This window comes from Culex pipiens, chromosome 2 (assembly GCF_016801865.2).
Source record: "Culex pipiens pallens isolate TS chromosome 2, TS_CPP_V2, whole genome shotgun sequence".
Lineage (NCBI taxonomy): Eukaryota > Metazoa > Arthropoda > Insecta > Diptera > Culicidae > Culex > Culex pipiens.
In genome coordinates this window covers 211,665,889-211,810,067 of record NC_068938.1, presented here as the reverse complement: position 1 = coordinate 211,810,067, position 144,179 = coordinate 211,665,889, and the positions used below count along the sequence as shown (strand labels likewise).

Here is a 144,179-nt window from a genome sequence, read left to right as displayed (position 1 = left end):
AAAAACTCACTAGTCTTAAAAAAATATAAATCACCAATGCCATCTACAATAAAAAAGTGCATGACAAATACAAGGATTTACACATTTAAAATCAAGTATTTTCAAGCCCTTTACTTTGATCTCCAAATAAAATTTTCTTATACAACAATTTTACCAAAAAAAATAAATTCAATTAAAATCATACAAATCGATCGGAAGACAAGTTATTTTAAAGCCAAAAGTTTAAAAAAACCCAAGAATTCAACTTAACAAATTATTATATCAATTAATTTGTGTTATAAAATTTAAAACATATATATGTTCAAAAACTAGCAAAAATCTGGTTTATTGATTGCAAACAAATTTAAAGGAAGAACTATGGGTTCATATTTTGCCATGACAGTGAATGTTAACATCTGTTAAAACAAAAAAATCTTTGGCAAATTTTCTAAAAATGTAAGAATTGAAAACAAAACTCTTATGATTTCAATCTCAAATCGAATTACCTAAACCCAAAGCAAATTTTATATCAAGTATGTGTCTCTGGCCGGGGTCGAGAAGGGGGGCAAAAAAATAAATAAATATAAATATTGAAATAAGAAGCCATAGATTCAACTTTATGGAAAAAGAGTTTAAAATGCAATTTACACTAGTACAGTTGTTTTGCAATCATTAGTTTTCAAAAAATTTAAGATTTGACGGAAACAAAAAACATTGACAATTTTCAAAAAATCAATAGATTTTTTAATCATCGCAAACATGCTAAAATGATTCAAAACGCAGGGGAATGCATTTTAAATTGGTTTCAGCTGATTGAACTTAAATTTCCCTTGACATTTTTAAGTGTGTTGAAAAAAAATGCCTCCTGATTTTTCGGGCCAATTTTAAAGACGTTAGGGGGGGGGGGGGGGGAAAGAAAAAACTTTAAATAAAGTTTGTACCAGCCTTATTAATTTCAAAAATCAAGAGCCAAAAACATTATGATGGATAAACACTTTAATTTTAATTGGAAATACTGTAAACTATTTAAAATATATTTAAACGCGTTTATATTTGTATTTCGAAACAAATAGGGCACTTTTAGGCTTTTTTTCATTTTTTGGATTTTTGTATTAAAAGGTCGTAAAAAACATTTAAGTATTTTCATAAGTTTATTGATACTTTAAAACTTATTGGTGGATTCATACCTGTAAAAATGTATAAAGTATTTTATGATACTTTTTGTTTAAAATTTTGAAAGTTGGTCTTGAAATTTGAGAGGGACAAAAATGTCAAATAAAATTTGTATCAGCCTGATCAAAAAGAAAACTTATTCAGAAACAGCGATTATGTTAAAAAAAAGTTTCAAAAATATATTTTATTGTTTTCGAGGTCAGGTTTAAGGTTTTTCTCTCATTCTGGATTATGATCTTCAAAGAATTTTGGAGGATCCATGCAACTATTTCTAACAGTGAAGTATCATTACATGCAATTAATTTATGGTTCAAAAATTGTTTTTAACAGCAAAACACATCAAACAAAAACAATTATTTAGAAGTAGTTTAGAGATAAATCGTAGATTTGTTTTTAAATGTTTTTTTTCTCCATTTTTAAACGTTCAAATAGTTCGATTATGTACAAGATTGCTTTATAATTAAATGATAATACTAAGAAACTCTTTTTAATTTGTTTTCTAACAACCGCATTTGTGTTATCCTTAGAAAAATCGAATTTTGGAAATAATTTGATAACTCCCAGAAAATCATTGAAAAATCTAACATGAATTATTTTTTATGAATTCAAAAATTAAAATAAAGCAATAAAAAATGTCCAGTATAGTCCCACTGTGCCCAGATCTATTGTCTATTCCGGACCATTTCTACAAAATCGTGCAATTCTTCATCACCTCACGCCTCAAATCGAACCCCAACTTTATGTGTTCGCCGTGTCGGACGACCATTAATCAACTTCACCTGTTTTTAGCCATATAGCTCATCGTCAGAGTCGCCATCGGAGTACCATTTCTACCGCCGTTCATTGAGATTTCTACGTGCGTCTCGTCGTTACGCGCGCGCATAGCTCTTTCTTTGGGCGTTTTCAACACAAGCCAGTACTGGCTTGCTCGCAGGAGAAATTTCTGCTCGTACAATTCCGCGGAACGCCAACCAACTTTAAGCCAAGTCGCATTGTGACGAAGGTGTTTACTGCCTTTTTGCACTACTAAATCTTGCCAAATCACACGCGCAAATGAAACGGCAACGGCAATGAATATTTATGAGCGTATTTCTTTTGCTGCGTGGGGACACCGTTAGCAGGGCGTTGGACAATGACGCGGGGGTCTATTTTTGCGAATTTTAATTGCGATATTTCATGGAATTACGTTCTAAGACGTAAGAAGTGGTCAAGCAACAGCCGATCCCTCAAATCTGTCATGTTCTTACTAGAGCGCGATCGCTCTAGACCTCCTGATGTGTGATCTTGATCTCTCAGAACTGGTCACGATCTGCGATCGCGTCCTTTTTGCGCTTCAGACCTCTCTGATTTATGTAGATTAACCGCTTCAATGACAACTGGTCTTACCGAGCGTTGCTCCACTTCCTGGATTCCAACGAAGTCGCAACATGACGCCGTAACTTCGCAAAGGACCCTGGATGTTGGCTCCGTATCTTCGTGAAGGCGATCAATCTCGAGCGGGATTGATCCACGGGGTACAAATTGGTCAAAGAACGTTGAATTGTGTCTAGCAGGATCTGTTGGACTCATGGGGACATCGATCTGACGCGTACATGTGGAGATCTACCCCAATGATCTTCAACGGTAGATCATCGCAGCAGGTCACCGTAAATACCGATTGACGCGATATCCCCACAGGTCCTACTAATCACCAGGAACTCAACTCAGCGTAATTTGATTTGGTTTGATCAATCTTTCCCGATGTTGATCGAGTTCATGAAGACGCGATCATCTAGCTCCATTGCATAAGTTGTTGACTCCCCAGGTTGACAAGTTCTTCTCGCGCAAACGCACGCTGATTCAGATGACCCCGTTCCGAGAGGCCTTGGCCGGCACTTAAGAGAAGGTAACACATACTATCGCGATGACGCGATCGTCGCGATCGCGAAGGTGAAAGTGTGACTAGCCAAAGTGGAAAATTACCCCCCGACTCAGAAAGCACCTTCCACGTTAGTCAACGCTCCGTGACGGCATCGATTTGCATTTTCCACCGTGGCGTCACTAGAAGTTGCTCAAGGATGTCGGTAGATCACGCCTCAAATTAATCATCCAAGGCTGGTCAATAACTCCGTGATATGTTGGGTAATCGAATCGGTTTTGCCCACCGCTGGGTGATTGCAAAAGATCTGCGGTGACTCACAGAACGGCGGCGCAGGTTGAACGGATTTTTGAATTCCAACCGCGCGAAGAACTTGGCGTTGAAGGAACTTGGTCGCGCACAAGCGACGAACCCCTCTTTGGCTCGGTTTTCTTCGGTGGTAGCTTGAACCTTACGTAACGACACATCGCCGACGTCAACGGCGTCCACAGTGAAGTCGTGTTTGTGGCGCTGGTGTACGATTCATTCAGCCTTGCAAAATCTGCGCGAGGGGGTTGAGAAGGCAACATGAACTGCAGAAAATGGAGTTCGGGGAAAAACCCAAAAGGTGAAGTAAACAACACCGAGACACGGTCTGGAGGCTGTGGACCGGCTAGTTGTGAATTGATTTGGAGGTTGTTAGTAGTTTCGGAGAAGTTTCAAGTGTACAGAAATGCTGAATCATTCCATGGTGGAGCTTTTTAGCTTTAAATTAATTAATAAACTTCCTTTTAGCATGAATCAAAAACAAAATTCAAGCTGCATTCATATTTCAAATGAAATTCCAAAATATTTTCAAACAATAAAAAAAATGGCCAAGTTGAAGATGTTGCAAATAGGTTTCAATTATGTTCCAATCAAGTTGCAAACCAGAAATTTGACAAGATATGTTTTGAAACAGTTTTTTAATCTTGAAATCGTAAAAACCTTATGAAATTTAGCGATTTAAAGATGTTGAACAGAAGTTGCACAATAGTTGCACAACTGTTGCAGGCACCAAACATTGAAAATAAATATGTTTTGAAGCTCGATAGATACGAAGAACTTGAAAACAAACTAAAACAATTTGAGAATAATATCTTTTCGTGCAAATGTTTACATTTCCCCCCCATCCAGCTGACCAACTCAAGCACGCACCCTGTGTAAAGTGGGTCAAAATTAATCCAAACAAAAGACCCCCTTTCTTGCAAAACGCACATGCTAACTCTATTACCGGCTCTAATTAGCATCGGTCAGAAAATGTAATCACCTGATTAGTGCCTGCAACTCGCACCCAGTTCCAAGTGGATTCAGCTGTTTTTCGCCAGAATCGATATTTTCAGCTTTACACACGCGAGAGCGAGGTGAAGGTGCGTGTTTTGCGCGGCTAATAGGGTTTTCTCCAGGCGCGTCGCGCGTGCAAATTGTCTTTTACTCTTTGCTTTTTTTTTCTTCAAGTTTGGTAAATTTTGGTTGATCGTAAAAAAAACGTGTTTGCGATCGCGCGACTTAACTTTATGCAGGAATCTGGTAACATTATGCAAAATTTTTGTCGAGTTCGAAAGAGGGACATTTTGGGGGATTTTCAACTCTGTCTCGCTTCTTGTGTCATTAATAATGAGATTTTGCTCTGCGGGGACCGGTTTTTTCGGTTATCGTTGAGAGACCCGTTGCGAGAGCCTGCGTGTGTCTATTGATGGTCGGGATTGATTTTTATTGGTTTTGCGCGAGCCATCTTTATTGGCCTATCTAATTGATGTGACCTTTCGGGACTAGTTTGCGCATATTTGAATAGTTGTATTTGACAAAGTTTGAGTTGCTTACTGAGGAAAAGTTTTGAACTTTTGGTAGAATTTTTTTTGCTTGAACCTAACAAGCCAAGCTTCTAATAATTACGGTTTTTAGATCACTTTGTAAAAAACACGATTTAAACAAAGTGTACTAGATTTTGTGTGAGATTAACTACTGCTCTTTTCAAATCATCAAATATCTTTGTTTACATTCGGTTGTTCCTTTACATTGTTTTACTTGAATTTTCTTATTTTCAAACCGTCATCAGCCTCAAATAGCTGACTTCACGAAGAGAGTGTATGTACAAAAGATCGAATAGACAAAATGTCGAAAGTGGACAAAAAATCGGAAGCAAAAAAGATTGAAAGAATGCAAGGTCGATAAATAAACTACTTATGGTCGATTTAAAAAAGGTCAAAAGTGACCAAAAAGTCGATTAAAAAAAGGTTACAAGTGGTCTAAAGGTCGAAAGGTTTAAGATCAAGTGGGCAAAAGGTCATTTAAACAAACAACTTATGTCGAAAGACTAAGGTCGAATAATGAACGATGGAATGGAGTAAGGTCGAATGTACAAAAGGTCGAAAGTGACTAAAAAGTTGAACATATCAAAGGTTCAAAGAGGAGAAAAGGTCGCAAAACAAACTACTTTTGTCGAAAAATACAAAGAAAAATGGATAAACGATTAAATGGTCGATTGTAAGGTCGAATGGACAAAATGTTGAGAGTGAACCAAAATTCGAATTTACTAAGGCTTCATCCATAAAGTACGTCACGCTAAAATCATCCAAAATTTACCGCCCCTCCCCCCCCCCCTTTGTTACGCTTTTCCTATACTTATAACACGTAATGTCACACTTGTTCAGAACCCCCCTCCCTCCCCCCCCCTAGAGCGTGACATACTTTATGGATGACGCCTAAATATCGAAAATGGTCAAAAGGACAATTGGTCTTATGCCAAGTGGGCAAAAGTTTGTTAAAACAAACGACTTTTGTCAAAAGATATAAGACTTTTGTCGAAAGATATAAGACTTTTGTCGAAAGATATAAGATCGAATGAATTAAAAGTCGAATGGAATAATGGTCAAATGGAGCAAAGGTCGAAAGGAATAAAGGTTGAATGTAGTAACCCGAGCAGACGGAAATAACTTGGGAATAACATTTTATGATATTTGAAAATACCAGGTCAATAACATTTTGTGTTATTTATAACAAGATTTGTTATTCGTCGTTATGATTTTTTTGTTATTGGGTTGTTATTGTAATAACAAAATAATAAATTTTTTAGTTATTCTTCGAACAAATCTTTGTTATTATTTTTTGTTATTTTAACAACTAATCCGATCATCCCAATAACAGTTGGCGGTATTCATCCATAACAAGAAATGTTATTCCAAAGTTGTTTTGGATTTCAACCAATATCAGATCAATAACAAATTTTCTTATAATAACATAAATTGTTATTAATCCCTTATGCAAAAATGGATTTTTCAAGAAGATTCCATAATAATTTCTGTTATTTTAACAGTATTTGTTATCGAAATGGCATGAATTTTGTTATTACCGCCTGCCTGGGAAAGTTAAAAATGAACAAAAGGTCGAATGTGGACAAATAGTCTAACATCAAGTGGGTAAAAAGTCAATAAAACAAACGACTTATGTCGAAGAATTAAAGTCGAATGCTGAACGATCGAATAGAGTAAAAGTCGAATGTATCAAATTTTGAAAGTACACAGAAAAAAATCAATTCCCGTAATCGTGAATTAAGTTCACGAATGTGAGATCCACGAAGGAATTTATTCATGAGTATGGTGCATTTGCACCATAAACGTGAATATATTCCTTCGTGGTTCTCATAATCGTGAACTGACTTCACGGTTTCGAGAATTGATTTTTTTCTGTGTACGAAACGTTGCATGGCCTCAGGTCAAGTGTGCCAAAGGTCGAATGGACAAAACCCGTGCAACTTCTCATGTCGAAAGATGCATGGTCCAATTTAATAGTCTGTAAAAAAATATATATTTTATTTTTTTTACGTTAGATCTTTTGTTTTATCAATCTTTTGTCTAGAAATGGTCAAATCGACGAAAAGGTCTAATGTACAAAAGATTGAACGAACAAAAAGTTAAAAGTGTAAAAAAGGTCGAATGGACAGTGATGTTATGTTAAGTGAGCAAAAGGTCGATGAAACAAAAAAATTAAGTCGAATGGATATTTCGAAAATTTGCTTAGTTCGTCTTATGTCCATTTTCTACCTATTATTTTCGTCCTCATTTCTTTAGACCATTTTTCGCTCATCCCCTTTTTCAATACCAATTCCAATATTCCAGCAAATGTCAAGTGGACTAATGTACACAATCTTAATACTCAGGAAAGCTTGCAGCAGCAAACTGTTGGTACGAAAATACATCCATTGGTTTAAATAGCAATCTTTCAACAACTAAACACTATATTTTGATAAGTTTTTGCAAGTTAGTTGCAAATATCACTTGAAGTGACCCAAAAGTTAAACCCTAACCAAACTTTACCAGTTCGTTGAGGTGCTATTAACTTTAGAATGCTATTTTAACAATGATTAGCAAGGAATCCCTTGAGATTGAATGAATTCATTTCTATAGCATAGGTCGAAAATAGGTACTAGGCCCAATAATGATGAGTTGACTATTTTTAATTCCAATTTAAAGAAGATCTTGACAATAATCTCAATGATTACATCATCATTTTGAGCATTTTTCAATGAGGGATCTTCAGAGGCTCTTACTAAACCCTCGAAATATTTTGATTTCTTCAAGCAAGATCACTTGAAGCAGTCTCAATCACGATCGCAAAACCGCCCTGAACATGATCAATGGCCCAGCACCAATCACACCCCGTTCAGTTTGTTATTTAAATGTTTCAAGTGCCCTACCCCGGTTGGCCTTTCCCACTTTTTTTTTCACACCCCAAGCCCTCTGGAGAATTCACTTTCGATTTTTACCCGTCACTACCGCTAATTAATTCGCCCTGTAGTGTGACAATGCCTCTTATTCCGCACGATCACGAAACGAAACCTGCCCGGTGACATTTCGAGAAGGAGAAAATCGACCTTGATCCAACACTGGACCTTAATTGGAGCGACCATTGAAAGAGCCTTGCATGCCCTTAACCAGGAAGAGAACCGTATGGGAAAACAGGTCGCATAGCTTTTCCACCAGCGATCGAAAGGGAAAATGGGATCAGACAATTGGCCATCGCGAGAGTCTGGTCGTACTTGTCCCTCCTGATACGATCTCTGGTGGGTTGACAGACGGTGAAGAATTCGTTCAAAATGTCCGATAAGCAGTGCAATTACTTTTTATTGTGCAAGGTTGTCCGTCCCGAAATTGAGGAGGCTATCAATCTTGATAAAGTCCTTGCGCGGTGATATCATTGTTTCAGTTGGCCCAACCTTATCGGTGAGTTTTCGGAAAAAGTAGGAGGAGTTTATTGTTTTTACGTCTGACAATTTGGTACACCCAAACGAGAATTGGCTGACCAAAATTGTCGCAATAAAGCTTGAAGATTTCCGAGCAACTCTCAACGAGAGCGCACGCACACCAACACGTGTAGCGCGTGAGATCTCCATCAGTGTGCGTAAGATCAACTGTCAAACGCCACACGCTCAACCAACTTAACCCAAATTTAGAAGTTATTTACTCAAAGATTCGCATCCAGATGTCTGTGGAATTTGCAATTGTCCCCACAGACTAAGTGCTTCAGTGCAAAAAAGAAACGATTCCAGCAAAGTAAACGCCAACACTCTCGATGGAAAGTGAAAGCCAAAGTTGTTCACGACAACCACCACCACCAGGCGACAATCAGGTTGACACATTGTAGTGAGTTTGTACTTACTCACTCTCGGACAGAGTGCGCAAATCAATCATCATCATGAAATGGCCCGCGCGATTGGATGTGAAGGTTCATTAGAGTGAGTGAACAATGCTGATTGAAATCAGCTTTTTTATTTGTTGAAATATTTTTGAAAAAAAAATCATCAAATTTAAAACAATTCTCAAACAAATAACCCTAAACAAAGGTGGGAGCAATCACGTGTGGTCACCTTACCCCAAACCCACCACTCATTCGGTGTGTTTGCATATGTGTGTTGGTGGTGAGTACAATAATTACGCGCGCCCGTTCGTACGTCGCCGTAAGCCATTTTGAAAGATGATGTCATCGAGTGCGCGGGCGCTGGATCAGCGCAAAACAAGATTTGTGATGCTGTGCAAAAGATGAAGTTAAAAAGTGGTGACGAAGGTGATGGAGGTGTTGGTGGTGAGGTGGGTACAGCTCACAACTATTTGCAAGATCATTGCGGTTATCAACGGCTGGCCAGCAGTGTGGAGGAGCCTGCGGTTAATTGTGAGGTGAATAATTAAAAAAACTGTATAAGAAAACAATATAATGATAATGGACGACAATGTTTGGTTGCGGGGAAGGAGAGGTGGAAAGGTTGAGCGTGAAATGAAATAGATTGAGGCAGAGAGTCGGAGGTTTTGATTATGTGGGATGGTCTAGACGGGGATTTTATTGAACAAACATTGATTTGTTTTTTTTATTGCCGATGTGATTTAATGGATTGAGTCTTTGTCTCAAAAGAAAATCTTATTTAAAGGTTTTTATCCCATTTAGGATAACAAAAAACGAAATAAAAATGTTGAGGCTTAAAATATAATTATTTTTGAAAACTAAAAAGTTGATTGAAATATTTTTCAACAAATTAAAAAAAAATATGCTCAATTAAATTGCATTTCAAACTGAGATTTAATTTTTAGACTAAAAACTCGAAAATTTTCCGTACTTTTATAAAACAATCATTTTAACATCTAAAAAATTGCATTGAACGTAAAGAATTGCATGATTTTTCACCGTGCACATAATGTTGAGAATTTAGCACATTAGTGTTTATAAAAAGGCGATTTCAATGCATAACTAGCAATAATAAGCTGATGGAAGTACGTGCCCCAAACCCACAAGTTTTCCTCCACCCACAAAATCGCAAAACCCTATAAATATCCAAACGTGCTAAAAGTACATACGCCGCACTAATGACCTCGTCCTACACCATGACCCACCTCCTCGCCAATTATCCAGCAGCCATCACCCCCACCTATAACCCCAGTGTTTTTTTAATTTTTTTATAAATTTATATTTAGCGCCCCAACCGCCCGCCTACCCTCTTTTCTACCCACATCGACATTATTTAAAACTGCAGTCGATCCATATGCTACCTTAATAATGAGGAATGTTCACCAATAACCTGAATAGCGTATTAGATACAATCAACACGTAACGCCATCTTGACCCCAACATATCCCTCTAATTAATTCCACCCACATTTTTATATGGGCCCACCCCCTTAGTCCCCCCACTGTAGTTATTTTCCGCCACATCCCCAACACCACTACAACATCCAAGGGCCCCCCCACCCCGCTATAACCCAAATTGCCACCTCAGTGTAGAAATCCCGCCACCTCAAATCACCCTATGAACACTCACACCACCATCAAACCCTTCTCCGCCAACCCCCCTAGCCAACCAATGGGCCCGCATTCCCAGTATGTCAAAACTAATTTTCGGCTTGCCCCACCACATCCCCCCCCCCTCTCACTAACCCCGCCCCGCAAATCCACTCACCGTATCACCCCCAGTTATTATAAATTTATGCTTTCCTACTCAAGCCCGGTCCTATTTTATTTATACCCCTAGATTTACATTTCTGAAATTCCACCTTTAGCACACAACCCCTTCATTATCAGCCATTCTTTTATTCCTCCGTTACCCGTCCCCTTTTTCCGCAACCAAAATTCCACCGTTTGCCAAAAAGAGTCAACAAGTGTCTTTACTTCAATTAAAACAAGCAAAAGAAACCAAACGGTATATTTCAATGAAAAATTTAATTTTTTACCAGCCATTAGCTCCCTTATTTTAGAAAAGGTGTGACAACAAACGCAATGGCCTAAATGATGTTTAATACTACCCCCTCGGCCTACCACTTTTCAACGACACAATCCCAGCTGCATCCACAATTATCCTTTATACTGTATGCAAGCCCCCACATACTAACCCCTAAAATGAACACACCACCCTACCCTACAGACTCAATTCTCCCCCCCATACTCCCCATCCCCCAAAAAAAAAATAAAAAAATACCCCCCCGTCTCCCCCGCCCATAGCCCCGCCCCAGCTCCTCCGGGACATCGCCAACCAGCCAACCTTCCAACCAATCCCCCGCCCCCCCCCCACCAAAAAAAAAAAATTGTCCCCCCCCCTCCCAACAGCAATAATTTGAACTAGTTCCCCCTCACCCCCCCCCACCCAAAACAATCAAGCCCTCACGTAAAAAAAAACCAATGTACCCCCCCTATACCCCCCATATACCCCATAACGGACCCCCCCCCACACCATCGCCCATACTACCCCTCTTAAACCCCATATCCAAACCCCCGTCACCCACATATGGCCAGCGGCCTTTGCTGAACGGAGAACCAACAACATATAAAACAAGGCCATGGCCTAGATATTAAAAACACAATAAAAAAAAAACTTACTAAAATTTGATTTTATTTATTACCCTCTACGTAGACCTGCTGTTTCGCAAAACTGTCCCATATACTGCACAAACAGCCCGCTGCGAAAAACGGCGTTTGAAGTTTTGTCCCCCACATAAGGGCTACGTGTTAATATTTTCGATATAAATACTGGATTTATCCCACCTGATTTCCTAGCCCAACGTTACTGGAAGTTAATATGCTTTACTGAAAGAGCACCAATGATCGATTTTGAAAACCAAAAAGGACTGCATCAATACCTTCAACAACGCAGAACAGCCACTAGGGCCCAATTTAATGTGCGAACCAAGGGCAAGCCGCCCCTATTCCCCACATCACCCCCCCATACAAAGAAATAATCAAAAAGTGTTAAACTTGAACCCCAAAACCAGATACAAAAAAGGATAAACATGTTTAACCTCCATTCTCCTCCCACAACAAACTCATATAAGAACCAAAAGTGAACCCCCACCTACCACTAACCCCCCCCCGAACACACCAAACCGCTCCCAATCCCAATTGCTTCCAACATATCCAACCCCCCCCCACTCACCGCCCCTCAATCATTACCCCATCCTACCCTCATCTAATCCACACGCCAACCAACAGAACCTGCAAAACCCAAAATAAACCAAACCAAACCTCGAAATACCGGAAAACACAAAAATATCATCACAGAAACCCCCCAAAACGCAAAACTCACCTCCCAGCCCCCCCGCAAAAAAACCCAACCCACCCACCTCCAAACCCCTTCACAACGCCCGAAGGACCGCGACGCCCTCCCTGTCCCTCATACCCCAACCCATCACTCGCTATCTTAGCCACGCTATCGGTACACATGTTTTATAGCCCTGATTATGATTTCTGCCCACAAGGTCCATGTACATGCTACCCTTAACTTTCTACTCCCCCCTGCATTTGCCATTTCCAAGGCGTATCCCCCCCACAGTAGCCCGACGTCATGCCCCTACTTTACCCACACCCACCCCGCCTACTCGCTTTTACTCCTCACTCCACAAATAAAAAAAAAATTTTCCTCGATCTACTTGTAATGTAGTTCCCCCTCTCAGTACGCTTTATTGTCCTTCATAATAATCATAAGATCTACCCAAGCCTCTCTTAAACCAACCCAGACACGCCCCAAAACAACCCCCACCCCACCCACTCAGAAACCCTCCCCATTATCCCCCTCCCCAACCCCCCCCCACACACCCCTCATTCCCTCCCTACCCGGTCATAGCCGCTGTCAATACACATGTCCCCCAGCCAACACAATCCTCACCCCCCAAAACGAAACCTCCTCCTCTAGTACGTGTGTGCGCGCCATTAAGTAGCCTCACACCAACTTACGAGGAGCGCGCAACATCAAATTGCGAATACTAATGAATTTAATTATCATATAATAGCCCCCCGCACAAGCCCCAGGTTTCAACGTTTTAAAAAATCGACGACGACGTCTCTTGTGGTGAGTTAGTGTGTGCGGAAAGGGACGCACGTAATTATTAGAAATCACCATTCGGAGGAAACCTGTTTTTGTTATTTTTTTCTGTTTCTCTCCTGTTCTGTCTGAGCTTTTGAAGTTCGAATACTGATTTTTTTTTTGGGGACGCATTACGTCATTAGCAAAAATCTTGAGGAGCTTTTTTTCGGGAGGTTCAGGCGAGCAGTGTTGCCAAAATGGTTTTTGAGATTTTTAAAGAGAAAATTTGAAGAAATACGACTTACCGTCTCTTTCGGGTAGAACATCATTTCTTGTGCCATTTTGTTTGAATAACTTAGTTACACACTCGACGAAATAAATAGCGATAAATAAATAACTTAGTTTTTGTTTATAATTGCGCACTTTCGCTTGGGCATAAATTTGAATGCACTGCTGGGTTAACACTTTCAAACAGTTTCGTTTATCCTCTCCGGCTTGATTTCTTCATCGGCGCCGAGGTGTGTAATTTGCTCGTGTGCGATGTTTTTTTTTATTTTGCTTCTTTTAATTTCACTGACTTAATCGCTTCAACTTAAAAGTCTGTTTATTTTTCGTGCTTTCAACTCTGAACACACACGCGCCTTCTTTCTCTCTTTCTCTCACTGTGATGATAACACTTATCTGTTGTGAAGTAAACTCATCTCAGTTCTGAGTGGTGCCCGTGATTTGTGTTAGAATAAATAAATAAATAAAGTACTTTTGGCTCGGACTTTTCACAGCTCATTCACTATTTGAAACCAGCTCTTTTTCCACAATTCTTCAACTTATTCTTCCAAGTCCAAACTCTTCATCCAGTCAGCCAGCGTTGATTATCTCTTGACTTTGCAGGTTTTAATTTTATTCCCTCTGTCTTGCTTGAATCCTTAATCAGCCGCTAGTCTGTTGTCTGTTGCGCGAAAGTAGCAATAATCAATCCGCTCGGTTCAGCTTTCGACTCGTGAATAAACGCCGAGCTGATCGCGCAAAAGGCTCAAACCCGAACGCCGTCGACTTAAACGGCTTCGTGTTCGTGCAAGAGCTTCGCTTGCTCTCACACTTGTTTGCGGTTCGTTGCTTGTTTATGGCCGCCGCAGCAGCTATTTCGCCAAATCACCTCCAAACCCCCGCGTCAGCCCACAAATTGTGGAGGAGAGTCAAAACAAAACAAGTTTTTCCTTCCCCGCAAATCCCACGCAAACCAATACAGACACAAAAGTCACCATTTTGCTAGTATTGGTGATTGAGTCAGTGATGGTGGAGTCGCGTGGTCGTGGTTGATGGTCAGAGAGGCAGAAGGCAGAATGAGAGAGAAAGAGAGAGAGAGGGAGAGCAAATCGTAGTCACGTAACATTTTCGCCACTTCTGCTGCTCCACCTCTCCCAGCTCTTCCTTTGTCTCAAGTGGTTTGGCTCTCTTCAGGTGGTTTGGCCGATCGGATGATGGAGCGACCCAACGATGATCGCGCGAGCGGGTTAATCTTGTTGAGCGCCATGCTAATCAATTTTAAGTTTTGGGGTGGAATGATTTTCGGATAACATATTTTCACCTGAAAATCCTTTCCTTAGTTATCAATTTTTACAGTTATGTACACAGAAAAAAAACTCATGATAATATTACATCTGGGAAAGGGTACATCTGAGCAGTTCTCTCAGATTTCGGTCATTCGATTTTTTTGTATTTTTCAATCCGACTAAAACTTTTCTGGTGCCTTCCGTATGCCCAAAGATGCCATTTTGCATCATTAGTTTGTCCATTTATTTTTCCATACAAATTTGGCAGCTGTCCATAAAATAATGCCCATCATTTTCTAATGTCGATATCTCAGCAACTAATGATTTGATTTTCAATGTTAAAATATGAAACATTCGTGAAAAAACTAACATTTTGAATGGGCCAAACATTCAATATTACGTCCTTTTAAATTGCTAGTCTTGGCTTAAAATTTTTGAAAATATTTTTTTCGAAAAGATCGAACAATTTCACGAATTTTTCATATTTTACTATTAATTGCAGAGATATCGACATTAGAAAATGGTGGGTTGTTTGGATGAGACTTAGGAAACATCAATTTTCCTGTTTTTAAACCTTTGCATGGCAACATCTCAGCAACTAAGGGTCGTATCAACAAAGTTCAAAAATGCAAAATATAGAGAATTTTCTCAGTTTTTCAAAAATATTTTTTTCAAAGGTAGGCAAACATGTGCACAAATTAAAAAAAATGAAAAACTGCGACTATTTTCAAAAAAGTTACCTAAAAATGGCTTTAACTTGAAAACGGTGCACTTTATAAACATTTCACTGGAGTAATTTTTTATTACAAATTTGTTTTTTCATCGAAAAATGATGTTGAAAATTTGTTGCGACCAATATTTCGATTTTGTTTAAAACAATCAGTAACGATTCAAAAATACATAAATAACTCGGTCAAAGATTTTTTGCACAACCTGGAAATTTCTGAAAAGTTGGCATTTGATGTCCTCTAAAACATATCAAAAACATAGTGTTTTTTGCAAATCAAGTTCTACACCCAACCGGCGGTCGCATGATTTTGATGCATGGCAGCATGAAAGTATATCAGAATCTGCATGAAAACTGTCCTCATGCATTTTTTGCGATATAGTGGTATGACATTTTTGCCCGTTACCAAGAATTATCGACATTACCGACGGCAGATTGATTGTATTTCAGAAAAAAAACCTTAACAGAACGAGGATTGAACCATCAACTTCTAAGTTGCTGATCCGACACGCTACCACCGCGCCATGGACGCTTGATGAATGGTGAGGGACAGAGCACGAACATAATGTTCTCTCTAGATTGTTGCTCGGGGACGCGCCAGCATTCTATGTGTTGGTGAGAACTGCAGATCGCTGACGTGTTTACACGCGGGCAAAAATGATCTATGGGCTTGCTGCAAAAAATGTAATAAAATATAACATTTTCTGCAGCAAACTCACTGTTGCAGATTTTGAGATATATTTTTCGTTTGGGTGTAGTGACAAAAAGTTTAAATAAAAAATCACCCAATTTTTTATACCGTGTATCCTTTTTTTTTCAAGTACAGTCCGAATCCATACCAATCCTTCAAAAGATTCAGATTTTTGCATTTTTACACATCATTTTTGTATGGACAGCTGCCAAATTTGTATGGAAAATTATATGGACAAACTAATTATGTAAAATGGCTTCTTTGAGCATACCGAAGGCACCAGAAAAGTTTCAGCCGGATTAAAAAAAAACAAAAAATAAAATTGAAGAAAAAAGACCGATTTCGTAGAGAATTGTTCATCTTTTATGTCAAAAAAAAGTGTAATTTTACCTCTGAAAATGTGTAATTTTACCACTATTCTGGTGTAATGACGCTTTTTCAGTCTGAATTGAGATGAAATTACATCAAAAAAGAGGTAATATTCAAACTTCCAAATTTACACAATTTTTCGCTGTGAGAGAATAATATAGATCATCATAATACATTAATTTCAAGCTAACATTTTTAAATGTAGTTTGCTTGATCAATTTGCTGAACAGAAATATTTTACTTTATTATCCAAAATACTTTGAATTAATCGCTTTGGATAGTATCAGATTCCGATAAGGACATTGCAAATATTATTTCATTTTTGCGTCCCTCCCCCAATAACAATATCCATAAGAAATAAGGGGGCAAAACAAAATAACTGAAACTTCAATTTACATTGAAAAAAAGTTGGAACGTTGATTGTAAGCTATTCAGAATACATTATAGTTATTTATTTATTTTTTTATTAAATAAAGATTTTATTTTTTTTTTTAAAATTTTGGATTTTGGGGCCACAGATCGGTTGAAGAGGTACAAATTTTAAAAAAATATATTTCTACGATATTTTGCATAATTTATAGTACAGCCATTAGGGGTGACATCGGGTCTGGGGGATTTGATATGTTGTCCAACTAACTCTTATTTTTTCAAATTCAGATATTATATATGTCAACGTTCAAATATAATGTTTTTTTTTTTGGTAGACAGCTAGCCTTTTTGCTTTGGTATATTATGTTTTGATCAATCTAAATTTGTCTTGTCACATAAATAAAAATAAATAAATTTTAATATATAGTAAAAAAATAATCTTTTTCTCAGAACAGTAGCAACAATTTTATAAAAATGAAGAAAATGTGGCCCATAAAAATTTCACGGGTTGATGGAGTACCGATATTCTTACAATGAAAAATCTGAGAGTCACTTTAAAAAATAATTTTAGGTTTTTTTTGAATGAATTTATTTGATAATTGATGCAAACTGTAGAAAAAAACATAATGGTTTAAAATAAGATCTGGAAACCAGTTACATATTATAAAGTTTTCTCATCATTTATATATTCCTACAAAAAAAATGTTTCTTGAAAACACCGTTAACTGGGGCAAATCGGGAAACATGCGTGAAGTTTGTTTAGGTCTTGTTACTGAAAAATATATTATATATTTTTTTTATTGATTTCGGATAGAACAGATACAGAGCAACAGTTAGTTAGTTAGTTAGTTACTAAATAGTGCATCGTTTTCCAAATTTTAAGATTTTTAATGCTCTAAGAAATACTATCCCTATTAGAATTCAGCCTGTTGCTCCGATTCGCCCCAATTGACGGTACTTATTCATAAAAATATAAAAAATGCCCATTTCCAAGTTAAACTAATCATTAAATAGATTAGATAGTCAAAAGTTTGAATAGCCATCAAGTTAAAAAACAAGCAATAAGAAGATTTTAATCACAATTCTAGAGATTTCGTGCCCCGACCAACGAAGTCATTTGACGTCGGCTTAATTCACGCTGCCTGAACACCTGGATCGAACCCAGCCAGAAAGGTGAAAAAAGGGATTAAATCTGAAACAAACACTCACACTTTTGGCGCTCAACTCGGCCCGATTCGGCTCATTTCGCATTTTTCGCTCCCTCTCTCCCGCAAAGTGTCGAATTTCGAGACTTCGGGCCGAAACCAAAAAAAAATCGCCGACGAGAAATTGAACCATAAAAAAAACCAGTCGGTTTTATTGGCTGACCAGACGAGGACTGGTTTTTAAGTGTGTCTGCGTGTGCGATTATAATTCGGAGACGATTTGCCTTGTAAATTGTACTGTTGTTTTTTTAATAAAAGAAAGACAAAGTCTGCTCACACCAGAAAAAAAAAAGAAAAGAGACCAAGCTGAGGGTGTGCAAAACTTTCCGGCGAGAGAAAGGACGTCGGCTGTGGTTTTGCAAACGACCTTCGGATTGATTTCAATTGCATGATATTCTTTTTTTCTTGGAATGAAGGCAGACACTAGCAAAAGTAAAAGCTTTGACTGTTTTGTATTGCAAAACATTTCGGCATCGAATTTTAAATTTCATCAGTTTTACCAGCATGATTCATTTCACTTGGTGACAAAATTTGTGTCACAAATTGGTTGACTAAACTTTCAACTCTATCTTGATTTGAGCATGAGCATGAGCATGAGAGACCACCCATGGTTGTCCTTCTCCGTTGCTGAACAGAACCGTAATATCTTTTCAGCACTACTGATCATAGGCTTCGACTATCAAGTGGTATTTCCCTTATCAACAGCATGTATAAATGCGCTGAAAAGATAAAACACCATGATTTCCAAAACAAGATCAGTTGCGAATAGGTAACAGTCATTGGCCACCAACGGCGCCCGCCATGTCAGTTTGTAGATCTCGATTTTAAGGGACGGGAATGTTAGTTAGCGCAGGTTGCTACTAGGGCAGCTGATTTACTCTGTGCTTACACCCCACAAGCGCCAGGAACCTGAAAATTGGTTAGTAGGATAGGGTGTTTGGTCAGGATTCATCATAGAAGATGATGATGCGACCCAAAATCAAAGTGTTTGTTGAAAGGTATTATATTTTATTCTCAAGGCAAACAATCGGTTGCTGCGGATGAGACATTTCCCGTTTAACTGTTGTTAAATTTTAAATGAAATGGTTTAATCTTAGACAGCCGGCTGTGGAAAGATAAAACCAAATAATATTTATTTATAAAATGAGGTGTTAAACGCAATGCTGCAATGATAGCGTAGTCTGATTTTTAATTATATAATCATTTAGTTCATGAATTTGTTACGGAATAGACGCGACGAACTCAATCATCAAGTGCCTTCCGATCTTCTTTCTGTTAGCTAGATAAGGTATTGATTTTCGTTGCCTCTCGAGCTACGATGCTATGGAGAGGGCTTAACACACAAACAACCGACGTCGAGCCCTCCGAGCTACAGAGCTATGGGAAGGTCTTTTCAACACAAAAAAGACTTGCGCACCACACGACGTTCTTGATGAATCAAAATAATTTTGTTACGCGATAAACCTAACGAACTCGGATCGTTTTTATCGAAAACTATATCACAATTCACGATAAAAATGCGAAACAAAAGGCACACACAAAAAAAATCACTTTTCACTCCGAATATTTTTTACGACCACGCGCTCCCTTTGCCAATTATGCACTGATGACGCTGCATTTTCGGAGGGTAATCTAAACTTTCAACTCTATCTTGATTTGAGTAAAATCTACCATTATGAAATTGTCGCACAGAGTACATATTCACGCGACATATCACTTTGTAAATAATCAAATTAAAATGAATAGTGAAATACACACAGAAAAAAATCATGGTAATATTACATCTGGGAAGGGATACATCTTTTATGTCAGAAAAAATGTGTAATTTTACCTATGGAAATGTGTAATTTTACCACTTTTTCAGTCTAAATTGAGGTAAAATTACATCATAAAGGAGGTAATATTCAACCTTCCAAAATTACAGCTTCCAAATTAACATTATTTTTTACTGTGTAGTAGTTTATGTAAAAAGTTGCAAAAAGATGATTATTTGAGCACGAGTTGCTTACAACATTTTTTGAAATTCCGAAAAACGCTTTTTGAATAGAATAATTCAATATGCCTAAGTAAATTCAACGACAAAACAAAAAATAAATAAAAATGTAACTTTTCGATACAAGCGCTGAAACGTTTACTGAAAGGTAAAAACAAAATTTAAAAAAAAATCCATTCTGCTATTTTTGGTCAAGAAAAGTAGGCCGTTTCGTCGCTGAAGAATAACAGGAGAAGTAAGTAGTATCACGACGGAATCGCAAAAATTACTATTTTGTACCAGACCAAAAAAATTGGTAGTAGGCTATAATAGTGGCTAGAGTTATGGTCGCTCCCTTGCAAACTTTTAACTTCATTTAACCAAACATACAAAGTTATTTGGTATAAATATATGGATTTTACAAAATATAAATACTGTTTAGTTTAGCTTTGGTCAATTAAAGATTCATGTTGGCAAAATTGCTCTAAAATGTTCAAGACAAGTCACCTGTAATGGAACAATACAAAAACATGATGTTTTACTAGAAAAGTATTGATTTTCGTAGAGTGTCTCATTATTCCCCAGCTGTCTCATTGTTCCTGCCAAGTGCTTCTACAATGAGACAGTTGAGTAACTCTGGATGTAGAGGTCGGATCAATCCCATATTTTGGTCAATGCTAGAAAACACTGAAAGAAATAAAATACAATAAAAAGCTCAGTAAAACATGCTGATGTTAAAATTAGAAAAATCGTTGAAAGTTGAAAACCAAAAGTGTCTCATTGATGACTACCCTACCCTACATAGTCCTACATAGTCCCAAAATGTTCCCCAACTTTTTCCAGATGACAAATATTATGTCATACTGGTGATTGAGACAAATAATTCTAACTCATTTAAATTTGAGAAAAAAAAAACACTTATAAGGTTTACATAAGGTCCAATCTCATTACGTAATTTTCATCATGTTGAGCAGTAAAACAAGAGCATAGGTGGCCATGCTCTTGTTTTACTGCTCAACATGATGAAAATTACGTAATGAGATACGTATTATTTAATTTTCTTGAAAAGAAATGTGTTTTACGATACTGAAAAAATCATATTTTTCGCTTAAGTTTAGAATGGTGCTGGTGCCGGTACTGGAGACATATTTTTAAGAAAAAAAAAACTTTTTAGAAAAATTCCAAAATTTCTGAGTTTTTTTTCAAAAAAATTTTTGGCTCTAAAAATTCTCATAGAAAAGAGCAGCAAATTTCACAAATGTAGAATTTACAAATCAAGATTAGAGAGTAGAGTAGACCGGGGCAAGAGTGCGCATTGGATATTTAAATTTGACAATCAATTATTTCACCTATTTTTGTTTAGGGGGTTGTTTTTCAACCAAAACGAAACATTTCCATGATGATTAAAAAAAGGTTGATCAAATGGGTATTTTTGACAAGTAGTTCAAGGTTTCAAACATTTCCAATTATGAAAACAGTCATAATTAAGGTAATAAGTGAAGAACATTGATGTTTTTTGCATGAATGCAATTTTTTCATCGTTTTAATATGTTTTGTTATGAATCAATTAATTTTGGCAACATTTATTTTTTCTTTATAAAAAATCTTTTAATTTTGGTTAAGGTCGTAGTACAGTTTAAAGAAACGTATCAGTAGATACCTTTGCACAATTTTATTCGTAATTACCTCAGTTATTACGCTGAATAAATTTACTAACAAAAACGCAAAAAAAAAATATTTTGCCAGAAAAAATAGCATCCTTCAAAAATTTCCAAAAAAATCGCTCAAATGGCTCACCCATAGGCACAAATATTGGACATTTTCATTGCCATTAAGGCCAGAAAAGGCTGGTTGGTAATTGTGTAATTAGGAAGCCAAGAAAATCTGTGGAGGCAAATTCAAATTGAATCTATATTCATTGAAGTATTCTCTAAACGACTTGTTTAATAACGTGTTAATTGAATAAAGATGCTGAAAAGCAATCTCTCTATGAATGAACAAATCTCCAAACTCATCCATCACCTGTCACTTCACCGCTCAATTTCTGCGAACGCCAACAATAGAACTACAAAGTACTGCCATTTTAATCAATTAACCGCTAACATAATTGACTCGCTAATCTCACAAACTCCCGCACAGTCATTCCCACAGGATGCTGCTGCACCCCCACAGATTGTCATGCAAATTTCACGAGATCCTGCTCAATTAGAATAACATCCAATTTGCATTTTTTGCAATTCCCTCCATCACCAAGTCAATACATCACTAAATGTAGATCGAAACACCTCTGAACTGTCGATCCGGGGGGAATTCCAGCCTGACTTAAGCTTAAGGCACACACTTGTCGCGGCGCACACCTTGCCTCCCGGCTGTCGTCACTGATTAAATCACGATTATTGGCCACCGCAAGATAAAAATAGAACTTACTGCGGCGTGATGCCTCCACCTACGTAGTACCTCTCACTAGTGCGGAGGGGCAAATGCTAATCACAATCACGAACGTTTGTAAGTTTCACTCGACGACGCGTCAACGACGTTGGAACTTAATTAAAAATTCGCACAACTAAAAGCTCAGCACGATCTGACGGGGTTGGTTTTTTTCCTAGAAGTAACGATTTTTTGCACATCATTGGTCCTATTTATGGCTTCAAATGTTTTTAGTTTGGTGGTGTTGTGCAGCCGATGATGTCAACGGACCTTTGGAATCCAACAATGGTCATTGAAATCTGCACTGGTTCATTCTGGAACGGCGGTTGCTGACGTGACTTCCGCTGGACAGACACACCTGCTGTCTTCGTACGTCTAGGCATGAATTTTTGGGGGCCAATCCTTATCCTGGTGATTTATTGCCTGCCCCCGTGGCCAACAGCTGATAACATCTTAAGGGTTTGATGGTCATTATCGGTTGAACTACCCTAAACTATTTTTTAAATTTAAGATGCAAGTATCCTGAAGTTGTCGGAGAATTTTGAGAATATTTATTTTGAATTATTTTTTAAAATATTTAAAATCAAAATAAGTTGAAACTTTCAACCCATAAGGGACAACAATCGCCTACCCTACCCTAACTGGGCAAAAGCGCAAACATAGTCCACACCTGATAAGGTGACCAAAATAAACTCCGATTTCATTCATATTTGGCACATTCACAAAGTGGCCCTCACCCGCAAGTATGCGTGCCGAAAAGCGCCCCTTCCGTCTAATCACGATTGCACTCTTTGCGGGTTTTATCAATGAATTTATTGGAGGTGTGCTCGGCATTCATTCAGGTGCTGATAAGATTAGTTTTAGTTGTTTCTTTCTCTTTCCAACAGCTTGTTGAATTAACGGGCAAAAAGCGCGCGCTAATTTTACATCAGTGATGTATTCTTCTTGCTTTTTTTTCACTCTTTATTTTGAGCTACCGAGTGCAATTCCGGGAATCGAACCGTGGAAGGGTCACTTGAAGGACGGCTCGGTGCGTTAACCCTCGAGTGCCTTAAAATTTCTTAAAAGTTTTAGTTTTTCTTAATACTATTTTTTTCTTAAAAATATATAACTGTTTGGAAACTTCAAAAAATCATTGAAAAGATATTTTCCTTTAAATTAAAAAAAAATGGGACAACCAAAGGTTAAAGCACATACTTGAACTTTGGTGCTACTCTTGAATGGTTGAAATACTTTTTGACAAATGGAAATTTCCAACCAATTGTACTACAAAATTAGCACCGTTATCAAAACAGGATACCACACGCGGCAAGGAAACCATTTGGTTGCTATCGGAACGGTTTCCTGTGTAAAATTAAACCGACGTCAAAAAATGATACAGATTGACAAATCACACAAATCCGTAAACAAATTGTGTTTCTGCTTCATTCATAAATATTGTGCGCTTGACTCATCACATGAATGAACATCATTTCACCGGCAATCAGTCGAGATAACGTATCCGGGGTTTTTTTGGGTGGAGATTCTCAGATGAGCTATTTGCGTAGAAAGTTTAAAATTTATCTTATCAGGGTACCAAAATTGGGCAATTAATTTACGACGGTCTTGCAAATGAGACATAAGGTTATTTAAAACACCAACCAACGAAATTTCTGCACTCAACTCGAAAAGCAACATGAAATTTTGGGTTCCCAGAAACACGTTCACTTTGAATTTTTCAAAAAATATTTAGACAGAGCTAAACTGCCCATGTTCGCATAAATGTCCCATATGCAAAAATAGCAAGCTGAGAAAAACGCACTTGAAGTTTGTCCCACACCTAAGGCTAGGTGTTAAATTTTCGCGAAAAAACTGGATTTCCTCCTGATTTCTAGAACAAAGTACTGGATGTTATAGGCTTTTTCGAAAGAGCACACGATTTTGAACAAAAGTGCATCAATAACTCAAAAACGATGAAAATGCATATGGGACATTTATGCGAACAGGGGCAGTGAATAGGTTTTCTCCAAAATTTACGCTTCCCCTCAAGTTGAGCCTGCGCTGTATTTTTTGTTAATTTTTGTAGGTCAGTGTAATATTAACAATTTCAAACTACAGTTATTGATACTACGCTTCAACTGGAAATTGCAAAAAGTTACAGATATCTAAATTTTTATTTTTAGCATTATTTTTATCATTGTTTTTTGAAATATACAAGATTACGTTTAACAAAATGTTTTTATCAAGTTCCCATTTCAATTTTGTAAATCTTTATATTGAATGAATCAATGTTGTTTTATCTTGTTTTACAGTATTAAACTTTTTTTCATTTAAAAATTCGGTTTGATTAGATTCTTAAAATATTTGCTATAACCTAATTAAATATGTTGGATTATTTTTTTTGCAATTTCAATAATTTATCCACATTTTTAAAACGTAAAAAAGTTTTTTTTACTTTTTTCATGCAGAACTAACAACGATTGGATTTTATTCCATATTACAGGTTTCCAATAACTATACATCAAGTTTTACAACCTCACAAAAATGTTTTAGGGAAACAATTGGATAGAAAAATATTTAAAATGATTTATTGAATATAGTTATCGGACACATCCCCCACCTTGCTGCGTAACACCAAAACGTACGAAATAACTTAATGAATTAACAATTAAAAATATTTACCACTAAAAAACCACTGTCAAAATCACGTTGATTTTTTTTTTAATATTCAATCAATGTGACAGAATGAAACATAATCATAACTTAACGCTGGCCATAATTGTTAAAATTATGGTTCTATTTTTAAAAAAGTTTTCCATTTACTTTGTTGTTATTTTAAAATAGATCTTTTGGTTCAAAAAAATATTCTGAAAATATTTGTCAAATGCATTCAATATTTATTAGGATTTTTAATGTATTAAATAACCTTTCATTCTTAAATAGATTGAAATAGTGAAAGGAATCTTAAATTTAAAGTAAGTTACTAAAGAAGAATTTTAAATTACTATTTGAAAACAACCAATGCGCTTGGGTTTCCCATGTACATTAGGGTGCCCAGAATATGGGACTTTTTCTCAAAACCTCGCTCCACAAGCTGAATATTGTTCCTTGACCTATTCTAGGACTCTGGACCAAATATGAGCAAAATCGGTCATCATTTACCCATTGATACTCGGAGGTGAAGTTTGTATGGGAAAAATCGAAAAAATGTATGGAAAATCCAAGTTTCTTACGGTTTGGTCTGCAAGCTGCGCTACTTCCATCCGAATATTCCCAAAAGTGAGATTCTTAATGAAAATTTAATGCTCTACAACTTTGTAGAACATACCAAAGCTGTAAAACTCGATCCTGAAAAGTTATAAGCGATTTAAAAAAGTCATTTTTGTATGAAAAACATTTTTTTCACCAACTTTAGGCTCGGGTATCAATGGGTTAATCTCATCCAATGTCGCTCAAAATTTACACAGATGCTTAAAATTACCCAAAAAACCGTTTTCCGCTTGTGGAGCAGGGGGTCATTTTTTTCTGGGCACCCTAATGTACATAGAACCGATTTGAAAAATTAAGCGAGAATTGAGTAAATTTAACTTGAAAATTGTTCAAAATATTGCAAAATTATTCAAGAGTAAGAATTAATTTTCATACAAGTATGCATGGGATTCCCAACTTTAAAAAAAAATCTCAAATTCCGTTCTTTTGTTTTGCGAATTTTGGCCCAACTTTCCCGATTTACCGACATGACTTAAATTAATACATTTTCATTAAAATATAAAATTAGTTGATTATGACTTTGATTCTTCGTCTCAAAATAATGTTGAAATAGTAGTTTATGCAACAAGTTGCAAAAAGAGGATTTTTTCAGCACGAGTCGTACATTTATCCAACGAGGTTCACCGAGTTGGATAAATACGAAGAGTAGAACTTTTCAGCATTTGTTTTGAAATGTGTTTTTATTCGATTCTGTTATTTTTAGTAGATAAAAGTAGGCTGTTTCGTCACGTGACAGGAAAAGTAGGAAGTTTCAAGACGGAATTGCAAAAACAGCTTTACTTTATTTTGGAGGTTTTCGTAAAATATCGAATGGTTAAAAAAATTAAGAAATGTAAAATGAATTTCCACCTCTACTTGTGACATTTTCGACATATAAAAACAATCGAAATATGATTATTTTGCGCATGTTTGTTTTCAAGTAATAATTGAGAAAACGACTTTTTTCAAAACATGTGTTTTTTAGAATTTCTGCATTTTTTCATTATTTTGTCCATATTGATTTTTATGGACGAACTAATGATGCCAGATGACTTTTTGAACAAAAGGGATTATACTCAAATAGTATTTGCACGCATGAGCAATTCTCTCAGATTTAGGTCATTCGATTTTTTTTGTATTTTTTAATCCGGCTGAAACTTTAGTTTGTCCATATAATTTTCCATACAAATTTGGCAGTTGTCCATACAAAAATGATATATGAAAATTCAAAAATCTTTTGAAGGAATTTTTTGATCGATTTGGTGTCTTCGGCAAAGTTGTAGGTATGATGATATTTAATTTCACTTTTTGTCACAAAAACTTAATTTGCAAAATGACACTTTTTATACATGTTTTAGGGGACATAAAATGCCAACTATTCAGAAATTTTCAGGTTGTGCAAGAAACCTTTGACCAAATTATGAATCTTTGAATCTATAGGGGAGAGTGGGGAGACTTGATCCCCGGGGAGACTTGATCCCAAGCCTGTATCTCGTCAGCATGTGGGTAAAACAATTAGCTGTGTTCTAGAAAGTTGTGCGAAATTGACTAAAACTCATTGTAGAAAACAAAGAAAAAAATTAAAAAATGTTTAGATTGAGTTACACACATTTTTCTAAGAAGTGCTGCAAAAAACTTCCAAGAGATCTTTTTTCTTTGTTTTGATAACTATAGAAAACACTCAAAAATTATTCAAAAAAATATTTTTTATACATGAATTGTTTGATAAACATATCAACTCCAAAACCCTTACGCATTTGTCGTTAAATTTATCGTCATACTATTTTTACAATCAATTTTTCAAAAAAGTGCGTTTAGGGAGACTTGATCCTTGCATTTTTACAGTCACTGGAATCAGCCTCAAGATTAAATAATTGGGCTGGGGTTTTGTACATAGTTTCCTTTAGTATAATTGTACATAACTGACTGCAGATTGAACCATTTTTCAAAAGTTTTGTAAACAAAAATTACCAGCTTTTGTAAACATGCTCAATTTTGGTCTAAAAAATAAAATTTTATGTTTTGAAATATTTTGCATGCTAAACTTGTTATATTTTGAACACAAACGTACAGGTTTAATGTGAAATTGCTGTAACTTATAGAAAATTAAAAATTTGGATGAATAAGAAACATTTTGCTTAAGATTTCTTCAAAATGTTGAAAGGGGATCAAATTACCCCCAACATTTTGAAAATGCCGGTTTAAAATATTTTTTAAAAATGCTTGGCATGATTCGAAGAGTTTATCTGATGAAATACCCTTATCAGCCAAACATAGTTGAATGTTTAATCTTTCAATTCATGCAAAAAGATCATAGTTTTGTGAGAAATTGACAGAGTTATGTGCGATACAAAAAAAGGGGATCAAGTCTCCCCACTCTCCCCTACTGACTTTTTCGAAAATCGAAATAATGGTCGCAAACATTTTTCAACTTCATTTCGATGTAAAATCAAAATTTGCAATCAAAAAGTACCTAAGTGAAATTTTCATAAAGTGCACCGTTTTCAAGTTATTACAATTTTTAAGTAACTGTTTTGAAAATAGTCGCAATTTTCCTTTTTTTATAACTAGTGCACATGTTTAACCAGTTTTGAGAAAAAAATAAAAGCTGAGAATTTTTTTTTATATTTTGCTGTTTCGAACTTTGTTGAAACGAGCCTTAGTTGCTGAGATATTGCCATGCAAAGGCTTAAAAAGCAGGAAAATTGGTGTTTTCCAAGTCTCATCCAAACAACCCACCATTTTCTAACGTCGATATCTCAGAAACTAATGGTCCGATTTACAATGTTAAAATAATCGGCCAATGTTGAAAAAAATCCTATAAAATCGATGATTGAACATAATGATTTGTTTTACCTTCGTGTGAAAGCTTTTCTTGATATGTTTCAGTTGATGTATAGACCGACTGTATTTTTTAAAGTTTTACATCAAGTTTCTAAAGAAAGACATTGACCCTTGAAATTCACAAATTCGGAACACTTCACACTTTTTACGGTTCACACACTCAAGATGAGCTATGTTTGGTAAATGATTTATTGTCAAAATTGTTGTGTGAAAATATCAGTTAAATTCAGGTTTTACCCAATTGTGGTAGGCACACTAACATCCCACAATTGTGGAACATGAAATTTAGAGGCAGTGTTTTGCTGTTTTGAATAAAATAGTCTTGAAATGCAGTTTTTTTGAAAACAAAAAAAAAGTCCAACCAAAGACCCAAAACCAAGAGGGACGGCAGAAACGATGCATTTGTTATGATATTGCCAAATCATCTCAAAGTGATCCGTGTTGGTGGATGTTGCGAATATGTGGGATTGATTTTGAATTCCATTTTAAACCCTTTGTGCTCGCACAAAGCGTAATTGTGCTGGAAAAATCAGCTTTATCATTGTTAACAATAATATCAGAAATCTTAGCATAATTTTAGGACTCATTTCTCAGTTTATTTCGAACTCATTTGCAAATAGAAAATCATCAAAATGATAGTATTGAGATAATTGTGATTAGCATCAACTTTTTCCACTAAAACTGCTTAAAAGTTTAAAATTTCAAAGCTGCCCTAAACTTTTTAGGATACCAAATTTTCAATAATGAAAGGCTTCTTTCGTTTTTTTTTTTTTTAATAAAAGTGTTTATGAAAATTTACGAAAATGACTTTTTTTTGGACCATCCTAGCAGGGCATAGTTAACCTCAATGGCCAAAGTTTAAAAAAAAAACATGCGAGTTTATAATTTTTACCAAGGATCCCCAAGAATAACTGTTTTTTGGTTCGTGCTCTTTCAGATTGAATTGCTGATATGAGAAACTAAAATATGTTCAACAAGGTTTAGATACTTTGAATAATATTTGCAACAGCTTAATCATTTTTGTAAATCAATCTTACAATCCCAATGCATCGGTTTCATTAGTATTAGTAATTTATGAAGATCTTATCTTATCCCTTCAATGACCAATTAATCTATAGAATTTATTGCATTCCCTGATATCATTTCATTTTGCCCAACGGAAGGGCTGTGCTCAAAAACAACAAACAACAACTCTGATAAGCACGATCATAAAATTGGCATTTTTCTACACAGAAAAAAATCAATTCTCGAAACCGTGAAGTCAGTTCACGATTATGAGAACCACGAAGGAATATATTCACGTTTATGGTGCAAATGCACCATACTCATGAATAAATTCCTTCGTGGATCTCACATTCGTGAACTTAATTCACGATTACGGGAATTGATTTTTTTCTGTGTAGTGGGGTGATACAGACCACAGAATGAGCAAATTGATATCAAACTTTAGGTAGGTAAATTTGTTGAAATATTGACAAACACTTGTTCTTAATATCAAACTTTTGCTTTTGATAAAAAAAACCCGTTCTAAATGGCCAAAATATTCCACTACATGTTAAGCCCTCTTCTCGGTAAACGATTGCAATCTTATTTCAAGGAATACAGTTCAAAATTATCACTCGGCGCACTTCCCCGAACTCGATTGACATGCCGACTTCTGTCAGTGGACATGATTGCCAGATTTGATCTACACCGTTTTTTTTTTTTTTTGAAAATATACACCGTTGATATCTCATGCTTCCAGGAAAGTATCGCCAATAGCGATCAAGCACTCCGTTACATTTGCTTGACCTCCAAGTTTGCAAAAAGTCTTATCACTGCGCAAGATACGATCTACAACATTAGCAGAATTGTACAACCTTCCTGGAATATATCGCACCTCGACTCGCACTCCCTAGTCGCTATCGAATTGTTCGTACTTGTAGTTTGATCACTTCTGGGAACATTCGTTCAAATTAAGTTGTTCCCAAGTGTCGGGCAATGTGATCAATGTGTGTGCGGGCTAAAAATGGCATCAAATCAACAAGCAAACTGTTGTTTTCCAGCTTGACGTCATACAGAACAAGCCATAATTTAGCACTAGTTATGAAAATGCGTGAGAAGATGCACAGCAGTTGCACTGTTTGTTGATTTTTTATAAAGGCTTGTTCCACACGTTCTAAGTATATACGCAAGAGGCTTACTAAACGCTGCTACTTCAAGCTGCTGTTGTGCATCTTTAACGCGAAATGATTAATGACGTTTGTTCAGACGAATGCGTGCAAATGTTGCAGCAGAGAAAAAAAAGTGTGAAAACACATGCGAAATATGGCTTCCCACACTGTTGTTGGAGTTATGGAGCTAAGCTGGAGTCATTTATTGTCGAACATTTATCATTGTAGTGAGGCATGTAAAATTGATAATTCGATGCCTCCGAGCTATTGTGATCTAAACTTCATAAAAATCAAATTATTCGCACTACAGCATTGCCTTGGCGTTCTCGATTGCGAGATTCCTACTCGAAACTAGGTGTTCAAAGGCTTGATTGTTGAGGCAATTGCAAACCTATTTTTACACCTAAGCTTCCATCCACCCCGGGATTCGAACTGACGACCTTTGGATTGTTAGTCCGACTCGTACACCTGGATTGAGCTAACGACCTAACCCTCTAGGTTATACCGGGGCCAACATTTACTTCCCCATCCGACGGAAGGCGTGGTCAGACAAATCTCGTCTCAAAAAATGCCACCGTGACCGACTGGGATCAAACCCAAGCCGATTGATCTAAACTTGCTGGGATTCAAATTTATCTCAATAAGAGAGCACAGAGACAGCGAATTGTAAAGTGTCACTTCTAAATCTTACCAAAATTGAAGTATTTGGGTAATACTCCGTCAAAAATTCAGCTGTCTTGTGGTAGGGAATTCTTAAGTTTAAAAAAATTAAATAAAAAATTAGACACGTTTCAGCAAAACTGACATTTAAAAAAAAACTATACTTTCAAGTTCAGAGGATTTTTTCGTGGTTTTCAGTTAATAAACAATGTGTCGAAATATTGCAAAAAAAGCAACAAAGTAAAAATCAGTGTATTCGAAATCACCTTTTCACCACTTCTTAGAAAATTTCAGGAAAATGTAGGGGTTAAAAATTATAGAAAAAAGCTTTAAATTGGAAAAGTTGTAGATTATGATTAGAACTTTTCAAAAAAATAAGTGCACGAAAAAAATCGATTATTTTATTTAACTTTTTATACAGCTCAAAAGAGCCTAACCAAAAAAAATCTCCGATCGCTCTAAAAAAATTTCTGGGGGTTCCTTGGCCAAAGTAATTCGACCCGTATTTTTTTTTGTTTGGCCATTAGGGTGACCTACATCGTGCTAAAGGGGTTCGAAAAATTGCAATTTTCGTCATTTTGAGCATGAGCATGAGCATGAGCATGAGCATGGTTGACTGCCAATGAGCTGCTACTCCGTTATTGACAGATCAGCTGAAGTTAAACAATGAATCAAAAATGATCAGTGGGAGCCAACCATCCGTTCACTGTTTAACCTCTGAAGATCCCTACTTTATTAGTCAATACCGGCGCCCTCCCAAGAAGCCCGCAGTTCAACGAAAGGGAGGAATGTTAGTCCGATAGTTGAAGTTGCAGACTCATCAAGCACATAGTTTTTCGCTATATACTTGCTGATACCGCTTGAGACCGTTGAATCCACAGCATCTCCTTCAAGCATCACGTGATTGATTTTTTATTTGGGTTAGTAGGATAAGGTATTGGCTTTTCGATGCCTCCCGAGCTACGGCGCTATGGGGAGGACTTTTATAACAGACCCGTCGGCGTGCCTTCCGAGCAACGGTGCTATGGGAAGGTCTTTCTGGTTAGCACACAAAATCACTCACACACAGTTATTTTGCTCCACTATTAATTAATCCAAAATGTCAGTGCGTCTTTCGATCATTATATAGAAATGGCTTTTTCACCATAAAAAATAAAACCTGTGTGTGTGTGTGTGTGTGTGCAACCAACCAAACGGGACCACGCGGTCGCTTCTTACAAATTGAGTTGTTTCCATGTATTTATAGATCTTCATTCTATACATACAAATAACTCGCATAGGCATTTGGAAGGTGTTAGCTCTGCCGAGCTTCGGTGACCCATTTCTACGCTGGCTAGCCGCGCGCGAGGTCCCTCAGCTTTTATCGACAAGCCCCGCCCTGAAGAACGTTTGCACCAATCGGGTTCAAACGTTATTTAGAACTTCCGAACCCTTGTCAAATGGACAAGGACCCAGCGCGTATATAGTTTGATAGTAACAGTATTCCTAATTCCAGGCGTCGCTCACCAAGCCGTGATGGCCTAGTGGTTAGCATTTTTGCTTACCAATCCAAAGGACGGGGGTTCGAACCCCGACTCGGGCGACTTTGATTTTTCGTTCATGTTCAGTGTTTCAATATTAATATTTCCTATACTTTCTCGTTGGGAGCAGATGGGAATCGAACCCAGGACCATTCGCTTAGAAAGCGAACACCGTAACCAGTCAGCCACGGCCGCTCCTCTTCACCATAAAAAATAAAACCTTATTCAAAAAACTATACACAATTTACCCGACGCCGTGCCTTCCGATCAACGATGATATAGGAAGGGCTTTGAAAATCACAAAACAATTAATTAAGATCACCAAAAACAATCACAAAAAAACACCAATTACTCAACGAAAATTACGCTCAAGACACAAATAATTCAGTACGTCATGCTATTATTCGATTACCACAATCACTCACCCCAAACGAACAGCGACACAAAAGCACACAAAAAAATTAACCTGCATAATCACGACTTCGCGTCCCCCACCCGAACAACGACACAAAAGAGACGAAAAAACAGGACTGCGTGGCCACACAGGCACCCACTACTGATCAAAAATTGCAATTTTCGTCATTTTTCGCAAAAACCGCTTTTTCAAAAAATCATATCTCCGCGTCATTTCATCCGATTTAAGCTGTCTTAGACGCAAAAGAAAGGTGATTAGTTTTCGTAATTGAAATACGCAAATTTTGGTATCCAAACATTGCTGAAATTTAAGATTTATCGCAGTTTTAGTGAAAAAAGTTGTTTTTTTTTCTTGTTTTTGTCATTTTTCTGTTTTTGCGCGTGGCGCGTCGAAAAACTCAGTTATTATCTTTAAAAAATCATATCTCGGAAACGTACGGTTCGACATCGCCAATTTTTTAAATGATATAAGAAATTTTACGAGGAATCCGATAAAAATATTTTCAGACATAGGCTCTTTGGTTCACACACGGTCAAAACGCCATATTAAGTTTTCAAACGATTTTTTCGAATGATAAGCTAGATTTTTGGAACTTCTTACGATTTTTCCTTTTCTTTAACGTCTAAGGCAATTAAAAGCAGATGAAATTACGCGGATTTAGGATTTTTTGAAAAAGGGGTTTTTGCAAAAATGACGAAAAATTCCATTTTTCGAACGATTCTAGCACGATGTAGGTCACCCTAATGGCCAAACAAAAAAATACGGGTCAAATTATTTTGGCCAAGGAACCCCCAGAAAATTTTGACAACGATCTGAGAACTTTTTTTCGGTTTAGGCTCATTTGAAATGGAATTTCTGTATATCTAAGTGTTTTATTCCAAAAATATACATTTTATCATTTAGGATTTTTTGTATGTTTTAGGGGACTAAAAAAAAATCTTCTGCAATATAGTGCGTGATGGTGCAAAATTTAGATAAGGTGGTATGATTTTTTTCAAATCTTGAAAAAAATAATGTTTTTTTTTAAAGCAAAATTGATTTTGAAATAGAAGGGTACTTGACAATTGTTTTTGCATTTCAGAAAAACAACGCCGGAAAAAATATTTATGGAAAGCTGAGAAAATTTCCTAAATTTTCTTCTATGGAACTGTGATTTTCATCTGACGGTATCTCGTATCTCGATTTTCAATGCTAAAAAATTAATCTTTTTTGATATTTTCGGATCTTTCTCAAAATTTTAAAATCAGGCTTCACTTTTAAAAGGCTGTAGATAATTTTTCTAATTTCAAAGTTAAGACCAAATTATGAAACTTTAAAAATATTTTTATTGTTAATCAGTTGATATAACTTAAAAACGCTACATTTTATAAATAAAAATAAAGTTTAAAAATTTCAATTTTGCTTTAAATAATATTTTTATTTATTTGCGGCCAGGTTTGATGACATTTTCAAAAAAAAACAACTTTTAAAAAATTTCCACTTGTCTGATTTTACACCATGTGCGTGATGGCTTAGAAGATGTCTTTATTATTTAACTAAACATTTTGATAAAAAGTTAAATAAAAAAATCCGTCTACTTTTTTTCCAAAAAGTCCTGATTATAACCTACAACTTTGTCGAAGACACCAAATCAATCTGAATTCCCTTCTCAAGATACAGAATTTTATACATTTCCATATCCATTTGGTATTAAACTGTATGGAGACTTGTATGGAACAACTAATGATTGCTCCTTTTGACATAGAGAATACATACACAAAGTTTCATCCAAACAAAAAAATTGTAGAGTGTACTCAATTTGAAGATCTAGCTTATTTTCCACAAAAAAAAACAATTTTATGAAGAGTCTTAGTCTCTTTTTATTGATTTTCCTCAAATTGTATGTAGGGGAAATTCTCGTATCTTTGGCAGGTTAAGCTCTCGCTCCTAACTCCATCCAATTTACTGATTTTCACTATTTAAACAACTACTTTTGCAAAACTTTTGATAGAAACTTGCTTGCTCACTTCTTATTCAGCTATTTATCACTCAATTTCAGTTGAAAACGCTTTTAATTAGCTTTAATTGAATGTCAAAGTTCTGACCTGCCAGCATTAGAGGCACGCTGGAATTAAATGCTGTTCCCCTACTATCTGAAAAACAAAAGTTTAATTTAAAACACGAATGGCATTTTTAATACAAAAAAAAACTCCAAAGCACCCTATGGTTTCACACAGCCAAAAAGCTCATCAATATGCGATCGCGTGCTTGGAGCTTAAAGCTTATTTTGCGATTGCGTTACAGGCGTTAGTTGCTAAAAAGCTTTTGTTTTCCTACACGTTTGCAGCTTTTCAATGCTTCTGTTCAAGTTTGAATTGAGGAATCGCTCCGTTTGAGTTGAACTTAGTGTTTATTTAATGTAATTAAATAATAGTTAACATTTCGTTTTAACATAATTAAACAGATTAATTTTTTTTTTTCAAATGCCTGGGAAGAAATTTTAAAAAATAAATAAAAACTAATAGCAAATAATCATTAAAACCAATAAGTCACCAGTAGTCACGTGTGGGCTGGGCACACGCTCGATGTAATGACCTAATCCGAATGGAATTAATCGGTCCTCAGGTAGGCCGCCCCGACAAGGTGAGGTTCGAGGTTCTTGTGCTACTGTGTGTGCAACCGAGCGCGGAACAGAAGCGTAAATATGTTAATACAGATGTACGACACAGCGATACGCGTGGCTTGTCCCCTCTTGTGTTGACAATTGCGTTTGCGTGGGTTAGTTTTGTTTTTGTTTATCTAAAATTGTTTTGACGATAGCGCGTTGCGTTGGTAACATGGGTTAGCAAAACAAATGAATTTAAATGTGTAAGGGTCATTGTTGTGTGTTTCAGAAATAAGAAAGGGTTCTGGTATGAGTGAGTTATTCAAGTTCTTTGTGATTTTAAATAGGGATCAAACTATCAATCTCATGTTTTATTGATATTTCTGTTTATTTAAAAATGTATTATTGTAGCTTTTTTATGATTTTATTTGATGAATATTTCCATACAGAGCAGTTATCAAGTAACATTAGTAACATATTTGGAACATTGTGAAATTTGACTATTTGAAGCACAATAACATACACATTTTTAAACACAATGTATCCAAGGAGATGCATATTGATTTTTCATAAATTAAAACCAAAATGATTGAAATATTATTTGACATTTAAAACTTCAATATAAGATAGCAAATGGTAAAAATTTGCTTAAAAAATATATGCTTTCAATATTAGGTAAGCAAAAACATTGTCTCTTTTCGTTATTTATCCAATTTGTAAAGAAAATAGATTATCACAGGAATTTAATATTTATTTGAAGATTACATTAAAACGAACAAATCATTTTAATAAAGCGCAACTGAGAAATTTATTTTTTTCATTTCTGATATCAATCCCAAACCACTAAACACACCCGGTACGGTTGGCCTCCACCGTAGAAAATCAGCCCACCTTGCTCCACCAAAGTAGTAGTGACTGGTACCAGACGCGCTCTAGAGACCCGCTGACCAGTGGGGTTCTCACCTGCTTGATCGTCGCCCTAATACATGCAAATGATATCAAAAAACCACTTTAAAACACTCACTTTTACACTCAAGTGTGAAGATGTGTGCGCGCTAGACTGATTCAAATTTAGAATAGTTTGGCAAGAAATTTCCCTCTGTTTACAACAAGGTTTAGTTTTCCTAATCTTTGTTATGTTTCAAGATTTGTAGTATTCGTATTTTTTATTGTTTTAATATTTGTAATCAATTCATCAATTCAACTCTCCTATGCCCAGAGTTGTGTACTTAGCTCAAAACAGTTATTGGTAAAAATTGTGTATAACGCCAGAACAATTAAATTAATAGAAATTGAACTTTTTAAACGAGATTTGAAAATAATTAAAAACTGCTTTACCATTTCAATGAAGTAAAACTTTAAAATGTGATTTAGAATTTTTCCACCCAAGATGGCGTCAAAAATGGAGACGATGAAATTATTAAAAAAAAACATTTTTTTTATTTTGTGAGCAATCAACGATTTAATTTTGACTAAATGGGGTCGAACCCGATTTTTATTTAAATTAAAAATTATAAACTCGAAAAAAACAATTTTTGTTCTCGATTCGATCATCGCAACTCCCATAAAAACCTTTGGCTAGTTTAATTTTGGATAATTGAAACTTCAGATAATTACAACTGGACTTGAAAACCGTTTTCCGAAAAATGAAAACTTTGTAGTTTTTTATTTTAATTTTCTCAATATTTTTCACAAAATCAAGACTTCGGTACCAGATTTTGCACCATCCAAAACTACCGCGCAAAAAGGAAGTAGGTCGCGCAACAGGAAGGCCGTAAAAATGTTTTCTCGCGTCATTTTTGATAAAAAAATATTTTTCAGTAAAAATTGAAAAAAAATATCAAAATTCGTCGGTTAAGTTCTGTTCCGTGGTTCGCCGCGTACCGTTAATTCTACGAAGAAGAAGTGGAGTGTCCCCCACCAAATGGATTAGTGTTTCCAAAAGAAAAGATTTTTTGCGAAGAAAAATTCAACGGGTTCAAAGGGTGCAGTTGAAAAGGAAATGCTTGGTGTTTTACGAAGTGCCATTTGGATCTAAGAGACTTGGAAGTGTTCGAAGAGAGTCGTGACCTCTGGAAGTTTGAAAGGAGATGGCTATCGGTTAAGAGTCCGATGGCGATGGTGTTGGAGTCCCTGACGCAGTCGGAAGCTGTTAGACGGATTGACTGCAACGGAATAAGTTTGCGGATGTACAGCAGAATCCCGGTGAGGAAGTTCCATTTTTCTTATTTAACATATTTTATATTTTTTTCATATTAGTCAAGGCATCGACATCTTTTTTTATTTTGTCAAAGTTAAAAATTTCATGACATTCTTGACTTTTTTAAAATCCACACTGTTTTGATGGATTTTTGTTCAATAAAATTTTTCTGTACTGTGCAAAAATTTCACATGATATATTTTTTCAAATTTAATATAAAATTATTAATTTGGTTTCTGCTGCTTGGAATTTGTATGATGAAATATTATGACCGTGTTTATTTATATTTTGTTACGGTGCCTGAAAATCAAAACAACTTTTATCCAGAGTTAAAATGTTCAGAATTAAAAAAAAAATTCAAATCAATGGGACTTTGAATAATTTATTATCGCCGTTTTGATTAATTTGTTAATTCAAATTTTAAAAAGGAAGTATGGGTGATAAAGGGGTTGTTACAAACATTTCAAATGATTGAAGTAATGAGTTGAATATTTTTCTATATTGATGTTTTTATGAGGTTATGGAGCTCAATTTCTACTCCATCGGTTCTCTCATTTTTCCATTCATTTGAAGTCAAACAAAATCAAATCATTTGAAGTATTGAAAGGTATTAGAAGTATTGAAAGTATTTAAAGTTTTTAAAATATTAAACAAAAATTTAGTATTTAATTTATCTGAAATTTTTCAAGTACTTAAAATATTTATTGTCTCTTAAGTCTTAGTATTTAAAGTTTTCAAAGTAAATAGTGTATTTAACGTTTTTAAGTATTTAAAGTAATCAAAGTATTTTCATGGAGTATTGAAAGTATTCAAAGAAATTCAAGTATTCTGAGTATTCAAAGTAAAAATATGTATCCAAATTTAATACCAATTCAAAGTATTCAATGTATTTATTGTATTTAAAGTTTTTAAAGTATTTCAAGTATTTAAAGAAATTTAAGTTTTAAAAGTATTTAAAGTTATTAATGTATTTAAAGTTTTCTAAATATTTATATTTTTTAAAGTATTTAAAGTTTTTAATATATTTCAAGTATTTCTAAAATTCAAATGGAATTTTCAAAGTATCTAATTTTTTTAAAGTATTTAACCCTTTCAGGCCTGAATTTTCAAAAAATATTTTTTTGGTCAATGATGGGAAAATGATTCTTATGACCATACGAAAATTATAGGCTAGTTTTGGAAATTTTGATATTTGGGTCATATATGACCCATCAGGCTCGAAAGGGTTAAAGTATTTAAAATTTTTAAAGTTTTAAAGTTTTTGAAAGGAATTTAATGTAATGTATTTAAAGATTTTAAAGTATTTATTGTTTTTAAAATGATTTAATTTTTAAAGCATTTAAAGTTTTGAATGTATTTCAGGTATTTCAAATATTCAAATAAAGTTTTCAAAGTATTTAATGTTTTTTTGAGTATTTCAAGTATTTAAAGTATTAAGAGTATTTGAAGTATTTAATGTATTGAACGTATTAATAGTATTTATGGTTGTTAAAGTATTTAAAGTATTTAAAGTGTTTAACTTGTGGAAGGACACAAAGCTCTATTTGCTCTCCATCTGCATTGACTATTTCTTATTCCTGATATTCTATTCTTCTTTTGCTTTCCCTACCATCTGTCTCTTTTATGTCCTTGTGAGGGGATCATCGATCCATCCGCATTGACATACTATTTTTTCATTTTTCTTCTTATCTTTCTTTACATTTTTCATTGCTTTTTCACACTTACTACCAGTCTTTGTGAGGGGATACTGAGCTCGATTTGCTCTCCATCCGCATTGACCTTTTCTCAACTATATTTTATATTTTAAATAGTTTATTAATTATATAATTCTAAAGGATTGTCTAATTACTAGATCTATTGACCTCTGTCAGTCTCCAGCTGTCTACCGCGCCCTTTTAGGCCCCCAACAGGGTGCGAGCCCTGTTTTTCAGCATTGTCAGACTTTTTTCGGAGTTATCGGAGGTTACTGTCGGAAGGAGATTCTCTCCCCCTGAGGACACCGTGAGTGATTTTGCTTGTTCGCGTCCAACCATCCCCTTTTGGCCCTTCATACGGCAGTAATTTGAAGATGCTCCCTTTAAGTCTGAGCCACTGTAATTCTAGGCAACCGCTACATAGGTCATCCTTGTGGCCCTGTTGGTTAACACATCAAATCAAATCAAATCAAATCCAAAACTACCGCGCAAAAAAACTGGGCAAAACCCTAAAACATACTAAAAGGATGTTAAATCAAAAAACTAACTTAATCCACCTATGTGGTTGGAGCCTTCCTCACAACAATGGCTGTACACAAGTTTCATCAATTTTTTAGATCCGGCTTCCAAAAAGTACATCAATATCACATAAGTGGCCATATCTCGAGACAGGGCTGCCAGATCTTCAATGTTTTAGACTCGTTGGAAAGGTCTTTAAATAACCTAACCAACAATGGGTCGGATGGAGGTTCCGGACATAGTTTACATACATTTAAGTGAATCCGGCTTCAAAAAAGTACATCAATATCACTTAAGTGGCCATATCTCGAGACAGGGTTGCCAGATCTTCAATGTTTTGGACTCATTGGAAAGTTCTTTTGATAAGTTAACCAACAATAGGTCGGATGGTGGATCCGGACATAGTTTACATACATTTAAGTGAGATCCGGCTTCAAAAAAGTACATCAATATCACTTAAGGGGCCATATCTCGAGACAGGGTTGCCAGATCTTCAATGTTTTAGACTCGTTGGAAAGGTCTTTTGATAATCTAACCAACGTTGGGTCGGATGATGGACTCGGACATAGTTTACATACATTTAAGTGAGATCCGGCTTCAAAAAAGTACATCAATATCACTTAAGTGGCCATATCTCGAGACAGGGTTGCCAGATCTTCAATGTTTTGGACTCGTTGGAAAGGTCTTTTGATAACCTAACCAACGATGGGTCGGATGATAGACCCGGACATAGTTTACATACAGTTAAGTGAGATCCAAATATATGTGAAAACACATTTTTATACATAACTTTTGAACTACTTATCGAAACTTCAATCTGTATAAAACTCGATCTATGGGACCCTAAACCAAGTCGAATGCAACAAGTTTGGGTCAAATCGGTTCAGCCAGTGCCGAGAAACATGAGCTAGTTTGTTGGTCACATACATACATACACACACACATACACACACACATACACACACACACATACACACACATACACACACACATACACACAGACATTTGTTCAGTTTTCGATTCTGAGTCGATATGTATACATGAAGGTGGGTCTACGACGTTTTTATACGAAGTTCATTTTTAGAGCAGGATTATAGCCTTACCTCAGTGAGGAAGGCAAAAGATTTAAAATAAAAAAAAACATTTATCTTTCGATTTTTCAAAATATTTAATTTTTCAAATCGAAAAACTGCAAATATTTTGCTGAAATCAAACAAAGTATGGGTGAACCATGGGGTGGTATGGTATGTATGGCATAGGAAAGGCCTCCACAAATTTTGAGCCAAATAAAAACAAATAAAATCAATTTCCGATTTTGGTAGAAATCGCTCAACTTTCAAATTAAATCGACAATGTATCTTCTAGATAACGTCAAAAGGCTTTCAAGTCTTCGTCAAATCAATAACCCAGTTGAACCAACCTAATGCACCAACACAACCATATTCGCATTAAAAGCGTCAGCGCGTTCGCGTGTGGTGAGCGTCGCGACGCAACCGCAGCCAACCCAACACTGTTTTTTGCCGACGACGACGCCGCCGCCGTCACTCTCCGCTTGCTTCGTTGCTTCGTTCAGTCGATCTTGAGCCGTGTTTGTGGATAGTCGAAAGTCGTCAAGTCGCGCGCGCGTTACCTTTCGCGCGTTGGTATAGGTGTTGAGTCGCGTTCTTGGAGCCCCCCAGCAAACGAAGGGAGCGCGTTTTGTTTTTCGCGTTCTGTGTTGATTCCCAAGGGAGCAAAAAAAGGTGTGTGTTCTTTGTGAGTCAGTTTTCTCGCTTTTGGCGTTGTTTTCGGCTGGGGAAGAAAAGCGAAAGGAAGTTGCTCCAAATTGGAGCCCCCCAAAAAAAGCTGAATGGTTTCGTGTAAATCGTCGATCGTCTCGTCTCGGTAGTTGTGCTGTCACGCCTCGGACTTGGCTTCTGGAACAAACAACCAAAAAAAAAACACGGTGTAAATATTAAAATCGAATCGCCACCGCGCTCGCACACACAAACAGTCAGTTTGCGACTCTATTGTGTAACACTCATCCATCGCCGCAGACAGTCATCGTCGTCGTCGCAGAGTCTTTTATTATTTACTTCATCACGCCGTCGGTTAGTCTGGCGGAGGGCTTTCCTTTATTTGGCGTTTTTCGGGCGATCATCAATACACCTTTTGATGAGTTGTTTTGAACAAAAGCAAATTTGTTGAAATTTACTTGGCGTATTTGTGTGAATGTGCGTAAAAACCGATCGTTGTTGGGGCTTGTTCGTATCGTACCGTGAAACACAGTCCAAATTGGTTGAAGGTTGCATTTGATTCAGTTGTAGTGATGGCGGTGGCGGTGGATACTAAAACTTTGGACAATCTAAATTTAGAAACACTCTATTGCAAAAACAAGTTGAGGTACAATCAATCAGCAAATTTTGGAGAAGCACATGCTTCAGTCAAATCATAACAAAAAAAATAAAAATATTTGCGTCGGCTTAACTACAATTTCAAGTATTTTTCAAAGTAGTGACAAATGCATTCTTAAAGCTCATCTCTCTATTTTTTTTTAAATGAGATGAAGCTTTTCAACTCTATTTTTTATTCATAATACCCTGGGTGCTGAATAGTGGTTCGCAAAACGGCCTCAATTTTGAACTGTCAAAGTGACACCAATTTACTGTTCGCCAAAAGTAGAGAGTATTGTTATCGATCATTAAAAACTGTCTTCTTTTTTTTGAAGAATTAAAACTGTTTGGCTTTTGAGGACCAAGAAAACTTAAGGAAGATGAAGATTTGTTTATAATTACGAATGTAAGTTGTTTATTGAGTCGATGCGGTTGTATTCATCCAGATGCTGTCTTTATTGTTTGATTCCGTTTGAAAACATAATGGTTTAGTGAAAATCTTCTCTGCTTGTTGGATCAGCTTCGCTAGAATCAGCGATGTTTTTTCACTGGACCAGGAAGAGCTGCAGGATTCCAGAATCAGTCAAGGAATTTATCTGCAACATCGCAGAATGACACTCGCGCCGCAGTTCTTCGTCGCCCGTAAAATAAATCTGTTCTAACCGATCGAAACTTCAAAATACAAACAATTTTCCAGCAAAAAATGTCAAAAACTAGATAAAATAAAAAAAACTATGATTATAAAACTGCTCATTTAAATATCAGTAAGAAAAAAGTAATGCTTGTGCTTGAACAGCCTCCTTTTTTGTAGATGTAAACAAAGTGGGATCATTCGACAATTACGTTACGCATTGCTTCATCAAAAAGAGACACTTTTTTGCCTTAACTAAAAAAACAAAAACCTTCAGTGGGGGTGATATTCGGTCTGGTGTGTTAAATTCTACCATAGTGGATTTTTACGGATTCGGCAATTTCTCAAGTTCTTTTCTATGAAACTTTTTTTTTTTTAAGTGTGGTGTAGGATGCCATCTTACGAAAACTTACTGAAAAAATCCCATTTCTAGAACAAATCCTGACATTTCGGCAGCTGTCTAAACTTGACTTACGTTTCGGTCATTTCTTTTTTAATTGCTCGGATGGTTTCTAAATGTGCATGTCAATACGATTCCCTCGAGACACCGTTAAATGACTTGTTTTGACCATATCAGCATCATTTGGGATTGGGTCAAGTTTAATTTAATTCATCAAATTCCACTATATTTTGAAAAAAGTTTTGAAAAAGTTTTTCAATATCATTTAAGTTATTTTTTTATTCAGATATTACGAGCGATGTAACGTTTTTTGACCCACAGTCACCCCCACTGACGGTAAATAAAAAGTAGCATGATTTGATTGAAAACCTTTAAATTCTAACACAATTTTTGTGAAAGCTCCTAATTTTGTTTATTTTGAAATTCTTTAACACTTTTGACGTCTGATTAAAGTTTTTGCACCAAAAATTACAAAATTTAATAATTATAATACATGGCTCTATTGAACCTTGAGTTGAAAATACAAAACGATTTTTTTTTTAAATTTCGTATCATAGTCAAAAAATTGTTTTTAAATGCATTGTAGTGTTACTTACAAGAAGGTATTTACAGTGACATTTTTTTATTTTGTTCAAACTTTTTTTAATTCCAGAACTTTTGTTGTTACTTGTTCAATTATGCTTAAACGAGTATCAAGCAAAGAAATGCTTTTCAAATTGTTTTTAGTTCATTGCAAATCTAATTCCATTAAAGTTTGGAGTGTCGACAAAAATCCTCGAAAAAATCAAACCAAATTCTTGAACTAACTAACTGTTTAGAATTACAAATAATAAAATTATAACAACTTATAACACATTTGATATTTTTAACAGACCATCACAATGAATCAATGTCAAATCCTAACAATAGAATGTAAACTAATTGAAATCAGTTATCCAAAGGTTATCCCTCAATATTAGTATAATTAGATATATTATTTCGAATTCATGCAATTAAAGAAAACAATGTCGATTAATTTACATAATTTCCCAGATATTTTTAAACAACTTGGGAATAACGTTAAATCAAATTAAAAAAGCCAATCAAAATTGTTTTAAATTTATTTTCTAACTTTACCCCGTGGTTTAATTTTACTTTTACATATGCTTTTTTCAGATTGTTTAAATTATCAATGCATAGTTGTTGCCACCACTCAATTTAGTCACATGAAAAATCAGAATAAAACTTTTCATTTCGAGCAACAAGGGAAATTGCTTTTTAGAAGTTTTTTTATGAAATGTTACTAAAATTAAAATTCATATATGATCACCTAATGTTATTGAATTCCACTACGGTTAGTGAATTTTCACGATTTTGAAATTTTATGTTTTCTGATTTTAATGCACTAGATTCATCTTATTTTCAATTGTTATAAATGTCAATTTAATAAGCATTCAAGTGAAAACAGACACGAATGAGACTCATTTTTATATGAAAGTGGTAATTTTTAAAATTAAAACAAGCATAAAAAAGTGAGCATATGCCCATATATTTATGTTTCAGATAATATTAAATTTTTCAACGGTTTCGCAATTTCTGTTAAATGTCAGTTTTAAAACTCTTAAACTTATGTTTTAATCATCTGATTGAACAATTATTGATCTAGTGCGACAAAAAAACATATCAAATAAAAAAAATCTATTGATATCACGGTCAAAATTTGTAAAATCAATGAAAATTTTATAGAGTACAAAAAATTATTGGTAAATTTATATTAAATTATTGTGAATTTGAGTGTTTTGAAATAATCGTCGGACCCTTATGGTCTACGTGGAGTTTACTTTTTATAGCTTTAAAAATGATTAAGCCTTACTCAAATTCTTAGTGATAAATTGCACTAGTTCAAAGAAATATCATGGAATACAACCTTTGAATTTTCTGTTATTAATATATTGCAACAAAGTGCAAATTGTTCACAAAATGATCGCCACGATCGCCTGTGTCTATTCATAAACAGAAAACTAGCAATTTTCAATCGTTTCCCTCCTGCTGCATCTTTTAGTAATTGTAGTAATTTTAGTAATAGTGGTAGTAATCGCCGACAATTACCGATCTGCGCAGTTTTTTATTGCAATTCGAGTGTGTGTGATTGAAAATTCCTTGTCGCGCGTGGGTGTGTGTGTGTGTTTGTTTGTTGTTCAAGCCAAGTTTCAGCCCCAGTCAGTGCGACGACGACGAAGGGAGAAAAGATTTGAACGACCGAAGCGAAAGGATCGCCGTGACACCAACGCACCCCAACGAGTGTTGTTAAAAGTATTAACGTGTTTCTGTGTATTTGTTTTGCTAGTGTGTGCAGAATTGTAGCCGTTCGTCGTCGTCGTGAAGGTTGTTGCTGGTTGAAGGAGCTCGCTCGATTCTAGGGCAGTGTCGACGACTTGCTGAAGCTTGGAAAAGGTTGCCGCTGTGAGCGCGGTTGTTGTGGTGGACAAAACGGAAGTTTTTTTTCGACTTCCCAAAAACAGGTTAGTAAATGTGGTGGGCAGCAGCTGCCAGTTCGAAGGGGGGTTGAAATGGGGTTCATTTTAGTTGGTTATTCAATATCTGGGAGTAAATGATATTTGAATTCAATGCAAGATACCAACAAAAATGTTAAAGGTTGAAACTTATCCAATGAAACTGTTACACACACATTCTTGAACTACCATTAAGTCAAAGTGAATGATCCAACCTCCCTTTAATAGATATTTTGTTTTGGCCATTCGAATTGGGGGGGGGGGGAGAGATTTCAAAAAAAATCCTGACTGACACAAAATATGTCACCATTTTTAGATGTGATACACATAATACACATTTTTTTACTGTCTATACTTAAAAGCACAATGCTCCAACGAAAAATTGATATTCCAATAACGTCTGAATTAAAATTGTAAATGCAAGGTATTGAATCAATTTATCGCAATCCTGTGATTAAAAAAGTTCAAAATAATTTCAAAAGTTTGAAAAAAAATCTATTTTTTTCTACATGCAAAAAGAAACCATATTTTTTTCCAAAAATTCCATGCAATTTTAAGGACTGGTCAAAATGGGCTTGTGGATACTTGAAAATCTGTATCTTGAGAAGGGATTTTCTGATCGAAACGGTAGCTTCAGCACAGTTAAAATAAATTAATGAAACATAAAAAAAACATATATTTTAATCTTCGAAAAAAAAAACTATACAAGGGGCCTGAAATGATTTTTTTTGCAATTCCGTCGTGAAACTACTTACTTTTCCTGTCATTCTTGAACGACGAAATAGCCTACTTTTCTGTACCAAAAATAACAGAATCGAATAGCAACACTTTTCAAAATAAATGCTGAAAAGTAACGCTTTTCAGCACTCAAATGGGTGCTGAAAAGTTGAACTTTTCAGCACTTGTTTCGAAAAGTAACACTTTTCAACATTTTTTTGATTTAAACGATTTATTGACAAAATACATGAAAATTTGACATAAAATTTCACTCAGTTTGTGTTTTTTGGAATTGCAAAAAATGTTGTATGGAACTCGTTGCAAAACTTGATTTTTTCAGCACTCTTCGTATTTATCCAACTCGGTGAACCTCGTTGGATAAATGTACGACTCGTGCTGAAAAAATCCTCTTTTTGCAACTTGTTGCATAAACTACTATTATGGGCTACAGTTAAGGATAGTGCTGGGAACGGTGTTATGATATTTTGAAAAAAAAAATGAGAGTTTTGGAAAAAATATTGTCGAAAAAAAAATCAAAAATCATGATTCGATGTAATTTTTTTTTCCAACTTGAAAATACTTCACGAAGGAAAAGCACCCGTGCAAATAATATTTTTGAAAATTTAAGAAATTTTTTCTGAAATTTCCCTTTTTTGACTTTGTAGATCGGACTGCTATTCGCTGAAATTCAGCCATTTAAAGTTGAGAATGTGTGAAAAATTAGTTTTATTAGGTACAGATTTTAAATTATTCTCATACCCCTTTTGTATGACCAACTCTCAAAATTGTAAGGAAAACTTAAGGCACAAACAACTTTTCAAAACCTTTTTCAAGATTTTGATATATTTACATATTTGATGGAGAATTGTGTTCAATCACAAATCATACTACAAGAATGCTTTTGACTGAAGTAATATGATGGCAGAAAATGTGATTAAATTTTCCCAAAAACTTATGAAAATAAAAAAAATAGCAACGAATCATTTGAAAATATAATTAAATTTGATATGTTAAATTCAAAAACCCGTAAGAAACAAGACATTCATTTTTAAAAATACCTGAAAAAAGGTTTATATCAAATAATTTAAGATGTTAGGATGAATAAGGCTTCTGCAAATATTTTTCAAAGTTTTTGTCCCTCGGCTCTGGCCGGGGTCGAGAAGAAAGGGGGGGAGGGCAAAATTTACTGAAATTTTCGAAATAAATATTTTTGAATGCATGTGATTAAGTTTGAGTGGCTTTAGAGGGTGACGATTCTCGAGATTTTCAATTTCCCGGGAATCGAGAGTAGAGTTTGGACATTTCCCGGGAATTCCCGGGACCCGGGATTTTTTTTTTTACTATGCCAATAGTGCCAAAAATTCAAAATGAAAAGTAATAAATTTGTTTGTTTTCAATGAATTCAATTACAATTAGTTCATACTAATTCTATAAAACGTTAATTTAAGTAGCATCATTATTTTGAGGAACTTTATAAAACCTTTTGATTTTTTTTCTGTATCTGCAAATAAAAAATCGTTTCTTGAGCATTTTAAGGCTCGAAATTGTAGTTTAAAATATTTACGAATCTTAATTCGCACTAATGATTTTTCAAAATTTGCACAAACTTGTTAGGCCGATGCAAATATTTAAAAAAAATATAAACATTTAAATAACAAGCCATAGTCTTCACATTTAAATGAAAAAAGTGTTTTAAAATGCATTTTACACTAGTTCAGTCGTTTTGCAATCATTAGCTTTCAAAAAATCTAAGATCTGACAAAAACAAAAATTGTATCGAAAAAAAAGATTTTGCATCGAAAATTTTCATAAAATCTTAAGATTTTTTAATAAACCCAAACATGCTAAAAATGATTTTAAACGCAGAAGAATGTATTTTAATTTGATTTCAGCTAGTTGCACTTGAATTTTCATTGAAAGTTTGAAGTTTATTGTAAAAATATTTTTTGCCCCCTGATTTTTCGGGCCAATTTTGAAGGGGGGGAGGGGGGGAGGTGACAAAAACTTTTAAAAATATTTGTACCAGCCTTATTAGATTTTTGTAAAAAAAATAACAGCTTATATTTCATTTCCCAGTATCGGGAATTCAGCAATATGATAACAGCGACTCAAAACAACTAATTAAACTGTTTTTTTTGTAATTTTTAAGGTTAACCGAAATATTTATTGAAGAAATATTTCTATTATCAGTAAAACCCAAATATTCACACAAAAAATAGATTATGAGGATTGATATTCTCGAGAGATGATATGGAAATCGAAGTTAACTTGAAAAAGCTTGTCCCTCTTAGAAATAACTTTATAAAATAATATTAATATTTTTAAGGTAAATAATATTTTAAAGGTAAATTTTGGGCTCTACATTTTTTTGGTTTCTCTCAATAATAGTTATTGGAATTTTTGACAAGTTAAAAATTTACACTTTCTGTATAAGAAGATTAGAGAAGCATTGGTTTATTCGAACTTGAACATCAAACATTGAACATTCAATGTTCTAAACTATTTTGAATTTTTCAAATGTTTTCTGATTAGTTTATATAATTTTGCTTCGATGTTTATATGTTTAAAATTTCCCGGGAGTCTCGACCGAATTTCCCGGGAATCGAGAGGTCCAAAAATGGTCGATTTCCCGGGAAATTTTTCCCGAGAATTCCCGCTCGTCACCCTCTAAGTGGATTGAACACTAGTAAAAAAATCCGAAATCATCATTGTGAAAACTTGTGATGTATGCAAGCAATCTCTTTATGTACGTTTTTTTGTCTGCACTATTACTTTGTAGAATATTGTTACACTCAAAAAAACTCGACAAAATAGCAGAAAAAACACATCATTTTAAAATTTATTGTTTTGTTTTAAATAAAAAAAAACTTCTGTGGGTTGTTGCAGTTTCGAAGAGTTACACTTAAGCCGATGCAAATATAAAAAAATACAGGCATGACAATTATTTCAATATACCGACTTTGATAGGATTTCAATTTATTTTTAGAACATTTTCCATCAGGTAAGGTTTTTCTCAAGATTATTATTTTTAAAACATGTACTGGGGTAGACCACACAAAGTCAATGCACTATTTCGGAAAAAAAAGTTTTTTCAATAATGTTTAGAAAAATAGTTACGTTAAAAATTCTTAGTTTTAATTCCGGGGTGACTTTGATAGTCATAGTTTTTCTTGTTATTATCATATTTAAGATGTTCAAACTTTATTTGTACGCTAAATGTACCATTACTAAAGTAGCTGATATAGTTTTTAAGAAAAAAAATCAATGTTTACATTTAGTTAACTAAGTGTATAAGCTTTTTAGCAAAATACATATAAAATTTAGATAAAATTTTTAAAAAGTCGAATTTTGCCTGAAATTTACTAAAACTAGTTCTGTTTGTAAAATTATCGATTTATATTGCATTTTATACTGAATTCGAAGCACGAATCACAAGTTTTCACATTTTACATGAAATTTGTTCAACTGAAATTGCCTATAAATTTGGAGATTTTTTTTAATTGGGTTTCAAAAACACATATTATATATTATTTACAAACTTTTTTAACCTTCTTCTAGTGGAAAATTGTCCAAAGAATCCGAAAATGCATTCCGTTTTCCGATTAAAAATCATGTTCATTGAGAAAATCATGACACTTTGAGAAGTTTAAAATAATGACTTTCATCCACATTTTCTTATCTATAGTTAACTAACTTTATAAACTTTTCAAAAATTTATGAAAAGTTCTTCATGAGGTACTTTGAACACTTCTCTACCACGGTCAGTATGTTTCTGAACCATTCCTTACGTATTTTAATTGTACTCTTCATTTTGCAGAAAAATCGCAAACCTATCAAAGTCACCCCGTTTTACGGTATTTAAGTAAAAGTGTGGTAAAATGCATTACACACCAGCTGTTTAAACTCATTAGTATTCAAAAATATAAGCTTCTAAGACGAAAAATATTATTTTTGCGAAATTACACCAAGCAATTAAGGTATTTTACAACTTATTCAATCATGATAAGCAATGCAGGCAAAGTTATTTTAATTTGTTTTTAGTTAATTGCTCGTCTGATTGATTTTTTGCCTTCCTCAACTCAATGAGGAAAGGCTATAAAATCACTCGAAAAATGAACTTCTTTATTCGACCTCGTAATCCCATCTTCACGAATACCAATCAACTCAGAATCAAATTCTGAACAAATGTCTGTGCTTGTGTATGTCTGTAAGTCCGTGCACCGAAAAATATGCACACGGTTATCTCCTTATTGGCTGAACCAATTTTGACCGTTTTGGTCTCATTTGATCCATCTTGTGGTCCCACAAGACCCTAGTTAATATTATTAAGTTTAGAAAAGTACTTCAAAAGTTATACTAAAAAAACAATTTAAGCTTAACTTCGGAAGATTGTAAAAAGGGTGGTTTTTGTAGGAAAACCCGTCATGCTATATATTGTTAGAAAGGTATATGAAAGACCTTTCCAACGCGTTCAAAAGATTGAAGATCTGACAACCCAATCAAAAGTTATGAGCACTTTTTTGAAGCCGGATCTCAAATATCTTGTTGAAAAAGTTGTCCGGATCTATTATGCGACCCATCGTTAGATAGGTAATCAAAAGACCTATCCAACGAGCCCAACAGATTGAAGATCTGACAAACCTATCAAAAGTTATAAGTACTTTAGTGTTTTTAATACACTTTTTTTGAGGCCGGAAAAATATAAGTGTTATTTATTCACATTTTTGAGGCTGTGTAGAGTAATCACTTTATGAATGCAAGGAAGGCACCAACCACCTAAAGGTGTATTAAGTAATATTTTTTATTTAAAAAAATAAATAAAATGTTTGCCCATGGTTTTGTTTTATAGGCCAATCAGCATGCTGATTTTAATTATTATTATTTTTTGTTAGCATTGCTTTTTTTATTGATTTATCTGGAAATGGTGTGTTGATAGCGAAAAACTGCATAAGTGTTGATAATTGATGCGCTGAAGATTGGTTTATTTTTCCTACAATTCTAATCCTGTTTTTACTTTTCGTTTTTCAAAAAATACTATTGTAGCAAAACATGACACACTTTATTCAATCATAATCTCATAAATTCAATTATCGTATGTACTGCCTCCCGATTCATCTAAGTAGTCCATTGCGCCAGCTGTTCATCACCAGCCATGCTAGGAATAACTAATCACGGCTTCAAGCTCGACCAGACATTGCGGCGACAATTTTTCCATTGTTCTTATTACCAACAATCAAGGTGCTTTTATAATAGTCACGTGTCCCCCGTCCCTTCAATTAACGGTCAACCGCAGTCACTCATCGTAGCGCAGAATTGTCTGTGTAATTAATCAAGCAGCGTCGTTTCCGGCTACATGCGATTGGTGTTGAATCTGATGTTTTCCTCCTGTACGAGAAGCTAAAGTGGCTGTTTTCGAATTCATTTTGGCTATAAATATGCTTAATTTATCTACTGATAAACATGTTGAATTTTTACTAAAGTTAAGATTTGGTGACATTCGAAGAGGCGTTTGCGGCCTATCGTGCGAACCTTAATAAAGCAATTCAATCCCACGTGCGTTTTCTGTTAGATCTTGGTACTCTCTCGCACCGTGTTGTAGCAGAAATAAATATTTATGAACCTCCTATGGTTATGGATTGGAGAGGTGGAAGTGGGAGTTGGGATTTGATGTAATAATCTGCAAACCATGTTCAAACTGTCTCTCGTTACGAAACTATCTTAAGCGTCATGCTGTGCATCAATTCGATTGCCATAGTTCAACAATGGCTTAAACCCTACTGTATCGCTCCTCCAGCCTATCCCAAAAAAACCAACTTAAGCCGCCCCAAATCCGACCTGATTTCTCCACCCGGAATCCATACGGCTCGACGGGGCACTTAACGGGGTTGTCCCTCTGAAGAATGCCAAGATCCGCATATTTTAAAGAGTGCGTGCGAGTCCCATATTGGGTGAAACCGGTTTCATCTTCGGCAGATCACTTAGCCTTAGTCCGCACGCGCTCAGCGACATTCTTTTCTGTTGAGAATAACTTCTGTTAAGTCTGCTCAAAGACGGACTCTCTACCTTTATGATCTATATCAATATCCATAACTCGGGGCGTTGCGTTGGCAGGTTTTATGGAAGGTCTCTCTCAAACTATCAGAGCGCCGATAAATCTTGTTTCAATTTTCCGTGTCACTTCGGTTGGGCGCGTTATTTACATGTCATTTGCATATTGGTTCGATAATGGCCGGCCGGCCGGGCGAAAGGTGTTCTACCACGGCTGCTGGGTGCGACCTCCAAGGGATTTTTCTCGTCAGTACAGAGGCTGTGCCGTTGATGGTCGGTTGTTAGGTTGTTCGGATATTGAAAAATTAGCGGTAATTTGAGCTAATCAAATTGAGGCGGTTAAGATTTGGATTGGGCCTTTCTGCATAATTAGACAGGTTGTTTATTTGAGGATTGGGGGAATAAACTCCAATCAGCAGGTGAATGAGGGTTTCTGATTGATGTTATATCACTTGGGCTGAATTCAGGTAATTTTAGTAGTTTTATGCACAGGAATTTTTTTTTTTTTTTTGAAGAATAATAATGAATATTGAGTCTATGGAATTTCCCCCCATTCACCATCTTTGATAATTTTAAAGATTATTGCATTTTCATAATTATTTTCACACAACAATATATTCCCAAAATAAAATTAAATTGCCATTTTATGAAGACTGAACATTTATTGAGTCGGAGAGTACCTAATAATGATTTTTTCTACAATTGAATTCAATACAATCCTACATTCAACATTTTAAATTTCGTTTCAAGTCTCCTGGTTCTGTTTTTGCAATAGGTTTATTTTAGAGAAACTATTTGCTCGATAACAAGCAACTCAAAATAATATATACTATTTTTTAAAATAGAGCAATTTTCCCTAGAATAAGTAATTTTTTTGGTAATTTAATTCTTGTACATATTTGTTTTATTTGGACTAGATTTTCTATGAGCAAAGAAGTTCTTTTTAAAATAATGTTTGCAGCTGTCCATTCAAAAAGGCTATTAAATTATTAAATTGTTAAAACGTTATGTTGAACACGGAAAAAAATCAATTCCCGAAATGGTGAATTGTGTTCATGAATTTGAGAACCACGAAGTAATATATTCATGTTTATAGTGCAAATGCGCCACAATTTACGATTTTGGTGTCTTCGCAAAGTTGTCGGTATTGATCAGGACTTCCAAACATATATAGCTTCATTCTGAAAAAAATACCCGTTAAATTTCATGATGACAAAAAATGCAATTTTTGAGAAATGACACAATTTATTAAAATAAATTTTGCAGTGGTGCCAGATTTAAGAAAAAACTGAAAAACTTGAAATAAAAGCCGGTAAAATAATTTAGACTTCAAATTTTAAAACAAAAAAACTTCACATCAATTTTAGTGTCGTGCACCGTTTTTTTTTTTTTTGTTTTGTGGGACGGGTCTTTTTTATCAGTAAAAGTCATGACCAAGGATAATCGAATCACGAAAAAAAATATCTTATTTTTGATTGTTGAGCTCAAGTATGATCCCTAAACTACTCTAAAGTAATTTAGAATATTTAAATCCAAGATGGCGGCCAAAATGGCGGTGATGCAATATTGATTTTTTTTATAAACAATCAACCAATCAAATTTGAGTAAAATGAGGTTGCAGAACTCGAATTTGATGTTTAAAATAAGAAAATAAGAAAACTTTTTTTTGCGATCGTGAATTTTCCGATCTCTCCAATAAAAATATTTCAAAAATTTTCATATCAACCTTAACTTTTGAAAAGACTCATTCAAATTCTTTCGATTTTTGATCTACGTTTTTCAAAAATCATGATGATGAAATTGGCAAAACTTCCCAATGCATTTTTACCAGCTTGTGCCATAGCTAAAAAGGTGGATTTTTGATGACATCTAAAACAAAACAAAAACAAAAATGGTTATTTGCGCAATCAAAATTTTTGTGTAAAAACTCGAATAAAAAAATAATATTTTTTTAATAGCGTAACTATTCTATCTGAGAAATTCTTCCAAAATCTAATTTATCAGAAAATCCATTCTCAAGATACAGATTTTTGAATATTTCAATAGCCTTTTTATATGGACACCTGCCTAAATAGCACTTATATGAACTTACGATCCAAAATGACTTTTTGGTAATAGATAAAGTACAAAGTTTCATCCAAATAAAAAAAGTCGATGTCTGAAGTAGCAGAAAATTGCTTCATGATACTTTACACCGGCAATTCTATGTGTATGTAAAAAAAAAAGACTGTTAACGAATTAAGTTCATGCCATTCATCAACTAAACTTTATATAACAAAACAAAAACAAATATTTGAAAAATATAAAAAAAATATTTATCACCTAAACTCCCAAGCTCAAGAAAATGGAGGAGTTTCCATATGGGTAATTCTCCGCCAACTCACACAGCAGTTGCCCCGACCCCTCTTCGATTTGCGTGAAACTTTGTCCTAAAGGGTAACTTTTGTCCCTGATCACGAATCCGAGGTCCATTTTTTGATATCTCGTGACGGAGGGGCGGTACGACCCCTTCCATTTTTGCACATGCGAAAAAAGAGGTGTTTTTCAATAATTTGCAGCCTGAAACGGTGATGAGATAGAAATTTGGTGTCAAAGGGACTTTTATGTAAAATTAGACGCCCGATTTGATAGCGTACTCAGAATTCCGAAAAAACGTATTTTTCATCGAAAAAAACACTAAAAAAGTGTTAAAAATTCTCCCATTTTCCGTTACTCGACTGTAAAAAATTTTGGAACATGTCATTTTATGGGAAATTAAATGTACTTTTCGAATCTACATTGTCCCAGAAGGGTCATTTTTTCATTTAGAACAAAATTTTTCATTTTAAAATTTCGTGTTTTTTCTAACTTTGCAGGGTTATTTTTTAGAGTGTAACAGTGTTCTACAAAGTTGTAGAGCAGACAATTACAAAAATTTTGATATATATACATAAGGGGTTTGCTTATAAACATCACAAGTTATCACGATTTTACGAAAAAAAGTTTTAAAAAAGTTGGTCGTCATCGATCATGGCCGTTCATGGTCACCCGCGACAGACACGGACGACGAAACAAAGAGAAACGCAAAAAGTAACTTTTTCAAAACTTTTTTTCGTAAAATCGCGATAACTTGTGATGTTTATAAGCAAACCCCTTATGTCTATATATCAAAATTTTTGTAATTGTCTGTTCTACAACTTTGTAGAACATTGTTACACTCTAAAAAATAACCCTGCAAAGTTAGAAAAAACACGAAATTTTAAAATGAAAAATTTTGTTCTAAATGAAAAAATGACCCTTCTGGGACAATGTAGATTCGAAAAGTACATTAAATTTCCCATAAAATGACATGTTCCAAAATTTTTTACAGTCGAGTAACGGAAAATGGGAGAATTTTTAAAACTATTTTAGTGCTTTTTTCGATGAAAAATACGTTTTTTCGGAATTCTGAGTACGCCATCAAATCGGGCGTCTAATTTTACATAAAAGTCCCTTTGACACCAAATTTCTATCTCATCACCGTTTCAGGCTGCAAATTATTGAAAAACACCTCTTTTTTCGCATGTTCAAAAATGGAAGGGGTCGTACCGCCCCTCCGTCACGAGATATCAAAAAACGGACCTCGGATTCGTGATCAGGGACAAAAGTTACCCCTTAGGACAAAGTTTCACGCAAATCGAAGAGGGGTCGGGGCAACTTTTCCCGATTTCGTGTGAGTTGGTAGAGAATTACCCATATCAATTCTCCCCTTTTCTCGAGCTTGGGAGTTCAGGTGTTGATGATAATTCACGACTGACGGAAATCCTTTTTTCATTAAAAAAAATCTTCGTTTCATTAATTTTTGTTTTATAAATTCAATTCAAACAATGTCAATGTTAAAAATTTACAGAGAAATTATGATTTTTTGATTTAAAATATCTTTAACAATTAAACATAAAATACATTGTAAAATAATCGTAATTTTTCTTGGGATGATTTTGTGTGTGATTGAAATTAACTGTATTTTTTCTAGAATCATATAATATTTGAACATTCTTTTTAAACTTGTATCATATCGAGCTTCATGCATTAATTCATACTTTTTAAAATTGACGCATTAATTTACTTGACAAGCGAAGATACAATCGTCACCATGCTTAGCTTCCTAACAAAGCTACCTCATTGTTCTGTGTTCACCTGTTCTACAGGTCGCAGTACATCACATGCTAATTCAATTTAATCCCACAGAATTATGTCCAAGTGACACGCAAAAGTGAACTTCCGTGCCATCCCCTCAGTTATTTGTTCTGCTATGACTTTTAAAGTAATTAACTATTCACTGGTTAGCCGCTGCGCCACATCCAATTCATGCGGGCAGCATTTTTTTTAGGTGGGAGTGTTACGTATCAAATTTTGGGAAAATGAATTAATTTGTCAAAGTGGCAGCGCGGCCATGTACAAGTCAAAAGGTTGTTTGTAAACGATAAACGGTTCGACTGTTTTCGGTAACAGGAATTAGCTCTTTCGGCTTAACCAAAACAAACACCACGCGTAGCCCTAGACAAAGCAGAGCAATTAATAACGATGGGGTTGAGGCGCTGTCATCGGCGATGAGCATAAACGCCAAACGACGTGTGACGTATGTGTCACCACTTTGGCGGCTCGCCGACTCGACGGCGGCGGCGACAAATTTATCTCCGACAGTCCAAATCCAAACAGCAACAGCTTGTCTTTGTCCCTCCCGGTTTTTTTTGATATATTTTTCTCATAAAGTTTCCAAACATCGGGAGCGCATATTTCACCGCGGGATGTCAGCTGGTTTCGTTTTTTTCTGGTTTTGTCTAGAGAGCGGATAAGAGATATTGGGGTGAAGAAATTAATGTTTATTCGTTCCAGGTTATCGCCTGATCAGCCTGCCTAGAAGTGGATGACGCTGGTTTGGTTCCGTCTGCCAACGAATCAACAGCTTTCTGCACTGGTGACTTTGCACGGAAAGTGGGAAAAATGCCCATGATTTAAAAATAAATCAGGTGGGAGAGCCAAAAACTTCTGAAATACATTGCGATGCTTGATTACACCCAAAGGAAAAATATATCTCAAATTCTGCAACATTGGATTTGCTGCAGAAAATGTCATATTTTATAACATTTTTTGCAGCAAGCCCGTAGATCATTTTTGCCCGCGTGTAAAAATTTCAGCGATCTGCAGTTCTCACCAACACATATAAAGCTGGCCCATCCCCGAGCAACACTCCAAAGAGAAGCATATGTTGGTGCTCTTTCACTCACATTTCATCAAGCGTTCATGGCGCGGTGGTAGCGTGTCGGATCAATAACCAAGAAGTTGATGGTTCAATCCTCGTTCTGCTAAGTGTTTTTTTTGTGAAATACAACCAAAAAGTCGTCGGTAATGTCGATAATTATCGGTAACGGGCAAAAATGTCATACTCCTATATCGCAAAAAATGCATGAGGACAGATTTCATGCAGATTCTGATATACTTTCATGCCGCCATGCATCACAATCATGCGACTGCCAGTTGGGTGTACAAATTAAATAAGTCAAATGAATAAACAATGTGTTTAACACAGAATAAATTTGAATAAATCAATGTACAGTAGTTGTTCGGTAACTGGGCGTTGTTTAACTGGGCTGCTTTTTAACTGGGCGCTCGATAACTGGGCCGTAGCCCAGTTAAAAAGCAGACAAACGTCAAAAAACCAAAACAAACCGAAATCACCGAGGGGTTAATGGATGCAAAAATCATGGTCATTAAATAAAAAAACTTTTTTCAAACTTTTATGTAATTTCAAGTCACAATTAAAGAAATATGAAAAGTAATCATTGTTAACAAATTTGAGTAACTCTTATTTTTATATTTCATCAAATAAATATTATGCATCGGTAGTCCCCTCGTTATTTTTCGTTCAGCCCAGTTAGCGAACAGCATTCGATGACTGGGCTACGTTCTCAGCCCAGTTACCGAACAACTACTGTATATTAAACCAGCTAGTTCTTTTTTTAATTTAATCAATTTGAAAAAAAAAATAGATTTTCTTATTCAGGTTTGGCAAACTGTATAAATTTTGTAATTCCTCATTAAAAAAAATGCAACAATTGCGAATAAATTTAAGAAAAACATATATTTCAATGAAACAGCATGAAAGGCATGCTCCAATTGCTCCATGAATCATACTTTTCACATTTTGTGATCCTTTGGTGATTCGAAGCTAAGGTAATTTTTTTTTAATAGATAATTTTTCTCCTTTAATTTGATATCCATAGCATTCATTTCTATTTGAATGTCGTTTAAGTTCTCTTTTATATTTGGTTTTTTTTAATCTTTAAGGTCAACTCCAACAGTTAAAAAAGAAAACATAATGATTTATTTGGAAAATTATCAAACTTACATTTAAAATTCTTTTGGATTTTTTTTTCTTAAATGTGTAATGTTTTGCATAAAATTTATTTCAGAAAATTCTAGAAATTTACTGGATTTCAAAGCAATTGTTCAATTTCAACAACTATACGCTGTCCGCAAAATTGAATTATAATAACTGAAATTGCAAGCCATGGTATATTAACATTTTAAATGTATACATAAGCAATTTTGCGTCGGATGATACCCATATTTCGTATTAAAGAAATGTGTGCATTTTCAAAAAATAATTGAAATTTGAGATTTTTTATTAATATTTTTTTTCAAATTGAGCTGGTAAAAATTAAATCTTATCTAATGAAAATAAATTAATGCATCGTTTGATATCCATATTAAAAATAATGAAAAGGTAGTATTTAAATAAACGGCTTTTTTTTGTGACTAATTTCAAATCTCGTTAACATCTTATGCATAAAATCACGTCAAAATTAAAACATAATTAGGAGTAGTTCAATAGCCACATTAGTCATAATAGAAAATGTAGTATTTTCATAAACAAACGGCATTTTATGTGAACATTTGAGAACTTCATAAAAAACCTCATTCAAGTTTTGAAATTTTGCGTCGGTTGTCATCTAAACATATTTCAAACCGTAAAAATTGGAATATTTTTAGATAATACATATGGTAATTAATTCAATTTTTTATCTAATAAAAACTAGTCTAGCTGCAAAAAATAAAAAAAAGTTTTTTCTTTCAAAAAGGTTTGTAAAAAAAAGTTTTCAGCAAATGCTGTCAAGGGCTGCGAAGGATTTTTAAATAAGTTTCATTCCAATTCAATTAGATATGTTTAAAAATACTTGATATTTTTTCATCAAAATATCAAAGTTTTCCTGAAAATCATAACATTTTATAAAACGCCTTAAACCATGCTTTCAAAAAAATACAAGCTATACTAATCCTTATGATTGGCAAACTCTTTTTTAAAAACAGCGATAAAATAATTTGGAATTTAAATTTTTCTCAGAGAAAAGTCAAATATTAACATAATCTTCTGCGAACTCTCAAAAGAAAACTAATGAGAAATTGAATACTTCATCGGGCACTCTATTTTCCACACTTGCTACATAAGATTTGACTTCACAAACATTGATCATCTGCAAAATTGACAACACATTTGATTTTTTACCTGTAAATTATTAAGGGAGATTGAAATTCCACCTGAAAATCTTGAAATTGAATGAATTAATAAATGAATAATTCTAGATTACTTTTTCAAAACAACCAATGCGCCATGGGTTTCCTATGTACATACGACCTTTTGAAAAAGTAAGCGAGAATTCATTTATTCATTTTCATGAACGCTTGTTCGCGATTTTGGAACTCTTTGTTCACCGTGTACCAGTGCTTATATTAAAAGAAATTTCCCATCCCCCCCTAAGCAACGAAAATAAAAATCTTGAAATTGAAGTGAAAAAAAAAGTTTTTAAAAAATGCTCAAAAAAGAAAATGTTTTGTGTCCAATGTTTTGTAGGTAATTCCTCATATTATCCAAACCGTATAAAATTTTGACTCTCCGTTCCCTCTCATCTGACCACCAAACATATCATTAGTATCTTCAAAAATAGCGGGGAGTTCCCCACTAATAAATGTGCTCTCCATCGCTGCTCCAGCCAGTAGGAGGAAGGCAAGATGAATCAAATGGAAATCTGGTGTCATCTCCACCTCCCCCTTTTTATGTCCAACTCCAACTTTTATGCTCCAAACTCACTCTTTATCTGAAGCATACTGTTTTTCTTGCCTTTGGCGTCTGCTGATCAAAATGCGTCGCAGAACACGCGCCCCACACTGCTAGCATAAGCGACTCTAACTCGACATGGAAGGTCAGACCATCTGCTTTTGCTATAATCATGTGGGGTTGAGAGTGTAGCAGGTTCAGCAGGGGAGATCGGAACAAATAATCATAAATTTAATTAAATTTTTTTTGGAGGGGAGAAACAACAACAAAAAACCATCATGGAATGCACTTCTAATTAGTGTCAATTTTGTGCTTGTTTTGCTGTGGAATCTTATGCTGAACTATTCGAAAGTAATTGAACCTCTCCGTCAAAGCCAGCAAATTTATGCAAACCTCACTCGTTCTTATTGCTCAAGTGTGCCTGTTAATGGGCCTTGTTAAAACATTCCGTACAGAACAGCAACATCAACAAGGGCTTGCATTGTAATTCACGTGTTTCTAATTGTTCCGATGGCCACTTCTCGGAACAATACCTGCCAATTCACGAGGCGAGAACTCACTTGAAAGTTTCAAATTTGGCAACAGGTTCACGCTTCAAAAGCGTCCACAACTCCTGACGCGAGGGCCCTATTAGAACTCTTCGCTCAGAACCTGAGCTTGGCTTCGCCAAGGTTAATCAGAGAAGCCTCACATCAACGGATCTCGGAGTTTCGTTCTTTTTTCTCTCTTGACTTCTACTTGCTTGTTTGCCTCCCTCCCTCATTCTTCTGAGTCGACGCTAGTGGTTTGTTTTAAAATTTAAATCAATTTTGCACCGACTCTGCTATTACCGTAGGGGGGCCGAATGCCGCGCGTGGAGTGATTTTATTATTTTTCGACACGGAATTTGTGAGGCAAATTCGTAACGGTCTGTAATTTTTCTTAATTTGTAATTTTAATTCTCAACAACTAGCCGGTCAGACTGCAGTAACCGGTTGTGGCTGCTGGATAATGAGAACATTAATCCGGCTTCTGGCGGGCAACAGGTTTAGCTCTAGAGACTTGAACTACCACCTACTGATGTCGGAGCTGGAGCTGATGCTTATGATTTAATTTAACCTTGATTGTTTGATGAGGTTAAACCTATGAGATTGTAATTTTGATCGAAACAAATAAAATGCTCAGTTAAAGCTGACTTAGTGCCTCACTCCTTCTCTGCAGACAGCAACAACCACTCCATCAATCGCAATCCAAATGTGAAAATCACAAAGAAGGCGACGCCATGATTCGCGCTCAGGCGTCAAAGGCGTCCCTCATGACCATTTCTTCAGCCGTGCGACACAAAACGGCTTCACGTGCCTTAGAAATCGCGCAAGATTGCGCAACCACTGGGTAGGGTCACAAGTACCACAAGACCAGAGGTCTTGTGAGATGGTCATAGCGTTGCTTCAGGCGGTGTGTAGGTACTTCCTTAATTTGTGATCCGCTGGACACTTTTGTGAGCGGTTGGTGTCAATTTATGACCTGGATTGTGAAATCCAGCAAACCAGGCATGAAATTGCAAAGGTCGCCGCAACCCGTATGGCTTCATTAACCTGGGCCCCCGGTGGATTTTATTGTCTCTCGTAACGAAAAGTGATTTCCATTGGGGTTGTGCCTCCTCAATCTGGGGAGGGGACATAAGGCACTCGGACGACCTTTCTTGGGGTCTCAACTTTGGAGACGAGATTTGTAAATGATGTGTGTGTGTGTGTTGTTTTGTTGCATAATTTTATCAGAAGATATCCGTTAGATGTGTGAAGTTATACTTTTATTTTGCAAGGATAATATGTTGTAAAGCTGTCATCAATTTAATATTTTATGATGACCAAGACGTTGTTCCAATTTTATCAAAACTTATTATTTTAGGCAGCCAACTACGGCTGTGTGGATCAATCAGACCGCGTTCTAGCCTCACAGTCAATCGTTTGAAGATGCTTTTTATATTTTTTTCGCCAATTCAATTTTTTTAAACCAATTCTAAAACGAAAAAGGACCAGATAGTAAAATTAATTGGACATATTCAATTATTTATTGAAAAACTACATTGAAATATATTATATATCGCATTAACTCTCCATGATTCTAAAAATAGATTATTTTGTGTCATCTCACAGAAATTTGGTAAAACTGGCCCCTACATCTCTTGGACACCTACGTCTGTAACTTTATCCATTTTTCGTTTGTATGAGCTCTGAAATTTATAACACTAGGTTTTTAAATAATTTGCAACTCGGGTTGGAGATTTCCCAAGCTCTACAAAAAAAAAATTATGTCAGCAATTCCATTTGAAAAGAGCCTAAACCGAAAAAAAAGTTCTCCGACCGGGCTCAAAATTTTTCTGGGGGTTCCTTAGCCAAAATAATTAGACCCGTATTTTTTTGTTTGGCCATTAGGGTGGCCTACATCGTGCTAGGGTGGTTCGAAAAATGGCAATTTTCGTCATTTTTCGCAAAAACCACTTTTTTCTAAAAATCATATCTCCGCGCCATTTCATCCGATTTAAGCTGTCTTAGACGCAAAAGAAAGGTGATGAGTTTGGCTATTTGGGAAAAATAGTAAAAAGTTCCAAAAATCTAGCTTAACTATTGAAAAAGTCGTATGAAAACTTAAAATGGCGTTTTGACCGTGTCTGGACCAAAGAGCCTATGTCTGAAAATATTTTCATCGGATTCCTCGGAAAATTTCACATAACATATCAAAAAATTGGCGATGTTGAACCGTACGTTTTGGAGATACGATTTTTTGAAAAAAAACTGCGTTTTTCGACGCGCCACGCGCAAAAACGGGAAAATGACGAAATCGGCAAAAAATCAACTTTTTCCACTAAAACTGCGATAACTTTAAAATTTCAGCGATGACCTAAAGATGTTTGGGTATCAAATTTTTTGTAATTGAAAGACGCAACTTCTATAGGTCATCGCTGAAATTTTAAAGTTATCGCAGTTTTAGTGGAAAAAGTTGATTTTTTGCCGATTTCGTCATTTTCCCGTTTTTGCGCGTGGCGCGTCGAAAAACGCAGTTTTTTTTCAAAAAATCGTATCTCCAAAACGTACGGTTCAACATCGCCAATTTTTTTATATGTTATGTGAAATTTTCCGAGGAATCCGATAAAAATATTTTCAGACATAGGCTCTTTGGTCCAGACACGGTCAAAACGCCATTTTAAGTTTTCATACGACTTTTTCAATAGTTAAGCTAGATTTTTGGAACTTTTTACTATTTTTCCCAAATAGCCAAACTCATCACCTTTCTTTTGCGTCTAAGACAGCTTAAATCGGATGAAATGGCGCGGAGATATGATTTTTAGAAAAAAGTGGTTTTTGCGAAAAATGACGAAAATTGCCATTTTTCGAACCACCCTAGCACGATGTAGGCCACCCTAATGGCCAAACAAAAAAATACAGGGTTAATTATTTTGGCCAAGGAACCCCCAGAAAAATTTTGAGCCCGATCGGAGAACTTTTTTTCTGGTTTAGGCTCTTTTCAAATGGAATTGCTGATGTATTGAAAATTGTCCATATGAGGGTAAGGAGGCTCTATGAATCCAAAAAAGTATCTACGTGGTTTAAAAATGGCCCCTACAATTTAAATGTAAAACATAAAATTTCTTTTTAAAGTTTTTTGTTTTATTTGTAACTTTGCTGGATTTTTATTGTACAGAGTAATAAAGTTTCTCAGATTTTGACGTTCAACTTCAGCTAATGAAAAGCGAACGCGTAACCTGCCAACATATGACAAATTCCTCAAATTATGCTTATAAAACAATTTTGCAATTCCGTTATAAATTATCATATTTTTTTCTATAATAAGCCTAAAGCCTACTTTTCATCGGCAATAATAATTTCAGCATTAAAAATTAAAAAAAAATGGCCATTGAAATTACAAGTCAAAATTCAACTGTTCATATTTTAGGCCTAAAAACTTGACGAATGCTTAAAGGCTGCTAAAAGCAGCCTAGCTTATTTTACATGAATAAGTTGGATTTTTAATGCTGAAGTTCGTAAGTAATCACATTTTTGATAAAAGAAACACACTTTATATTGGTGTATAAACCCGGAAAACTAAAACATTTTTTTGTCTTTATTTTATGTGTAGGGTAGAGTAGTATTCAAAGAGATACGGGAACAATGATAAAATGGATCTCACAAGTCGAAATTTTAACCAATCAGGCTCATATTTGGGGGAAAGGCGTGTCTACTGGATACACGTCTGCCATAAAAGTGGCTTTGGTTATGGACGCTCTCTTGAAAAGTTATTCATAAATGTTTGATTCTGGAGTGTAAAAGTAAATTATGAACAAAAATTACCTTTTCGCCCGTAACTTCAACGCACGGTGCTCGAAATACCGTTATTATGAAATAAAAATGCAATCCGAGATTTTGGAGTCTATCGATTCCTTACACCATAGCGCATCTCTGTGCAAAAAATAAAAATATTCGCTGATATAGTTTTCGAGATACAGCCCTTTTAAAATGTTACATCCGATTTTCAATAAGAAAACCAAAACAATCAATACAATTTTAGCATTTCAAAGAATATGCATTTCAAGATAATGATGTTTTTTGATTCATACGACTGTCAAGTATCTCTGGGCCAAGTTTCAGAAGGTTTGCTGATGTAGTTCTCGAGATACTGCCATTTAAAAATGTTATTTCCGATTTTTTCAAAGAAAATCCATAAAATCAATTCAATTTCAACATTTTAAAGAATATGCACTCCGAGATAAAGGTGATTTTGCTTCATATGACTGCCAAGTATCTCTGGGCCAGAAGGTTTGCTGATGTAGTTCTCGAGAATTGATTTTATGGATTTCTTTGAAAAAAAAACGGAAATAACATTTTAAAATGGCTGTATCTCGAGAACTACATCAGCACACCTTCTGAAACTTGGCCCAGAGATACTTGACAGTCATATAAAGCAAAAAACACCTTTATCTCGAAATGCATATTCCTTAAAGTGCTGAAATTGTATTGATTTTATGGATTTTCTTTGAAAAAATCGGAAATAACATTTTAAAATGGCTGTATCTCGAGAACTACATCAGCAAACCTTCTGAAACTTGGCCCAAAATACTTGATAGTCATATAAAGCAAAAAACACCTTTATCTCGAAATGCATATTCATTAAAGTGCTGAAATTGTATTGATTTTATGGATTTTCTTTGAAAAACACGGAAATAACATTTTAAAATGGCTGTATCTCGAGAACTACATCAGCAAACCTTCTGAAACTTGGCTCAGAGATACTTGACAGTCATATGAAGCAAAAAACATCATTATCTTGAAATGCATATTCTTTGAAATGCTAAAATTGTATTGATTGTTTTGGTTTTCTTATTGAAAATCGGATGTAACATCTTAAAAGGGCTGTATCTCGAGAACTACATCAGCGAATGTTTTTATTTTTGCACAGAGATGCGCTATGGTGTAAGGAATCGATAGACCCCAAAATCTCGGATTGTATATTTTTTTCATAAAAACGGTATTTTGAGCACCGTGTCAACACTAACATTTCTTCAAAAAAAATTCGACGTTTCATAGGAAATGAGTGTGGCTACACTGAAAAAAAAAATAAAAGTACTAAATTTCTAAATTCTAGGATTTTTGGCTCCTTTCCTTATTAAGTAATCCGAAAAACCCGATTACTAAATAAGGAAAAGAGGCAAAATTCCTAGAATAAAGGAATTTGGTACTATATTTTTTTATTTCAGTGTACAATGTCCTTTCATTAGGTTCGACCAAAATTTAGAATGTACCGAAAATCCACGGATGTCTCATTGTTCCCCACTCATTTCAGCCCATGGGTAACAATGAGACACTTGGATTTTTATTCATTGAATTTTTCAAAATCAATGGAAATCTTTTAAAACATGAATTGGAAGTGATTTTTGGCATATTCATTGAGTTTTAACTTTATTTAACAAAAAACGTAAAGTTGATGGTTTAATAGAAAAGTATTGATTTTCGTAGAATGTCTCATTGATCCTCACCTGTCTCATTGTTCCTGCCAAGTGCGTCTACAATGAGACAGTTCAAAAGCTCTGGCTGTAGAGCAGACCTTCAATGTGTCTATTTTCTACCCAACTTCTGATTGGTTGAAATCATGAAATTCTGAAGTACGCGGCAAAGCCCAAAAATTCGGTCGACAAACATGCTAAATCATGTTGATATTTTAAGTCACAAACAAACATTAGAATGATTGATTTAACCAGTAACAGTTAAATTACGTGCATAATTATCATGGACATTAAAATTAATTTAAAAAAATCAAATGCTAATAAAAAAATATTTTTGTTTCCGGAGAGCTGGCTGGCTCAATAACAATCCATTTTGTTCCTGGTTTTCTACGAAAGTTTACGACTCAAAGCTAGAGAACCCCTGCTCAAAATCACATTCCTCCATCTAATCAAACCTCAATCGAACCACACCCCTTCTTTCAACCGTCCAGGTGGACAATCGCACAGACGGAGACTTTTGCAATGTTTTGGCTGGACCACCATTGCCTCTGGCTACCATTGATACAGACTTCGATTGAGACGCAACCACAGCCGGAGAAGAAAACATCTCACACGGGCCTGCTGAAAATTGTCAGCTCGTTCGACATCGGTTTTATGACCATGTCTTGGCCCGTTAGGCTTCTGCTGCTGTTGCTGATCAACGCCTCAAGGGGGTGACTTTTTTTCTGGTGCTTGACCGCTCGAGTCGGCTTATCTTGCAATCGTTTGAGCAAGGCTCAAAAGACTTTACTAGAAAAGTAGTCATTTTTGAGTTGATTATGTGATTTTCAAAGGAAACGATTATTGCACTAAATACCGGCTCAAGCTCATTATTAAAACAAACATTGCATGTTCTACTGCGGTCATTAAAAACGAACCTGATGTGGCAGAACCGGAAAAAATATGGAACAGCCAAGAATTTCAGTGGCCACGACCGGACAAAGGGCATTGCACCTTTCCCGTAGTATGTGGTGGTTGAGTCCAGACTATGCAGCAATGTGCATGAATGGATGTCAATTTATTACGCTGACTGCACCAGACACGCAAATCAACCATAAAAACAAAAGTTTTTTTTCTGTGTTTCAGTAGTGTTGTAGGCTACTTCCGGCGTGTGTTGAACTTAAAAATAACAGACACATTAGTCACACGAGGGCGCACACACACTCACAGGAAGACACAGGTGTCAATGTGGGGCAAAAAGCCATTAGGAGGCACGAATAATAGGTTCATGTGTGTAAAAACTGTGGCACTGACCAGGGACACTTCGTGTCCGGAATTAGATATTGAACTGCAAGGGGGCGTTCATTGACCCACTGCTTGAATGGATGAGGCGTTATGAATGACACTTCTGAGCAGTTCTCTAGGATTTCGGTCATTCGATTTTTTTTGTATTTTTTAATCTGACTGAAACTTTTTTGGTGCCTTCGGTATGCCCAAAGAAGCCATTTTGCATCATTAGTTTGTCCATATAATTTTCCATACAAATTCGGCAGCTGTCCATACAAAAATGATGTATGAAAATTCAAAAATCTGTATCTTTTGAAGGAATTTTTTGATCGATTTGGTGTCTTCGGCAAAGTTGTAGGTATGGATACGGACTACACTGGAAAAAAATAATACACGGTAAAAAAAATTTGGTGATTTTTTTATTTAACTTTTTATCACTAAAACTTGATTTACAAAAAAACACTATTTTTAATTTTTTTTATTTTTTGATATGTTTTAGAAGGCATAAAATGCCAACTTTTCAGAAATTTCCAGGTTGTGCAAAAAATCACTGACCGAGTTATGAATTTTTTAATCAATACTGATTTTTTCAAAAAAACGAAATTTTGGTCGTAAAAATTTTTCAACTTCATTTTTCGATGTAAAATCAAATTTGCAATCAAAAAGTACTTTACTGAAATTTTGATAAAGTGCACCGTTTTCAAGTTATAGCCATATTTAAGTGACTTTTTTGAAAATAGTCGCAGTTTTTCATTTTTTTAAATTAGTGCACATGTTTGCCCAGTTTTGAAAAAAATATTTTTGAAAAGCTGAGAAAATTCTCTATATTTTGCTTATTTGGACTTTGTTGATACGACCTTTAGTTGCTGAGATATTGCAATGCAAAGGTTTAAAAACAGGAAAATTGATGATTTCTAAGTTTCACCCAAACAACCCACCATTTTCTATCGTCAATATCTCAGCAACTAATGGTCCGATTTTCAATGTTAATATATGAAACATTTGTGAAATTTTCCGATCTCTTCGAAAAAAATATTTTTGGAATTTTCAAATCAAGACTAACATTTCACAAAGGCCAAACATTCAATATTACGCCCTTTTAAAATGTTTGTCTTGATTTGAAAATTCCAAAAATATTTTTTTCGAAAAGATCGGAAAATTTCACAATTGTTTCATATATTAACATTGAAAATTGGACCATTAGTTGCTGAGATATTGACGATAGAAAATGGTGGGTTGTTTGGGTGAAACTTAGAAAACATCAATTTTCCTGTTTTTAAACCTTTGCATTGCAATATCTCAGCAACTAAAGGTCGTATCAACATAGTCCGAATAAGCAAAATATAGAGAATTTTCTCAGCTTTTCAAAAATATTTTTTTCAAAACTGGGCAAACATGTGCACTAACTAAAAAAAATGAAAAACTGCGACTATTTTCAAAAAAGTCACTTAAATATGGCTATAACTTGAAAACGGTGCACTTTATCAAAATTTTAGTAAAGTACTTTTTGATTGCAAATTTGATTTTACATCGAAAAATGAAGTTGAAAAATTTTTACGACCAAAATTTCGATTTTTTGAAAAAATCAGTATTGATTAAAAAATTCATAACTCGGTCAGTGATTTTTTGCACAACCTGGAAATTTCTGAAAAGTTGGCATTTTATGTCTTCTAAAACATATCAAAAAATAAAAAAAATTAAAAATAGTGTTTTTTTGTAAATCAAGTTTTAGTGATAAAAAGTTAAATAAAAAAATCACCAAATTTTTTTTACCGTGTATTATTTTTTCCAGTGTAGTCCGTATCCATACCTACAACTTTGCCGAAGACACCAAATCGATCAAAAAATTCCTTCAAAAGATACAGATTTTTGAATTTTCATACATCATTTTTGTATGGACAGCTGCCGAATTTGTATGGAAAATTATATGGACAAACTAATGATGCAAAATGGCTTCTTTGGGCATACCGAAGGCACCAAAAAAGTTTCAGCCGGATTAAAAAATACAAAAATTAAAATTGAAGAAAAAAGACCGATTTCGTAGAGAATTGCTCTTCTGTTGACTGATTAGTGGGGTGATAGTACAAATGTGTAACGAGTCAACTTATTTTTATTTTTTTTTTATTTTTTTTTTTTCGATCCCGATGATGCTATGAGACGCGGGTTCGATTCCCGCCTTATCCACTGAGCTTCTATCGGATGGTGAAGTAAAACGTCGGTCCCGGTTTCTCCTGTCTCGTCAGAGGCGCTGGAGCAGAAATCCCACGTTAGAGGAAGGCCATGCCCCGGGGGGCGTAGTGCCAATAGTTTCGTTTTTCAGTCTGAAACGGTGATGAGATAGAAATTTGGTGTAAAAATAAACGCCCAATTTGATAGCGTACTCAGAATTCCAAAAAACGTATTTTTCATCGTGAAAAACACTAAAAAAGTTTTAAAAAGTCTGCCATTTTCCGTTACTCGACTGTAAATTTTTTTGGAACATGTCATTTCAAGGGAAATTTAATTTACTTTTCAAATCTATATTGACCCAGAACGGTCATTTTTTCATTTAGAACAAAAATTTTAATTTTAAAATTTCGTGTTTTTTTCTAACTTTGCAGGGTTAGTTTTTAGAGTGTAACAATGTTCTACAAAGTTGTAGAGCAGACAATTACAAAAAATTTGATATATAGACATAAGGGGATTGCTTGTTAAGTTTTGAAAAAGTTACTTTTTGCTTTTTTCTTTGTTTCGTCGTCCGTGTCTGTCGCGGGTGACGATGAACGGCCATGATGGACGATGACCAACTTTTTCAGAAGTCTATTCAACTGAAAACAATTAGAAATGCATTTTCCTGCGTTTAAAATCATATTTAGCATGTCTGGAATCGATAAAAAATATTTTCAATTTTTGTGGAATTCCAATGTACAGCACCACAAAAAGTTTTTTTTTCGGCGAAAAAATAAATCTTTTCAATACTTGGATATTTTGAAAACTAATGTTTGCAAAACATTTTTTTCATTCAAATGTTGAAACTATGGCTTGTTATTTCAATTTTTATATTTTTTACATAACTTTTCGAAACTTTATAAAAATCAAAAGGTATGTATGGGACCTAAAACCAAGTCGAATGCAACTGGTTTGACCAAAATCGGTTCAGCCAGTGCTGAGAAAACTCAGTGAGAATTTTGGTCACATACACACACACAGACATTTGTTCAGTTTTCGATTCTGAGTCGATATGTACACATGAAGGTGGGTCTTCGAGCTTTTAATAAAAAGTTCATTTTTAGAGCAGGATTATAGCCTTATCCTCAGTGAGGAAGGCAAAAAGAAATTGAAAACATGAAGTTTTTTCATACGAAATCTTCGGCACCTTGTAGGGGAACAGCATCTAATTCCAGCGTGCCTCTTATGTTGGCAGGTTAGAACTTTGACAGTCAATTAACGATAATTAAAAGCGTTTTAAACTGATGTCGAGTGATAAATAGTTCAATAAGAAGTGAACAAGCAAGTTTCTATCAAAAGTTTTGCAAAATTAGTTGTTTAAATAGTGAAAACCAGCAAATTGGACGGAATAAGGAGCGAGTGCTTAGCCTGCCAAACATACGAGAATTTCCCCTATACACTAATGGATTATATTCGGTTTTGCAGCTTGTTTTACATTAACATACACTCAACCACCGGTGGTTGGTCACTTTTTCGTTTGACACTTTTTTAGTTTGTACCTGAGTTCAATTTGTTGGGTGGTGACGCGCGGTCAATTATGTGGCATTGTGTGTGAAAAGAAAAGAATTTTATTTCGTATTTCATCCTGATTGGCTTTCTCAAGTCCTTCCTACATCATCGTTGATCGGGAGGCACGACGTCGTGTGAATTGTTGCATTAAAATAAGTTTAAGTATTACTGTAAATGACTGTAGAAAAGTCCTTCCTTTATGATCAATGTCGTCTGGGTAATCGTGATGAAAAATTACATTTATTCAGTATTTAAATACCTGTGCGCGAGTGTTTTGGTGTGCTAATTAGAAAGACCTTCCCATAGCATCGTTGCTCGGAAGGCTCGCCGACGGGTTTGTTATGAAAGTCCTCCCCATAGCATCGTAGCTCGGGAGGCATCGAAAAGCCAATACCTTATCCTACTAACCCAAAAAAAAATAATCACGTGATGCTTGAAGGAGATGCTGTGGATTCAACGGTCTCAAGCGGTATCAACAAGTATATAGCGAAAAACTATGTGCTTGATGAGTCTGCAACTTCAACTATCGGACTAACATTCCTCCCTTTTGTTGAACTGCAGGCTTCTTGGGAGGGCGCCGGTATTGACTAATAAAGTCGGGGTCTTCAGGGGTTAAACGGTGAACGGATAGTTGGCTCCCACTGATCATTTTTGATTCATTGTTTAACTTCAGCTGATCTGTCAATAACGGAGTAGCAGCTCATTGGCAGTCAACCATGCTCATGCTCATGCTCATGACACTTTTTTAGTTTGTACCCCGTTGGTCGGTCAAAGTCAAAATAAAAAGTGAAGAACTGTCACTTTTTACACGGCGCTTACGCACACTATCAAAACAAATGTTTGGTAGTGTGTGTGAACTCCGTGTAAAAGGAGTGGCAAACTAAAAAGTGACCCCGTTCGTTTGACAACAGTTGGTGTCAAACCATCGAGGTTTGAGTGTATTTCAAACAATAACATCATGGAAAAAGAGAGCAGCTCTTAAGTAACGTCATAATTCGAATTCCCGGACGCTTCGAAACCCGGACACCTCATCTTGTTTTATCAATTATTTGGATATAAGTTCGAATTATGAATGTCAAATGTGTTATTTGATGAATTCTAACATCAACATTCTTTTAAAGTTTGTTTGAACGCTGTAGTTAATGTCAAAACAATCAAGTAAAATAAAATTATAAGATTACCAAAAATGTGAAACATTTCACGTGAAATATTTCAGAGGCGTCCGAAGCACCCGGAAGGCAAAGCAGAAATGTATGGTTTTGATTTCCTTAAATTCTAGCAAATTTTTATATAAAATATCGATTGTTTTGATTAAAATAGCTTATTTGAGACCTAATGAATGCCATTCACTAACGTTTCGGTCCAAATTTTTGCGATTCGTTAGCAAAAACGAGTGTCCGGAAATCGAAGCAAAAGTGTCCGGATTTCGAATCAGCTTTTCCGGGATTCGAAGCACAACAAGTCATTTTAATTTTCAAATTCTGATGCAAAATTGCTAGAAAAGACATATTTTGCAGGCATTCTCTTAAAACTGACTGTTAATACTACATCCTGATGGTATTTCTTCATTTCCAACTTATTACATTTTTTTTGTCAGCTATAACAAAAATGATATGCTACTAAGTGTCCGGATTTCGAATCATGACGTTATTTGCCTTTAACCTGGCAGGCAAGATTCAGGCTTATTTTTATTATTATCCCATTCATCAACTATCACCATTGAACTTATTTGGCAAAACTGTTTGAAACCTGCTTGCTTACAAACCATACTTCAAGAATTTCCACCCAATAAATAAGAAGTTCTACCTTGGACTGGACATCCTACCCTTGTACCACCAACCGGGCACTATTTCACAACTCTTTGCAATATAAGCGTAGAAATCTAATCGCATATGGAATGACATTTTTATGTTCACACTCGTTTATATTATACAGCACTAACCCATGATGATCAACTTCATGAATATCCTCCCGCCTTTACCCTCTGCCACACTCCGATGACCAGTTCGACGCGGGTTCGTGACCCATTGTTGAAGTCACCTCCACCTGTCTCTCACAGGTGGCGTCCGATCGAGTTTCCGCCGCCACCACCACCACCACCAACCAGGTCGCATTCCATCACACGTTTGGATTAGTGAATGTACAGTTGAAAAAGTTGAACATTTTTGTTGAAAATGTGTCCAATGTATGATTTAAATGATTTGTTTACTGTGTGCCCCGTCTAAGCCCCGTGAAACCAGTCATCATCGCCATCATCCTCGAAACAATTCTAGATTTGTCACGTTCGCAAACTCACGGTTCGTGTTCAATCAACTCGACCACTCCGCCGCACAAAGTCGGTGTCCGAGAGGTCACTCACAACGATTGCCACTACTGTTGCAGGCACAAAAAGTGAAGGGAGTCCGTCCGGCCTGGCGTCGGGTATCTTCCGCCTGAAACGTCATCATCGGCGTCGTGTGTTCAGGGCCAAGGATTCTTGAAAATTGACCGCGCCGCGGCTGGTTGAGGGTTTGTGGAGCGAATCGGACGGTCAACGCAGCAAAACAACAACAACAAAAAAGAGGTCCGAGCGCGAAGCCTTGAACGGGGTGACTCGCGGCTTTTATCGCGGAATTTGTGTGTGAGTAGTGCGCACTTTTAAGCTGCCCACGATTAAGTTTGAGGATAGGACGGCGTGCGATGAGATGTGATGATTGATTTTTTTTTTCCTGAGAGTGGATTCTTTGTGGATTATGAGTAGACATCAATCAATCGGTGCAATAAACTTGAGACAAATAAAATAATTTATTTTTTTCAATTCCGTCGTGAAACTACTTACTTTTCCTGTCATTCTTGAACGATGAAATAGCCTACTTTTCTGTACCAAAAATAACAGAATCGAATAGCAACACTTTTCAAAATAAATGCTGAAAAGTTCTACTTTTCAGCACTCATTTGGGTGCTGAAAAGTTGAACTTTTCATCACTTGTTTTGAAAAGTAACACTTTTCAACATTTTTTTTGATTTAAACGATTTATTGACAAAATACATGAAAATTTGACATAAAATTTCACTCAGTGTGTGTTTTTTGGAATTGCAAAAAATGTTGTATGGAACTCGTTGCAAAACTTGATTTTTTCAGCACTCTTCGTATTTATCCAACTCGGTGAACCTCGTTGGATAAATGTACGACTCGTGCTGAAAAAATCCTCTTTTTGCAACTTGTTGCATAAACTACTATTAAACATAAAATTGTTAAAATATTTTAATTTAAGCTTTAAAACTTGCTTTAAAAAGTTATTATAACAATTTATTTGAATCGTAACGCAATCAACTTTAAAGTTATCCACGTTTTTTTTCTATTTTTACAATATTATTTTCTAAACTTTCTACAGTAATTGATGAATGAAGTTTTTCATATCAAGACAAGAAGAAGAAAAATTGTCACCAAAATTAGTCATTATGTGACTAAAGACAATTTTAGATAAGCAGATATTAAAAATACTCTAATTGCCAAGTTTAAGCATGCCAATAAGAACTATTTTAAAAGATGATTCACACATTGCCATAACAATTGAAACTGATATTGACCTTCTCTGAGGCAATAATTTAATCCACAGAACATAACAATTAAAACTATATATTTCGTCTCGTTTATTGAGCTCATCTTGGCCCCATTCATCGTGCCAAAGTAGAAACAGTCTGAAAATCATCAGCAAACTCCGCCAAGAACCTGCCTCCCAGGTTTGTCGTAATTGATTATAATTGACACCAATTGGGTGCTTCACCGGTAGTCTCGGTTCAACCCCCTCGTGTTTTGCAACGACACGACGATGATGATGACGAGGTGAACTGGCTTGGTAGCCTGAGTGAGGGGGTTCTCTGTAGCGAAACCCCGTAACCTATTCCTATTAGTTCCGACAGTTTTCAGTTCTCGGCGAGACAATTACACGCGGCTTTGCACTTGATAATGACCTCGTCAATGTGCCCGGAAAGGGGTTGTCCGCAAATGACGTTTTCAGAACAGTCGTAGGCAGATCCAGGAAACCTACATCTTCAAAAAAATCAAGAGAATTGAAAATATACGTAGTTCATGGTTGACCCCGAAAAAAATAGCGACGACAAGCTACTGCAGTTTCCTGGTTCAAATCCTAGGCCGGTAACTGCATTTTGTATTAATTACAGCTTGGTCTATAAAAAGTAAGAACTGCAACTGGTCAGCACACCTTTTACAGCGCAAAAAAGACCCGGTTTCAACGACAGCAAGAGTGCCGGTTTCGTTTTTCTCTCTGTTGGTGTTGTTTGTTTTGCAAGATTTTCCCTTTCGTTTACGATTTACAGCTTTCCGTCCCGTGGTCTCGAGCCCAGGTCGCGTCATCTGTTAGCACATGGGCGCGATAACGGACGGTTTGATTGGTTGTGCCGGATTGCGTGATTGTAAGGGTTAATTGGAGATTGGAGATTTAAGGTGCAAATTGAAACTAATTTGATTTTTGTTTCTTTGGAGTTATAAATAGATCAATCGTTTGGCATCAATTCAAAATTTCATTTCAAAGTTTTAAACCGTAGATCGAAACATTTAAATAACTAGTTTTACTTGCTAGAATATATGTTTAATATTATTTTCAAGACCATTCTACTCAAAACTCAAACATCTATTTTCAGAAGGTTTGAGTTAAATTTTAAGGCCAAATGAGTTTGCAGATTTTTATCAAACAAGAAGACTTTTTGTTAAATCATGGTAAGAAAATGAATTATGACGCCTGAAATTGTTGTTCCGGTGCAAGTTTAGAGAAATCGAGTTGAAAATTCAAATTGAAAAAATAAACCAGCCAAAATAGTAGTTTATGCACCAAGTTGCAAAATGAAGATTTTTTCAGCACGAGTTTATCGAAGGATGTTCACCAAGCGTTTGAGAAATCAAAATTTTTTTGTTGTTTTTTTTTTTGTTCCAAATAACATTTTTTGCAAATCCGAAAAAACAATTTTTGAGTTAACTTGACTGCCAATGAGCTGCTACTCCGTTATTGACAGATCAGCTGAAGTTAAACAATGAATCAAAAATGATCAGTGGGAGCCAACCATCCGTTCACTGTTTAACCTCTGAAGATCCCTACTTTATTAGTCAATACCGGCGCCCTCCCAAGAAGCCTGCAGTTCAACAAAAGGGAGGAATGTTAGTCCGATAGTTGAAGTTGCAGACTCATCAAGCACACAGTTTTTCGCTATATACTTGTTGATACCGCTTGAGACCGTTGAATCCACAGCATCTCCTTCAAGCATCACGTGATTAATATTTTTTTTGGGTTAGTAGGATAAGGTATTGGCTTTTCGATGCCTCCCGAGCTACGATGCTATGGGGAGGACTTTCATAACAGACCCGTCGGCGAGCCTTCCAAGCAACGATGCTATGGGAAGGTCTTTCTGGTTAACACACAAAATCACTCACACACAGTTATTTTGCTCCACTATTAACTCAACGATGCAAATTGTCAGTGCGTCTTTCGATCATTATATAGAAATGGCTTTTCCACAACAAAAAAATTAAACCTTATTCGAAAAATTTAAACACAATCCACCCGACGCCGTGCCTTCCGATCAACAATGATATAGGAAGGGCTTTGAAAATCACAAAAGAAATCTCTTTTCACTCCGAATATTTTTACGACCACGCGCTCCCTTTGCCAATTATGCACTGATGACGCTGCATTTTCAGATGGTAATCTTCTCCTCGCAGCACACAATTCACGACAAAAATGCGAAACAAAAGGCACACACAAAAAAAAATCACTTTTCACTCCGAATATTTTTACGACCACGCGCTCCCTTTGCCAATTATGCACTAAAAACAATTTTTGAATTAACTTCTAAGTTAAAGTTAAATATGTTCAGTCAATTCATCGTTCAAATCAAAACAATATTGAAAAGCATTACTTTCCAATAGAAGTGCGAAAAAGGTCAACTTTTCAAAAACCCATTTCAGTGTTGAAAAGTTCTTGTAACATAAAGTTTTACTTTTCGATTCCGTTATTTTTAGTAGAGAAAAACCAGGCAACGTCGTTCTAGAATTTTTCACGACGGAATTGCATTTTTTTAGATTTGTTTATGGTGTTGTTATTATAATATGTATAGAATGTTGCAGTTTTTTCAGGACTTCTGGAGTTTTTTTTTCAATTTTCAAAATATCTTGATTTGTAATTCAGAGATTTGGAGAACCGTTCAACTAAGAGTCAGTTTCTAAGCCTTATCTATGATAACATTTTTCGAGCTAAGTGCTCTTTTAGGGAAAATTTGTAAAAATCTTAATTTAATAAAAAATGCAGATAACTTAACAATAAATAATGAAATAAAAAAATCAATTGTAAAAACTCAGATAAAAATACTTAATTCAAAATCCTTAATTGATCCTGATGGTGAGGACCGCCTCTTTTTCTTGCCGTGAGGCATTTTTTGTACTTGTAAATTTGAATTTTTATTTCAAAATAGATTGCAAAAATAGATAAAACTTATAAAAATTCAAACTGTGTGTATCAAATAGAAAAAAAAATGGCAAAAAAATAAAAAGGTATAAAAATTTAAATAACGAGCCATAATTTCAACCGGAGCCGTACCTTGGGTCCACGGCGCCCTTGGCGCCCTCTAAAATTTACAAGCATTTTGATAAATTGATATTAATTTTCAATTATTGCTTCAATATGAGTTTTGATTTGCAATTTTTAACCTTAATATGTTTAAATTAAGAAACACAATTATTTTATGTTTTATTTTTCCAATAATATGAGATAGATTGAATTGAAAATTCATTATATGATTTTTTTAGCTGGCTGAATATTTTTCTGATTTCATAAAATCGATAATGATAGCATGGTTTTGTTTTTTTTTAATTTATTTTTCAGATAAATGCACAAAATTAAATGCTCAATCGTGATAAATTTTGCTATAACTTGTTAGCTAATTTTATATTTCGAAACCTACATAATTTGATCTTATCTAGTGGATTGAATAATCAAAAAACTTTCCTGGATTCGTAAAAGAATTGGCTGATTTGGCATTGGATTTTATTTCGTTAATTTAAGTTTACATTGAAAAAAGAAAAAAAATCCTTCTTCAAAATTGAAATAATTATACAGTATGTAAAAAAAGTATTTACACCCCTTGGGCACTATGCACATTTTGTGATGAAACATGTAAAAAATTTAAAGTTTGACAGGAACCTAGTAAAAACGTGGGTTTTATAGAAAACCTAAATGTTTGGGTATCAAAAGATCGGAAATTTTATGCCCTTTCCGATGCCACATAGGTTGACTTGTGAATCGTGGACCGGTTCAGATGCCGGCGGATTTTCTGACGACGTAATTCCGGGTTGGTACGAAATTCCAACGAAAAATCTATTCTATCGATACAAATACCCCCAAAACGGTGTTATACCCACTCCAAAATGTTTATTTAGCAATTCTATTGTAATATATTGACATTTATTTGAATTAAAAGTTTGCAAAATTAAGTTTAGATAATAAGTTTTATATAGAATTTCCAGAGTTGTATAAACTTTTATACTAAGTAGTTAGTAAACTTTAAATTCAATCCAAATTATTTTTTTAATCAGTCAAGGATGCCTATTTGGAGTTGGGAGACTGGATTTATGGTGATTTGTCAACAAATAACATTATTTATGTTAATTTTTCGAAAGGTGTACAAACTTTTTTTGCACCTTTTTATTTTTGTAATAGTATTTGTTATATAACTTTTTATAGAAATCATCTTTTCATAAGCTTTTTGTAGCAAAATGTTTGACATGAGTTTCGAAACAAAACGTAGTACTAGGTTCCTGTCAAACTTTAAATTTTTTACATGTTTCATCACAAAATGTGCATAGTGCCCAAGGGGTGTAAATACTTTTTTTACATACTGTAATTCGATGCCCGTGCACTCTCTTGTTCTATCTAGACAGGAATCCCAGCAAGCTTAGTTCAAAAGAGCACACCGGCATCGAAGTATAAATTTTCAACATGCAGCGGCAGAACAAAATCTCGTCAAATTCAATTTAGGCCTTTGCATTTTTTTTAAATTTCTGTCACTCTGACCAAAAAAATAAAAAAAGTTAAAAATTCAAATTACCGGCTACTGTTTCAACATTTGAATGAAAAAAGTGTTTTAAAATGCATTAAACACCTGTCCAGTTGTTTTGCCAACATTAGTTTCCAAAATATTGAAGTATCGACAATTTTTTTTGCAAAAAATATTTTTTGCTGTGCTGCACGTTGTAATTTCATGATAATTCAACACATTTTTAAACAAGTCCAAATATGCTTAATATGACTACCAATGCAGAAAAAATCATTTTAGATTGTTCTCGGTTGATTAGACTTCTATTTTCTTTGAAATTTTGATGTTTTTCGGAAAAAAAATTGCCTCCTAATTTTTCAGATCAAGTTTAAAGGGGCAGTGCCACATGAACTTTGAAAGAATATTTGCAACGGGCTAATTGGAAGAAATCAAATTTCAGAAAAGCATTAACAAAAAGCTGGAACATTAAAAAACTTAACTCGAAAAAAAGTTCAGGTGGTTATGTCACACATTGTTAACATGACAAAATAAAAAAAAAACAATTGCGACTCTGTGAGTCATATTTGGCAACTTAAAACGAGCCATCAAACAAAATAATTTCTGTCACGAAAGAAGATGCACCAAAATTTGTTTGAAAAATAATTCAAAGCCATTTTTGGGCTGTTCAAAGTGATCTCACCAAAATTTCTTTAAAAACTAGTTCTTATAATTTAATTTCTATTTGTAATTTTTTGTTCAAATCTCAAAATATAAATGGAAATATTTCAACTTTTTGAAGATGTTTCCCAAAATAAGGCTGGTACAAAAAATGTTCAATGAAAATATTAGTGTGGTCAACAGAAATCTATCTAATATGCATTCCCCTGCGTTTAAAATCTCGTTGAGCATGTTTGGGCTGATTCAAACATCTTTTAAATTCGGTGAATTTTCGATGTTTAAAGAGGCAAAAAGTTGTCTATCGCTTTTTTTGACATAGGACTATGTCTTTACTTACTATATTGGGGGGCCAGTTCAGAAATTCGATCCAAAGCGTCACTTTTAAGCGTTAAAAAAGGGGACATTTTGAACGCTTATATCTTTTTTCCCTGTGAATCAATCCAGATGGTTGGACCACCAATCGAAAGAGGAAGACTTCAGCTATTGTTTAACTACATAGATAGTCTGACTAAACATAGTTAAAGCACTTAAAACATGCAATCAAAATGAGTAATTTTTCAGTACAAATCGGACAGATGACCAATCAGAGCGAGCGTATGCATTCGAGACCGCGCCCCTTTTGTGCCGTTCTCCGGCTCTGCCGCTATTTAAGCAGAAAATTTCGCAAAAGCAAGTCACTTTGGAACGAGCACTCGAACTGTGCACGTCGGGCCGGCGCGGAGCAGCAGCAGCAGCGGCCAATAGAAGAAGAGGACCAGCAACCAGAAGGAAGAACCACCGGCAGCAAAAGGAAGAAATTCAAGCGAAGCGGACGGCGTGGAAGTCGCTATGATGCGGCGTTTTCATGAAAAATGGCCAATTCGACAGTGGTGGCCAAAACCAGGAGTGGCCGATGCCCTCAAAGAAGGTTCCCCCGGGGCCTGGGGGGACATTTACAGAAACATACGAGTTGTGGCAATATGGGTATCAAAATTCATGGTTTTTGATACTGAACATAATAATAGCCATTTCGACAGTAGTGGCCACAACCTGGAGTGGCCGGTGCCCTCAAAGAAGGTTCCCCCGGGGCCTGGGGGGACATTTACAGAAACATACGAGTTGTGGCAATATGGGTATCAAAATTCATGGTTTTTGATACTGAACATAATAATGGCCATTTCGCCAGTAGTGGCCACAACCTGGAGTGGCCGGTGCCCTCAAAGAAGGTTCCCCCGGGGCCTGGGGGGACATTTACAGAAACATACGAGTTGTGGCAATATGGGTATCAAAATTCATGGTTTTTGATACTGAACATAATAATGGCCATTTCGCCAGTAGTGGCCACAACCTGGAGTGGCCGGTGCCCTCAAAGAAGGTTCCCCCGGGGCCTGGGGGGACATTTACAGAAACATACGAGTTGTGGCAATATGGGTATCAAAATTCATGGTTTTTGATACTGAACATGAAAATTGACATTTCGACCGTAGTGGCCACAACCTGGAGTTGCCGGTGCCCTCATAGAAGGTTCACCTTGGGAGAACATTTATGACAATTTTGCCGACAAATCTATGAAACAAAATAAAATAATCTTATTTCAGATTTCACTAGCAATCCAAAAACACATTCAAATTGTTTGGTCCTATGTCTTTCGGTTATGTCTCTGACATACCATCTTGAACTTTTTTGTCAAATCTTTTATTTTTGAAAACTAATTATTTCATATAAACTGTATGGGTGTATAATGCATTTCCAATAGTTTTTTTTCCATCGAAATGTTGAAGTCTTATAATTTCAATTATTATATTTAAAAAATATTTGCTTCGCCCTAAACGGATTTTATTAAAAACAACTAAACTAATCCCTACTTCCCTTCTCTTTACCCTTCCAGGACAGCCCCACTGAACCGGCAAGGACGCCCCCAAACCGCGCCTCACGATGGGTTCCGGCGGCAGAATGGACTGCTGCGGGCAGTGTGTCAAGTATAGCATGTTCGTCTCCAATTTCATCATTTTCGTAAGTAATCTCCTGTTGCTGTCGCGTGACATGTGACTCCCCCTGCGGCTTGGCACGCAATTACTAAAATTTTCAATTTTTCAGCTCGGCGGTGCCATCGTGTTCGGGCTCGGCGTGTGGACGCTGGTCGATAAGAACTTCATCAACGAGCTGCTCGGAACGAACCTGTTCACCGGGGCGGTCTACGTGCTGATTGCGACCTCCGCCCTGGTCTGTTTGCTGTCCTTCTTCGGGTGCATCGGCGCCGCCAAGGAGTTCAAGTGCATGCTGCTGACGGTGAGTGGAAGCGATTTGATTGTTTCAGAATTGTTTCACCAGAGTGACGAGTTGCGCGCCTTCACACACACATTCATCTCACCCATCAAGACTCGTGAGATTCTAAAAATGCTTGTTTCTTTTTCGTTTCGCAGTACTTTATTTTGATTTTCCTGATTTTCGTGACGATGCTGATCGGCGGCATCCTGGGCTACGTGTTCCGCGAGAAGGTCTCCCAGACGATGCAGCAGGAGATGCACTCGTCGATGCGGCTGTACGGGGCGCCCGGCGGCCGGTCCATCACCCAGGCCTGGGACACCACGCAGGAGCGGCTCAAGTGCTGCGGCGTCAAGACGTACCACGACTGGCGCGGCTCGATCCCGCAGTCCTGCTGCCAGCGAACGCTGACGGACTTTAAGCCGTGCCAGGACAATCCGACGCCGGAGAACATCCACGCCCAGGGCTGTCTGGACATTACGTCGAACCTGATCCGGGACAACGCGGCCATCATCGGCGGGGCCGGCATCATCGTGTCGATTCTGCTCGTCTTCGGGATGATCTTCTCCTGCTCGCTGTTCCGGATGATAGAGTAGATAGAGTTTGAGGCCTGGAGCTTCACTGTGCAAAATCAAAATCAAAAAATGCAAAGAAAGTACAATTCTGGGCGCGCCTTAAAGCAGAAGCAGTTCATCACTGAGAATGAATGATAGTTTTGGTTATAATTTCTCCTCTTTCACTCTCGAATCAGGTTGTAAATACCGAAGAAATGCCGCAAAAACCCGAATACATAAGGCATTTCGTCTCGAATGATCACGCGAAATCCGTCCACTTCTTTCAAGCCAGCATTGCTTTTCAATCACAATTTGTTCTTATTATTTAAAAAAAAAACCGTGATTTTGTATTTGTTAGCTAGTAAGAATAAAAAAAGCATAATTGAGAGAAAAAGCGTGTGGGTGAGTGTTTTGAGCCATGAAAGATATAAAAAGAAGAAGCACAATTTATGCCACAGCATCAGAAACCTCGAATTCTTGTTGAGAAGATTTTCATTCCACATCCCCCACTGCAGCAGTCAAATTTACTTACCCTGCACTACGCTAATTATTTACTGTAGAGCTGCATCGCCGTAACGTGTACGTTTGTGTCATTGTAAAAGTTTAATTTAATTGATTACGAATAAAGAAGGTTTTAAACTGTAGGTTTGGCTTTTTATTGTTTGATTTTGTGGTGTGACTTTCCCTAGAACCGCTTTGTATTATTCTATTATTTCTCAACACAAAAAACAGGAAAATTGCAATGCAGGTTGAGCGATCAAATCCAATTTTCCAGAACCTCAAATAATAGGAACTTTTTACCTAAAGAATGATTGAAAATTAATGATTGAATGATTGAAAACATAGTATATAAAAGTCAAAATTTCTAAATAAGGCCGATGCAAATATGTTTCAAAGTTTTTGTTTTTGTTTTTGCAATCATTTATTTAAAAAAAAAATGTAAAATTTGACGAAAACAAAAATTTAAGCGAAAAAAAAACACTTTTTGCGATAATAAACATCGAAAATTTTCAAATATTCAAAAGATTTTTAAATCAACCCAAACATGCTAAAAATGATTCTAAACGCAGGGGAATGCATTTTAAATTGATTTCAACTGATTGCACTTAAATTTTCATTGAAATATTGAAGTTTTTTGAAAAAATATTGTTTTTGCCCCCTGATTTTTCGGGCCAACTTTGAAGGGGAGGGAGACAAAAACTTTAAATAAAATTTGTACCAGCCTAACTTCAAAAAAATAAAAGTGATATAACTCACAATTGTTATTTAGGACGAAAATATAAAAACAAAAAGTTAAAAATGACAACAAAAATATCCATCCCACATCTAATATCTTTGTTTGAAAAGAAATGGAGTTGGAAAAAAAAGTAATTTAATTTAAAATTGTTTACTATTCTTTTAATCAAAAAAGCTTTAAAACTGTTCCATGCCTCTTATGCTTACTAGATATGAAAACCAGCAAGCTTAGTATAAGAGAGCACCGAAGCATCAAGTTGTTATTCTTTTTCAAAAAATCGTTTTTTTTTTAATATTGCAGATTATGATATTCAATTTCAAAAGCATTGCTGATTTATCAAGTTGTCAGTATTTATTTAAATGTTTTTTTTTAATGCAATTTTCACTTACTTATAACTCATCCTATTCAAAAATTAAACTTAAAGTAAATGCATTTTATGCAATTTTGTTGAAAAGGCTAAACAAAATTCTTGTGTATTTTTTTTTGTATTTTTTTTTTAAGCGGAATCTTATTGAAAACGTGGTAATAATCGGTAAATTGAAGGGTAAATTGATCGATTTTTATGGAAAATACATTGTTTATGCTTAAAATTATGACACACATTCTAAAATTATGAATAAAAACATGTTTAGCTCAAAAATAATGTAAGTGAAAATTTTTAATAAATGTTCGTATTTAAAATTAAGAATTTCCTTTTATATTTGGTCACTTTAGAAAGGTTGTCGTATTTTTTTCATAGACAAAGTATTTTCCATAAAAATCGATCAATTTACCTTTCAATTTACCGATTTTCACCTTGTATTCATTATGATTTCGAATAACATTTATAAATAAATTGATTAAAAACCGTCAAATTCAAATTGAGATATCTAAAAATAGACACCGATAGACACGGAGATATTTTCAGGAAATGTAGTTGAAAGTGTGTACTTTCAGGTGCATTGTTCGGTTTTGCGCCAAAATGCGCCATTTTGAAAACATAGCAACTTGAAAATAGGCTCAAAATCACTTAAAAATGGTTATAACTCCTCAATAAAGGCTCAAAACATTTTGCTGTCTTCGGCAAAGATGTGTAACTTTATGTCATAAACAACTCTTCAGAACATAGTAGGCCGCTAAAATGCTAACATTTTGAGTTATCACCAAAAAAGTGCTTTTTTGGACCATTTTTGCAAAAATGGCGTATATCTCGAGTAGATTAAGAGCTACAAATTTGCCTTCGACAAACTTTCATGAAATTTTCTCCCCTAAAACTTTGCCGAAGACACCAAAGCCCTACAACGTCATGCAACAAAGTTAGTTTTTGGTTGACACCCTGGAAGGTCGTCACCCTGTATGTCAATAACTTTAATAGATAGCCCATATCAAGTACAACAACTCTTCCAAAGACACCATTTGGCTAGGACGTCAAATAAAGGAGTTATCAATTTATTCCACTTTATTTTGCCATTCCGAACACTGTGGGATGTAGTAGAAAGTTCCCGTTTTTTATGTCTCAAATTTAGAGAATAAAAAAATCGGAAATATTTTTTGTAAAAAAAAGCTTAATTAAAAATCAGCTAATTTTATTTTACGTGTACCTACTTTTATCAAATTTCCCTCATCAATAACTACCATTTTGCCGAAGACACCAAATCGATCAGCAAATTCCTTTAAAAGATACACTATTTTTGTATGGATAGCTGCCAATTTTTTTAGCTTTTTCGTCACAGGGCCCCCACAAGGTTTGAGCCAAATCGATGAATGAAAATGCACAAAATTGCTTAAATTTGTATCGTGGAAATTCTTAACAGCAATGTTGGCAACGTTTCATGGAAAAATAGGTAACCCTCTTTTGCCAAATTAGCTTTTTCAAGATAGATAGTCTTTAGTCATGTTATTCTGTGAATTTAATTTAATTTTCCTTATTCTATCTTTGCTGAACACTCCGAATCTTGTTTAAATTGTTAATTTTTATGTCTAATAACACTAACTTACAAAATTTACAAAAATTACTGCGCAGGCTCAACTCAAAGGGAAGCATACATTTTAGGGATTCCTAGAAAGACAATATTTAGGAGAAGCGAACCGCACCAATTCTCCAGACAAACTTTGAAGAACAACCATTCGGCCACGTGTTTCTGGAGACTCCAAAGTGTATGCTTTCCCTCGAATTGGGAGTAAAAAAATTGTTCGTCGGTGTAATAACATATTTCACAAATCTCAAACCTTGTTTTTTGCCTTTGTTGTGTTTTCCATTTTATCCAGTAAGTTTCTCAATTTTACACAGTATTGCAACAAATATATGGCGTTATTTCAAAATTCTAAAAATATTTTTAAAGAAGCTTTCACGATTAAAACAATATTTAGAGTTTCCATGATATCTTCAAAAAAATTAACTCATGCTTTAATACAAAATTGTAGAAATTTATGTGATATTTTCTATTGAAATATTTTTGAAGAAAATGCACTTTAGCAACATTTAACACAAGTACTTATCAAATGCAAAATCAATTTGACATCTTTTGATTACTAAAATTCTTTTCAGAACAAATAATCAATCTCTGAATCACTAAAATGATTTTAATAGAAAAACAGTCGATCCCACCACCCACCCCCCCCCCCCCCCCAAACCGAAGTTGACTTTATAGCTGTCGGCCACCATTGCTAGTACCAACCACTAGTGTCTTCCTTTTAATCTACAAGGACTTCGCCGCCCTGGGCTCCTAAGTGTATGAAAGTATGGCACGGAGCGACGGCGCCGAATACCCATATTTACACAAAGAATTTTAGAGCGCCCCCCCCCCCCCCCTCCTTCAATATTTGCTCGAAAAATTAGAGGGCAATTTTTTTTTCAGAAAAAAAAAATAAAAATGCATTTTTCTGCATTTATAATCATATTTAGCATGTTTGGGGTCGTTTTAAACTATTTTGTTTTTTTTTTATATAAAATTCCAATGCACCGCATAACCTTTTTTTTATTTAAAAAAAATCGTCGATGCTTGGATATTTGGAAACTAATGATAACAAAACAACTGGATGCAGTAGAATGCATTTTGCATTCAAATGTTGAAACCGTACCTTGTAATTACATTTTTTCAACTTTTTTGTTTTTCTCCTCTCCTTGACTTTGGAGATATACTTTAAAAAATATTTGCAACGGCCTTAACAAAAATATTGAAAAAAAAACATATGATATATTTTCCAAAAATCATTCTATTAAATTTTTATAAAGTCAATGCATTTTTTTTTAATTTTGTCTCACCCCTTCAAAATTTCCAGAAAACTTCAGGAGCAAAATAGTAAATTGCTGTACCTATTGAGAATTTAAGAAAGAAATTATGTAAAATAGCTTAGGGACCATCCATAAACCACGTGGACACTTTTTTGGGAATCTGTTACCCGTCTCCCCCCCACCCCCCTCGTGGACAATTTTCCATACAAAAAAAACTATTTTTGTATGGATCGTGGACAATCGCCATACCCCTCCCCCCCCCCCCCCTAAAGTGTCCACGTGGTTTATGGATGGTCCATTATCATTCTAGAATGACATTTGAGAAGGGCGTGAATTATTAAAAGGTATTTCGCAATCTGAATATTGCTGTATCTCGAAGCCGTTGAAAAAAGTGATCAAAGATAAACTTAAAAATTTGACGGGCTTTCTGAAAAAATACACTGAAAGAAAAATGCACGCCACTTTTATGAGATGTTTCGATTGTTGACATTTACTGATTTGAAAACTGAAAAAGGATGTCAAAAACATTCTGCAATAGGGGAATATGCCCTTTCTAATCAAACACCTATCTTCGTCATATATAGAGTTTGATGCTCGATTAAAGCTCCAAAAATACTATTTACGCTATAAACTTACCAGCAACAGCACCGCCTCGAGTAAGCACGCAAATTTATGCCATTTACTTTTGATCATAATTTCTATTTTGCGAGACCATTTCTCATCATTTTAGTGGCACACACATCCACACGCAAGATCAGAGGTTAACTGCTCTCTCTCTCTCTCCCCAGTACTTTCTCTCCTACTTCCTGCTCTTCTGCGTCCTCTCCCTGGGTTGCATCCTCGGCTACGCCTTCCGCGGCCGCACCATCGAGTCCCTCAAGGACGCACTGAACGACGCCCTCGTCCTGTACGGCCGCCGCCGGCTCACCACCGTCTCGTGGGACATGACCCAGGAGGACCTGCACTGCTGCGGCGTGGACAGCTTCACCGACTGGCGCGAGAAGATCCCGGACTCGTGCTGTCTGGACGATTACGGCGGCCGGAAGCGACCCTGCCAGGAGCTGCAGAACTCGCTGACCATCTTCCGCGGGGGTTGCTTCGAGGCGATTACGCGGGCGCTGCTCAAAGATGCGGCCGTTTTGGGTGTGGCCAGCTTGGGGTTGGCGTTCGTGATGGTTCCGGCGATCGTGATGGCGTACTACATGTTGGCGATGCTTTGAGTGGGGGGGTCGTCGGATGGTGGTGGTGGGTAGGGGCTTTCGAAGGTGAAGAAGTGGTTCCAGGGGGGGATTTTCAAGTTTAAGTAGATTTTATTCCTGTTGTAACGCGGTAGGAAAAATGTAATAGGAGGGAACATATAAATATCTTTCTTATACTAGTATGAAGTGTTGTGTGAATTCTTGTTCTTCTTCTTCGTCAACGTCGATTCTGTGTGCGTGGACCAGTGACTTGTTTTGTTACTATTTGGTTCTGGCACGGCCACCAACTAGCTAGTAGCGCCTAATGCAGTTTTGCACTGAAAGGTCGAATTGCAACACCGACTTTAAGACAAACCTCAATCCGACATTTCTAATGCAACTGAGTGATTTTAGTTAAGTTTAAGATCAGCATCTTCATTGCTTACACAATCGTATATGTATAAATATAAATATGTCTCATGTTGCACATTGCTGCGGTTGCTGCTGTTGTTACACTGAATTGTAAAGAGTAAAGTTTCAAATTGCCACAACTAGCCAAGTGAAACGCACACCGAGAGAAATCATAACCTCTAACATGCGATTTTTCTTTTCCTCTTGTGCTGTTGACTTATGTAACTAGATCTGCAATAATCTGTATACGGTATTTTACAATTTATGTGTTGTAGATGTAATAAGACTGGTCAAAATAAACACGTTACATTCAAATGCTTACTAGCTGAGGCTCACTTTTCCTTCAACAAACTAACCTTTTTTTTCCAAGATATAGAGAACCTTTCCTGGTGATGGTGTTTGGTGTAAATATCGAATAAATAGTACCATCTTGATCATTTGTTTTAGCGCAGCAAAGCGGAATTTCCTAGCTCGTAACAATATAGTTATTCACTGCTGATTTTATAAATCCTGCAATCCACACGTTCGTTGGGCTAACTGGTTTGGCATGATGCACCTTTTCCAAGACTGTTTGTGATGTGTGATATTATAAGCGCATTTTGTGTGCGTGTGTGTGCTGCTTGAAGGCGATGGGATTGCAAGTCGTCTAAAGTCTTGATATTCAGAGAAGTAAATTTGTTTAGAAGTTTCAAACCAATCCAAACCAAAATATTACAGACTAACTGAAAGTTGCATGATGTATGGTAGAACCTTAATTTTAATACAATATCTGACATGACATGACCAACTCATAACTCTCGCATGACATTAAAATCCGAAAATTCCAATTGTCATACATGATCGACAAAAATTTGGAATCTGAAACATAAGCATCAGTCCATTTCCCAGTGTGAAAGACAATTTTTCAGAACCTTTCAGGTCTAAGGCTGTTACAAATTCTACTTGAAGTTACATAACAATCTCGGATTGACTTTAGTATTTTCAAGATTAAAAATTCATAAAAGTGTTTCAATTATTTAAAATTAAAAAAAAATACCAAAAAATATTACTACCGTACAACTTTTTTCCTTTTAAAAATTACAGTTTTCTAATTAATTCAGTTGAAAAATGATAAATATGTAGCTAAAGAGTTCAGCTTTCATGTGAATCATATTTTAACCAAATTCAAGATGGGTCATTCTCCACCAACTCACACAATAGTTGCCCGACCCTTGCCCTTCTTCGATTTGCGTGAGCAAGAATCAAGAATCAAGAATCCGAGCTCCATTTTTCGTTTTCTTGTTGCGGAGGGGCGGTACGACCCCTTTAAATTTTTAACATTCGAAAAAAGACGCGTTTCCAGGGTGACCAATCAAATCCCATTTTCAAATTCCCGACATTTCCAGAACCTCAGATAATAGACATTTCTCACCTGAAGAATGATTTCAAATAAAAAAAAAACTATTTATAAAAAAAAAGTCAATTTAAACCATTTAAAATAAAATCAATCAAACCAATGACAGTTTCGTTGAAACAAAAAACTTCAGAGTAGTAAAAACATAAATAATCAATAATTTATAAAATTGCCAAACATAACAATTTTTGAAGCTTTGTTTCAACCGGTAATGAAAAAAGTGATGACACAAAGTTAAAGACAACAAAATTTTAAATTTTATTTATAATGTTCAAATTTAGCATCAAAGAACGCTTTTAACATGATAACATTTATTTTTCTTCTAATAAATTTAAAAATATCTATGAATTCGTTTAAAAAATGTTTTTACCAAGTATCCCTTAAAACTATGTAAATTTTGATATTTAAATTTTGAATCAATGTCGATTTACCGAATTGTCAGTATCTAATTATTTTTTTTTTGTAATTGGAAATCCAGTTTGATAACACTTCATATTTCACCACCTCGTATAAAATGTTTTTAGACAAAAAACTTTTAAACATATTTGTAATTTTGTTATTTAATAAGGCCAATACCAATTTTAATTTAATTTTCCAAGGGATTTAAAAAAACATGTCAAATCTTTGACAAGCTTTTAGGAATATATTGTTTAACGTTTACTAATGAATTTCTTAGCAAATGCTGGCTTTTAAAACTAAAAAAAATATATATGTATATTTTTTAGAGCACAAAACAGAAAAAGATTTTTTTTTTTCAAATATTTTTATTTCGTAAATTCATTAATATCTCAGGAAAAAAAACTTTAATTTAAAAAAATCCTTCCTTATTTGCAATTTGTTTTTTCAATGCGTAAAAAAAGTTTTTAAATTTTATCATTAAGAACGAAAAACGTTTGGATTTTGTTCGATATTTAAGTTTTCCAATAACTGTGCCTATAATCACACAAAAGTCCAATATTTATTAGGATTTTTAATTTCTTATGTCGATGCCGGTGTGCTATTTTTTACTAACCTTGCTGGTGTTCCTACATAGTTTGCATAAGAGAGCACACGGGCATCGATGCCCTAAAATAATTTCATTCTTAAATAGATTGAAATGGTGAAAGGAACCATAAATTTAAATTTAAATGCTGTAGACGAATTGAGTGAAATTAATTAAAAAATTGTACAAAATATTTCAAAATTATTCAAGTTATTTAGATTTAGAAAATATTTTACAAACAGGCATGCTCGGGACTTTTCCCGACTTTTCCAGACTTATTAACAAAAAACACAAACCCCCTTTTTCCCGATTTTTCGTGAATTTTTGCGAATTCCCGATTTCGCGACTTGAATGGTCACCCTGGCCGTTTTTCAATAATTTTCAGTCTGAAATGATGATGATTTGGAAGATTGGTGTCAAAGAGACTTTTATGTAAAATTGAACGCACAATTTAATGGCTTACTCAGAATTCCGAAAAAAAATCATCGAAAAAAGCCGAAAATAGTTTAATAAATTCTGTCATTTTCCGTTTTTTTTTTCTTTTTCTTTTTGGCACATGTCATTTTATGGGAAAATTAATGTTTTTTCGAATCTGCAATAACATAGAAAGGCCATTTTTTCATTTAAAACGAAAAAAAATCATATTAAAATTTCGTGTTAATTCTAACTTTGCAGAATAAAAAAGTTTTTTTGATTCTCTTTGTTTCATCGTTCGTAGCTGTCGTGGGGACCTTTAACGGCCATAATCAACGACGACCAACTTTTTCAAAACTGTTTTTTTTAAATAGCGATAATCGATGATTACAATTACAAGCAAACCATTATGTTTAAACATTTTTTTTTGTAATTGTCTGCTTTACAACTTCGTAGAACAGTTACACGTTATTTTAAAATTAAAAAAAAATGCTGCTAAATGAAAAAATACCTTTCTGGTTTATTGCAGATTCGATAAAAACTCTAAATTGCCCAAAAAATGACATGCACCATTTTTTTTCATTGAAAAATACTTTTTTCAAAATTTTGAGTACGCCATCAAATCGAGCGTCCAATTCTACCTAAAAATTCCTTTAACACCAAATATTCAAACCATCACCATTTCTGGCAGCAAATTATTGAAAAACGTGTCTTTTTTCGTATTGCATTGGACAAAAATACATTTTAGGGTTTTGAAAATCCGCGCCAAATCCGCGAAATTAGCGAAAGTGTTACACACCCTACACATCAGTAGAAGACTACAGACCAATTTCACTAACGTGTTGCGCATGTAAGATCGTCGAGAGAATGGGCAGCAGGAGACTCACCTACTTCCTGGAAGTAAACAAGCTAATCGCCCATAACCAGCACGCCTTTAGGGCAGGAAAAGGAGTCAACACCTACCTCGGACAACTAAGGAATATAATACAAATCACACCGAACTTGCAGAATTAGACCTGCTTAAGACATACAATAGAACGTGGACACCGAGAGTGATAGAAGCAGTTATAAAGTGGAATCTAGGAATATCTCTATCATTCAATCACTCCCTGATAAGACAAGCTGGAGCTGGATCCCAATGGATCAGAATCCAGCAGACATGATTTCCCGAGGCACATCAGTATTCCTTTCTGTTGTGCATTATTCGCATCACCATTCCGAAACATCGTAAAGTCTCCTGGAGGCGAGTGCTTCGAGTTTAGACGGGTTGTGCAAAAAAAAGTATGATGAAAGGGAACATCACGGAATGCATCTCTTTCAGAAGAACACAATGTTGCAGCTCATTCAGTCTTACAATGTAGAAAAAGAAAGTGGTCCTTCTCAAGTTCCGCACCCGAAGTGGCGGTTGAAGATCTTGAAAAAATCACCCCCAACAGCTTGATAGAGATTGATGTATACAAATATGACAGTGTAAACATGTTTAAAAACAACACAATATTTTTAAAACGTTACTTCATAAATAAGACATAACACTTTAAAAAATCCTGTAAAAATATTTTTATTAAATTTTCTTTTTACACTTGATTTTATTTGAAAAATAATCAAAGTAGATGCACAAGTTAGGGTGACTCCAATACATGACATCACCCTGCCTATAGGAAAGAATTGATTCAAGCCAAACTACTCACAGAACTTATGAAATGGGTAGTAAGTATCAATAATTAAAGTGAGATGTTGTTTTGATAACAAATTTTCTTGTGTGTAATTCATAATTACAACAAATGTAACAACAAATTACATGTTCAATGGGATAACGTAATGCATAATTACATAAAATAATGAATTACAGAATTTAAATCCCTCAAGAACAGAAACAAAATACAATTGAGCGAACCCATAGTAGAGACATAACTCACAAAATGAGTAAACCCGAAAGAAGGTTTGATGTTTGGACTTCATCAAGTAGAGCCACGGAACGCCATTTCTGACCAGGCCAAAAAACCAGACGAGACACCATATAATACTGTGGTAAGTAATCAAACCTTTTTCTATCCTGTTATATTCTATGTGATGAAAAGATAAAATTGGATGAGTGAGATTGCGGTATTAATTGGTGTGATACATCTCTCACCTCAACAACATAATTTAAAAACAAACAAAAACCGTAAGTATGGCCCAAGCACGGATCGAAATTTTAAGCAAAATACTAATGTGAAGCCTGTGCCGCGAGTTAACGATCACACCACATGAGGGCTGCTGATCGTTCACTTCGAGCTACCCGATAACAACATTTTTTTTAAATACCGAAACGTACCGAAGTACTTAACTTGCGTTAGCACGCCATGGCTCATACACTTGAAACAACGACCAGACCTGGAACGGGACATCGTAGAGTTTATCGGTGTCCCAAGGTTCGAAACCGGTCGCATTACGAGACACGCATGTCCATACATTGTCTGGACAAGATCCGAATTGCATTGACAAGGAAGAAGCAATTTCTCGCAACAGAAGGCGCTATCATCCAGTATGTTGAACAGGGGATGAATATGAGACACTTACATAGGTTAGCAGAAAACAATTCATTCCACGAAAAAAAAGTCCATCAGACAAAAAACATCAAAAAAAGGTGAAACCAAGTTGAAGAGAACCCGCCCTTCATCAGAATCGCCCTAAATCAAGACAAACCCGTCAGACAAAAGCAAAAACTCAAACCCAGAATAATCAATGCTCAAACTTGAGAGCCAACTAATACACCAGACAGTAGGACTAGATCAGAAATCTTACTCCCCGAAAACAACTCGGTGTTACGTTCGGCTCTTCCCACTTGGACAAAGAAGGCTGAATTATATCTACCACTAAACACAGTATCGCCAATTAATGCCACACCTAACCCCGAAACGCAACAACAATCAAGTGAATTAGCGGCATTCGATACATTTTTAGCATCGCGTTTATACTACACTCAAGAAACTCTGGAGAATCCACGTACTCCGAGTACTCCAAAGGTTATGCGGTACACTAGTCTCTTAATTCGCTAAGGAAGCAAGTACATAAGTTAAAAACGAGCCTGCCCTAGGACCTTCAACAGAGGTTCCTATGATGTCGCTGACGTCAGCACCACCACGAATCAACGTGCAACTAACATAAACAACAGTGATCAGACACGGCTTTGTGTTACATTTAATTAAGAATAAAGATCATCATTAGTATTCTGACCAACCTAGCAAGTAGTTCTTCCTTCCGAACGTATCATTGAAAACGCACTCAACGCGTTTATGTTTTTAATTTATATTTTTTTTCTCTCTTGAGCAATTCTCTGAGATTTCGGTCATTCGTTATTTTTTGGTATTTTTAATCCGGCTGTAAATTTTTTAATGCCTTCGGTATGCTCAAAGAAACCATTTTGCTTCATTAGTTTGTCCATATAATTTTCCATACAAATTTGGCAGCTCTCCATACAAAAAGGATACAGTCCAGACTCGATTATCCGAAGGCCTCGGAAAAAAAATCACTTCGGATAATCGAATCACGAAAAAGAAAATGTTTTCGTTGTCTAATTTTTGATTGTTGAGCAAAGGTATGACCCCTACACTACGCTAAATTTATTTAGAATTTGTAAACCCAAGATGGCGGTGATGCAATATTGAAAAAATGCATTTTATTTTTAATAGGCAATCAATAACTCAAATTTGACTAGAACTCAAATTTTATGTAAAAAAATAAGAAAATAAAAAAATACGAAAAAAAACTATTTTTCTTTGTGATTCGATTATCCGAAGTCCCATACAAACCTTCGGATAATCGAACTTCGGATAATCGACACTTCGGATAATCGAGGCTTCGGATAATCGAGTCTGGACTGTATATGAAAATGCAAAAATCTGTATCTTTGGAAGGAATTTTTAGATCGATTTGGTGTCTTCGGCAAAGTTGTAGGTATTATGAGGACTACACTGACAAAATATGATACACTGTACACAAAAATTTGGGTGATTTTTAATTTCACTTTTTGTCACTAAAACTTGATTTGCAAAAAAAGCACTTTTTTATTTTTTTTATATTTTTTCATATGTTTTAGGGGACATTAAATGCCAACATTTCAGAAAATTTCAGAATGTGCAAAATAATCTGTGACCGAGTTAGGAATTTTTGAAGCAATACAGATTTTTTTCAAAAAATCGTAATATTAGTCGCAAAAAATTTTCAACTTCATTTTTCGATGTCAAATCAAATTTGCAATAAAAAGTACTTAAGTGAAATTTTGATAAAGTGCACCGTTTTCAAGTTATAACAATTTCCTGTTTTTTGTTTTTTTTTTTTTGAAAATGGTCGTAGTTATTCATTTTTTGAAATTAACGCCCATTTTTTCCACTTTAGAAAAAAAAATTGAAAAACTGAGAAAATTCTCTATATTTTGCTTTTTGAACTTACGACCCTTAGTTGCTGAAATGTTGCCATGAAAACATTTAAAAACAGGAAAATTCATGTTTTCTAAGTCGATATCTCAGCAACTAATGGTTTGATTTCCAATGTTAAAATATGAAACATTCGTAAAATTTTTCGATCCATTTAATTTTTTTAAATTTTCATTTTTTTTAATTAAGGCTAACTTTTTAAAAGGGCGTATCATTGAATGTTTAACCCTTTTGAAATGTTAGTCTTGATTTATTTTTTTTTGAAAATATTGTTTTCGAAAAGATCGGAAAATTTCACAAAATTTTTCAACATTGTAAATCGAACCATTAGTTGCTGAGATATCGACGTTAGAAAATTGTGGGTTTGTTGGGTGAGACTATGTTTAAACCTTTGCATGGCAAAAGCTCAGCAACTAAGGGTTGTATCAACAAAGATCAAAAAAACTTTACTTACACATTCACTTTATCAACATTTAACTAAAGTACTCTTTGATTGCAAATTCGAAATGGCCACTCATCGATAAAATGAAGTTGAAAAAAAAATTGATTCAAAAATTCATTACTCGGTCAAAGATTTTTTTTTGCACATTCTAGAAATTTCTGAAAAGTTGGCATTTGATGTACCCTAAAGTAAATAAAAAAAAAAACTTGAAAAATAGAGTTATTTTGCAAATCAAGTTTTAGTGACAAAAAGTGAAATAGAGAATCACTAAAAATTGTTTTACCGTGTATCATTTTTTTTTTCAGTATAATCCTTATCCATACCTACAGCTTTGCCAAAGACACCAAATCGACCAAAAAATTCCTTCAAAAGATGCAGATTTTTGAATTTTCATAAATCATTTTTGTATGGACAGCTGCCAAATTTGTATGGAAAATTATATGGTCAAACTAATGATGCAAAATGACTTTTTTGGGCATACCAAAGGCACCTGAAAAGTTTCAGCCGGATTGAAAAATACCAAAATTAAAATTGCAAAAAAGAGAGATTTCCTAGAGAATTGCTCTCTTGTCTTTGTTTTACGAAAGAAATTAGAAATGGCCAATTTTAGCAACGAGGCCATTGAAGAAGTAAGTATTGAAACCAATTTTTGATATGGTTGAAGAAGAAAATAAAAAAAAATCAATGTGCAAATTAAGGAAGGAAGAATAGATGGTCAGGTGTCAGGGCCAATCGAAAAGGCGGATTTAATATACGAGGGCCTTATGGAGGACTTCAGGAAAGCGGGACGAAGACTTCGAAGTGGTAATAAGGTCCTGGCCAGCATCTACACTGGTGCGTTATAGCAGATTGAAATTTTCCATTAAAAACAAAACTTAACTAATGAAATAATATAAATCAACGCTCGCCATCGCCTTCAAGCTTGCTCACATCGAGAAAACACCGAACAAAATAGTTGTGCAAAAACATTCATTTTTCACACACTCGTCGTCTTGAGAATATTATTGCAATGTGTCTTTCTCTTATCGGCTAACTAATTTGTAGGGAATAACTACACACAACGTTTGATTTGTGACTAACTTAGATGATTTGATTGGAGCTCAACACTTGTCTGTTTTTTGACGGAATCGCGATTTTTTTTTTTTTTTTGTTTAGACTGTAACCTAACTCCTTCAACTCAGGTAATATGAGATCGAAAGTGGTTGGGACGACGGTGTAACGATGGCGGGAAATTAAATCGTGGAATTTCCCTCACTTGACCAACGCGCCACAGTTTCGTGGAATTCGATGAACCTTTTTACTTTCGCGGTTTTATGGCACGACCAAATGCGGCGTTTTTTGTTACCTTCAAAAAAAAAAGAAGCAAATTTTGTCTTTCTCTCTCCTCTCGCGACACTCACCCCCGGTCAATTCGGCGCCTACACTCACACCTCAAACAGCACGTTCAACTGTTATGTCCGCCGGTGGATGGCGATGCTGATGATGCTGACCCCGCACAGCACCACCGTTACGAAGCCCAGCGTCATGTACACCGAAGTGATGAGCCAAAAGGTGAACAGGTACAGCGACTTGTTGCAGTACTTGCCCATGGCCGGGTCGTAGTTGGGCTCGTAGATCCGGTAGATCCAGAACGATCCGATGATGAACCAGCCCAGCATGAAGCAGTTGATGAGGGTTTGGGTGGGCGATTGCCGCAGCCGTTCCAGCTCCTGCTCCTCGCGGCTGCGCACCCGCGTCGACAGGTGCAGCAGCTGTTTGAGCACGCCGAAGCCACCGCCGACCAGCAGATACACCGGGATGTACTCGCCCTGGGGGCAGTCGTACAGGTAGATCGAGCCGAACACGATCATGCACACCGGGATGACGATCGTGATGCCGAGGATGATGGTGCAGCCGACTGGAATTACAAATTTGAAAATTATAATAATTTACACAAATTAAAAAAAAAAATGTGTAAAAAGACGATTTTGACCCGTGCTCACTATTTCAACGACATCTCATTAACTACTCAACAGACTACCACTTTGACTTAATCATGAGATCTGATCATCACCTCCAGTGCAACCAAATCCATCTACTACAAAAATATCAACTTTTTGGCTAGTAGCGCTAATAATTTTTCACAAGCAAAAATTTTTAAGGTTATAGCCTTGTCTATTTTTTTTTTTTTAATTTTTGCATGACATACCATCTTTTAAAAGCACTTCACTTTAATCACAAAAATTGTCTAGGTGAACAAGTATTCCGGCCAGCCCTAAGGCTGACCTTACCTCCTCGGCGGTCTCTAGCGGAATGGCTCGAACAACGAATTCCATACATTTATGAACCTCTCGAATTGAGCCTTGCTTTCAGCTCTCCTCTCCATGTCTCTCTCGAGTTTGAACATACGCATGTTCTGATGCAGTATAAAATTTGATTATAATTTTAAGTACGTAATTTAGGGTTTGGACAAAATGATCGGAACAGCCAAAATTTTGTCAAAATTTAAATGCTCTGAATTTAAGCATTCGAAAGGGAAATTTTTCAAGCTTATAAATATGAACAGGAACCTGGTTATGGTCCATGACCACCTGAGATTTTGTGGTCTGTCCGGGAACATGTCAAAAAGCTGCTTTGGAAAACATCAAAATTTCAGCGGAATTTCAAATGCAATCAGCTGAAAGCAATTTAAAATGCATTCCCAGCGTTTAGTATCATTTTTAGCATGTTTGGGTTTATTAAAAAACTTTTGAATTGTTGCGTGGATGTTCGATGTACAGTACCTCAACTATTTGTTTTGTTCCCTTAAATATTTGTTTTCGTAAAATCTTACACTTTGTTAAAAACATACTGAACATATGTAAAATGCTTTTTAAAACCCTTTTTTGATCATTCAAATGTTGAAATTATGGCTTGTAATTTCAATTTCTGTATATTTTTTATGTTTTGCCTTAAAAATGTAAAATTGTAAACATTATAATTTCATTTGTAAACATTCTAAATCCTAAAATCAAAAAACAATCTAAAATTAAAAATAGATTTGCAAATTAGTGAATTTTTTAAAGTCCAGGTATTCCTCAAATTTAAAAAAAACTCTAAAATTAAAAAAATCTAAAAATTCCAAACAGTACCTATAAAAATTTAAAAAAAATCCAAAATTAAAAAATAGATTAAAATTTTAAACATTCCAAAAATACTCAAAAAATTTAAAAAATCAAAAATTAAAAAAAATTAAAATTCCAAATATTTCAACAAGGTTTTAAAAATTTAAAATATTTAAAAATTCAAAACATTCAAAAGATTCAAAAACAACAAAAAAAAAACAAAATTTCAAAAAAATTACAAATGTTAAAAAATTGTAAAGCTTTAAAAAAATGTAACACCTGTGATTTTTTGAAAATTGTAAAGATAATTTTTTTTTCAAATTTTCGAAGGTGTGGAACCTTTATGTTTAAAAAATCTACAATTTTAAAAGCTTCAAAATTTTTTAACAATTTAAGTAGTTAGATTACATTAATTCTAAAAGTTTCAAAAAAACATCTAAAATTACAAAAAAAAAAAGATTTTTTTTAAAATCTTAAAACAGTTATTTTAAAAATTAGAAAAAAATCAGATATTTCTAAAATTAAAAAAAAAATCCTGAAATTCTAATGGTTTTTGGAAAATCAAAGAAATCAAAGATTTCAAAAGGGTCAACAAAAATTCTAAAACATTTGCAAATTCTAAAATGTCTAAAAAATTAAAAAAAATCCAAAGATTCACAAAAATATTTTTTTAAAAATTATGAAAAATCTAAAGATTTCAAAAATTACAAATAGCAAAAAAAAATCAATTATTCTAAAATATCAAAAAAATCAAAGATTAATTTATTTTTAATTCAAAAATGTCATAAATCTAGAAAATAAGAAAAAAAAACATAATTTTCAAAAAATTACAGAAATTAAAAAATTCTAAAGCTTTCAAAATTCCTAAAGCTGTCAAAATTTTAAAATTTCAAAATATTCTAAAAAAAATTTAAAAAGCTTTAAAAAAATTCAAAAAAATTCCAATAATTCTAAAAAGTTTCAAAAGCCCAAAAAATAGAAAAAATAATAATTTTAAAATCCTTTTTTGTAAATTTCAAAACTACCGAAAAAATCTAAAAATTCAAAAAAAATCAAATATTTCTAAAAAAATTTAAAAATTTTGAAATTAATCAGATTTCAAAAATTCATTGAAATCAAAGATTTCAAAAGAATAAAAAAAATCTGCAAATTGTAAAATATCTAAAAATTTAAAAAAATAAAATCTACAACTTTGAAAAAAAAAATAAAGGCTGAAGTTTAAAAAAATTACAAATATTAAAAAAAAATCAAAAATTTTTAATCATTCTAAAAATACCAAAAATTTCAAAGATTTATTTGAGTTTCAAATCCAAAATTTCAAGAATTCAAAAATACGAAAAAAAAAACCTTAAATTTTTGAATGCCAAAAATACAAAAACAAACAAAAATACCGAAAATACCAAAAAACACTTCCAAAAATTTCAATAAAACAAAAAAACAAAACATCAAAAAATTTTAAAACACCAAAAATACCTAAAATATTTAAATTTCCAATATTACCAAACATACTAAAAATCCAATAATTTCAACACTTTTAAAAATCCCATAAAATTTAATAATTTTAAAATATACAAAAAACCCCAAACATTTCAACTAAGGTCTAAAAATTAGTTACAAATAATAAAAAAATTTCAACAATTTGAATAATTAAATTCCAATAATTCTTAAAAGTTTCAAAAATAAAAAAAAATAAAAAAAAGTAAATATTAATTTTAAAATACCAAAATTTAAAAATTTCAGAAATTACAAAAAAATATTCCAAATATTCCCGGAATTTAGAAAATTACTAAAATTCTAAAATTCCAAACAAAATCAAAAACTTAAAATCGAAAAAACCGAAAAAATTTAAAAATAAAAAGATCTAAATTTACAGAAATCAAAACCGTCCAAAAATTAAAAAAAAATCAAAAAATTTCAGAATTTCAGAAATTCTAAAATTTTCTAAAATCTAAAAACTCAATTATTTTAAAAATACCAAAAATTTCAAAAGTTCAAAAAAATTAAAAAAAAAATAAAATGCCACAATTAAAAAAAACATCAACACTTCCAAAAATTTCGAAATAACAAAAAACACAAAAATACAAAAATACCAAACATTTTAAAGATATCAAAAATTCGAAAAATACCAAAAATTTTAAAACTTTCAAAACATTTATAAAATTTAATAATTCTAAAATTTTAAAAATTTCAAAGAAAATTGAAATAACAAAAAATAAAAAAATAAAAACAAAAATAAATCAAAATACCAAAAATTTAAAATTTCCGAAAAATTCAAAATTCTTCACTTTTAAATTGGGCCGTTGCAAATATTTTTCAAGGTTTTAAAATTTTAAAATTAGAATGGATTATTGTGAAATATTTTAATTTATCTCAACAGCTTTCCTAACATGATGTTTTCAAATGTTCATTTAGACATGTATTAGAACATCGAAGACGCATTTCCATTGTAAAATGAATTGGCCATCACTTTTCCATCAACATAAAAGAGAGCCCGTTTTTCAACTCTCCGCAAACGGCCCGTGCATTTCTCACATTTCTGCAAACTTGGCAAAATCAGTCCAAACCAAACAAACTCGAGCTTTGCGGAGTTAAATTAGCCTCGCTCCCGTTCTCAAGAAATACTTTGCGAAATCGCCAGCTCAGCGCATTCAATACTCACGCGTCCCTAGCAACAGTATCACGACGTTCTTCAAAAAGTCCAACATCCCGGTCGAGGACTTGTGCGCCTCGCGCACCCTCCCAAACAACGAATCGTACGAGGGGGGCGGAGCATCCGGATTGATTGCCTCCTCGTAGCTGGGCGGTTCGCCACGGTTGTGATGCCGACTGCTGCTGCCACCCGCACTTTGGCCAACCGTCACGACGGTGTTGTTGCCGGCCGTAATGATGATCACATCGTTTCCCGTGACGACCCGCGTCGTTGAGGTTGATGGTGTGGCAGAGGCCGCCGCCGTCGGAGTGGCCGGAAGTTGATTGTATGAAGGCGGAGGTTGATGGTGGTGGCGTGGATTTGTACTCATCATTTGGTCTATCCTAGCTAGGTCGGCAGGGCTTCCGCCGGCGGTGTTGTTGGTCTGGAAGAGGAGGTCGGAGGAGAAGAAGCGGACCATTATGTTACGTCCTTCAAGGTCAAGCAGGAGAAGAAGACTGTTTTCGTTGAATGAATTAGTGTGGCACGCAACACCGAGCAGATCGATCTCAATTGATCTTTCGACCCGCGTCGTTCAACGCTTGGCGAGAGAGAGGACAAAGAAGCTGTCCCTTGTCCACTGTTTCTTCTTCTTCGCCTCTTTTGACTCTATTTCTTACCTGTTGAACGTAAATGTCGTGATAGTTGACGATTGTGTTATCGTCGTCGTTTGTACTAGACGCCATTTACAAGCATTCAGTAATAATTAATTAGTAGCACTATCCTAAACTAGAGAACCGCTGAATCAGCTAATCGTTCCTACGAACTCATTGAACTCCGGGAAATTCCGGCGCACCTGGTCGTGAAGCCCCAAGGGGCGGTGACCAACAACTCTCTTTGTTCTTGAACACCCTCTCCAAACAATTTTCACGCACTCTTAAAACAATCACTAAACTCGCGACCACGCTCACACAAAAAAAAAACTGGTCCCCACGGGAGGATTGCACGATCACGGTTCTACCAAGCACTTAATAACTATTTTTGACGGCCGCCGCAGATGGACGATGATGTCATTTTGATTGAAAGGAGGCTTTGCTGCAGTTTGACAGATCGAACCAGAGAATGCATGCTGAAAAAGTGCATTTTCAAAACATCAAAACAGCAGCAGCAGGCGGTGCATCGCGATGCAATCGAAAAGGTGACCCGAGCAGAAATGCGAAGAGGGAGAAGGTTGAAATGTTTCAGGTTGTGGTACTCATTTAATGGGTTCGACATTAACCCTCTACAACCTCCCAGTCAAATCAATCCAAATGCTGAAACGGAATCTAATTAGAATCGTATACAAATTCCGTTTCAAACGCAACAACCGGTTCGAACACGGAACCGGTTGTTGCGTTTGAAACGGAATTTGTATACGATTCTAATTAGAGTCCGTTTCAGTATTCGGATTGATTTGACTGGGCTATAGGTTATAACCCCCCGCCTCTAAACCCTAACCAAAAATCATGATTTTCTGAGTTCAATATCCCACTTTTCATACGAACTTTTCAGTTCAACCCATATAACGATTTTTATATGGTTGTAGTACCTGAACTCAAAAAATCGTATGAAAGTGGGATATTAAACTCAGAAAATCATGATTTTTGGTAAGGGTGTAGACGGGCTTCGATCTAAAAACTCGCCAAAAATCAATTTTCAACCGATTTTTGATCTTTGAAAAGAGAATTTTAGGGTTGGGAGTTTTACTTGTTTTATGTGACTTTTCCAATGTTTTTGAAAATGTTTTTTTTACAATCATTTCCTATAGTTTAGTAAAAAGTAGTATGCAGTAATTTTTGTAGTGTCCCAGACTATGTCGTTTTACAATTATAATGATGTTTTACAATTATAGAAAATGTGAAAAAAAGCAAAAAATTGTAAAAGTGAAGGTGTGAGGAGGAGGAGGAATAAATTAGATAGGCAAAATGTAATGACAAAATGTTGTAGAATAGGCCAAATAATACCGAAAACAAACATAAACTAAACAATATAAATTTGATATAAATGCAAATTAAAATACAGAAAATGAACAAAAAAAACATAAAACAAGTGAAGTAAAGTTTTTCGTAGATCAAAAGTTACTCAAAATGACTTTCTGAACACGGGAAAAATAAAAATCTTCGAAAAAACTTTGGGCAGTAGAGGGTTAATCAACGGATTATATTGTTAGATAGAATTTTGTTGAAATTTATAAAATTTCTATACAGTCCAGAATTGATTGTCTAAAGTCCTTCAGAAAATTTAATTTTAAATTCAAGTTAATAAGGTACCCTATATGTCAATTTATAGGTACAACGGTAAAAAACACGATCAAAACCCATTTATGATCACTTTTTTTCATTTTAATAAAACAAAATATTGACAAGACAACATTATTAATATGGATCAACTATGGTCCCCTTGGAACGAGCTGTAAAGTTTTTAAAACCCAATTTGAATCAAAACATTTTTAATCATTATTGCCTTGCTTGAATATGACACCACAAATGCTGCAAAGTGATATAGGAATAGGCAATCAAACGTCAAAATTACCCCCCACCAGGGGGCGCTGAAACTTGGGGTGAAGTTTTCTTTATAACCTACAGCGAGTAAATTGGTTTGAAATTTGAAATCGTTTTATTTCATCATAAAATCGACTTTAGTAGCAAATTATACCATTTTCAGGTAAGAAATAAATAGCTTAATTGATATTAACGAAAATATTTTTGTGATGGCCGATTTAACCTGTTCATTATCTGATTCAAAATAAGGGAATGTTTTAATCAACCAAAACCTAACTAATCAATTGAGAATGTAGATTATCCAAGTGGACAAATATGTTTTAAGGTCACTTCTACCATAAAAGCAAAGCTCTGCTTGAAAAATGGTAATTGGAATGAGTTTCAAAATTAGCAATCTAACCTCATTCTCGCGTTTTCAATCCGGATCTCAGAATTTTCAATGAAAAAGGCAACTTAGCAAAAAAATTAAAAAGTCAGTCGATAGAACTTTTTATTTCTTACCTCCTGCTAACTTTATTTTATTCCAAAAGATCAATTTTCTTTTTAAAAAACCATAAAATAGTTTTCACTCCCCTTTGCACTTATCGCGCAAAAACGTAAACGTAACCTTGCGCCAAAGTTCTCCTACTCGAATGTAGGTGGCGAATCGAGTTTTTAGCTTTGGTTTTGGGGGCCTATATGTTATTCAAAAATTATTTTGATGATAACAGGAAATTAAATTTAATTAATTTGAGGTTGCTTAAATCGAATAAATCATTCCAAATGTTGTATTTTTTGGTGAAAAAACTAAACGGAAAAAGTTGAAATTATAGTTCCTCACATTGCACAAAGTATTAAAAAATATTATAATTTGTTACCCAGAAAAAAAAATATTTAAGGAGTACAACATATCAGTAACATCGTGTTGTTTTTCTTGGTAAAGAAAAAAAATAAAAAATAAAATAATTTTAGAATTTAAGAATTCTAGAATTCTAGAATTTTAGAATTTTTGAATTTTGGAATTTTAGAATTTTAGAATTTTAGAATTTTGGAATTTTAGAATTTTAGAATTTTAGAATTTTAGAATTTTAGAATTTTAGAATTTTAGAATTTTAGAATTTTAGAATTTTAGAATTTTAGAATTTTAGAATTTTAGAATTTTAGAATTTTAGAATTTTAGAATTTTAGAATTTTAGGATTTTAGAATTTTAGAATTTTAGAATTTTAGAATTTTAGAATTTTAGAATTTTAGAATTTTAGAATTTTAGAATTTTAGAATTTTAGAATTTTAGAATTTTAGAATTTTAGAATTTTAGAATTTTAGAATTTTAGAATTTTAGAATTTTAGAATTTTAGAATTTTAGAATTTTAGAATTTTAGAATTTTAGAATTTTAGAATTTTAGAATTTTAGAATTTTAGAATTTTAGAATTTGCGAATTTTAGAATTTTAGAATTTTAGAATTTTAGAATTTTAGAATTTTAGAATTTTAGAATTTTAGAATTTTAGAATTTTAGAATTTTAGAATTTTAGAATTTTAGAATTTAAGAAATTTAGAATTTTAGAATTTTAGAATTTTAGAATTTTAGAATTTTAGAATTTTAGAATTTTAGAATTTTAGAATTTTAGAATTTTAGAATTTTAGAATTTTAGAATTTTAGAATTTTAGAATTTTAGAATTTTAGAATTTTAGAATTTTAGAATTTTAGAATTTTAGAATTTTAGAATATTAGAATTTTAGAATTTTAGAATTTTAGAATTTTAGAATTTTAGAATTTTAGAATTTTAGAATTTTAGAATTTTAGAATTTTAGAATTTTAGAATTTTAGAATTTTAGAATTTTAGAATTTTAGAATTTTAGAATTTTAGAATTTTAGAATTTTAGAATTTTAGAATTTTAGAATTTTAGAATTTTAGAATTTTAGAATTTTAGAATTTTAGAATTTTAGAATTTTAGAATTTTAGAATTTTAGAATTTTAGAATTTTAGAATTTTAGAATTTTAGAATTTTAGAATTTTAGAATTTTAGAATTTTAGAATTTTAGAATTTTAGAATTTTAGAATTTTAGAATTTTAGAATTTTAGAATTTTAGAATTTTAGAATTTTAGAATTTTAGAATTTTAGAATTTTAGAATTTTAGAATTGTAGAATTTTTGAATTTTTGAATTTTTGAATTTTAGAATTTTAGAATTTTAGAATTTTAGAATTTTAGAATTTTAGAATTTTAGAATTTTAGAATTTTAGAATTTTAGAATTTTAGAATTTTAGAATTTTAGAATTTTAGAATTTTAGAATTTTAGAATTTTAGAATTTTAGAATTTTAGAATTTTAGAATTTTAGAATTTTAGAATTTTAGAATTTTAGAATTTTAGAATTTTAGAATTTTAGAATTTTAGAATTTTAGAATTTTAGAATTTTAGAATTTTAGAATTTTAGAATTTTAGAATTTTAGAATTTTAGAATTTTAGAATTTTAGAATTTTAGAATTTTAGAATTTTAGAATTTTAGAATTTTAGAATTTTAGAATTTTAGAATTTCAGAATTTTAGAATTTTAGAATTTTTAGAATTTTAGAATTTTAGAATTTTAGAATTTTAGAATTTTAGAATTTTAGAATTTTAGAATTTTAGAATTTTAGAATTTTAGAATTTTAGAATTTTAGAATTTTAGAATTTTATTTTGTTTAATTCGAATAGATTCAGCATTTTGAGGTTAAATTATTTTATAAATGTAAATGTTTATCAAATACAAAATTATTTAAACGTATTCGCAGGAATAAATTTTTAAGCACGCAAAATTGCTTACCTACACAAGATTCAATTTAACTAGCCAACCAAATTGTGTGAAACATTTCAAACTTATCGTTTTCTCCAGGCCGCCTTCAAAGCTCGATCAAAACATAAGAAAACTGTCATTTCACAAAAACAACGAGGTGCTTACACAATTCACCGCTGAAATAAAAATAATTTCCAAATAATTCAGTGAAAAAGTTAAATGTTCCTGCTCTAAAATGTCCCACCGGCAACTTCTCAACCGCTCGGCCGGTCCGCGCTCACTTCTTTCCCTGCTGCGACCCTCTCTGACCCGCTTTTACTCATCGTCGGTAACATCGAAAGACTCCGCCGAAGAAGTCGCCGCCGAGGAACTCCCGGTCACTTTTGTCGAGGACGATGGCCTCGAGGCGGAACGGGAAGCTCGCATCCAGGCGGCGCGAAACAAGTCCCGGCTGCTGCCCCAACACCGAAATATGCTGCACAACGCGCTGCCGTACGAGCAGTCCCAGTCGTGGATCCACGAAACGGTCAAGTACAAACGGATGATGGTTGGCCGGTACGGGCTGGACGGCAGCAAGGTCGATCCGAGAATCTGCTACCCAACAAAGCAGGAAGCGCTTGAGCGATCCGAATACGAAAAGGTTGCCTTTCCGCACACCCTCCAGGAGATGATGGCCGTGAACCGGAAGGCAAAGCAGGACAAGATTGCTAAAATTAAGACGCGGGAGGAGGAGATTGCCAAGAAGATGGAAAAGCTGGACCAGTGGACGGCGGATTTGAACGCACGGATCGCGAAGAAGGAAGCTGACGCGAGGGCAGCCAAGGAGCGGAAGGATCGGTTGGTGGAGGAGGTGCGACGACACTTTGGCTTCAAGATCGACCCTCGGGACGAGCGATTCCAGGAGATGTTGGCCCAGAAGGAGAAGGAAGACCGGAAGAAGGTGAAGGAGGCCAAGCGGGCGGAGAAGGAGGTCAAGATGATGGAGAAGCTGAAGAAGAAGACGGCCAACCTGGAAAAGGACGCGTCGAAGGAGGAGGATGTCGACGAAGATAAAAAGTAGTCGCGTGGTCAGAACTAGAATTTTATTGATATCGAAGGGAGAATTGAAGCTTTTTCCTACGAATAAATTAAGAGATGTAGCTGCAAATTTGGCTTAACGCTGTCCGCCGGCTTCCGGGTTGGTGGCCCCTGAGATCAGCACCAGGATGACGACCGGCACGATGTACATCCACTGGAAAGAAATGTCCCTGTTAGAGCGAGCGAGCTCATGCGATCAACAAAATTATCCAAATTTCAACTCACGTATTTCGCGAAGAACCCGCGATTGTCCTTCGTCTCGCCCCTTTCGCGCGCTTCCCGCTCCCGTTCCATCTTCTGGATGAAGCTGGCCGTGTCCGGGATCGGTGCGTTCTCCATCGCCTTCACGTACACGTCCGTGTTGAACTCGTCTAGCACGTCAATGTCCCGGTTGTTCAGATCACGGCAATCGCCGTAATTCCCGTTGTTGACCGACTGCGTAATCCCCGTCACCGAACCGGCGTGGTCCAGCGAAACCCACAGCACGTCCGTTAGCTGCGATTTGGCCAGGGCACATGCCTTCGACGAGGTCAGGAACTTGGACCGCGATCCGTCCGATTCGACGACGTGCGCCTCCAACCGGTACAGGCGATTCTCTTCCGCCAGCTTCCGGAACAGGTTCCGCTCGTGGGCCGTCAGCGGTTCCTGCGAGACGCTGTTGGCGCCCGTGTTCAGGCTCGTGATGGACACGTTGCCGCGGAGCGTGAATTTGTGCGGTTCGTGCAGATCCAGCGCGTGGTAAAGTTCGATGTTGAGCCAGCCGTCATATTCGAGGTGGGTCTGAACAAATAGTGAAATAACCTGAGTGACTTCAAGTTCAAAAGACAAAATAACTACTCACCGCATCCAATACCAGTACAATACTGCACAGCAGTACTAAAAGTGATCCCTTCATTTTGTAAAACTATTAAAATTTGCTAAATTTTCCTCCAATTTGGGCAAAGTCGTCCGAAAATTATTGATTGCACTTTTATTTTGACAGATCGCGTTCTGTTCAGAGCAAAAGTGACAGCATCAGCTGATTCTTATCGTTTTTGTGTCAAACGTGTGCGGGCTGAAATGTTTCGCTGCACTCTAAATTTAAATGCACCGTACACGCTCATATCGAATGATTATTTTCTGAGTTATTTTCACACATTTTGGAATGAACCGCTCTGACCGCCAAAATTGACCCAGAAAAATAAGCTTTATCATTGTGAACAATAAAATCACAAAATGCTTAATTTTAGGACATATTGGCCATTTTTCTTGATTGAGAAAATTATTTTTACAATCTATTATTAACTCAATTTAATGTCTAAAAGCTATCCTGGTAGCGGACCGGATCAATTTTTCATTTAAAACTAAAATAAAAACAGCTTTCAAAACTATGTTTACAAACTTTCGCCAAAGTTATTTTCATTGGTCATCTGAGTATAGTCTTCCCACATATTCGGAACACTTTTGTGATAATTTGTCAATAGCATGCCAAATGGAGTATTTTTGTCGACCCTACTATTTTTAGGATCTTCATTTGGACATTCTCTTGCTATTTTACTAGTAAAAGTAATACTTTTTGAACAAAAAACTTCATTTCAAGACTATTTTATCCAGAGCAGCAAAACACTGCCACCAAATTGCCTGTTCCATAATTGTGGGATGATATTGTGTCTTCCACAAATGTGGAACACCTGAGTTTAACTGATATTTCCACAAAAAAGTTATCAGACCATGTATAAAACACCAGAAAGCTTGAGTTTCATTGGTTTCATTGTGTGAAGTCATTATTTTGTTACAAATATGTACCACTGGAGAGATCCAAAGTTTGTTTACATCCGTTAGAAAAAAGTGCTCCTAATTTGTGGATTTCGAGGGTCAATATTTTTTCTTTAAAAAATTATATAAAACGTAAAAAATTACCGTCGGTCAAAACATCAATCGGAAGATCTCAAGAGAAGGTAAAAGCAAATCATAATGTTCAACTATCGATTTTCTATGATTTTTTGAACATCGGCCTGTATGACTCTATGAAATCAAAAAAAAAAAAAAATAGCGATCGCTCAAAAATGTGAAGTAGAGCCAGTAAGGTTTGGCAGGTTTGCTTTAAAGCTTTTTTTTTTAAATTGAGGAAAATAAAAAAATAAAAAAAATCATATTTTATATAAGTCTTAGAGATTTCCTGAAATGTTAAGGTCTTGTCATCTTTCAGTAAGCAAAAATCAGTAAATTTAGTTTAAGTACGTATGTGTATTCACAGCGAGATCCATGTCTTTTGTAATTGTTCGTAAGGTCCTGCAATAAGTTTAATGATTTTGAGAAAACCAAGTTTTATGATTATTTTTTGGAAGCCAATTGTTGAACACCTTGTTAAGTACCAGTTAGACTAGGAACAGAGAAGGATTAGAATAACAGAGGTAGAAGTAGAATCCCGGATAGATAAACCAAGTTTAGCCTTACTTAAGTAGTTAGTGATTCTAACCCGTTTTAAGAGTAACCTTAAGCCTACGCTGACGACCCAAGCCTAGTACCGATTAAACCTACTATCACCAATTTGGTATACCTTCTGATTCGAGCTCGACGAAGCTTGCCCAAACACGTCCGACAGTTTGCCGTCGCTGCTGCTACTGTCGTCGACGGAATGGGACAAACCCGCACTTCCGATCGTCGAAATCGTCGCAGTTTGCTTGCTTTTCGTGGACCTGCAGATTCGCAACACATTTTTATTGGACATATAAACGAGGGCTCCCATAACGAACAGGATGCCGACTACGACTATGGTGATAGTTACGGTCAGTTGGACGTCCTCGGGCAGGCTCGAGTGGGGCGGCGGGATCTCCGGATAGCGCTCCGATTCGTCAGCTCGGATGTCGGCGAGTTCCTGCGCGGAGATGTCCTTGCGCCACCAGGTCCAGACGCCGCCGTGGTTGGCCGGATTGCCGGCAGGGTCGTGCGGTTTGTTGCGAGGTTTCTTCGCGAGGCGCCGTAGGGTCTCGACCTTAGTGCGAAGCTCGCGGAATTTGAACGGTTCGCGGGCGGAAATGTCGTTGAGTTCGCACGGGTCGTTGACGATGTCGAACAGGCAGGCTCGTTTCAACGGGTTGCAAGTGGTTGGGTGAAGGGGCTTGTGGCAGACCACTCGAGAGTGCTTCCTCAGGTGTTTGATGAGCTCGTTGGATAGGACATCACCGGATAGTTGGGCGATCTCAGTTTCCAGTACTGTCTTGATGTACTCTTCGTCGCTTGGGTGAGGATCTTCGTTGTTCAGCTGGCCGTACCAGCCATCAAAATTACCACCACCCGTGGTTCCGTTGACGTACTTGAACCCATTCTCCATGTAGCTGCTGTACCCGAAGATCTCGTCGATCATGTTCAAGATCACCCTCCTTGGGTACCCGGTATCATAAGACAGCGCTTCCCACTGATCAACGCCGTCAACTTCGGAACTGTTTCTAGCTTGAGGAAGTCGAATACCTGCGATCGAGGCAAAGGTCGGCAGCCAGTCCGAGATGTGGATATACTGGTTCGAAACCCGTTGACGTTCCTCGAGCAGTGGACTCCAGATGGCGGCTACGTTACGGGTCGCTCCCTCCCATGGGGAGTTCTTTTGCTGAAAATTTAATATTTTCATCAATATTTGGTTCATTTAGAAGAAAGATTATGAACTAACTCCTCTTAGTGGGAAGTTGGAACCGCTGTTGGAGTGCAGTCCAAAGGACGGGGCGCCGTTGTCCGAGATAAACAGGATAATTGAGTTCTGGATCATGTTCTTGGCGCGCAAGCTCTTGAAAATAGCGCCAACGCTGTCGTCGAGCTTGGAAACCATTGCTGAAAGTTGAATTTATTTTGTTTTAATTAAATCATTCTAATTTTTAATTTTTAGTTTTTAGTTTTTAGTTTTTAGTTTTTAGTTTTTAGTTTTTAGTTTTTAGTTTTTAGTTTTTAGTTTTTAGTTTTTAGTTTTTAGTTTTTAGTTTTTAGTTTTTAGTTTTTAGTTTTTAGTTTTTAGTTTTTAGTTTTTAGTTTTTAGTTTTTAGTTTTTAGTTTTTAGTTTTTAGTTTTTAGTTTTTAGTTTTTAGTTTTTAGTTTTTAGTTTTTAGTTTTTAGTTTTTAGTTTTTAGTTTTTAGTTTTTAGTTTTTAGTTTTTAGTTTTTAGTTTTTAATTTTTAGTTTTTAGTTTTTAGTTTTTAGAAAAATGTAAAATATTAAGTTTACCTACCTGCATAAACCCTGCGGTTCTCATCAGAAATATGTTCAAACTTCTTAATGCGTTCCTCCGGAGCCTGCAACGGATCGTTATCGTTTCCGGTGTGGGGCGCCAAATGGTTCACCATCAGAAACAGAGGTTCACTCGGGTTATGCTTGTCGATAATCCGACTGGCCGCGTCCGTAAAATGATCCGTTGCGTACGTTCCATTCGCATCGTAATCTACCGCCAAATTGTGCCGCATGTCATAGCCGGTGTAGTTGGTCTAGAATTATTTTTATTTTAATTGGTATAAATTTCTGAATACTCCCTTGAAGAGCACTTACTGAAGACATTTTGTTGGAAAAATCCCAGAAATCAATGTAAGGTCCCAAATATCCAACATGAGTGTCAAATCCTCTCATCGTGGGAGTGTACTGCTGGGCAAAGAACCCTAAATGCCACTTCCCCACCAAATGTGTCCTATATCCGGCCTCCCGAAAGTATTCCGGCATAATCTTCTGGTCCAGCCCGAGGCCCCACGGCTCGTCGGAATCGATCACGTAATGCTGCATTCCGACACTGATCGGATTCCGCCCCGTCATAATGGCCGCCCTCGAGGGAGTGCACATCGGCGCGGTGTAGTGCCGGTTAAGGATGATCCCTCCGTAGGCCAGCGCGTCAATGTTCGGCGTGGGGATCTGGTTCGACCCGTGAAATCCCACATCGTTCCAGCCCATGTCGTCCGCCATGATGATCACGATGTGAGGTTTCTGACCGCTTTCGTACAGAGTGTTGCACGTGGTCAGGACCAGCAGCGTGGTGAGGACGAAGATCGACTTCATGGTTTAATCTGTGAAACAAAAGATAAAAAATAATTTTAGCGATGCATTTTTGCAGTTCCTCCCCCCCACTTTGATATGCAAGACCTTGCCCTCTAATAGCACTAATCGTAAGATCTCGTACCACTTCTGTGTAGCTCAGTCATTCAGTTGTGTAACACAAAATTTCACTCAAAACCCCGCGGCCGGTTTGTTTGTTGTTTGTACAGCCTTGTCTTGTTGGTGTACACGTTTTATAGATAAAATAATAATAATTATTACATCGTATACGGGAGAGATAGCCTACGAGTGAGGGAGGCGTCATTATGAAAAGTGCAATGATCATACGATCTGAACTTGTTTGGTTAGGATTTGAATTGTTAATTTGGATTGGTTGGAACTTTAAAACTTAATACTGCTCATGTTCGAATAAATGTTCTAGATGACTAATTCTAGCCCAAAATAGGATTTTTAGGTACTTTTTAAGCTCGGTGCTGAAAAGGCAGAATGCATAACGTGATTTCCGAATGCTCCTCACTACCCTCACTACAGTTGTAAACATAAACAAAGTAGAAGGCTGTGTTCAAGCTCAAGCGTGACATAGCTTTTTACTGCTGAAGTGATTTGCTCACTTTGGGTTCTCATACCCTGAGTTCTTTTTTTTAAAGGTCCAATAAACCAAATTTTCAGTTTTTGCTTTTTGGGTGTTTTTTAATACCCCTGACTCAAAGCGGTTTCAAAAACACACAAAGGCAAAAACTGGAAATTTGGTTTATTGGACCTTTTTAAAAAAAATTCCAGATATCAAGTTCCATAGAGAAATGATGAACTAGTTTTCTTTAAAAAGTAAAAATAAAATAAATATGAAAATTTATTTGGCAAAGACAACAATTAGTTATTTATAAGAACATGGGAAGTAACATACTAGCGATGTCTTATTTTCCAGAAGAATTTATTTAACGTTTAAACTTTTAATTTTGAAATAAGGCCATTGCAAATATTTTTCAAAGTTTATGTCCCTCGACTATGACCAAAGTCGAGGGAGAGGGGGGGGGGGGGAAATAAGAAAGCATAAAAATTGAAATTACGAGCCATGGTTTCAACATTTTAATGAAAAAAGTGTTTTAAAAGCATTATACACCTGTCCAGTTGTTTTGCCATAATTAGTTTCCCTTTCAACCCTTTTAGGCCTGATGGATCATGTCAAACGAACGGGGTCACTTTTTAGTTTGACACCACTTTTACACGGAGTTCACACACACTATCAAACGTTTGTTTTGATAGTGTGCGTAAGCGCTGTGTAAAAAGTGACAGTTCGTCACTTTTTAGTTTGACTTTGACCAACCAACGGGGTACAAACTTAAAAAGTGTCAAACGAAAAAGTGACCAACCACCGGGGGTTGAGTGTATACCCAAAAATCAAAATTGTCAAAACGTGCCTATAATTTTCATATGGTCTTAAGAATCATTTTCCCATCATAATCCTATTTTTCCAAATTCAGGTTTGAAACAGTTAAACAGGCAGCAAAACAATTTTATCATTCTTGAAATCATGATAATTTTATTTTATTAAATTTGTTGATCCAATTTTCGTTCTATTTTTTTATTGTAATCTATTTTTTGATTAAAAATTATATGAGAAAGAAGATTATACTTGGTACAAAAAGATCATAGACAAATTGAAAAATATCAAACAATCTATTTTATTTTGATCAATAATACACATTTTTCGATTTAAAAAAAAACACCACATAACAGTGCTATTTAAAAAAAAATCATTCAAAAAACCACTGAAAAAATAAGCAAAATATTTCAAATAAAAAAGTTCAATCAAATGCTAAAAGAAATTTCTGTCAAAAAAATAAAAATGTCTAAACATAATAATAAATATAATTGTTTATAGAGCAATTCCAGCCCAAATCAGTAATTTTTTAGATACTTTTTTCTCGACCCTCTCCGATCTCAATGAAACTTTGCAGACATGTTATCCTAGGCATATTTAAACCATTTTTGTGTATATGGAGCCAGTTACACTCGATAATGACATTTGAGAATGGCGTGAGTGTTTTGAATATTTTTGTATTTCGTAATTTAAATATTGTTGTATCTCGAAGCCGTTGCATCGTATCAAAAAGTGGTCAAAGACAAACTTGTAGGAAATTCGACGGGCTTTCCGAAAAAAATATACTGGAAGAAAAAAACAATCCACTTTTACGAGTTTTTTTGATTTTAAGTTAAAAAGTCAAATTTGAAGGTGAGCCCACGATTTTTTTTCGTTCAAAATTTTTGTGAAAATAGCCTAAGATGTTACAAAAAGACTCACGAAAAATGCAAGATGGAGCAACTCACCTAAAAAAATACAAAAATCATTTACTGAAACTGTTTTTTTGAAACGTCAACATTTTCGAAAACCGAACTCAAGAGTCGATTCTCCAGACAATTTTACATAAAAGTCTTCATATTGACTATTGTCCTAAGTCCAATCCATGTAAAGTTACAGCGGTTCTAAAAATAAAAATGTTGAAAAAATAGGTTTTTTGATGGTTTTAAACTATTTCTTTATGACAGACTTTATTTTTCAGTCTCGAAAATATTTTTACCGGAAAGCTCGTCCAATTTCCCATAAGTTTGTCTTTGACCACATTTCAATTGGATGTATGGGCTTACTGATATAAGCTAATTATATTGCTCATAACTGAAAACATAATATTTTTTCAGTGTAGTATAGTAACCTGGATAGTAAATTAGCTTATATCTGTAAGGATAGTAAATTAGCTTAAATCTGTAAATAGTTAAAAACCATCAAAAAACCTATTTTTTAAACATTTTTATTCTTAGAACCGCTGTAACTTTACATGGATTGGACTTAGGACAATGGTCAATATGGAGACTTTTATGTAAAATTGTCTGGAGAATCGATTCCCGTATTCGGTTTTTGAAAATTTTGACGTTTAGAACACTTTTCAAAAAAAAACAGTTTCAGTAAATGATTTTTGTATTTTTTTAGGTGAGTTGCTCCATCCTGCATTTTTCGTGAGTCTTTTTGTAACATCTTAGGCTATCTTCACAAAAATTTTTGAACGAAAAAAAATCGTGGGCTCCCCCTCAAATTTGACTTTTAAACTTAAAAATCAAAAAATCTCATAAAAGTTGGGTGTTTTTTTCTTTCAGTGTATTTTTATCGAAAAGCCCGTCAAATTTCCTACAAGTTTGTCTTTGACCATTTTTTGATACGATGCAATATTTAAATTACGAAATACAAAAATATTTAAAACACTTACGCCCTTCTCAAATGTCATTATCAAGTGTAACTGGCTCCATATACACAAAAATGGCTTATATATGCCTAGGATAACATGTCTACAAAGTTTCATTGAAATTGGAGAGGGTCGGGTACGACCGATTCCCTATTTGACATGGAATTGCTCTATAGTAAAATATTGTTCAATAACTATTTTATATTTTAACATGAAATTTTTTGAGAACGGATTGATGTGGAATGTTGAATATTTTTTTAATTGATAATGGAAGTATAGTGTCAATTTTTTTTCAAACTATTAAATTCTAGAACATTCATTTTTTTTCCATGCAGCCCGCGATTCTGAGGGAGAAATAGCAATTTGGCCAGCGATGTGAAGCTGACCGAGGACCACTGGCCTAGGATAGCATATCAACCAAGTTTCAATGGAATCGGAGACGGATGAGTGAAAAAGTGTCTGAAAAATTACTGTTTTGGGCTAAAATTGCTTAACTTAAAATGATTTTTGAAATTTTGCTTGACCATAAATGAACTTTTTTTCAAAAAGCGCAAAAGATGCATTTTATGAGTAACCTAAAACATCTACAAAGTATCGAAAATAAAAAAAAATAGTTGTTTTAGTAATTCAACTTGTAATGATAAAAGCTAAATAAAAAAACTAAAACAAAAAATTACATGTACCTTTTTATGATAACCTGCAATTTTTCCAAAGACAGTAAATCGATCAGAAAATTCCTCCTCAAAATACAGATTGTGTATGACCGCCAGCAACAATGTATGGAACTCTGCTGGAATACAATGTACGGAACTTATGATACAAAATGGCTTTTTTAGACATAGGGAATGCATGTACAAAGTATCCAAATCAAAAAGAACTAAAAAAAGAAACTAAAAACAATTAGAATTCTAAAGAATTAACTTAAAAAACTTATGTTTGCAATGTAAATATAAATTATAAAATAAATCAAATTAAAAAAAAAATTTGGCACTTCAAACCTGGTGCCAAACCTGTGATTTAACCCTTTCAAGCCTGATGGATCTTATTGACCCAAAAATCTAAATTTTCTGCCCAATAATTTTCTATGATCCTAAAAATCAGATTAACGTGAAGACTTCCATCATTGCCACGATTTTTCGTTCAAAGATATAAATTTTGCGTCGCTATCAATATTTTGAAAAAATTCCTTCTACAAGTTGTTTAGAATAGAGCCCTCCACATGCTGATTCCCATTTACGAATATCCCATTCCTTGCAAAATTATGGAAATCGTCATTAATCAATGATTGCCAACTAGGACGTCAATGATTTACCACAAAATTAAATAAATTTTGAAACACATTTGATTTAGACCAAAAATTCATTCAGTGGCTTCAAGAAGGCCACAACCGGCACAAGCTGATTCATTTTGGTGCAGAAATTCGTTAAATTGAATTCAATACAGAGAATTTTAGAGTGTTGATCAATTTTCTTCGAAAATGATCAACGGCTTCTCCTTAAAGCAACACATCTATTTTAAAACAAATTTGTCAATATTTTCGAATCTATAAAAATAAAAACAAAATTTCAAATGTTGAATTTTAAATTTCAAATAAATCTAAAACTAAAACTTAAACAATAGCTTTGTTTTAGAATACATCAGAATATTATCAAAATAATATTCTAAGCTCAATAATTAAATTGAAAATTTTACTTTAAAGTATTAACAACTTGAAAATACTCACCTAAACCAGCTTCGTCCAAACCACAACAAATTCGCTCAACCGATCCTCTTCTCTTCCCCGCGAAGCGTCCAATTGTTCGGAGATTCCCCCCTTGCTGGTCAACACCGTCCGTGGTTCAGTTCAACCGCATTGAATCACTGCCCAATTATCGATCAACCGGCTCCTTCCAACAAACGTGCTGAGACTCAATTGAATTACGGCGGCTGATTTGGGAAGTGGCTCAATCACACACGTTCGCGCGCTCGATCAATTTTGGGGCGTTCAATCAATCGCGATTCTCAACGGAACTCCGGAACTGCCTAAGTACACACGGTTTGGAGATGTCTCGCGCAAGGACAAGGGACTGTTTACGGTGAGGATCACAACTGTTTTGTATTCCAGAAGAGTGACGCCACGCCACGCTATGGTGAGTCCACAATTTAAACTAATTTATTTTATGACTGATGTGGTTCCCGCCGCGATCAACAATAACGCGAGAACAGTCCGGAGTGGTAGCTAAGGGGATGTTTTTCCGCGTATCGACCACTCTGGGCCACGTCCAGAACTCAACTGACTGCGGAGACGAGCCTGGACCGGTATCAACTGCTGCAAAGCTGCTCTCTCTCGCGGGAGGCAATCAACGAGTTGTGTCTCTTTTGGGGAACTGTTCTTATCACTTGCAATCGCCTTTATCTAATAACATTAGAATACGTCCCGCACCGTCTAATCAGCTACCTTCAGCCGATCAAACCTGTTCGAACGGATAAGCGACGCGACCATTGCCAACCACTACATACCCTACTGAGAGAGATATCGAAGTCCTCGCGCGAGGATCTTCCGGAATCTGTCGTCGTCGGAGATCAACTCGTCGGACTCAACTCACTGTTCTATACTCATCACTGCGTGAAGGTCCCGGTCGAACTGAATTAATTTGCAACCAGTCAGCTGGGTAAATAAGTGGCTCTCTCCGCCGAGGCAGGGTGAGTGTCCCAGACGCCGTTGACGGGCCCCTTCGGGCTGTCGTTAGACCACGTCGATCTTTGACCTCAAGTATTTTGTACTAATCAAATTCTTCTACGGATCGCGTGACCGATCTCTCAGAACACTATCTTTTTCTAAGTGTAACCACGTGGTTCACGAATGACCCCTACCCTGTTTACAACCGCGGTAGAACAACTACTCTGAGTGTAGATATCGGTTGTACGCCAAGCTGTTTTGTTCTGTTTTGACTCAGGAAACGTCGGTTGTACACGTTCGCTCAGGCAGACGTAACCCCTTTCGGGTTCAGCGAGGTAGATTAACCCCAAACAGGTCTGGGAAACACCCAGCAAAGGTTTTAAAGGGGTCATCCGTAAATTACACGACCGCTTTAGGTTGAAATGAAAGTCTACGCTATGTATAATATTATTTCTTTAAAGAATTCACAATTAAAGACAAACAAAGTAGGCCGAAACGTTGGCCGCGGAAGGGTTGCCAGTATCACATATGAACAAAAAAGGTGCAAACACGTTGGTGCAACCTGATGCAGTTCAGAACACAAAAAGAAGCAAAACAAATTGATACAGAAGACGTGTTTCTTGGGTGAGTTTTGATTCTCGCGGCGTTGTATAATTAATGACACTGGGCGATAAAAAAACACTCTGAATAATTTCTAAACCATTAATTTTTACAATAATTTAGAATATCACATTAAACAGACTATTTTTAAATAAAAATAAATGCTTTATGCTATTAAAAAAAATATTTTGTCGAGCAGTGTTCTTCAGTGGCGACCGCCCAGCTAATGGATACAAATCGTAACTCACTCTTGGTGGCGGGTGACGGTTGTAATCACACAATAAGCCCCTCAGAACCACATCAACCATACTTTGTTTGGCAGAACGCGGTTTGCGAAACCACCTGTTGTGTTTTGCGAAGAATGACGACGCAAGTCTATAGAATCAGAACTGGTTTAATCTGCGTGCAATATATTCTGGAAGATAATAAAGAGAACTCAAAAAATATTGTCTTCAAACGTATGGAAAATGTTTGGATATTAAAGCAAAAAGCAAAAAGCAAAAAGCAAAAAGCAAAAAGCAAAAAGCAAAAAGCAAAAAGCAAAAAGCAAAAAGCAAAAAGCAAAAAGCAAAAAGCAAAAAGCAAAAAGCAAAAAGCAAAAAGCAAAAGCAAAAAGCAAAAAGCAAAAAGCAAAAAGCAAAAAGCAAAAAGCAAAAAGCAAAAAGCAAAAAGCAAAAAGCAAAAAGCAAAAAGCAAAAAGCAAAAAGCACAAAGCAAAAAGCAAAAAGCAAAAAGCAAAAAGCAAAAAGCAAAAAGCAAAAAGCAAAAAGCAAAAAGCAAAAAGCAAAAAGCAAAAAGCAAAAAGCAAAAAGCAAAAAGCAAAAAGCAAAAAGCAAAAAGCAAAAAGCAAAAAGCAAAAAGCAAAAAGCAAAAAGCAAAAAGCAAAAAGCAAAAAGCAAAAAGCAAAAAGCAAAAAGCAAAAAGCAAAAAGCAAAAAGCAAAAAGCAAAAAGCAAAAAGCAAAAAGCAAAAAGCAAAAAGCAAAAAGCAAAAAGCAAAAAGCAAAAAGCAAAAAGCAAAAAGCAAAAAGCAAAAAGCAAAAAGCAAAAAGCAAAAAGCAAAAAGCAAAAAGCAAAAAGCAAAAAGCAAAAAGCAAAAAGCAAAAAGCAAAAAGCAAAAAGCAAAAAGCAAAAAGCAAAAAGCAAAAAGCAAAAAGCAAAAAGCAAAAAGCAAAAAGCAAAAAGCAAAAAGCAAAAAGCAAAAAGCAAAAAAGCAAAAAGCAAAAAGCAAAAAGCAAAAAGCAAAAAGCAAAAAGCAAAAAGCAAAAAGCAAAAAGCAAAAAGCAAAAAGCAAAAAGCAAAAAGCAAAAAGCAAAAAGCAAAAAGCAAAAAGCAAAAAGCAAAAAGCAAAAAGCAAAAAGCAAAAAGCAAAAAGCAAAAAGCAAAAAGCAAAAAGCAAAAAGCAAAAAGCAAAAAGCAAAAAGCAAAAAGCAAAAAGCAAAAAGCAAAAAGCAAAAAGCAAAAAGCAAAAAGCAAAAAGCAAAAAGCAAAAAGCAAAAAGCAAAAAGCAAAAAGCAAAAAGGAAAAAGGAAAAAGGAATTTAAGGAAATTGTAGAAAATTATACCAGCGGTACAAAAAAATAAAATAATATAAAACATTAAATAACAAGCCATGGTCTCAACATGTGACTGTAAACGTGTTTTAAAATGCATTTTACACTAGTGCAGTTATTTTGTCATCATTGGGCTGGTACAAATTTTATTCAAAGTTTTTGTCTTCAAAGTTGGTCCGAAAAATCAGGTGGCAAAATAATATTTTTTCAAAAAACTTCAATACTTCAATAACATTTTAAATGCAATCAGTTGAAATCAATTTAAAATACATTCCCCGGCGTATAGAATTTCTTTTAGCATGTTTGGGTTGTTCTAAAAATCTTTTGAATTTTAGAAAATTTTCGATGTTCGCAATTTTTTATTGTTTTCGGCAAATTTCACATTTTTTGAAGACTAATGATTGCAAAACAACTGAACTATTGTAAAATGTATTTTAGAACACTTTTTCGATGCAAATGTTGAAACTATGGCTTGTTATTTTAATATTTATATTTTTTATATTTTTGTCTCTCTCCCCCCGACCCCGGCCAGAGCCGAGAGACAAAAACTTTGAAAAATATTTGCATCGGCCTAAGTAAAAAAAAAAAGATTTGACGAAAACAAAAAAATTACCGAAAAAAAACTTGCACTTAATTTTTTTCAAAATTCTAAAGATTTTTTAAACAAACCCAAACATGCTTGATAAAAACTTTTAAAAATACTTGTATTAACCTTAATTAATCAATATCATGTTAAATTTTAAATGTCTTCGCTAAGAATATATTTTTGATTTTTGCATTTCGATTTTATTTTTTCAAAGCATAAATACAAAAAAAAAACACAAAAAAACAGCTCAACCAAACAACAAAAATACACCAATTTTAAAAACTTGCAATCTGGGTATCAAACGAACCAAGATTTTGTATGCTTTTTCACTAAAAAAATGTGAAATACTAAACTTTTTCGAAAATACAAAAATTTACATAATTTGCAATACAGTCCAGGCTCGATTATCCGAAGGCATTTGGAAAAGTTTCACTTCGATTTTTTTTAGTGCCTTATTTTTTAATGGACGAGCTTACGTATGACCCCTTTACTTCAAAATAAATTTGGCAATTTTTAAGGACCAGTCAAATTTGACTAAAATACTTAAATGGTCTCATACAATCCTTCGAATAATCGAGTTTGGACTGAATTTGATACCCATAGCGAACGAATTGTAATTTTGTAAGCTTTGCACTTTATATTAGAGTTTTTTTTTTTGTAAAATACTAAAATTTTACAAAATACCGTATTTCTTCGAAAATACTTGCAAAATTTCGAATCGTTTGAGAACCCTGTTGAACATTTTGAAAATTTGAGTATAAAAAAAAATCCGATATTTTTGGAATATGCAGGCAAAATTTCGACTCGTTTGATACCCATATTTCAAATTATAAAAATTTGGGTATTTTTGAAGAAAACGATATATTGAGATTTTTTTTGTATCTATGCTTTAAATCTTACTTATTATCTTACTTTTTATCTTATTTACATTAGAGCAATTCCAGCTCAAATCAGGATTTTTTCTGGTACTTTTGTACCCGACCCTCTCCAATTTCAATGAAACTTTTTAGACATGTTATCTTAGGCCTATATAAGCCATTTTTGTGTATATGGAGCCAATTGTACTCGAAAATAACATTTAAGAAGGGCGTAGGTTATTTAAATATTTTTGTATTTTATAATTTAAAAATTACTGTATCTCGAAGCCGTTGCATCGTACCAAAAAGTGGTCAAAGACAAACTTGTAGGAAATTAGACGAGCTTTCTAAAAAAATACACTGAAAGAAAAATACACGCCAATTCTATGAGATTTTTCAATTTTTAGGTTTAAAAGTAAAATTTTAAGGTGATGTCACGATTATTTTTTCGTTCAAATTTTTTGTGAGAATAGCCTAAAATGTGACAAAAAGACTCAAGAAAAATGCAGGATGGTATGTCTCTCCTAAAGAACACAAAAATCATTTACTAAAACTGTTTTTTTGAAAAGTGGTCTAAACGTCAAAATTTTCAAAATCCAACAGTGGGAATCGATTCCCCAGACAATTTTACATAAAAGTCTCGATATTGACCATTGTTCTATGTCCAGTCCTTGTGAAGATACAGCGGTTTTAAAAATAAAAATGTTGAAAAAATAGGTTTTTTGGTGGTTTTTGGCAATTTATACATGACAGACTTGATTTTTCAGTCTCGAAAATATTTTTACCGGAAAGCTCGTCCAATTTCCCATAAGTTTACCTTTTTGACGTTTTGACCACTTTTCAAAAAAACAGTTTTAGTAAATGTTTTTTTGTATTTTTTTAGAAGAGACATACCATCCTGTATTTTTCGTGAGTCTTTTTTGTAACATCTAAGGCTATTTCCTCAAAAATTTTGAGCAGAAAAAATCGTGACATCTCCTTTAAATATAACTTTTAAACATAAAAATTAAAAAAGTTCATAGAAGTGGCGTGTATTTCTATTTCAGTGTATTTTTTCAGAAAGCTCGTCTAATTTCCTACAAGTTTGTCTTTGATCACTTTTTGGTACGATGCAACGGCTTCGAGAAATAGTATTTTTTTAAATATAAAATACAAAAATATTTAAATAACCTACGCCCTTCTCAAATGTTATTTTCGAGTACAATTGGCTCCATATACACAAAAATGGCTTATATAGGCCTAAGATAACATGTCTAAAAAGTTTCATTGAAATCGGAGAGGGTCGGGTACAAAAGTACCAGAAAAATTCCTGATTTGAGCTGGAATTGCTCATTATTTAAAAAAAATCTCAGTGAAAGCATAGAAAATTTAACATGATTTTGATAAATTAAGCCAATTTTGGAAAGATTTTTAAAATGAGTTCTCGTCCGTTATCGTCGATAAGATTATCGTCGATAGAATTATCGAAATAACGATAACGATAACAATAGATTATCGTTATCGCCCCGGCGATAGAATTATCGTTATCGTTCCGACCAAACTGACCACTTGGTGACAGACAAGTAGAAAACACTTGTTTAATTGAGCTTGTTCTGGGCATAATTCATCAACACCAACAAGGGGTTGTGAACTGTAATTTGTATTGTTGCGCTTAAACCTTTGATGATGTGACGACAAAAAAGTGGAAAATAATTGGCTGGATCAGAAGCTAATGATGAATAATTAAGATAAAAATGATGTTGATTCTTCTAAATAGCACTGTTCCACGATTGAAGTTTTTTTTATTTTTATACAGTTCAGACTTGATTTTCTTACAAACTTAAGATTATGGAATCAATCAATCCATGTATCAATTCCAACTAACCTCACAAAACGCACCAGTCATCCCACCGAAACCCAGTTCCAACCGGCACCGTTACGGGTCGACGGCAATCCAATCCACATCAATCGAATCGCGAGCTAATCTCTCAGCAAACCCGTTTCAATTGGTCGTGAATCGTTTTCAAGTGGCGTCGCCGAGGCACGTGCGACACGCGCTCTTTTCCCACAGTCTCTTGCAGGTACTTCCGAAGTATCGATGAAACTACTCAAACGGTTCCACAAGGTGACCACACATCTAATTAGTATTGTGCGAACGTCGCGGGGGTGGTGCGCCGGTTGATGGTCAACCTGCCAAACGGCTGGTGACGTTTTGTACGAACGTGACTGCGCGTTGCGCGGAAGAAACGCGCGCAAAAATTTAATTTGCAGCAGGTTTTCTTTGGAACGGTGGTTATCGGACAGTGTCGCCTGCGGCGACAGTTTGGGTAATTGGAGTTGGGGTGAGATAAGGGGGTTATGATGGTCATCACGGGTGATAACGGGAGATGTTTTCGGAGTGATTTGAGGGAGAGTTGGGTTAAAATTTCCTCTTTGTACTTGGACACAGAATAGGCTTAACAACTATGAGCATTATCGCGATGAAGGTAATCGACACTATGAAGATCGCCAGCGGGAACTTGATGTCCCTGGCCTCGTCCAGTTCGTCCTGCCACCAGGTCCACGTTCGGTTGTAGTACCTCGGATCGGAGTAGGGATCCGCGGGTTGATTTCTTGGTTCCGCCGCAGACAGTCGATACCGCTCGACGTCCTGACCGAGCTGCTTCAAAAGATCCGGTCTTTGATTTGCGATGTTGTTGGTTTCGCAGGGATCTTCGAGTATGTTGAACAAACATGGCGATTTCTGAGGTTCACAGTCAGTAGTACCGCCAGGAATGTACGGACAGTGCACGGTTGCATCTCGTCTGATCCTCGCCACATCTTCAAGATCTACCTTGGTAAGTCGTCCAACCACGGAACTGATCAACCTCACCGAATACTCTTCCTCACTAAGCTCGTCTTCCTCGTCCAGCGAGCCCATCCATTCGTCGAACGCACCGTCCCAGGACGTTCCGTTGACTAACTTCCACCCGTTCTTCGTGTAACTGCTGTAGTGCTGGAACTGGTCAATATTGTGCATCACCGTAGTCCTACCCGTTAGATTCGGATTGTTCAGTGCTTCCCACTGATCCTGTCCGTCGATTTCGCTTCCACTGAAGTTGGCCTCAATACCGGCAGCTCGTGCCAACGTTGGCAACCAATCACTCACGTGGATCCACTGGTTTGAAACCCGTCCAGTATTGTTCAGCAGAGGACTCCAGATTGCCGCAGCTGTCCTGACTGCTCCCTCCCAAGGACTATACTTTTGCTGTTCAAAAATAAAACCCAAATCAGTAACAAACCTTCTACAAAGAAAAATCAAACCAACTCACCCCCTTTAGCGGAAAATTCGATCCCCCGTTCGAGTGCTTCCCAATCGTAGGCGCCCCATTGTCCGCATAGAACAACACCACCGTATTGTTCAGCATGCCGCTCTTCTTCAGCGCCTGCACCACCTGGCCAACGCCATCGTCCAGCTTGGAGATCATCGCGGCCAGAACGCGCCTCTTCGGATCCTTGATGAACGAAAACAGCTCGACGTCCTCCTCGGGGGCCTGCATCGGGTCGTCCTCGTTGCCGGTGTGGGGCGCCAGGTGCGTTACCACCAGGAACAGCGGATCGGTTTGGTTGTGGTCGTGGATGAGGCGGACCGCTTCACGCGTGAACAGATCCGTCGCGTAGGTTCCCCTGGCGGAGTAGTCGACCTGGAGGTTGCGGCGCATGTCCAGGCCGCGGGTTGAGGTCTGAAAAGGGATGGGGAGATTGTTAGAATAGGGGAGAGTGGGGAGACTTGATCCTCGGGGACACTTGATCCCAAAGCCTGTATCTCTTCAGCAAGTGGGTAAAAAAATTTGCTTTTTTGCCTTCCTCACTTTACTGAGGAAAGGCTATAAAATCACTCGGAAAATTAACTTTTTAACTAGACCTCCTAGACCTACCTTCATTTGTACATATCGACTCAGAATCACTAGCTGAGCAAATGTCTGTGTGTTTGGCTGTATGTAGACATGTGTACCAAATCAATGTCACTGGAATATCTCGTCACAGGCTCAACCGATTTTGGCCGGAATGGTTTTAATCGATCCGTCTTAACGTCCCTTAAGTTGCTATTTAAATTCATGCAGTTTGATCATGTATTTGAAAAGTTATGTTAAAAAAACTGTTTCATATTAAATTAAAATTATGGTAAAAAGGGTGGTTTTTTCATGAAACCCTCATATGTTTTATATTTTTAGAAAGCATATGAGAAGACCTTTTAGGTGGAGTAAGAATTTTCAAGATCTGACTTACCTATCTTAAATTACAAGCAGTTTAAAAATGGTCTGAATTCACATAACCTCAACTGGTCGGGTCTGATCGCCACGAAAAAGCCGTGTAGAGGGATGCCATTTTCCTCAAAGGCCGTGTCTGTATAATTTTGACAAAAAGTCTATAGGCAATCTGTTTTTTTACTCATCACTTATTTTTATTAGGACCTCTTAGGTGCTGCGAACGTTAGGGGAGATCCATAAACATGTGGACACTTTAGGGGGTTGGAATCACTATAAATGAGAGGAAGGCACCAACCACCTAAAGGTGGATTAAGTAACGTTTTTTTAATTAGTTGTGCAAAATTGACTCAAACTCATTGTAGAAAACAAAGAAAAAAATAAAAGAATTTGGATTGAGTTATTCACATTTTTCAAAAAAGTGCTGCAAAAAACCTCCACGAAATCTTTTTTCTTTGTTTTGATATGTATAGAAAACATTTCGAATTCACTCGAAAAAATATGTTTTATACTTGAATTGTGTGATAAACCAATCAACTACGAAACCCTTACGCATTTGACGTTAAATTAATCGTCATAATATTTTTACAGTCAATTGTTTAAAAAAGTGCATTTAGGGATACTTTATTCCTGCATTTTTACATTCATTAGAATCAGCCTCAATCTTAATTAACATTCCAACGCCCAAGGCTCCAAAAAAGTTGGAACGGTAACTTCAACTCAATGGTTCTCGGGCATAACTCAACCAATCAAGATGATGCTTTTTTCCAGTGATTTGTTAGGATGTCTAGATGATTCTGGAACTTTGCAGAACTTAATTTGATAAAGTCTGTAATTTTTGCGATCAAAAACATCGTTCCAACTTTTTTTTTCGCGTGTAAAAAAAAATTCGCCAAAAAAAGTCGTTTTGAAAAAAGGTGGAACGATGTTTTCGGTCGCAGAAATTACAGATTTGATCAAATTGAGTTCTGCAAAAATCTAGGATCATCTAGACATCCTAACAAATCACAGGAAACAAGAATCGTCCCGATTGGTTGAGTAATGCCCGAGAACCAGCGAGTTGAAGTTACCGTTCCAACTTTTTTGGGAGGCTTGGGCGTCCGTGTAAGTTGGACATGCGTTGGGCGTTCCAGTGTTAATTGGTTTGGTTTTTCGTACATGGATTCCTTTAATATAGTTGCGGATGACTTACTGCAGTTTGAACCAAGGGCAATTCAGTGAGTAAAAGAGTTCCTCAATTTTGCCCAGAGTAACGAGAGTTTCTCAATCTTCCTCCGAGTTACTCTGGTTGTTTTTCACCATTCCCACCTACATAGTTCAACCTTGTGTTTGAGAAAAATAACAAGAAGCCGTTGCTAGGCTGTGATTTGTTTTGAAAACTGGCTGCGGGAGAATCGGTCCGTTCGGTTCGACTAAAACGCCAAATATGGCCGGAAAAAAGGAATCTTTGGTCCAAACTAATTTCTCACGTTTTGCAGATACTGGGTACATGGTCAAGTGCACGGTCGCAACCAAAAAGGATGCTTCGTTGTGATGTTCCGCTGTCTGGTGTGCCTGGCCGGCAGTAACCGGTTATAACCACCTCAACCTGATCAAGGAAAATATTGCCGAAACCAGATGGCAGAAGCGTGCCAAGGAAAATTCCTTCCGTTCGCAAACTATCCGTCCATGACAGTTTTAAGCTGTGAATGATGCCGCTGCCCAACCCGATCCCGAAATAGGTGCCGTGTCCGTGTGCTGAAGGGGGAAGAGAAGCAACAATCGTGTGTCCGGCAATGTGGGCTTCCGGTGGACATCATGGGATTCAGATTCTCCAGGCTACCCCACCAGGCTGGTTCCTCACTCAAAGCATGTTTTGTTATTGTGAAAAATAAAAATAATTTTATAAAATCCTAACACATTTGGGGGATGAGTTTTTATGGGGAGGGATCGGTAGGCGTAACTGGGTCCTGAGTCGAATTAGGGAAAGTGTGAAGAAATTTGTTGCTTTTTCGAATGAAGCTATGGGGAAGAATCGATGAAAGTAGTTCAGCAGCTGGTGGACAATATAGTCATTAACTCTTGCACAGAATCTGGTTCAGCGTTACTTCGGTACCGCTCCGGATAGAATCAGGCTGCAACGCAATTACTTTTATATCATACTCCTCCAGCTCAGTTGGGGCCTCCAAATTCAACTGGAAACCTTACTACATTAACCTAATCCTCTCCCTTCCTCCCCATAATAACTTGGTCGCCACAAAGGCTTCCAAAATAAAGAAAATAATCGAACCGTTTCCAAACGATTCCCCAAAATTTTCTGCTGATTGCTTGTCATTTCTGTTGCTGTTTGCAAACATTTCCTGACAGTGACAATTCTGAGATCAAGGTTTCTGTAAGCGGGTGGGAATTCAATTTTCTCTGGAGCAAGCTGAGTAAGCTGAGAAACTCGGAGTTACTCCCAGAGTTTCTCACTGAATTGCCCTTGGTTTGAACCATTTTTCAAATGTTTTGTTAACAAAAATTACCAGCTTTTGTAAACATGTTCAAAATAATATTTTGAGTTTTTAAATATTTTACATACCTACTAAACTTGTTTTATTTATGTGAAATTGCTGTAACTTATAGAAAAAATCATAAGTTTTTAAACCTACGCTATCCGAAGTTTCGAGTAGATATCCGATCCGTTAAATTATATTATAGAACATTTCCGTATCGAATAATGAAAAAAAAAAATTACATTCAGGCCGTTGCAAATATTTTTCAAAGTTTATGTCGCCTCACCCCTCTTCAAAGTCGGCCTGAATAATCAGGGAGCAAAAAAATATGTTTTCGGAAAACTTAAAAATTTTAATGGAAATTAAAGTTTAACCAACCGAAAACCAGTTAAAATGCATTTTCCTGCGTTTATAATCATATTTAGCATGTTTGAGCTCCTTTGATGACATTTCATGAAATACAAATGTACAGTCCCACGAAAAGTTTTTTTTCGCGAAAAAAAAATTCCGTCGATACATCGATATATTGAAAACTATTTAAAATTTTCAGGGTGGCCACTCAAGTCGGGAATCGGGAATGTCGGAAATTCGCCAAAATCCGCAAAAAATCGGGAAAAAGTCGGGAATTTATAATTTTTTGTCAAAAAGTCGGGAAATATCAGGAATTCTAAGCATACCTGTTTAAAAATTATTTTTCAACTCTTGACTAATTTTGTTTTTTTTTACAATTTTTCAATTGAATACATTGAATTCTGCTTTAGAAACTTACTTTAAAATTAAGGTTCTTTCCACTATTTCAATATATTTGAGTATGGAAAAGCTGTTTAAGACATTCAAAATCTTAATGAATATTGGATGCCTTTGACACAGATTTTCATAATATTTTTTATGAATCCAATGATCTCTATTAATTAATGTTTTATCAAACAAGAGGTAAAGTTAATGAAAAAATAATATAAAAATAGAGCCTAATGGCCAGCTTAGAGTTATGACAACTTGAGTTTGGTAATGTTTTTTATGAATTTTTGTTTAATTGTTTAACTAAATTCATTAAGTAATTTATAATATGTTTTCGAAATATTGCCCTTGAACTTTTTTTGAGAGTATAGAAAAATTACCTACTATAGATAAAGCTTGATTTTCAGTTTTCGGAAAACTTAAATATCGAATAAAATCCAAAATTGAAAAAAAATTACGTTTTGAAACCATGAAGAAAATATTGAAATTGCAAAAAAATAATCCAAGAAATTTTGAGTTTATTGCAAAATTGTTTAAAAAATTTGTCTCTTCAAACATTTTGCTTAAAATAAGTGGGAAAACACAAATCATATCAAACTAAATTTTTATTGAAAACAAAAGAGTTAAATACTGGCCACTAGGCAAATTAACATAGATTAAAAAAAATCAATACCAAAAATTACAAAATAAAAAAGGAAACTTGACAAAAAAATTGTTTATGAATTTCTTGGCATTTTTCTAAATTCTTTGAAAGAATAATAACAGCAATTATATTTAAATCGTTCTTTGATTTAAAATAATGATGAAATCTAAAAAAAAGGAACGAAATTTTAAGTTCAGTTATCTTTAAATTTTTGTCATTTCCAGTTTAAACGAAGTTTCAAAAAGTATACGTTTGCCAATTTAAAAAATAACATGGAAATTATAAATATTGTTGATCTTTTAATTATATTTTAAAGACTAATTGTTTGTGTTTCTACTCTGAATCATAATAATGAATTTCCATTTTTGAAGTATTTTTTTATTTGTTGTTCAGTTTCTGTATTTACCAAAATTGCCTATAGTTGGTTTTTTTTTAAGTTCATTTAGAATTTTTTTCTTGGTGATTAGTATTGACTTTTCTTATAGAAAGTGTTATGTTTGAAATCATTCTGTAGATAAGAAATGCTTATTATTTGAGCATTCTGGAAAAGTCGGGAAAAAGTCGGGAATTTGAAAATGGGCTTTCAGTGCTTTCCCTGTATTTATTGGAAAGCATTTGGACGCGTGTAAAATGCATTTTAAAACACTTTTTTTCATCCAAATTGTAAAACCTTGGCTTGTAATTTAAATTTTTATTCAGATAAAATTTTAAAATGAAAAAATAAATACTTTTCGTTAGCAATTTCGAAGGTTATTTTGTAACTTTTTTCCTTCCCCTGCTCAATTTTTCTCCCGTGTACCAGTAAACTCTAACACCGTTTGAATTAGTCAAATGTTGAAAGGTACCCCATATCTCAGCTTAGGATAATTACTGCACTGATGTTTTTGCCCAAACAATCCAATAAATGAAATGAAATGAAATGAAATGAAATACTTTTCTAAAATAAAACCATTATCTTAACCATGACATTTACTGGAACAGATTTGTTCATATATTTTTTTTTATTTTAAATTGCAGCTAAAAGACGATGATTTTACAAAAAAAAGTATTGATATTGACACATTATATTCCTTATTCCATCGTTTTTCACAAACGATCATGTGTGTCTTCCACGTTTCTGATAAATGAGTATGATCATAATATTATTAATAGCTACGCCTTTATTGGGCTGAGCACAGATGATATTACTGGTTCCGAAAGAAGAATTCAACTCCATTGTTGCGTTAATATAAAAAATATTATTCTTGGAATTGTAAGAAATGTCAATGTGCAAATCACATATAAACATCATTGACCCAGTCCGGGTTGAACTTTAAAACTTCAATTGTCTGTTGTTAAAATTTGCTATCTTTACTGTTCGAGAGCAATGTACAATTAGCAAACATCACCCGGTGCGTGATAGCTCGACCAAACAGTCTAAGTGTAATTAGGATTTATTACTTAAGAACTGACAACTGCGTTGAATTGCTGAAATCAGACCCAACAGCCCAGCCTGGCTTATCACAGATAAATGTTGTTCATATAAACAAAACGAATCTTGACCGACAACGCCAATCCAGTCTTGCTGAACCAGATTATGTCGCTTTTGTTGGTTCTGCTGGTATATGTACACTTGCTCTTGAAGATTGAGGCAGGCCCTTGGATCTAGACTTGACCTATACCTCTAGCTCTACCTGCTCCAGGGAACGCTGATCTTGAACTAGTTGTTATGCTGGGCGCCACCTGCATCCAGCATCCAGCCAACACAAGAGACCCCGTTGTTCACAGTTTTCTTTGGCAGACCTTTTTAGCTAAATTTATTATCTTATCACCGGGGCTGAGCTTGCCTGGAGGAGAACCTCTTTCTGCAGGCGGAGTCCGATCGTTGCCAACAAAGCTTGTAAACGTGAATTGTACGTTTGCTTTCAGGTAGATGTTTTTATGGTAATCAGGATCGGCAGTTGGGAGTTGGGCTGTTGGGGAGTTCTACAGTAAGGTGTACTATTAACACTGAACGCAAAGTCGTTGAATGATTTAGTGAGGTTTTCTGTCGGGCTCGTGACACCACCGGCATTGAGGTGAGATGTTGTGTGAATCACAGTCGCTACGAGGGGTGTGTGATTAGTAATTAGTGGGAGGAGGAGGGAACGTGGTCCAGGTTTAGGTTTGTTTTGAACACCTAGATTGGACAGTTTGAATTGTTTTGATTGTTTCGCGAATGCGGAGCTATTGGTTACGTGCAAGACTGATCTCTATCGGGTTTGGAGTACATAAATAGAACGTTGTTGGCAGGCAATAATTCGCATTGATTACTATTGAAATTCCTGGCCAAATAGGGACTGTGTAGGAACAGTGTTTAAGAAATAACGAAAAGTGTTAACCACTGAATAATTTTATCCAAAATTAGGATATCTCAATAGCAAAGTCAAGAAACAAATATTTTCAACGAAGTCCTACGACAAATATTTGTCAGTAGTTCTGCTGAGATCAAGTTCTTGGTTTTCTGTAAGTTCTGGCCATTTCATGTTTTTGAAGGTAAAGTTAATTAAACTATCACTGATCAACACTCACATTACTCATCTGCAAACTGTGATCCCAATAGTCGATGTACGGTCCAATGTACCCGTAGTGACTATCGAACCCCCGCATCGTGGGCGTGTACGCCTTCCGGAAGAATCCCAGGTGCCACTTGCCGACCAGCCTGGTCGTGTATCCGGCCTCCCGGAAGTACTCCGGCATCAGCTTCTGATCCAGCCCCAAACCCCACGGTTCGTCGACCTCGATCACGTGGTGCTGCATACCGATGTTGATCGGATGCTTCCCGGTCATCAGCGAGGCTCGCGACGGAGTGCACAACGGCGGTGCGTAGTGCCGGTTCAGGATGATCCCGGAGTACGCCAGGGCGTCGATGTTGGGCGTCGGAATCTGCAGCGAGCCGTGGAAGCTCACGTCGTTCCATCCCTACAGAGAAGGAGGGCACAAAAAAACCGTTGAACTCAAAACTTCCATAATCAGGTCACGCTCTTCAAAAAGCAACGTACTAAATCATCGGCAATGATCACCACGATATTCGGTCGATTACTGGACCGGTCAGTTGACTTTTCACCGAAAACACTGAGCACGGCGACAAACAGCAGCCCAAGTAGCACAGGTAGATTCCACATTGTTTACACAAATGATCGCGAGCGCGCGGGTGCGCGCTTCCAAACGCGGTAGAACGTCGATTAAAGTCACGATCGCGACTGATTCGTCTGTCGTCACCGACGGATACCTTTATAGATTATAATAACCGCGCAACACCGCTGCTGGAAGCCGCGCTCGCGTGCCAAGCAAATCCCAGTCGGGTGCGATTGATGGTTGGCCCGAGGGGAAGTTGATAGCAGATATTTGCGATTGCAATTTAAAACTCAACACTTTGATCCATAGGTGATTGAGAAGTAAATGTTCAACAATAAAAATTAAAGAAATTTTTTTACGGATTAGATTTTTTACAAGACTACCTTTGAGAAATAAGAAAACTTATTTTATATTTCTAACAATTAGTGAAACATTTTGCTTCCATAGTTTTAAATTTAGACATGAAGTTAAATGAAATTTAAATTTAATAGCACATCACCAAAAATATGTATTAACACTTAGCGATTGGTGTAAAATCAACTTAGGGGCAGAATGGATTTGGACCAATTGTAAGGCAAGGGTCTTATAAAGGACGTCAAATAACATCACCACACCGGAAACGACGTTTGAATTCATTGTATTTTTTGAATTTTGAGCAAAAATGTAAATTTACTGACAAAACTACGCAAATGTTGTTTATTTTGAGGCCCTTAAATAAGCTTTCTCGAAAGTTAGATTGCTTGAAAAAGTTTGTCAAATGTTTATTATGTTACCAGGAGCTATTACGAAGGTAATCAAACAACAACGGAACCTTCAAATCATTTAGAGGCTTGGTGGTGGAAGTGTTAAATTAAAATCCACTTGGGGCAGAATGGACCACCCTTTACCTGCCTTATAAAAACAATCAAAAGGTATGAAATTTTGGATAAATGGATTATGTCGCTCCTGGTAGGTTCACAAACCACGTTTAATGCAACATTAGTTGATTTTTATGTTGTATTGATGCTTATTTGTAAAAATAGTGTCTTATTTCAACATATTAAAAGTATTTTCAAAAATGTTTGTTTTGGTAAGTGACTATTTTCATAAAAGTGGTCTAACTTCATGGAAACTAACCCCCCCTCTTCAAAACTAAATTTCTCTGCAACCAACTATTTTTTAACCTGCATTAGTTTATATAGAATGTTAACTTATAATCATTAAAATTTTATCCAATTCGGTCGATCCAGTCACGAGTAATGGTGAAAAAGGTAAAAAATCTCGATTTTGCTCTGGGCGGGAAGGGGTTAAAATAGAACATACACTGAGATATAATCTAAACTTCTTACAAAAAAGTTTTCGATATTAAAGTCAGCTGTTTCTTTTTTAAATTGATTTATCGTTGTTTTTTATTGTTTGATTTTTTGCATGAAAAAATAAATACATTTGCGCCTTTTTAACATCAAAATGGCTGTATCTTTTGACCCTTAAGTCCAAATTGACTAAAATTGCCCGAATATCGCTTTTCTCTAAAACTTAACCCTGAGTTGCTAGGCTCAAGATGCTTTCTCTGAATTTGGTCGTAGAATGCGTAGATCGCGAGATAAAATTTTGGTGTCTTCGACAAAGTTGCTTGGATTGGAAAGCCCAACAACTTTGCAGAAGAAAAATAAATCCAAAAATATTCCTGAAAAGTTATATCAAAATCACCCCAATCGTGAACCACTATTATTTTCAACCAAACCAAAAATTGCCCTTTTCATTCGCAAGAACTCATCTGAAGACAACAAAGCTCAAAAACTTTAATTTTCAGAAAATCCATTTTCCACCATTTTTTGTGATCTGGACCACTGTGCAATGTTTGTTGTGGTTTTTTTTTTTTCTAAATGCCGTAATCTAACCGGGTCCGGTGGTTTAGTGGTTAGCGTGGTAGCCTCTGAATCCCAGTATGGCCTGGGTTCAATCCCAGACGGACCCGGTGGCATTTTTCGAGACGAGATTTGCCTGACCACGCCTTCTATCGGATGGGGAAGTAAAACGTCGGTCCATTTGCGTAAAAGAAGTTTTGAGTGACTCACCACACATAACCTTCGGACGCCTAGAAATGAGCAGAAACTTGCAACAGAGACCACAAAAGACCCGGGGGTCGTTAAAGTGGATTACTTTGCTTTTTTTTTTGCCGTAATCTGGGGCGAATCGGGACTACAGTCTGAATAGGGACAGCTGTTTTTAGAGCACTTAAAGCTTTTAATTTTGGAAATGGATGTACACATTTTGTTGGTCTGAATCTGTTCTAACTGAAACCAACCCGAAAAATCAAAATATTGTGCTCCAACATGGTTAAAACTGCTGTCCCAATTCGCCCCATGTGTCCCGATTGACCCCAGTTTACGGTGCTATTTTTCTTTTATTGTGGTTTTGCTGATTTTGATGAATTTCATTAAAGTTGTTAGAACTTAAAAGGTTTTGAAAAAAATACTGTTGGAAAATTATATTTTTTTCTTTTTTGAAAATTTTGACCGGTTTTCCAAAACACAATTTGTTATTATTTTTAATTTTGCTAAATATGGCCAGAATTATGGGAAAGTTTTGATCAATTTTGTCAAGGGCATTATTTTGGCCATGAAATATGATTTTGATCCAAAATTTGTATAAAAGGTAAAAAAGCAGCATGGAACTATCAAAATTGTTTCGTATTTACAATGATTATTATATTAAAATGAAAATTAAAGATAGTTTACAAGTGAGGCTTCATCCATAAAGTACGTCACGCTAAAATCAGCCAAAATTTACCCCCCCTCCCCCCTTTTGTCACGCTTTTCCTATACTTATAACATGCGATGTCACACTTGCCGAGACCCTCCCTCCCCCCCTAGAGCGTGACATACTTTATGGATGACGCCTGATTTAATTGACCATTTTGCTAAAAAATTATCGGTTCACAAATCGATTCCTTTTAAAACCATTTTAATTAAATTCAATTCTGCAAAAATAATAAAAAACCATCACATTTTTGTTACCACTCGATGCTCGAGCTCACGCCGAAGTGCGACGATCATTTACGCTCAATTCACAACAAACAAACTACTACGGCGGCTTTGTAGTCGGTTTGCCGATCGTTTAGTTCGGCAAAGACGGAGAGAAAGAGTATTTAAGAGATCTGCTTTTTTTTTTCGATCGAGATGCTTGTGGAACCACCCAAAAATTGCTTCTTTTTTTTAAGGAGGCCATGAAGGTCGTTGCATAGGCTTTTGCTATGCGTTTTGGGCACTTGAAGGTCATTTTCTAGGGTGGTTAATTTTTTCTTGTAGTTTTCATGCGTGTGTTTAAACAGAAATTTAATTTCAGTTATGATCCTCAAGTTTTCGATGAAATCTTACTACATGAAAAACATTACTCGATTAAGCGAGATGTTGTCACCCTATTCTACCACTAAGCAGCTGAAAAGTTAACAATAATTAACGGTTGATCAACACAGTTCGCGAACTTTCTGAAATGCAGTTGCAGAGAGTTAAACGAGGCGGAGAGAAGCTGCTCAGAGGTTGAAACCCTTACTGGCTCATCACAGAAAGCATGGGGATTCCCTAGGTATGCTGCCTGAGATTGTCAAGATATGTTTAACCTGGCAGAGAGAGAATAGTTAGACATGAAATGTCAACCTAATTATGCTTGCAAAACACAGGAAAAATTGCGTAATTTTTCAACTGATTCCAAAATTGTGTTGCACTTTACTACGTTTTCTAAGAAAAGAAATTGAAATCAAGCAGAAAATTAAATTATATTCAAGTGACATGTGTGTGTGTGTTGTGTGTGTGTGTGTTTAACCAATCCAATATCCGTAGGCCGGCTACGAAATTATGGGAAAGTATAATCTGTATCAGACTTGGTTTATGCTGATACAGCTTATCGCAGTCCCGGACATTAGGTGGTGTTAGCCCTCGCGCTGCTTCCAATGACCCGTTTCAGAATGACAGAGCTCCTTGCGGTCCAATTCCGAGGTCATTGGGCATTGTCCGGCCCCGCCCAAACATAGAACAAGAACCAGAAGAGTCCTCGAACTATCTTCAGACTTCCAATCTCATAAGGCAAAAATGAGATTAGTGCGTATTTAATGGTTGTTGATAAAATGGCAAATTTTGAAAGATTGAATTTGGATAGATCTCACCAAGTTTCTGGAATTTCCGGTAGCTCTCTTTGTCGGCTGCTTTGCTTCTAAGCAACTGGATATTGCCACCCGTTTTCAGTCGTAATCGTTCGGATGGCCAGCTGCGAGTTCCAAACACGGGCAGCTTGATCTTGCTCATGCTGATCCGACACACATCCTGCTGAAAGGATGCATCTTGTGGAACGGTTTCCTTGCAGGCAGCGGATACGATCCTTCGGCTTCTTCGCAGTGTCCTCTTCAGCATCAGCAGCAACAAAATTCCCCGAAAAGATCCCGCCAGAACTTATTCTTGTTCACTCTTCAACACGATACACGCACCAAAAACTTCTCATAATCTTAATTAATCGTATCAATTATCTTAAATTATATTCAAGTGACATCAGACAAAATTGATCAAAAAAACAAACTATCTAACCTATAAAACAAATCGATTTCCCATTCAAGTACCTACATTTGCATATGTGAACAAAAATGATAAGAGTCAAGTCAAGTGGTTGGGAATTCCCGGGCACCAGTTTCCCGGAGACCCATTTTACACCGTTAGCACGTGTAGAACGAAAAACTCTTTCGTTTTGTGGTCGTCACCACACAACCGTGACAAAAAAGGACACCTGGTGCACGTGGAGTGTGTTTGAGAGCCACTTGAGAGAGAGAAAAATGATTTGATTGGAATCTTTTATGGCTCGCGCGCGCAGCAATGCACTTATTGGATTCCATTTTTGCGATGAACTTTTTTTTTGCAGTTGAAAACCGTTGTATTTGGAAGAGGGACCTCCTTGACTGGAAACAAAACTGTAGTGTGATTTGACGTGGTATAATTTAATCATTGAGATAAATTCAGCAAAAGGTATGTTCGACAATGCGTTTTTGTTTGTTCTGTTTTGCTCTTGAATTCATATGATGTTGGTTCTGAAAATCATTGTTTCGTCTTTATCATGTTTTGAGTCCTGTGTAAACATCTCGTGAAAATAAATAAAGCGGAAAAATGAAAAAAAGTTCAAAGCAAATTAAACTTGGAAACAGCCTGCACAGCAAAAAAAAATTCCCTTAAATCATTTTGAGAGAAAGTGATTTTTTTTCTCTTCCATGAATGATATTTGGTTATCCAATAGCTATCTTCAGTTTTGTAAAAATATCTAATTGTAGTCAAAGGGGAAATAAATATTCAAATAATGAGGCTTCTTAAATTTTAAATACGGTTTACATAAATTTTGGGTAGTTTTTAAGTGCTGACTTGAGCTATCTCTTGAATATTTTTATAATTTATTTTGACGATGTTGAAATAAAAATGTTGAACGCTTAAAAAAAATAGTATGGTACCAGCACTATTGAAATATCCCGAATAATGTATGTTTTTTTGTAAAAATAAACATTAGGGGGATTTACGACAATTGCGCATTTTATCAAAATTTTAAATACTTTCAGATCTTAAATCGAATTGTGTAAGTTGAAATGAAGTGATTTTATTTTCGTCCTTATTTTTCAAAAAGTTATATTCTTTTCAAGAAATTGTTTTCGTTGCCAAATATGTTCTGACCCATTAAGGTCAAAATATCTCAATAGTTGTATTTTTATCTGTTGTTCAAAAAATATAATTCTTTTAAAGTGTACTTTTTCCCGAATTGTCCTTATAACTACAACTTTGTCGAAACTCCAAATTCATCAGAAATTCACATAATACAGATTCTAGAGTTATTAGGTTAATGTTAAGACATAACAATTTTAATTTTTGTAATCAAATTATATTCAAAAAATCCGCTTCATAAAAATTTACCGAAACTCATACTTTTGCTATGCGATAAACTTCTTTTCTTCAAAATTTAGATTTTCTTCAACTTGATAGTTTATGCTTTTTTGGTTTAGTTTAAAAGTAAAAAATAAATCTGTAATTGAAACAACCAGATACAATAAAATTATAGTTTTTATGCAATATTTAGGGCTAGTGAACTTTCACGATTTGGCGGACGGCGAGAATTTCATGAAATTTTAAGATTCCCGTGAAATCCCTTGAAATTTATTAATCAAATCAATTCTTTGAAATAACAACATAATACATATTTCATCCATTAAGACTTTTTTTTTAAGAATATCATTAGTTTTCAATTGAAAATGTGATATAAACCATTTGAAGAATTGTTAGTTAAACATACATCAACATTAAAAGTTTACCATATTTGATGAGAAGTGAATGCTACGAAATCTTGAATCATTAAATCAATAATCGGTCAAAGTAAAAAAAAACATATTCCTGGAATCATCAAGTTATCACAAGGATGATATCATAAATGATTTGATTGCAGTTATTCTCAAACCTTTTGGTTTGTTTTAATTTTAACAAATTTTTACTTTCTCATCAAAAAGCGGTAAAAATTTACTGAACAAGTATACGGTGATAGATTTATGAATGATTGCACAGACTATTTTTTTTAAATTGAGTTTATATATTTTTAGAAATTATTCAAAAGCAAACATTCATGTAAAAGTAACATCCACTAGAAACAGTCGTCTTTCCCTGAGTCAATAAATCATTGACAGGAGGAGCAAACAATAAAAATATATAATTAAAAATTGAATTCTATTAGAGTAAAGTTAAATATTGAGAAAATAGATTGCTATTTGACTACATTATTGGGAACATTTCAGATTTTTTTCTGTGTCCGGTTTAATTTTCACAAAATTTGATTATTTGGGTGGATAATTCCCGTTGAAGTTGAAAAACTAGCAAGTTTTGTTTTTTTCTGTTCTGGTTTTGAATAAATTTTGAAAATTTCGTTACAGATTAAATAATGTATGCCTATTGATTTTATATTTACTTTTTGAAAAGTCAGATGAAAACCAAAACAAAATCTTTTGCTGGGCAAAATATCACAGGAAATTGAAGTTATTTTAATCATTTTGGCTGGACAAGATTGTTACATCTTGCTTAGATATGAAATTCAATAAAATTTAAAAAGATGAGTAACTCTAGATTAAATTTTCAAAAGGTCCTACTCATAGGATGTTTAGAAAATTTACTCTAGAATTAGAAGCAAATCAGCGAACATTTTTAAGCAATATTAGTCGAAAACTAGAATAGCAGTTCAATAAATGACAATACGCATGCCCAAAATTTCGTTTCAAATTATATATATAGAGCCAATCCATAACCACGTGTAAACTTTGTTTGGAAACAAGATAAATTTTCTTTGTGGCACGTTCAAATTTAGTGAAGATTTTTCAGTTGATTGAAAATTAATCTATAATGAAGAATACCAATTAACTAAACTGTAATTGATTTTCAAAGCTATTTTAACATTTTTCAACGTTCCACGAAATTTCCTTGAAATTTGGTGTTTTTAAATTTGGTGTTTTGAAATTAAGGTCCCCGTCAAATTTGCAATTTTTAGCGTGAAAATTCAGTAAGCCTAGCAATATTACGTGTACATAAAACTTATTACCAAGGTATGACCTTTCTAAAAATCTCTGAATATAATAAAATAAAAAATGCATTAAAGTAATCTAATCTAATCTAATCTAATCGAACACAAGCGCAGCCAGTCCGAAGAAAGCATCCGGGAAGAACTTATGGTTAGATTACGCCTCAAGTTCTTTCTTGTCATTATTAATGATTGCAGTACTTTCGAGAACCCCCGAAAATGTATTACACTCACTAAAGCGGCCCGGCCTACTGCGTTGCATTAACCGCAAGAGACAGATGGAACCCACATTTCATGGAATCATCAGGGGAAGAAGAAGAAGTGGGGACATACCGTACCAACCACTTCGAGTTATTTATAGAATATGGTGTGTGGTGTGTGCAGGGGAATCGTTGGAGAGGGATTGTTGTATTATTTAGTAAATGACCTTGTGACATTATTTCACCACTACGGATTAATTCACTCAAGGGGTGTCACACCCTCGGTGGCCGAGTGGCCAGAGCATCTGCTTACCAATCCAAAGGTGTGAGTTCGAATCCCACCTGATTCCATGCGTTTTTTTGTTAATATTCAAAGTTCACTATAGTCGAATAATTTCAAGGAGACCGGTCGGGAATCGAACCCGGAACCTTCCGCTTATGAGGCGGGAGCCGTAGCCATTAAGCCACGGGCCGGTCTATAAAAAATGCATTAAAGTAATGTTACACATAACTATTGTTTTGCTATGTGATCAAAAACAATAAAATTCAATCAATTAGTTGTTAAAGCATTTTTTGAAATACAAAGAAACGTCTAGAATCATAATGATTAATAAATGAAAAGTCAAACAAGGCTCCACTAAACGCACCGTTCGTGCTCAATTGAACCGTCCCCAGGTTATCTACATTACGGCGTTGATAATATCTAGACCTATTACGCTTCACAGAATGGCCCCACAATCAGACTTCAACGAAGTATTCATTCACAGACACGTGCGAGCTCTCGATATGCTTGAACATCCCAGCGCTCCGATTCCTTTCACGTGGTCAATCCTGGGGCGATAACTGGAGCGACAAAGCCACGTGCTGGAAATGACTACGTTTGAATTCCTATACAAATTGCTTAATCTGGGTCATTTGGTTCACTTTGGCCGCAATTCTGAACAGTTTTGAAGAAATGCTGAATCGAATCGAATTCTTTGAGGACTTTTTTTCTAGAATTGTTCAGTTTTTCAGTGCCAAAATTCTCGAAAGCCCCAGCCAAAAGTGCAAAACTGTGCAATTCACGGTCCAGTGCGCGTCCACTGTCTTTTGCTGGATACTCGGATCCTGTGAAATTAATTCGATTTGAACTGGCTGGTGTAATCTGCAGTGTCGGTGACTTTGGTCTGACGCCGACAGCACGTCTCTGTTGAGTCTCGAAGTGAATTGCGTGCAACTGCGTGCAGAGAGCACTTCTTCGACCGAGGAGGAGTTCGAGAGTTCGCCATGCTGCAAGCTAAAACGATAATTAAAGCAATCAGAACGTGCAATTGGAAATTGAATTAGCCAGCCAGCGCAGGAGTAATTTATTTTCACGTCCTCTGCAGAGCTGCTGCTCTCTGTTGAAGTAGTGTTGGGTGACGATTGCTTCGCTCGATTGACACCTCTCTACGATTGTGTGTTGTGATGAAAATTAAGTTGTTTGCAGGCTAATTGAATTAATTTGAACGCAGTGCTGATCGTTTAAGAGCAATCCCTTCGGAGTGGAGTGGGAAAGTTCAACTTGTTCTGGGCAACTTAGGACAAGTTTGCTTCTGTTAAATTGATGTGAAATAAAGCCCAAAATTGGAAAACAATAACTTAAGTCTTAAGGGCTCATTCTATACTCAAATCACGAAATATAATGTTTCAAAAAGAAAATGTCTACTGGCTAAGCATAAACTAGCCTGAAACACAACATTTCTGGTTTCGTTTTGGTTGACCCCTAGTCGAGACCACCTTTCGTAGACCTTCGGCAAAAATCAACCGGTTTCGAAATGCTCATAAACTGCAACAATGCTAGAAGATATTCGTTACGTGAACAGTTTATGGCCA

At 35.3% G+C, this 144,179-nt stretch overlaps 8 protein-coding genes across 12 annotated transcripts in view; 3 read left to right on the top strand and 5 right to left on the bottom strand.

Annotated features, from left to right (window-relative positions):
* Positions 1 to 13,825, bottom strand: part of LOC120425244 (DNA-binding protein D-ETS-4) — a 26,368-nt gene extending 12,543 nt beyond the window's left edge. Inside the window, exon 1 of the mRNA XM_039589679.2 lies at positions 13,111 to 13,825. Within this exon, the coding sequence (XP_039445613.1) occupies positions 13,111 to 13,146 (36 nt within the window). The 5' untranslated portion in view covers positions 13,147 to 13,825. The remainder of the gene's footprint in view (positions 1 to 13,110) is intronic.
* Positions 13,826 to 41,516: 27,691 nt separating this feature from the next.
* Positions 41,517 to 83,771, top strand: LOC120425247 (tetraspanin-11-like). 3 transcript variants are annotated; one of them, XM_039589692.2, is made up of 5 exons: positions 41,517 to 41,674; positions 45,662 to 45,836; positions 82,197 to 82,321; positions 82,406 to 82,597; positions 82,732 to 83,771. In XM_039589692.2, exons 3-5 carry the CDS (start codon positions 82,244 to 82,246, stop codon positions 83,167 to 83,169), a joined length of 708 nt encoding a protein of 235 aa, XP_039445626.1. In that variant the 5' UTR covers positions 41,517 to 41,674; positions 45,662 to 45,836; positions 82,197 to 82,243; the 3' UTR covers positions 83,170 to 83,771. The 3 variants fall into 3 exon arrangements, with proteins under 3 accessions (XP_039445626.1, XP_039445625.1, XP_039445627.1); XM_039589691.2 differs by having other exon boundaries at positions 41,520 to 41,674; positions 45,671 to 45,836; XM_039589693.2 differs by lacking the exon at positions 45,662 to 45,836 and having other exon boundaries at positions 41,520 to 41,674.
* A 4,118-nt stretch (positions 83,772 to 87,889) lies between these two features.
* On the top strand, positions 87,890 to 88,804 carry LOC120425243 (CD63 antigen-like). The gene is made up of 2 exons (XM_052707089.1): positions 87,890 to 87,907; positions 88,367 to 88,804. The coding sequence occupies exons 1-2, from the start codon at positions 87,890 to 87,892 to the stop codon at positions 88,796 to 88,798; spliced, it is 450 nt and encodes a 149-aa protein (XP_052563049.1). The 3' UTR covers positions 88,799 to 88,804.
* A 64-nt stretch (positions 88,805 to 88,868) lies between these two features.
* LOC120425253 (uncharacterized) lies at positions 88,869 to 103,637 on the bottom strand. Its single transcript, XM_039589699.2, has 3 exons — positions 103,206 to 103,637; positions 102,556 to 102,970; positions 88,869 to 98,710 (listed from the first exon to the last, which is right to left on the bottom strand). The coding sequence occupies exons 1-3, from the start codon at positions 103,269 to 103,271 to the stop codon at positions 98,265 to 98,267; spliced, it is 927 nt and encodes a 308-aa protein (XP_039445633.1). The 5' UTR covers positions 103,272 to 103,637; the 3' UTR covers positions 88,869 to 98,264.
* A 4,316-nt stretch (positions 103,638 to 107,953) lies between these two features.
* Positions 107,954 to 108,965, top strand: LOC120425248 (growth arrest and DNA damage-inducible proteins-interacting protein 1). The gene has a single exon (XM_039589694.1). It carries the CDS (start codon positions 108,054 to 108,056, stop codon positions 108,876 to 108,878), a length of 825 nt encoding a protein of 274 aa, XP_039445628.1. The 5' UTR covers positions 107,954 to 108,053; the 3' UTR covers positions 108,879 to 108,965.
* On the bottom strand, positions 108,884 to 109,894 carry LOC120425249 (ER membrane protein complex subunit 10). The gene is made up of 3 exons (XM_039589695.1): positions 109,737 to 109,894; positions 109,121 to 109,675; positions 108,884 to 109,049 (listed from the first exon to the last, which is right to left on the bottom strand). The coding sequence occupies exons 1-3, from the start codon at positions 109,788 to 109,790 to the stop codon at positions 108,972 to 108,974; spliced, it is 687 nt and encodes a 228-aa protein (XP_039445629.1). The 5' UTR covers positions 109,791 to 109,894; the 3' UTR covers positions 108,884 to 108,971.
* A 1,207-nt stretch (positions 109,895 to 111,101) lies between these two features.
* LOC120425250 (arylsulfatase B-like) lies at positions 111,102 to 119,699 on the bottom strand. Of its 3 annotated transcripts, XR_005606494.2 has the most exons (7): positions 118,859 to 119,699; positions 113,405 to 113,910; positions 113,091 to 113,343; positions 112,542 to 112,699; positions 111,663 to 112,481; positions 111,435 to 111,573; positions 111,102 to 111,166 (listed from the first exon to the last, which is right to left on the bottom strand). XR_005606494.2 is itself a non-coding variant. In XM_039589697.2 (6 exons), the coding sequence occupies exons 2-6, from the start codon at positions 113,900 to 113,902 to the stop codon at positions 111,496 to 111,498; spliced, it is 1,806 nt and encodes a 601-aa protein (XP_039445631.1). In that variant the 5' UTR covers positions 113,903 to 113,910; positions 118,859 to 119,698; the 3' UTR covers positions 111,102 to 111,495. The 3 variants fall into 3 exon arrangements, 2 of the variants coding, with proteins under 2 accessions (XP_039445631.1, XP_039445630.1); XM_039589697.2 differs by having other exon boundaries at positions 111,102 to 111,573; positions 118,859 to 119,698; XM_039589696.2 differs by having other exon boundaries at positions 111,102 to 112,481; positions 118,859 to 119,697.
* Positions 119,700 to 125,783: 6,084 nt separating this feature from the next.
* LOC120425252 (arylsulfatase B-like) lies at positions 125,784 to 134,796 on the bottom strand. The gene is made up of 4 exons (XM_039589698.2): positions 134,490 to 134,796; positions 134,020 to 134,409; positions 126,679 to 127,089; positions 125,784 to 126,614 (listed from the first exon to the last, which is right to left on the bottom strand). Exons 1-4 carry the CDS (start codon positions 134,610 to 134,612, stop codon positions 125,787 to 125,789), a joined length of 1,752 nt encoding a protein of 583 aa, XP_039445632.1. The 5' UTR covers positions 134,613 to 134,796; the 3' UTR covers positions 125,784 to 125,786.
* Between the last annotated feature and the right edge of the window lie 9,383 nt (positions 134,797 to 144,179).

Coding starts and splice junctions, on each gene's coding strand:
- LOC120425247 (XM_039589692.2), top strand. CDS start 82,244: ATGGGTTCCGGCGGCAGAATGGACTGCTGCGGGCAGTGTGTCAAGTAT. Junction 82,322..82,405: donor TCTCCAATTTCATCATTTTC/GTAAGTAATCTC, acceptor TCAATTTTTCAG/CTCGGCGGTGCCATCGTGTT. Junction 82,598..82,731: donor TCAAGTGCATGCTGCTGACG/GTGAGTGGAAGC, acceptor TTCGTTTCGCAG/TACTTTATTTTGATTTTCCT.
- LOC120425253 (XM_039589699.2), bottom strand. CDS start 103,271: ATGGCGTCTAGTACAAACGACGACGATAACACAATCGTCAACTATCAC. Junction 102,971..103,205: donor ACGACATTTACGTTCAACAG/GTAAGAAATAGA, acceptor CTCCTCTTCCAG/ACCAACAACACCGCCGGCGG. Junction 98,711..102,555: donor GATACTGTTGCTAGGGACGC/GTGAGTATTGAA, acceptor TTGTAATTCCAG/TCGGCTGCACCATCATCCTC.
- LOC120425248 (XM_039589694.1), top strand. CDS start 108,054: ATGTCCCACCGGCAACTTCTCAACCGCTCGGCCGGTCCGCGCTCACTT.
- LOC120425249 (XM_039589695.1), bottom strand. CDS start 109,790: ATGAAGGGATCACTTTTAGTACTGCTGTGCAGTATTGTACTGGTATTG. Junction 109,676..109,736: donor TTGTACTGGTATTGGATGCG/GTGAGTAGTTAT, acceptor CTATTTGTTCAG/ACCCACCTCGAATATGACGG. Junction 109,050..109,120: donor GCGGGTTCTTCGCGAAATAC/GTGAGTTGAAAT, acceptor ATTTCTTTCCAG/TGGATGTACATCGTGCCGGT.
- LOC120425250 (XM_039589696.2), bottom strand. CDS start 113,902: ATGAAGTCGATCTTCGTCCTCACCACGCTGCTGGTCCTGACCACGTGC. Junction 113,344..113,404: donor TTTCCAACAAAATGTCTTCA/GTAAGTGCTCTT, acceptor AAATAATTCTAG/ACCAACTACACCGGCTATGA. Junction 112,700..113,090: donor GAACCGCAGGGTTTATGCAG/GTAGGTAAACTT, acceptor TTCAACTTTCAG/CAATGGTTTCCAAGCTCGAC.
- LOC120425252 (XM_039589698.2), bottom strand. CDS start 134,612: ATGTGGAATCTACCTGTGCTACTTGGGCTGCTGTTTGTCGCCGTGCTC. Junction 134,410..134,489: donor TGATCATTGCCGATGATTTA/GTACGTTGCTTT, acceptor CCTTCTCTGTAG/GGATGGAACGACGTGAGCTT. Junction 127,090..134,019: donor ACAGTTTGCAGATGAGTAAT/GTGAGTGTTGAT, acceptor ATCCCTTTTCAG/ACCTCAACCCGCGGCCTGGA.